Raw genomic sequence first — 130569 nt, forward strand, 5'->3', positions numbered from 1 at the left:
TGCCAGAGCACAGCGTGAGATCAGATGTAGCATCTTTAATTGCTGGTATTCAGTGCCTAGAGAGTAACTCCTTGGGAGGTTTTTTCCATGGTTACTTCCAAGTTCTTGCAGCCAGGCAGAGCTTCCCGTCACTGAGGCCAAACTTGTTCTTGTGCACTTTTCTGAGGGCTGCTGCCAGGTGCTGGTGATGGCTGCTTAGGGCTTGGACATAACTCCAGAGCTGTCCCAGGAGGAAGTCAGGACTGGTTTTCCTCCTTTTGTACTGCATATGTTCACACCAAGTCTCACGTTTACGTGCCGCTTTCCACCGCTGCGAGGCTCCCCCTGGCAGTGTCACCCCGCGGCTCGCTGCCCGCTCCAAACGGCGCGCGCACGGACGAGGTTCGGCACGGCCGTACCGGGAGCTGGTGTTGGCTGTCATGACTCCAGCACAACGTTCCCATGGCACGGGCTGCAGGCACAGTCAGCTGTGGTGACAGCACGGTGCCAGGGGCAAGGACCCTCCAGGGAGAGCCAGCCCATGCCAGGGCATCCCAGCTGATCCAGCACGGCTGAGCACACGTGCCGCGCACTCGTGTGTTAGCACAGCTCCTCAGTGTGGGTTTTGCAAAATATTTATTGCAAAATAAAAAGAGATATGGCAGCAAAACTTAAATACCAAATGACAAGACACTGGCCATAAAGCTCTTGCTATATTATCAATCTTTTACAATTATCAATAGCAGAGTGTGTCCCAGGGCAGCTGCGCGTGGACAACCCCGTGTCTCTGGCTCCAGCCATCTGCAGTCTGTGAGACTTGTGCCTCCTGCTTGCACCTGCACCTGGCCTGATCCCCTAAAGCAGGCAGGAGCCAGCAATTCCATGTGAAAGGTACCATGCCATACCCCAGCCCCTTCTCTCCTTCTTCCTGTTGAAGCCACCACAGCTGACCCAGTGCCCTTCCCTCCCACAATGCAGCAGGGAATGGAGAAACATTGCTGAAGTACCTACTGTTCCCTCACAGCTTCTTCTGTGAGAGGTTGCTTGGATTTCCTTCCTTTCTCACCTACTAGGAAAGGACAGGCAGCCAGGGAGGATTATGAGCAGCCAGGGATCAGGTTAGGAATACAAAAGCCTGAAATAATTAAATCTGGCCAGGGCCACCAAGGGCAACAAGCAAAGCAACCTCTATAGGTGATAAAAGGAAGACTTGGGAGAATGTGGACCCTCTAAGGAAGGAAATGGGAACCCCAGTTCCCTGGGAGGTGGACAGGGCTGAGGGTACTCAGCCATGTTTCTGACTCAGCCTTCATGGCAAGCTGCTCCAGGGTGGACAGGGCTGAGGTACTCAGCCATGTTTCTGACTCAGCCTTCCTGGCAAGCTGCTCCAGCCAGGCTGCCCAAGTTGCAGGAGGCAGAGAGTGGGAGAACAAAGAACTGCCCGCAGCAGGAGAGGACTGGGGTCGAGGAGGTCGAAGGGACCTGATGGCAAGCTGCTCCAGCCACGCTGCCCAAGTTGCAGGAGGCAAAGGCAGAGAGTGGGAGAACAAAGAACTGCCCGCAGCAGGAGAGGACTGGGGTCGAGGAGGTCGAAGGGACCTGAAGGGGCACAAGTCCATGGGACCTAACGGGATGCACCTGCAGGTTCAGAGGGACTGGTGGAGGAAGTGGCTTGGCCACTATCATCCATCGTGTTTGAGAAGCTGAGGCAGTCCAGAGGAGTTCCCACTGACTCTGAAAGGGGAAACATAACCCTCTTCTTTTAGAAAGAGGAATAAGGAAGATCCAGAGAACTACAGGTGGTGAGGTCTCACCTCAGTGCCTGGAAAGAGCTTGGAGCAGATCCTCCTGGAAGCTATGCTAAGGCACATGGAAAATAAGGAGGTGATTGGTGGTAGCCAACATGGCTTCACTAAGGGCAAATCATGAGAACTTAAGAGCCCCTTCCAGTCCTAAAGGTACTACAAGAGAGCTGGAGAGGGACTTTGGACAAGGGCCTGGAGTGACAGGACAAGGGGGACTGGCTTCCCACTGCCAGCAGATAGGGTGAGATGGGATATTGGGAAGGAATTGTTCCCTGGGAGGGTGGGCAGGCCCTGGCACAGGGTGCCCAGAGCAGCTGTGGCTGCCCCTGGATCCCTGGAAGTGCCCAAGGCCAGGCTGGACAGGGCTTGGAGCAGCCTGGGACAGTGGAAGGTGTCCCTGCCCACGGCAGGAGGATTGGAACAGATGATAGTCTCTTCCAAACCAAACCCTCTTGTGATACTAAAGCTCACCAGCATCAGAGGGAGTCTGTACTGCTGATGAAAGGGCTTTTAGGTGTGCTCCAGACAGGAGCCTCTTCAGCCATATATCCAATGGAAGCACTCTTTACATAAAATATAATTAAATTATAAAAGGTAACTGTGTGTGTGTAATCTTCCTAAGGCACCCAAGAATTTTAAAAGACCTTGCCCTGCTCACATTACTTACAGCACACTCTTGTTCCTCTTCTGCCCCAAGTTACAACCGTTGGCTAGTCAGAAACCTTAGCGTACCAGGTGACACAGCTGAAGAGCGTAAAAAACGGGAACCGAAACCAAACCCCAGTGAAGCACTACGTCCAGACAGCTCGAGTCCCGCTAGCACGGCATCACGGGCAGCACATGGAAATTGTCACGTTGATGCCGAGGTTTCCGTTGTCAGCAAAAAGGTGCGCGGTGGCGGTGTCAAAAACGAGGCAGTTGCTGTTGCGGATGGCCACGTGCACGCCGTCGTGGATGGAGCAGGGAGACGCCTCCCAGGTCAGCCGGTGGCAGCTGCTGTGCAGCTCCAGTCTGTACTGAAAGCTCTCTGCCTGCTTACGGGTGCCAATGAGCAGCACGGTGGCAAAAAACTGCTGGTGACCTTCACACTTCTCCTGCTTCTTCAGCACCAGCATGAAGTGGTGGCCGAAGCACGACTGCATCATCACCCAGTCCACCGCCCCTGGCAGGTTAATGTCCGTGGCAAGGAAAATGATGTCTTCTCCCTGAAGGGTGGTAATGCTTTTGTGGGCATGCATGAGGTGGGACATCACGGCTTCCAAGGATCCCTCCCAGTCACAAGAGGTACCAGGGCACGGGCAGGAGTAGGGACGGTACTCACAGATGGCTTCATGTTTTGGCTTTTCTGTGTGGTGGAGTGTCAGGGAGCAGCCTGTTGTGGCATACTGGAAAGAGACCAAACACAAGGCGTCAGCAAAGGCAGCAGCACTAGTATGTGCTGCTCCCACCCGTCAGCTGGAAACACAGGTGATCGACCAGAGCTCTCGTGCTCTTTGCAAATTTTGCATTACTTGCATGGAGCCCTGCATTCAAGCTGAGCTTTACTTAGTTTTTGTTTCCACTTAAAATGGATTCTTCTTGTCTTTTGTGGTTGTTTTTTCCTAACGCAAGCACTTAGATAAAATGGGCTGTATGGCTGAGTTGTTAGATCTGCTGCTGCAGTTAGATCTGATCCGTCCAGATCAGCTGGAGAGGTCCAGGCTTGGATATTCCTTTTCTTAAAAAAGAACAGAGGATTCTAGTTTCAACAACCGGGGTGGTGGGTGGGTGTCCTCTGCAGGGGGATGTGGGGGGGTGGTCTGGGGATGTGGATATGGGGGCGATGGCTGGGGGTTTTCCACAGGGGTACAGGGATGGGGGGTGATGGCTGGGGGTTTTCTGCAGGGATCAGGGGTGATGGCTGGAGGCTTTCTGCAGGGATACAAGGATCAGAGGTGATGGCTAGGGTTTTCTGCAGGGGTACAGAGATGGGGGGTGATGGCTGGAAGCTTTCCGCAGGGGTACAGATATCAGGGGAGATGGCTGGGGGTTTCCGCAGGGATACAGGGCTCAGGGGTGATGGCTGGGGGCTTTCTGCAGGGATACAAGGATCAGAGGGGATGGCTAGGGTTTTCTGCAGGGACCAGGGGTGATGGCTGGGGGTTTCCGCAGGGATACAGGGCTCAGGGGTGATGGCTGGAAGCTTTCCGCAGGGGTACAGATATCAGGGGTGATGGCTGGGGGTTTCCGCAGGGATACAGGGATCAGAGGTGATGGCTGGGGGTTTTCCCACGGGTACAGGGATGGGGATGATGGCTGGGGGTTTTCCCAGGGGTACAGGGATCAGGGGTGATGGCTGGGGGTTTTCCGCAGGGTTACAGGATGAGGGGTGGTCCGCCCGTCCCCCTGCCCAGCCCCTCATCCTTACCTTGCACGGGAAGAGGACAGCCGAGGCCACCTTCTCCATGGCCAGGTTCCTGATGTTGGGGGTGAGGGAGCCCCGGCAGGTGGGACAGAGGCTCAGCTGCTGCCGGCATTGCTTGCACACCAGGTGCCCGGCCTGGCACTGCAGGATGGGCGGCAGGACATAGTCGAAGCAGATGGGGCACTCGAAGAGCGAGGTCAGCTCCTGCTGCTGCTGCTGCTGCTGCTGCTGGGGCGGAGGAAGAGGAGGAGGCGGGGGAGGCGGCGGAGAAGCCCCGCCGGTCCCCGGCAGGACGGCGGCGGGGGACGGAGCGTGCTGCTGCTGCTTTCCGCAAGGCTTGCTAGGGCCGGGGCCGGCGGAGGACGGGCGGCTCATCGCGCCTCGCCACCGCCGCCACCATCGGGCCGCGCTGGAGGGGGCGGAGGCGGCGGCGGCGGCGGCGGCCCGCCCGGCGGCTGCCGCGGTGCGCGGGAGCGTCCCCTCGGGGGGACCGTGTGCCGTCAGCGGGACCGTGTGCCTTCAGCGGGACCGTGTGCCCTGTCAGCGGGACCGTGTGCCCTCAGCGAGAGCGTGTTCCTTCAGCGGGACCGTGTGCCCTGTCAGCGGGACGGTGTCCCCTCAGCGGGACCGTGTCCTGTCAGCACCTCAGCGGGACCTTGTGCCCTGTCAGCGGGACCGTGTGCCCTCAGCGAGAGCGTGTTCCTTCAGCGGGACTGTGTCCCCTCAGCGGGACCGTGTGCCCTCAGGGGGACCGTGTCCCCTCAGGGGGAGCGTGTGCCTTCAGCGGCACCGTGTCCCCTCAGCTGCACCGTGTCCTCTCACCGGCACCGTGTCCTGTCAGCCCCTCAGCTGCACCGTGTCCTGTCAGCCCCTCAGCGGCACCGTGTCCCACTGCCAAGGCCACCACTAAACCACTGCACCGTGTCCTGTCAGACCGTGTCCCCTCAGCGGGACCGTGCCCCCCCGCAGCCCGGGCCCTGTCCCGGTGTGGCGGGAGCTGTGCGTGCCCGGGGCTGCAGCTGGGGCTGAGCCGCGGCCCCGCAGCGGGGTCGCAGACCCCACGGCAGCTGTAACCAGCATCTCCTCATCCCGGCCCAGCACGATCTCTGGCTGGGTGTCACGGCTTCTTTTTATTTTTTGTAAAATTCAATAAATCTCAACCAAGGTTTTGGATCACTTACAGAACATTTATTGCTCTCAATTGTTGTTAGCAACGCAGTAAGGGTGTGATTTACAGGGCGTTTTGGAGTAATGACAATGAAAAAGGAAGTGGACAGTGGTTTCTGTGAGCTAGAAGCAATGTGCCCTGCCCATGCTTGTCAGATGAATGAAGGGCGCCAGGATTTGGCAAAGGCAGTAAATCACTGAATCACAGAGCAGTTTGGGTTGGAAAAGCCCTCTAACACCCAGTAAGTCCAACCATTACCCCAGCACTGCCAAGGCCACCACTAAACCATGTTCCCAAATCCTACATCTGCGCAGCTTTTAAGTCCCTCCAGGGATGGAGACTCCACCACTGCCATGGCAGCTGTGCCAGGCCTTGACTCTTTCCTTTTCCTGCCAGCTGTCGTGGGGAGCAGAAGAACCTGCATCCTACCACCTGCAAAAGGCGTGCAGTGGGACAGGGTTGCAAGTTGCTGTTCCCGCAGTGCACGCTTTTGCACTGGGTGTGATGCCTTATGGACAGGGTGTCCCTTCAACGCACCGAAGGCTGTTTGACTGGGGAGAGAGCTTTTTGTCCTCCAGACTGCAGTGAGCAGTGCAGCTGGTAGTGAGTGGGAGATGCCAGTACCCTTCAGGAGCAGGGGTCCATCCTGCTCACTGCTCAGAAGAAGGGGTCGGTCCCGTTCCAGCTGACGGTCGCACCTGCCCACTTGGTCCTGATTGCCATCTCCAGGGCTGGGCGCCTCTTCCCTGGGCTGCAGGGGCCTTCTCTTTGAGCCTCTTCCCAGTGATGTGAATGAGTGTCTGAGGAGGAAACGAAAAATAAATGTCTAAAAAAAAATCTTAAAAACCCAAAAGGCTCAAAAAGGCTTCAGTGAAGGCCAAAAGCAGAAGCTTCTGCAGCTGTGTTGGTGTAGACGTGCTGCTGTCCTGCCCCAGGGAGCAGGCAGGGTAAGCAGGGCCTCCCGGGCTGGGGACTGCCCCCCCAGGAAATTCCGGGCTCCTTGCACGGTGTGTTTGCATATTGCTTTTCTGAGCAGATGCTCAGATAGTATCTGTGGTTCTCACTTTGCTGTAAATGCTGCAGTGAAAGGAGAGCAAAAGGAAGGAGGCGCCCAGTGAGGAAGGTAAATGATGCACAGCAGCAGAGAAACAAGAGCCTTGCACCACAAGCACAAAACCTGGTTCACAACCCAAGCGCTGCTACAGGAGCAGTTTGTCTCTCCTGGGGGGATATGAAACTTGGTGAGGAACACGAGGGCCGTGGTGGCACCTGGTGCTGGGCAGGAAGAGAGGCTTCAGCCTCAGTCAGCCAGGCAGGTGGCTCCTGCTGCGCCAGCCTCGCTGCGCTGGTGTGCGGGTTTTATCTGGGATAGAATTCATTGCCTTCCCTGCGTCTGGTACAGAGCTGTGTTTTGGATCTGTGCTGAACACAGGGTTGGTTATACAGAGGTGATTTTGTTATTGCTGGGCAGTGCCAACACAGCCAAGGCCTTTTTGCTTCCTCCTGCTGCCACGCTGGTGAGAAGCTGGGAGTGCATGGCAGGCTGGGAGAAGACACAGCCAGGACAAGGGCCCAGAATGATCCAAGGGACACTCCAGACGTGTGACACCATGCTCAGTGTATGAAGTGGGGGCAAGGAAGAGAAAAGACTTTTGAGTGTGGTGTTTGTCTTCCCAAGGCACTGCTGTGTGTGTTGGGGCCCTGCAACTCCTGCCTGCCTATGGAGGAAGTGAATTCATTCTTTATTTTCCTGGTCGTGTGTGTGTGGCTTTTGCTTTTCTTGTTACACTGTCTATCTCAACCCACAAGTTCTTTAGGTCCTACCCTTCCAATTCCTCCCTGATCCTGCGGGTGGGGCAGAGAGGGAGCAGCTGGGAGGGGTAAAACCCCGGCAGCTGGGGAGAATGTTATTATAAATTTTGACTTAATCATGAAACAGTCCAGCTTCCTGGTGTGTTTAAACTTGGTATTGAGTATTTAACACAGGAACGAGTTGTCTGTGATGCCCATACCTCAGTCCCCGGTAAGTCTGGGTCCGTACCTATCGTCAGGCGGGCAGTTTGGGTCTGCTCCTGCTGCCCGCTGTAGAAGTACAGGTGGAAGATTCTCTCGGATTTCCAGTCGGAGAGCAGCCGGCTGTCGGTGCCGAAGAGCACGCCGTGCCTGCCCGAGAGGCTGCACAGCCACACGGGCAGCCGGGGCGTCCGCAGCCCGGGGCTCACCTGCGCGGGGGACGCTTGCCGGGAGCCCGGGCCGTGCCGAGGGTCCCGCTGGCCGGGGGCTGTCCCCGCGCTCACCTGCGGCTCCAGCGGCGCCCGCTCCCAGCGCAGGAAGCCCACGGGGCCCCGCTGCCACGGCGCCTCGCCAGCCCCGTGCCCAGCGCCGGGCTCCGGCTCCCGGCCGCCGCCGAGCTGCCGCGGGCTCGCCCGGCCTGTCAGCAGCAGGCTGAGCACGGCCTGCGGGAGCAGCCCGGTCAGCCCGGAGCAACGCCCCTTGCAGGTGATGGCCTGCTCCCCGCTCTGCCACGAGTAGGGGAACGCCAGGCTGCCAGTGGCGTTTTCAAAATTATTGTTACTATCATCATCATCACCATCTGTTTTTTAAGTGCACAGTCATGATTAAAATTGCAAAATATTTTTTTATGAACTTATGCTTCTTTTTTTTTTTTTTTCCTTTGGATTAATTAACAAGTGATAATTTTTTCCTAAATCAGACTAATAAAATAAATAATATTTATAAACTCGGAATAATAAAACCAGACCTCCTGAGACATGTGGCTGGTCCTACCTCTGTACAGGTGACGTTCCCAGAGCTGATGTTCAACAGAGGAGCTGTGTCACCCAAATCCTCTTGGACCCTGTGTGACCAAGCACAGATCATTAGGGCAGCGCTGGACCTGTGCCAGAGGCAGCACTGTACCTGCCTGCCTGGCCAACAGAAATGGGAGGAAAGGAAAAGGCTTTTCAGGAGATGTAACCAAACTACAGGGAAATGTTTAAAAAGCAAAAGGTACCTTTCAAGTGTCCTAGAGAAAAGTAAACTGTATAAAAATAGGATCACTCCATGGTTTCCTTCACCTTTGAACTGAAACAAGAAATAAGGCGTCACAGGGGAGGAATTATAGCCTGTAAATCATATTTAATTAAAACAATTCCTCTCCTTCAATACAGCCCTAGTTGTGAGTGTGTTGAGTTACATGAGTAAAGTGTTGTTCCAGGAAGATTTTGTAACTCATTTTCTTGAATAGGATCAGGTAAAAAAAGAAAGAAGAAACTTCCAGTTATTGGCTAAACGGGTTTTGTACTATTTTCCCCATATTTTTGCTGAGACTGCAAGGAATCACATCTTTGAATGATGTACAAAATGCTGCCCCTTTACCCAGTGTTTTTGGGCTGAGAGAGTTGGAATAATGGGTAAAGTCACAGGGGTTTACACGGGAGCAGGATCCCTTCCCATAGGAAAGGCTGGAAATGATCCATGAACTAACTGTACATTAACTGTGTGAACGTCCTGATGATGTTAACACTGCTGTGTCCAAAATGCCCAATGTGAATGGGAAATAAGATGTAGTTTAGCAAGAAAATAACTTGAATAAAGCAGCTATCCACTTACACAGTTTATGTGATCAGAGATGAACCCCTGAACAGCAGCTTTCTCCGAGAACTCGAACAGCCGGATCTGTTGGGCATGGCACCGTGAGGGTGGTGCAAAGGAGACATGAATTATACCAAAAAGCTGAGCTTTTGAATCCTATGGTTCTGTTAGTCAAGTGGAAGAACAAGGCAAAGGTTTGCTCTGCCCCTTCCCCAGCTGTGGGCTCTGGTGCTGTGCAGGGAGTCAGGGCAGCAGCTTTGTGTTGGCAGGATTCTCCTTTTTGCAGGAGAAGGAAGATGGGCTTTGGTCAAGGGGAGGTGGATGTATCATGGGCCGCAGCAAGACCTGGGTCTGGGGTGATCCCTGTTTGTAGGGCAACGTAAGTGGGGGAGCAGGTGCAGGAGATTCTATGTTTCGGGCCAGAGGTATCTCTAAGGAAAATCCCATTGGCAGAAGACCATTCCGTACTCACTCTCTCTGTGAAGCTGTTGGCCCTGTAGCCTTCACGTGGCATCGTGGTGATGGGGGCAGTGACGAGGCACACGACAGCTCTGCCACCTCCTCCTGCTGCCCACAGGGTCTCTGCCAGGGCCGTGGCCAGTGCCTGCCCCTGCTCCCCCCGCCCGACCCGGCACAGCCTGTGCCAGGGGGAAACCAGGGGCTGTGACTGTGACACCGCAGAGATGGGGGCACATGCCACTGTCCTGAAAGCAGAGGATCTGGTGGGAAGAACCCTTGCCAGGGGGTCAGCCAAGGCTTCTCTCCCAGTGCATATCCCCACCTGTACCTGCACACCTGAACCTGGATTTGGTTTGCCTCATCCCAGAGGCTGGCACTGACCAAGCAATGCATGGAAATAATTTTCATGTGGTCCCATGAGGCCCAGCAACTTGCCTTTCCAGGTGAGTACATTCTGTCTCTCTTGTGAAGAGCAGGTATGTGATGACGTGTGCTTGTACAGCAGCCAGAATGGCTCTCGTTCCTCCCTAGGAACAGAAAAACAGCCCCTGCCACCTGAGGAGTCTGAACGAGCACTTGTCATTCCCAGCAGTCCCTGGCCAGCGGGACAGCGAGAAGCCCTTATGGAGAAGGAGCTGCAGGGTAGCCCTGGCCATGAAGGCATCCTGTGGGTGGGTGCCCTTCCTCCCTCTGTCCTAGGGAGCAGCACCCAGCCCGGGGACCATGTGTGCTGGGAAGCCCCAAGGCTTGTGTTTTGTTCTCTCTGGCCTCGCAGCGAAGGGACAGAGGTGCTGAGGCAGCCCAGGGCTGATGTGGGGCTGCGCACAGGAGTGCCTGTGCCTGCTCCCCACCGTGCTGACACCCACCAGGGCTGTGCTCCCTCTGTGAGCACCGAGCTCTGGAATGTGGGGAGTGGCACCCGGGGCTGTACCCAGCATTCCAGCCTCTGCACAAGGTGGGGGGATTTACAGTTCCAGTGCGTATCCTGGCCTTCTGCTTTTTTGGGTGCAGCGTTGTGATGGTAAATAAGGAAGAAGAAAACCTCCATCTCAGTGAATGATAGTCTAGGTGACTTCACTTGTTGGACGTCTAGGTGGAGCAGGAATAATTAGGTAAGTCTAATTCTCAGAAAAGATACAGGCTTTTTGCAACCTGCTGTATCTCTCCTGAGCACATGTGTGGGGTGCAGGTGTGCAGAGTACAGGTGTGCAGAGTACAGGTGAGCAGGGTACAGGTGTGCAGAGTACAGGTGTGCAGGGTACAGGTGAGCAGGGTACAGGTGTGCAGAGTACAGGTGTGCAGGGTACAGGCTAGCAGGATACAGGTGAGCAGGGTACAGGTGTGCAGGGTACAGGTGAGCAGGGTACAGGTGTGCAGAGTACAGGTGTACAGGGTACAGGCGAGCAGGATACAGGCGAGCAGGATACAGGTGAGCAGGGTACAGGTGTGCAGGGTACGGGTGTGCAGAGTACAGGTGTGCAGAGTACAGGTGAGCAGGGTACAGGTGTGCAGAGTACAGGTGTGCAGGGTACAGGTGAGCAGGGTACAGGTGTGCAGAGTACAGGTGTGCAGGGTACAGGCTAGCAGGATACAGGTGAGCAGGGTACAGGTGGGCAGGGTACAGGTGTGCAGAGTACAGGTGTACAGGGTACAGGCGAGCAGGATACAGGCGAGCAGGATACAGGTGAGCAGGGTACAGGTGTGCAGGGTACAGGTGTGCAGAGTACAGGTGAGCAGGGTACAGGTGTGCAGAGTACAGGTGTGCAGAGTACAGGTGTGCAGAGTACAGGTGAGCAGGGTACAGGTGTGCAGAGTACAGGTGTGCAGAGTACAGGTGTGCAGAGTACAGGTGTGCAGAGTACAGACGCGCGGGGTACAGGTGTCTGAGGTGCAGGTGAGCAGGGTACAGGTGTGTGTGCTGCTGAGGCCCTGCTCCAGCTGCCAGCTCCCAGGCGTGTCAGTGGCAGCGGGCAGCTGGTGCCAGGCGCTGTGTGACACTCTACCTTTCCTGCCTGCAGCGCGTAGGCCAGATCAGAGTGCGGCTGGTGGAACCTGAAGTGTGCTGCTGCCCACTCACAGCTGAAAACGGGGGCCGTGTTCCTGAAGAGCAGCTCCTGCAGCCTCTGTGGAAGAGGAGGCACAGGGGCCAGGGTCAGAGCTCTCCTGGCATGAGGGGTCTGTCCCACAGGGCTCTCGGGGTGCAGGTGCCACGGGTGCCCTCAGCCAGAGCAGCGGCATGGCATCTGCCTAGAGCCAGGCCTCAGCTTCAGAGCCAAGGTGGTGTTTGAGCTCAGTGCAGGGACTTCACACAGCACTCAGCCACTCTGGTGAAGCTTGGTTGTAGCGTGTAATAACTTACATTTGGGTACAGTGCACATTTTGGGGAAGATTGCACCGGGGCCTGTCCTGCCATTGCCTGCATATCTGCCGAGCTGCTGGACAACAGCACCTGGCAGCAGTGCTTTCGGGGCCAGGCACTCAGCAGGAGCTGAAATCCCTCAATGATTGTGTTGAAGGCCTTTCCAAGCCAAACAACTCTAAGATTCCATGATCCTGCCTCCTGTCCTGAGGCTGTTTGTCAGGGAAGCCCCCAAGAGCAAGGAAATGTTGCAACTCTAAGATTCCATAATCCTGCCTCCTGTCCTGAGGCTGTTTGTCAGGGAAGACCCCGAGAGCAAGGAAATGTTGCCTGTTGTCATCTGACTGGTTCTCTCCTGAGAATTATTGTGTATCAGCTTTAAGGTTGCATTCCAGCCACGTTTGTTAAGAGTCTCCTAAATAATCCATCCCCATTCCACACCCTGTTCAGCTGACAGCAGGCTGAAGGCTGCAGTCAGGGCACCAGGAAAGGCTCCCCAGCCTCCTTCCCTTGAGGAGATTCAGTTTCAGCTCATAGTTAATTCAGCAGGCAGCTCACCGTTGCCGTGTCCGGGGAGATGGGGCTGCCTCCCGTGCCCTGGGGGAGCAGGAGGGGCTGGGGGACGGTGGAGGGGGGCTGTGGCCCGGGGCACTCCCCGGCTCCGGGCTGTCCCTGGCCAGCGCTGCTCCGTCCGTGCTGCAGGAGAGGAGCACACAGTGCATCGTGCATCACCCGCGGCTGCTGCTGCAGCACCCAGCGTGCCCCAGCGCTGCCAGGCTGGGCACGGCACCCGGGCTGGCACGGGCTGGGGGCACGGGCTGACCTGGACTTCCAGCTGGTTTCAGACATTCCCAACGCATCCCTCCGAGCTGATGACTGCAGCAGGTAACATTGCTGCGTTTGTCTGAATTACAGGGAATACCCTCCAGTGCCCCCCAACCTAGGGGCATAGCAGGCTTTCCAAATACTCCCATTTTAAAGATGTTGGTTTGTTTTCTAAAACTCATAGTGAAAACCATTAGTTTTTGATGGAAAGGTTAAACAAGTGTAGGACCGGTCTGCCCATTTGACTTCAAAATACCTGAAGTCTGCTTCTCGAAGAAGCAGCATGAGAAATGAATCTCCATAGATACCTGTGCTGCAGGTATGGACGTGTGACCTCCTCAGTTGCCATCTAAGGACAGCCCAAAACTCACCAGACAAACAGAAAATATTACCTTTGGAAAAGGAGTTACCTGATGAGTCGTGTTGTTGATTTCCAAGCTGAAAGCATAAAATAAAGTACAAATGAAAACACCCAACAGAGGTATTACTAGTGTGTGGAGAAACTGGAGCCCAGCCAGAAGAGAGCCCCAGAACAAAGGAAGAATTAGACCTGTAGCCTTTTCATTACCGAGTACACGAGGACCTTTTGTCATTGTCACATAAGTTTTGTAATAAAACATGAAAAAAATCCATTAAATAACCACCTGGAATTAAAACTGTGTTAAAGAAGCAGAATAAAAGCCTTACCCACGGAAACTAAAGATTTCTCTCCATTTGCTCAGGTCAGAGATCCTGCTGGCGATCTCCTCCAGCGGGGTGGGCGCAGCGTGCCCGGCCCCCGGCTCACCCATGGCAGCCTCGGTGCTCCCGGAGCTGCTGCGGAGCCGCTGTGCCCCGCGGTGCCCCGAGAGAGACACCGACCGCGCTGCCGCCGCGGCGGAGCCCCGGGAGAGCCGGGCGGCATCAATGATTAATGCCGCAGCAGCTCGGGGGGCTGCGGGGGCTGCGGGGCTGGAGCGGGGCAGGAGCGGGGCAGGAGAGGGGCAGGAGAGGGGCAGGAGAGGGGCAGGAGAGGGGCAGGAGCGGGGCAGGAGAGGGGCAGGACCGGGGCAGGAGCGGGGCAGGAGAGGGGCAGGAGCGGGGCAGGAGCGGGGCCTTTTCCAGCACGGGGCAGGAACAGGGGCATTTTCCAGCATTGAGCAGGAACAGGGGCATTTTCCAGCATGGAGCAGGAACAGGGGCATTTTCCAGCACAGGGCAGGAACAGGGGCATTTTCCAGCACGGGGCAGGAACAGGGGCATTTTCCAGCACTGAGCAGGAGTGGGGGCATTTTCCAGCACGGGGCAGGAGCAGGGGCATTTTCCTGCATGGGGCAGGAGCAGGGCATTTTCCAGCATGGATCAGGAACGGGGGTGTTTCCCAAAGTGGGGTGGGAGGGGGCATTTTCCAGCATGGAGCAGGAACAGGGGCATTTTCATGGATGCAAGGAGGTCCAGGGTCCGTGCTGGGGCTCCCCCTGGGTCCTTCCTGGGGTTCCCTCAGGGTCCGTGCTGGGGCTCCCTCACAGTTTGCACTGGTAGATCATACCTGCTCTTCCAGCCCGTCAAACCCACAAAGATAGTTTTAATTTTATTTTGCTGGTAAGAAGTTGTTGTTTGCCTTAGGAGTAGCTGGGCTGATGCTGGGGTGCAGGGTGGGATGTGGGGGTGGGCTTTGGGCACAGGGACCCCTGTGAGGACTCCCAGACCCCAGGCTGGGGCTCCTCTTGTCTGCACAGTAAAGGAATGTGTTTGGGTTTGCTGTGTAGTAAACAATACTACAATAAAAAATGAGATGCAATACAAATGATGCTTTAAGAACATACATTAACATTAGGAGGAATACGCATATAGATTATGAAGAAAATTATGAAAAAAGCTGGGAGTTGTGCTGACTTGTAGAAGCCCTTCCACGCTGATAAAATCCAGGGAGATGTGGGGGCAGAGCTACCTTGGGAAAGATGCAGCTGACAAACCTTTGCCACAACCCGGCAGTGTTTTGCCTTTCACAGTAAAAACACAAAAATCACATCAAAGTCAGTAAGGCCTTGTGGGCTGGTAGGTGCTGAGGCACAGAGGGCTCTGGTACCTGTGTCTGCTCTGTGGCTGGGCACTGGGTGGGTGCTGGCTGGGACTGCTCTCACCCCAGCTGGCAGGGATTGCTCCTCACCCACAGCTGGGCACAGCCCCTGCGGATAAATGGGGCAGGGGCTCTCTGCCTCTGCTTCTTCTGAAGGCTGTGGCTGTGTCCTGTGAGGAGCTGCGCATCTCCAAGGCACCCAGGTAACCCCAGAGAGGCAGGGTTTGGTGTATGGTGCTCTGCCTGGGGAAGCAGCTCTTGCTTTAGCTGACTTGGGGATGTCCAGGGGTGAGGGCTGAGGTGTCCATCTGCTCTGGCTTCCCTGTGTTTGTTCCTCAGCCCTGCTGAGCTGCAGCCTGCACGGGAGCCTGTCTGCTGTGTTATTGCTGCCCTTCACCGGGGTTCTGACGGGGTTTGTTGGTATTGTTTGATGAAAACTTGCAGGGCTGTTCTCTGGAGGGGCAGTGGAAGGTGGAGGTACCTGGGCTCACTCCCGTGGCTCTGCCCTGGGAAATGCCCTTTTCCTGGTGAGCTGCAGGGGGTTTGTTCAGCTCTGCCAAGCCTGGCTGCCTCCCTCAGGGAAGCAGGAACATGGGGCATCTCCCCTGCAGCTGCTGTGCTGTGCCAGCTTTGTGCCAAGCTGCAGCAGCTGCTGGGGAAACGAGGGCTCCCAGGACTTCGAGTTTGGAGCAGAGTTTGGGTTGTTAAAAGCAAAAAACCCAGAGAGTTTCATGGAGAGAAATGATGCTGTTGCCATGCATGTGAAGCCAGATCAAAGTGCAGGTGGTTGGGCTGTGCCCTCTGAGCTGGAGTCTGAGGGGTGCTGGGGCAGGGCCTGGGCGCTGTCCTGTCCCTTGCTGGGTGTCCTTGGGCCCTGCTGCTCTGACGTGGTCAGGCTGCATCCTTGCCTTCACCAGGGCTGAAGGGCAGAGCTGCTGCTGGTGACTGCGTGCTTCTCCTGCAGCCCATTGATTGGGCTTTCCAGATTCAGTGCAATGCTACTGAGATTCCTGTTTTTCTTCACACCAGCCACTTTTTAAACAGTTTGCAGAAAAAAAACTGTCTTAAGACCTTACTCCAAGAAAGAGGGCTTTTCCATCCAGACATTACCATACAGCACATCTTCTTTTGTTCACTGCTTACACCATATTAACACTTATTTGAAACTTCCCTTTTTTTACCTTCCCTAGAGCAATCATTCACAAGTTGGTACATCTGGTGGTTGTTGATGTAATAGTGACAAATTTCTCTGCTTGAAATGTTCTTAAATCCCATCATTTTAATACATCAAGTCAACTGCTCCTGTGGTTGTTCCCAAATCTTTTGACTTTGAAAAGGGAAATTCAAATCCAGCAAATCGGATTAGCAGGGCATTGAGGAAGTGCACCAGGGAGCAAACCAGGATGGTCCAGAAGGAATTTGCAAACTGCTCACTGTGAGTCTTGAATGTAAAAGTTCCCTCTTTGAAATTAGCAATTTTCTCTGAAAGGTGGTGGATCTTCACCTCTGAGGAGAAGAGAATCATGATGAGGCAACCACAGGAACCTGAAAGGGAGGGGGAGATGCTTATCACCTCAGCAATCCCTCAGCCCTGCTGCATGATGTGTACTGCAGCCAAATACCACAGGGAGAGTGTTTGTATGGCCCCATAGCTGCAACAGGGATTATTTATGGAATCCAAGCCAAGGGCTGTTGAAATGGGTAAGCTTTTCTAATTGAATTTGCCTCAGGAGCAGGAATATTTATCATGGCTGCTTTAGTGCCCTGAGCTAGTGAAGTATCTGTGCTCACATCCAGCTTTAATTTGCTCATTGTCCCGTTGGGCATAATGGAGCTCTCTGTGTGCCTGAACACAAACGTGTTCTGAAGTCCTCTGTTAAATTATGGTTGTAATGTGCAACACCTTGTGAAGTCAGGGTAAATCTGCTGTCAGCCAAGCCAGCAGCCCAGGGAGCAGGTGTGTGGCTGTTATCCCTGCGTGGCAGTGGTTCTTGGAGAGCAGGAGCTGCTGCCAGCCTCTGGCTGCTCAGCTCTCCTGTCCTTGGCAAGGCTGTGCTGCTCGGTGTGCTGACCCTGTCTGGAACCCTCCTGTTGTGGCACCAGCTGCTTCACTGGCATATTTTGGTTGTTTCCCCCCCTTTTCCTACTCTGGGGTGGCTCCTGGTTCTGACTGTGTGTGGGGTGTCAGTGATGCCACCCCAGCTCTGGGTCCCTGGGACCCTTCTGCTGTGACTTCCTGCAGCTGCTTCCCCATTCCCATCCTGCCACCCCCCTCTGAGGGATTTCCCCACTTTCTCTCTCAATTTCAATTTGGAAAACATGTGTTTTCATGCGGCAGAGCCACCCACCTTCCTCCTGGTTTGCTTTTGCCAATTTAGAGCCAATGCAGCCACAGTTTAACGCGCTGTCCCCTGCTGAGGAGTGGGTGATGCTGAGCAGTGCCAGCCTCAGCCCAGCCTGGGTACTCACAGGAGATGAAGCTCCACAGGTACAGCCCCACAGGGCCGTGCAGCGTCTCGTAGGGGCTGCCAAAGGCATTGAACATGAAGAACCCTGCGCCCACCAGGGCAAAGACAATCAGCACTGTGCAGAAGACAATGACACTGACGTGGATACTTGCAGGGATGATTCTGAGCAAATCTGGAAAAACTGAAAACAAAACAAACACAGCATTATTACACACATTAGGCAAAGTTGTCTCTGATGTCAGGCTGGGGGTTCCTGCTCATTCATAGTGATGTTTTGGGTCCTGCTTTTCTAAATGCAACCAGATGAAATAATTCACTAGAAATGGCTTTTCGTGGCTGTTTAGAGGCAGAAAAACTCTGAGAAACTCAGAAGCATAGGCTGGCCAGGAGAGAGAGAGGCTAGCTCCAGGGAAAGCCTCTCCTCCCCTTCCTGAGGGTGTTATTTGCTCCTCACTGTGAAGAGCATCTTTTGGGGCAAGCCAGGAAGCTGCATTTGAGGGGCAGGTCTGGCACAAGGTGTCACCCAGGTCTCTTCCAGTGCCAGTGTTATGGGGCTGATCTCCCTTGGCTGAAGGCTTAGCCATCCCCTCCTCTCTGGGGAGAGGAAGCTTTTTTTCATTCATGATCATGAGGTCCCACAAAGGGTTGTGATGTGGGAAAGGAAGTTATGCTGTGATTGTTGTTGCACAAATTCAGGAATAATTTATTCTAAATATTTTTATGCAGCTTTTAAGCTACTGTTTCAAATTGTGGTCCTGTTTGTCTAGGACACAGAGATAGACATTCAGAGAGCAAGAGAATGGTTTTTAAAAATTCCTGTTTGTTTGGCCAAAAGGAGGTGTCCTGGAAGGAGCTGTGAAATACACTTCACTGCTCCTGCTCTCTGGGGGCATGACTAAAGTGAGGTAATAACGCCTGATGCTGCTTTGCTGTGGTTTAATGTGTGGAGAGTAAAGCAGCCTCACATCAATTACTCCTCCGTGTATAGTCTGTACCAGCAAACTGCTCTGCAGCTCCATGCAGGAGCACAGGGCAGCAGGAAATGGGGTACCAAGTCCATTTATCTCCCTGACTAAATGAGAGGGAAATCAATGAAACAAATGTCTGCAGAACCCACGAAGCTGAAGCAGGCCAAGCGCAAGGTGCTGATGTGGGCCAGGGCAATCCCAGCACAGGCTGAGGCTGTGGCTGCCCGAGGACGAGGACGGGGGCTGCAGGGGGAGAAGCTCCTGGTGCTCTGGCACCCAGAGCCTGCCCTGCCCGGGGCAGCGTGAGCAGCAGGGCAGGGGGGACTCTGCCCCCTGCCCTGCTCAGGTGGGCTCCATCTGCAGGGCTGCCCCCAGCCCTGGGGCGCCCAACACCAAAACAACAGCCTGAGGAAGGGAAGGCTCCAGGGACACCTCGAGCCCTTCCAGTGCTTCCCTCTGCAGGATTCCTACAAGGAATAGCATTAGCTCCTGTGGCACTGTCTGATACTTTGGGAAAACATGCAAAACTGAGTGTTTAATAATACAATTTTGTATGGTTTGTTTTAAGAAGACAAGTTATGGTGTGGTATTGAATCTTCCCCTGGGCACCTACCTCTATAGCTGGTTCTGTCATTAACATTTTATATGTGATGTATCAGGAAAAATTAATTCCAGAAGCAATGTTGTCTTGAAAGTTAAGCATTCCTTCATGGTCCTGAATGAACCCATGTCTGCTGTGCACGGCAGAGACCTTTAGAAAATGAACCACTGACCTAGAAACTGATGGGAATGAGTGGGAACAAATGGAGCAGAAGTTTTCCCCAGCTGAACTGGGTTTGCTGGCAGAGCAAATTCCTATTATAATTAAAAGAGATACAGTGGTCAGAGGGGAGCACTTAATGGGAACAAGCGCAGAACTAAATCATTTAGCCTATTTTCTGTGTCTGTTCTGCTCAGACGTGCTGCAGCGCAGTGAGTGCGTTAAGCTGTGGCTGTGTATTTTATAAGTTGATCCTGCTTTCTGGAATGCTGCTGGTGAGCTTCCAGGGTACCGAGGTGATGGGAGGGGGCCGCTGCAGCCCCTGGGAACAGGAGCAGCATGTTGTCCTCAGTGCTCTGTGAGGTGAATGCTCCTGACCCCTCAGAGCTGTCACTGACTGAACCTGAGCGTCAGTCCCAGAGCTGCTGGCAGCTGGACCAGCCCTGGGGCATAAGCAAGTGTCACCTACAGCACAAACCAAATCCTTGGATTGCAGACCCCTCTGAAAATACGGCCACAGTGCAATAACTGCGCACTGGGATGGCACACCAAGCAACCAGCAGGGAACTTCAGCAGTACAAAAAGACTAGTGATGGAATTTAGAGAGAGCAAATACTGATACCATATCAAATTAGCTTGGTTTACTACTTTTGGAAAATGTTACATAGTAAATAATTTCTGGTACCTAGTCTGGCAACCTAGTCTTGTATTAAGTCACAGGTGTGAGCAATTTGCATGTGCTGTTATAGCAGAATAATTGTGACCTGTGTGCTGCAGAATAATTGTGATCAGGGGAGGTATTGTACACACAGCAACTGGCTTTTACTGCCTGTTCTGCCTGCTGCTGGATACAACTGTGTCTCACTTCATAATTTTTTTATCGATCTTCTTATCCTTGAAGATTAATAGGTTATGAATGTAAAGTGAAGCCATTACTAATACTTTGACACTCTGTGTCAGGTACAAAGTCAGCCAGCATCCCCCAGACAGCCTCCCCCGGTCCTTCTTCCAATTAGAGCCACAGATTGCAAACTTTTGGGCTGCTTTGTTTCTCAATAGCAGCCAGTGCCCAGCTCTTTCCTGAGGCTCTTGACAGCACAGAGGTAAAGTTGTAATGCTGGCACACAGAGGAAGACAACAGAGATTAATGAAACCCCCCAAATGTTCTTTTTAAAGAAACAGTATAAATCTCTTGGGATGCGGCTATCTGCGCGACTGCAGTAATAGATTCTTGAAACATTAGCCAGGCTGTATCAGTACCATAAAATCAGTACCATAAGATCAGTCAGATCTCCAGACCCTGGAGATCAGCGCTCGCTGCGGGGCGCGGCTCGGCCGGCTCGAACGCCGTGGGTACTCACATGAGAACTGCAGGGGTCTGCCCCCGAGCCCGCACTGCCGCACTCGCTGCCCGGAGAAGAGCCCGTACTGGATGTGGCCGATGAACTTGTGCAGCTCGGGGCCGCTGGCGTTGACGAGCAGCGCTCCGGTGCTGCACAGGGTCGTGCCCCTCACCCAGAGCTGGCTGCCCACGGCCGCCGCCGCGCCCAGCGCGCAGGCCAGGCTCAGCACGCCGGCTGTGCAGAACAGCAGCTTCTTCTGCTGCGCCGGCATGCTGCACCGGGGCTGGGGCGCTGCTCCGCGGGGCGAGCCAGCTCCGAGCGCCCAGCAGCCGGGCCCGAGAGCCCCGGGGCCGGCCAGCCCCGTCCGAGGGCCCCGGGGCCGGCCAGTCCCTACTGAGAGCCCCGGCTCCCTGCCAGCCCAGTCCGAGAGCCCTGGGGCCGGCCAGTCCCTACCGAGAGCCCCGGGGCCGGCTGGTCCCTACCGAGAGCCCCGGCTCCCTGCCAGCCCCGGCTCCCTGCCAGCCCCGTCCGAGAGCCCCGGCTCCCGGCCAGCCCCGTCCGGAGGGTGCTGTAAAGGCTGGAGGGTGCTGTAAAGGCTCTTCTTCCCCGTGTCCTTCCGTACAGCTTTGCAGACGTTTCAGTGCATCCCCTGTCACTTGATAGCGAGGGTTTAGGATGACAGATCTCTGTAATTTGATGAGTGCTCTGCTCGTACCAGCCCCCGGGGAGTGGATGAGTTGGGGGTTCAGACGACGAGCTTGGCTGCTCTATCTGATTATCTGCTCTGTAACATCAAACTCCTTGAATTTCATTAGCAGGTGTTTGGAGAAAAGAAGAAATATCTGACTTTAAAAATACACTGTTGGAGTAAAATTTGAAAGTGGAAGACATAAGCGGATCTGTTTTGTGACTCTACCCGTGTTTTGTCAGTGTCTGTGCACACAGCCAGCGATGGTCGCAGCTCAGGACCCTCTGCACAGACCTGCTCCATCAATCGGGGCTTCAGGGGCTTTGCAGAAACAAGCAGAAGGTAGTGCTGAGGGATGGCACGTCTGGGAGCATTTCCAGGCAGATAGATGTGCCAACAAGGCATTATGTGGAGCTCAGAGCAGGTGGGCTGGAGCGAAATACTTGACAGGGTTGTCTTTGTGTTCCCAATACACTTTTATGGTAATCAGAGAGAAACTGAGGAAGGAGAGCTGTCACAGCAGGCAGGGGAAATTTCTGAAAGTTCTTAACCCCAATGCCTGGGTGACATCAGGACTTTGGCACACGGATGTGCTGTGGTTTTCAGCAGGTAGGGTGTGATGTGCTTTATTTTTTGGGTGCTGGCTTTTTGTCTTTATTTGCTTTTGGAGCCAAATTATGTGGTTTTGTACTGTTGCACATGCATTTGTATCCTTTTTCCTTCTCTCTGTCTGTGTTCCAAAGTTCTTGTGACTTCCAGATATAATTGTAGTCATGTTCTCTCTTTGTGTTTCAAAAGGCAGTGTTGGTAGGGAAACTTCCGAAAGTCATTGCTCTGTTCTTAATTCAGGTTTTCTGCCATTGTTTGTCCAGTGGTGCTTTTTGAGCTGAGGTTGGGTCGCCTTGAAAACACGCTGCTTTGGCCCCTTAGAGCTGCGCTCCCCAGCTCAGGGCACCAGACATTTTTATGCAGGTGTGTCCATCTGATTTGCAGGAAATCTTCTAATGGCACCACATTGTACTGTGAGGTACAATGAACGCTGAGTGGGAATTGTTGGACGTGGAAGCAGCGTGCCTGTGTTTGCACAGCAGGCACAGAAGATTTGAGCGAGAGCAGAAGCAGAGAAGGTGCTGACTTTTTTCTGAGAGAAAACTGAGCTTTGAAAGTTTTAACTTTACCTTACCAGATCTGGAGCTGAGAAGAAATTAAACCCCCAAATTATGTGCAGTTTCTTAACCACCTCTGGAATTTTCAAGACTCAGTTCTTTCTTGGCTCAAGCTCAACTTTTGAAACTGGTGCAGAGTGCTTGATGGATGGTGCCTGTGCATTTTGACATTTGACCTTCCAAAGCCACGGGGAATGGTTTGGGCTGGAAGGGACCTTAAATATCGTCCAGTTCCGTCCTCCTGCCGTGGTCGGGGAACCCACACATCCACCTCACCAGTGCAGGTTCAGGTGTCACCTGCTGGGCAGGCTGTGGTGAGCACCCTAACCCTGCCCTGCCCTGGCCCGGGGGTGAGGGGAGGGCACTGCCGAGCCCCGGGCAGGGGTCCCGAGCCCCGGGCAGGGGTCCCGAGCCCCGGGCAGGGGTCCCGAGCCCCGGTCAGGGTCCCGGAGCCCCGAGCCCCGGGCAGGGGTCCCGAGCCCCGAGCCCCGGGCAGGGGTCCCGAGCCCCGAGCCCCGGGTAGGGGTCCCGAGCCCCGGCAGGGTCCTGAGCCCTGAGCCCCGGGCAGGGTCCTGAGCCCCGGGCAGGGTCCCGAGCCCCGGGCAGGGGTCCCGAGCCCCGGGCAGGGTCCCGGAGCCCCGAGCCCCGGTCAGGGTCCCGAGCCCCGAGCCCTGGGCAGGGGTCCCGAGCCCCGAGCCCCGGTCAGGGTCCCGAGCCCCGATCCCCGGGTAGGGGTCCCTAGCCCCGGCAGGCTGCCCAGCCGCCCAGCGCCGCTGCACGCCGGCCGCTCCCCGCGCTGCAGCGATGTCACCACGCGCGGTGCTGTTTGTCTTCTTTTTGTCTCCTGTTTCCTTCCCCTTGGTAAACTTCTGCTTTTCCCTGGCAGAAGAGGCTGTAAGTCACGAGGCTGTACACTGTTTTCACCCTGCAGCTCGTGTAAGCCCTAAGGATTTTTGTTTTGTAAATAGGATGTCCACAGCTAGGACATCTGCCTGCTGACATTGTTATTGTTGTTAAAAATGCTCTTTGAAGGACAGCTGTCTGCTGCCTGTGTTTTGATGTAAGCCCAGCTGACGCATGTTTTTGTTTCCTGTCTGTTTTTCCAGTTTTAGTATCTTGGTTTGAGCCTTTATCATGGATCACACGTGTTTTAGTGGTGGGCTTGGCAGTGCTGTATTAATGGTTTGAGGTGACGATCTTAGAAGCCCTTTCCAACCTGCATGACTCTGTGGTTCTGTCCCAGCTGGCTCTTTAGGTTTCCATGCAGCAAGGGGCTCCCTGCAGGCTGCGTGCAGCCCGAACCCAGCACTTTGTGCAGCTGACAGAGCCTCAGCTCCTTGCTCCTGAAGTTTCAAAGAATGCCAGCAGCTGTTGAGTTGTTTTGGTGGGAAGGTCTGATGGCCCATAAAGGTGTCACATCACAATGAATACACGACAGGGTTGCTGCCTGCTGGATGTGGCCACGTGCACTGAGCAATGGAAGGACCTCTCATTTCTGGTTCTCTCTGACTCGTGTGGGTTCCTCAGGAGATTTGCCTGAGCAGCAGGACTCAAAATCTAGAAATCTGTTCTGTGTCATAAAGCAGTAAATTCACTTTCCTTTTAGATGGGATTGCAGAGAAAACTACTAACCTTCTTTCTGGCCACAAGTATTTTCCATGTGACACTCCTTGACTCAAATCATCTCTTGTGCAGAGCTCCAGAATGATTTTCACAGTGGTGATTATTGTCAAGGTGTAAATCCAGTAGACAGTCTGTATTGCTACTGTCAGTTTTCAGTTGGAATAAATTTTATTACACCAGTCCAGACTTGGAACACCTGTGGCACATCTGCAGCCCCAGTCGGGCAAGGAGTCCCTGTGAGGGCAGGAGCTGATCTGGGCAGAAACAGAGTTCTCTGAAGGGTGATCTGGAAAATGCTGTAGTGACTTTCTCATGTCTGCAACAGCTCCTCTGCGAGCTCACCTGTCATTTTCCTAGGGCTTAAATCCACTCAAATTTCACGTAACATTTGAACTACATGTATTTTATTATCTGTCATAGTCTGTCACAGGTGCCACCATGGAAGGGAACTGAGAATGAGTGGCTTTTTCACCTCTTTAATCCATTTGAAGATGTTTAGAATGGTTGGTAAAACTCTTGAACTTGTCAGTCTCCTGTGTAGCAAAATACAGCCTGGTTAAGTACAGCTTAAAATACCCCTCAGCAGTGGGGGGAACCTGGTCATGCAGCTTGGTGGCAGGATTTTCTGGCCAGTGTGCAGCAGTGAATGTGATGTGACAGAAGGGAGTGATCGATTTTTTTTTTTTTTAAGGATTGGTGTTGAATTTCTTGAAATCACTATGTGGAATCCTGGAACTCCATGGATATTTATGCACTTAGGTCTCTGCCTTTAAGGCTTAGGGCTCTGCACTTGGGTTTAGTCTTGTTTCTGCTGTTGTCTTTGAAGTCCATCTGAATTCTTATGATGCCAAGAGATGTTTTTCACTTTAGAGTGAAAAATTCCAGTTTTGAATGTGGTTCTCACGAATGGGGCTTGTGACAAATGCAGAGAGTTGATATTTGTCTTTCTGAGATCACTTTTCTGGAAATAGACAAACAAAACTCCCCACCCCACTGTGGGAAAGGAGCTCTGACGGGTCTTGGAGTCACAGAGCTTCCATTTAACATTTGTAACTACATTTGTGAGAGACCCAAATCTGACTGTGCTGAGACAGCAAAGAGAGACAAGATGAGCAAAATAATATCTGCAGAATCAGTCTGTTTCCCCAAGCACTGAGAAAATAGAGCATGTTCTGAGCAATCTTGTAACAGTTTTAATAATGCAATTAGCATTGCTTTGGTTGCTCAAATTGCTTATTTACCTGTCTGGGTGTTTTCATCCTTAACTGTTCTAGCAAATCCAACACCAGGTTCCTGCTCATCTAAAGGAGTTAAAGTACAAAATCTCTCTGGAATGAAAAAACTTATTCTGTGGCTCAAATAACTGATAGTGACCTTAAGAGGAGCACACGGCTTCCAGCCTGCTTTTCCCTGTGACCTGCTGCTGCTCTCTGGGGCTCTGTGCTCCTCCAGGCTGGACCAGCTGCAGTGCCAGACCCCAGATGAGACAAACCCAGAGCCTGATTATTCTGAGAGGTTGATTGCTGGGAAGGATGAAAGTTTGACAAGAAAGTCTCACAAATATGTATGCTTGACGGAAAGATTTTTGAATGTAGAAGCTGAGGAAGGAATAGAGATGGAAGCAAATTTTGATCTAGAAGAAAAGAATTGCTGAGCCAATCTTACTGGATAACCAAAGGGTATGTTAGTTAGAAGGGGGTTTTTATGACTTAGAGCAAAGGATAAACCCACCTCAAACAAGAAGACGCTTTTACCAAGCAGAAAGACAGCACAGGCAAACAAGTCAGCAAATGTTGCAAGTAGAAAAAAATTGCATCCAGATTTGCAGAGTTTGTGAAGCGAAATGATTGCAGGTACTCCAGGGGTTTAGGATGCTGGAGAAAGCAGCCTGGTCCTGTGCAGGTGTCCCTTGTCCTGGGAAGGGCTGAGAGGGTCCGGGTGAGGGCAGGCAGTGCTGCTGGGGCTGAGCTCCTGGCACGGGCAGCCCGGCTTGTCCCCGTCCCTGCCTCGAGGGCAGGGTACCCAGCACACCCAGCCCGGGGCTGTGCCTGTGACACTGGGCTCTGCCACAGCCGGGGCTTGCCCAAAAGCTGAGCCCCACCTCTGGAACACCTGGCAGCTGGGTTTGGGCTGTCCATGCAGGTCTAACCAGGCTGTAGCAGACAGGCTGAAGGCACCTGCCTGTCCTGGTGGCCCGGGGTGCTCTGGGCGCTCTACAGAGTCTGATGTCCCCGAGTGGCTCTGTGTCCCCTCCTGCCCAGGCTGCCTCTGCCTGGCCAGAAAGGTGGCTGTGGTTTCCAGAGGGGCTGACTGACACAGTTAAACTCAGCCTTCAAACGGCTGAACCACGTGGAAATTACCCAGAAGAGCAGGGACAGAAAGAAATAAGTGCTCACGGAACAGCCCAGAGCCCTCTCCCTCCTGTTCTGGGGAGAGGCGAGTGGGGGGCTGTAACTGCTGGGCATCAGCTCCTTTGCTTTTGTTTTTGTAAGTCTGGAACTCTGCTTCCCCCTTCCCCACACGGATCTCACATTTAAAATCCATCTGAAATCAGGACTTTGCAATGGAGCTGTTTGGTTTCAATACTCCTGCATGAAATTCTAGGGAGTCTCATGGTGTTTGTTTTGGAGTTACAGCTTAGTTGGCAAATCTGAAGACACCTAGGGGTTCTGCTGATTGCAATGAACATTCTAAATCTTTGGATATTTTCCAAGTGCTATTAAAAATAAAGATGACACATTAAGGAGGTCAGGGAAATCTTTATTTTTTGTTTGGCTGGTTTGGGAAACCATGAGAAAAGATCTGACACCGTGCTGGGGTGAGGTACTGACAGCAATACTGAAACTCCAACTGGTGGCCCTTGGTTGTAATTGAGAATCCACAGGAATTTACAAACCCTGCACCAGAGCTTTGTGGAGGAGCAGATGAAGAATGTCTGGTTCTAGGTTTAGTCATGAGCTGAAAGTTCAGACCATATTTGTCAAAATGTTTGCAAAGTGTAATAATCTGGAATGATCCTATGTCCAGTTGTGAGCAAACATCGACTCATTTTGTAGAGTTCTGCCCATGCAAAGCTGATCTTCCTGTACTTGTAGGGCTGTTTTTTAAGCCCAAACTTCAGCACTGGCAGTTGTTTCTGGCTGTGTGTCTCTGCCAGTCACTCTCTCCCTTTCTGTCAGTTTACAGATCAGGGAACTTCTCCAGGTCTAAAAAGACAAAGTGGTGGTTTGGTAAACCTTTCCTGAGTAATGGTCTGCTCTTCCTGCAGAAGTGTTGTGGGAAGAGAGCAGATCTTGCAATGAGAGCAGCTCCCTGAGTGTGTGAGGAGCTGGCTTGGGCTGTCTGAGCCCAGCCTGATGAGCTGGGAAAGATGTGAAAGGATTCATGTACCCAGTGCTGAAAAGGAAATGGCCTCAGCTCACCCAGCAAAGCAAGGAGGAGGCTGAGGAGCTGGATCAGAGGCTTGGTTTGACACTGGCGTTCCCTGGGACTTGTCACCCACAGGGTGGGACTGCAGCAGGATCAGGGGCATGGAACCATTTCCTGTCTAGGGAAGCTCTTGGAGGAGGATATTCTCAACACGAACAAAAAGCTGGAAACGTGGCATCCCTTTTGAGCACAGGTTTTGATCAGCATCCGTTCCCTGGTGCCTGCATGTGGATTCTTGTTCTAATACCAGTAATCTGGTGAGGTGTGAAACAGTTGCACAACATAAATAACTTTTTCAAAGCTTGCAAAGCAATTATAAAGTTATTCAAATGTATATTGTGGAAGTGTTTCCATCTGTCTGTGCCAGTGATCTTTCACAGCTGCAATTATGCACATTTAGGTAGGCAAGTACCAAGCCCTGCCATGTAGGGATCTGAAAGCTTTTGCCATAAATGACAAAAGATCTCCCACAAAGCACTGGATTCCCTTCCCAGCAGGCTGGTTCCCTTGCTTGGAGGGCAGAGCCTGCAGAGCCTCAGTTTGACAGAGCCAGGGAGCTCTGAAAGAACCACATAAATATCTTTTATGTATTTTCTTTAACAAACACAGCCAGAACACAGCCTTCCCCTGCAGTCCCTGTGGGCAGGCTCAGGGTGGTGACCCCCAGCTTCCAGAGTCTCAGGGACACCCAGGCTGCCCCAGGCGTGGGCACTGGTGCTCACTGGGATCAGGCTGGGAAACACATGGAGCTGAAATTGCTCCAAAGGCTGTGTGTGAACCCAGTGGGGGTGTCCAGACCTTCAGCTGGAGCACAATCCTGCAGAGTGGTAGAATCCTGCTGATCAGTGGTCTCAGACCAAGAGAAGTTACCCACAGCCTTAGAGAAGGTGCAAGGACCAAATGTTTAAACATTTTTCACCCTGAGGTCTGTTTGGACTAAAACAAAAAGCAGTGGCAGAAAGGTGAAGGACTTGTTATTTCTGTTTCTGTAGCTTCTCTGTTAAGTAAAATGAAGACATTCAGCTCCAGGGCCACTCTCTGAAAGCTTTAATGGATGCTTTAGGCCCTGGTATGTTTTTCCTGTACAATAATAAAACCAATCAGAAGAAAAAGCTGATCTGAAAAATAAAGTTATAAAAGAGATTATATTTGCATAGTGCAGGTCAGTGGCTTCCAGCTGTTATCTTGGTAGAGACAGAAATGCTTTACTGCTGTGTAAAAATATGGGAAGACCAGAAAACCATTCTGGATTTAAATGTACCAGAGCTCTTACACAGCTGCACTTGTGTGCTCTCAGATGTCTCTGTGGTGCTGTTGCCTCCTTCTGCAGCAGGGAGGGAGTTTCTAGTTTGGTGTGGGCATGTTTCTGCCCATGGATCCAGGAGCCAGGCTGGTGTGGTTTTGTTGGACGGCGCTGTCAGAGACCCACGGCCTGGAGCTCCAGACTGTGCTGTTCCAGGCACTCCTCTGTGATTTTGGGATCCAGATGGGTCGTGCCACACCCTAAGGCACCCAGGGCATCGGCTGGCACAGCACGTAGTGCAGATATTGGCACAGGCAGTACCGGGTTTAGGCAGAAAAGCAGCACCTGGTGTTTTGCTGAGCCCCTCTCCTGCTTGTTTCTGGTTGTCGTGTGCTCTGTTGCTTTGGGACATTTGTGTTCATGAATAACTTCCTGAAATGTGCATTATTGTGGAGACACAAACCTACACTATGTTTATACTCTCCCCAAGCGTATTTGATCTTCTGGATTTAGAAATTTCCACCTCACTTGAAGCTTTCAGCTTGAGGTGCAGTTTTTGGTACAGCTTTTCTCTGAAGGGGAGGCAGAGGAAAAAATAAATAATGGGGTCAAGGCAGACATTTGCTGCAGACAGCACCAGAGTGAACTCCTTGGCATAGTACAGCGATTTTTGGGACTGGCAGGTGAACTGGGAGCTGGTCTGGCTCAAGGTGTAAGGGGTCCTGCAGAGGTGGTAGGGCACAAAGCAAATGACAAACACAAGCATGATGGTGAATATGTTCCGGCTGGTTTTTCTCTTGGCCATGTCCGAGCTCCTCCGGAATTTTTTGTAAGAGCTGTATATTTTTTTGGATATAGAAGTGTAAAACACAATTAGCAGAAAAAAAACAATCCAGAAAATCCCGGTGCAAATATAAGTTGTTGCTTTGTGCCACTGTCTGCCGAGCTCGCTTTTAAGACCGATACATTTTTTGGAGTAACTGTCTTTAGCGATTTCATTAGTTAAAATCATATTTGGAAACGACATAATCATCAACAAGAGCCATATGACGGCAGAGACCGCCTTGCTGCAGCGGACGGTGTGAACGAAGGAGGTGAACAAAGGCTTCACGATTTTGTAGTAGCGGTCGAAGCCGATGAGGCCGAAGAAGGTGATGCCGATGTACATGTTCATGTAGAACACCACGGCCGAGTACCTGCACACGAACAGGCTGAGCCCCGCGGGGGCAAGCTCCGAATCCGCCAGGATCTTGAACGGGAACGTCAGGCTCATGAGGAGATCGGCCACAGCGACGTTCTTGAGATAGACAATAAAGCTCTTAGTGCTGGAGACGGAGAGGAAGACCCAGGCTGCCAGGGCGTTGAGCGAGAGCCCCGCCAGGAAGATGAGGCAGTAGAGCAGCGGGATGACTGTCGTGGTTACCACCGTGCTGTGGCTGCAGGGGCTTCCTGAGGAGTTGGTGCTGGAGTTGAGCATCTTGCAGTATCTTCATTCCTAGAAGCAGAGAGTGCCGAGTTAGGACAGGGTGGTGCTGGGCTTTCTGCTAATGGCTCTGGGTTCTCTGCCCCCATTTCCAAACCAGCTCGGTGTGCCCCTCAGAAACAGCCACGCTCCCCCTCAGCCTTCCCAGCAGGGAGTGCAGAGGATTGTCTGAGCAGTGCCACCTCCCTTTCTGGTGATGTCCCAAGGCACCTTGTTGCTTTGAACAGAGGATCCATTTGCTGCTCTGTTTGGCTTTAACCCGTTGCCTTCCAGGGCTGCCCCTTTGCTGTGAGCTGGGACCGACCCACAGCGATCTGGTGACTCAGGGTTAATGAGATGTGGTTTTTAAACATTCAATATGAGTTTTTAACATTGATTTACCATGAAACACGAGGGATATGAATATTCCTGGTCAAAATGCTCTGTAAAAACTCCTGTTAGTCAAGTGTGGAGATACCCAGTGCATGGCAATATATCCCAGTGCTCCCTTGCAAGTGCAGCTGGCAGAGCTTGCTTCAAACTTCCAGCAGCCCAGCACACAGCAGTGTGTCTGTGTGAGCTTGTAATGTGGGGGCTTGAGCTGGCTTCTCAGGTCAGCCAGATTTACATTTTAAGGAATCTCCAAGAAGGAATCACATCTGCTGTCTGCTTTTCTTTGCCAGAATGTTTGTGGGGGTGGATTATCCTCTGTGGGGAGGGCAGAACAAATATAGATATAAATATAATGCTGCTGTATTTGGCAAGTGAAACCCTGGGCAACTGGAAAATATGTGCCTTGGAGCTGGGAAAAAAACCCCACCTTGTCTTTTAGAAGATAAAGGATTTCCTTTTATCTCCATTTTGAGTCAGTAGCTGATGTCTCTGTGGAGTGGGTTGGAGCCTGAATGCAACCTTGCAATAGCTAGAAATTGACATTTTTTCTCAAATAGGCAAAATGGTCCCCTTTGGTGCGTTGTTTCCTGTACCTCTTGCAGATGGTGTGAGGCTGACCAGCCCAGGTGTGTTCTGGGCCCTGTGTGGATGAGAGGAGCGTGGGTGGCTGTGTTACCCTGTGCACACCCAAAGCCTGCACTGAACCTCGTCCTGCCACAGCAGCAGCTGCCCTCTCTTTGTCATCAAGGTGTTTGTTTTTGTTTGGCTGGGGTTTTAAATGAACAAGATGGTTTGGAGAGCAGGCATTAAACTGGCACACGAACAGGTGTGTTAGAGCTGGGAGGTTATGTGGGTAGAGCTTGGGGTGACACTGCTGAAATCAGAAGCATCTGGAAAGGCACTAATAGCAAATGGCATTTTTATTTAAATAGTAACACACTGTATTTAAAAACTGTTCTCTTTGCTGTGTCCCTGTTCACTTTCTCCCTCCAGGCTCTCAGCAGGACTCTCTCTCTGCACTTGGGGGCCCAGGGTGGCTCCTGCAGTGGCTGCTGGTGAGAGGCAGAGGGAACGTGTTAGTGCCAGGATTTGGGAGGGTGGCACACACAGGGGTGTGTTAGTGCCAGGATTTGGGAGGGTGGCACACACAGGGGTTGTGTTAGTGCCAGGATTTGGGAGGGTGGCACACACAGGGAGTGTGTTAGTGCCAGGATTTGGGAGGGTGGCACACACAGGGAGTGTGTTAGTGCTATTTGGGAAGGGTGGCACACACAGGGGGGTGTTAGTGCCAGGATTTGGAGGGTGACACACACAGGGGGGTGTTAGTGCCAGGATTTGGAGGGTGACACACACAGGGGTGTGTTAGTGCCAGGATTTGGGAGGGTGGCACACACACAGGGGTGTGTTAGTGCCAGCATTTGGGAGGGTGGCACACACAGGGGTTGTGTTAGTGCTATTTGGGAGGGTGGCACACAGCCATAATACTCCAGCAGCTGTTCTTGTTTGAATGCTTGGGCCAGCATAAAGTACCTTGACTCTGTGTGAATAATGTCAGCAAACTTGATTCACCAGATGGCCAAGATTGGTTGGGTTATATTTTATAAGAAAGTTCTGAACTTTCTCAGTGTGCAAATCATGTTGTCTTGGCACAACACACAAAAGGGAAGCTGCAGAAACCATTAGAAACCTCTGTCCCTTCTGAGGTCAGTCTTGTGCTGTCCCCTGTGACTCTTCCACAGTAGCATTAAGGTAGTTCTTGACTTCTGTGACATGGCTGTCAAGTTTCAAAGTTCATCCTGCTTTACTGAACATAAGAATAATATTTATAAGTTGTTTTATTTATTTATTTACCCTGAATTTACCGGAGGTTGTGTTGTTCCAAGTACACGCTTCAGCTATTTATGGAAACTAATGCAGCTGTTTAATAAATGTGCAATAGAGTTACTGGGTCAGGAACTGGTGACAGTGGTCACTATTGCCAGAAGCCTTTTTTTAACTGCAAAATGGAGTTAATCAGGGGGGTGATCACTCTGGAGGGCACCTCTGGTGTTAGGGGGAAGCAGGAGAAGGAAGAAGCACAGCACACACCACAGCAAGTTGTGCTGAGTGTGCTAAAAGAAGAACCTTATTTTAAGATTTTCTCTCTAATGTGGCAGGAATGTTGGTGCTGGTGGGACTTGCAGTGCTGTCCGTGCTGGTGCAATCCAGTGGGAAAGCTGCTGTGGCTGTCCCGTGGGGCAGAAGGGGGTGAGGCTCAGGGCTCTGGGGCTGTGCTGGGCATGACAGGCTGAGAGAAACCTCCCCAAAGCCCTGGGGGACACTTGTTGGCCTGGGGGTGCTCAGGGCTGCTCTGAGCCTGCTCTGTGTCCCCAGAGGAGCCCAGCCTGGCAGCTGTGGGCTGTGCAGGCACGCTGGAATTGCTGCTCTCCTCCGGAGGGCACTGCTCGCAGTGACTGGAGATGTCTTGGTGCATTTCACTGCCGCGAGTTTGCCAAGAGGCCAAAATTTTGTTATTTACTGTTCTTATTACGACGTTTCTCACAGGGTAATGTCTGGGCTTTAATACTTAGGAGAATAAAAGTATGCAAAATAATGGGATATTTTAGCCTCTGGAAATGGCATGTTGGGTGGTACAGAATTTAGTGGAGGAAAACGGGATGAGTGTTGGAATTAGGATGGCAGAAGAAAAAGAGGTGGCATTCCTGTTGTAATTAGGACCTGCCATGGTGGAAATGGGATGCACTAGGATGGCACCGGAACAGGTGGCATTCCCATTGCAATTAGGACCTGCCATGGTGGAAATGGGATGCACTAGGATGGCACCGGAACAGGTGGCATTCCCATTGCAATTAGGACCTGCCATGGTGGAAATGGGATGCACTAGGATGGCACCGGAACAGGTGGCATTCCCATTGCAATTAGGACCTGCCATGGTGGAAATGGGATGCACTAGGATGGCACCGGAACAGGTGGCATTCCCATTGCAATTAGGACCTGCCATGGTGGAAATGGGATGCACTAGGATGGCACAGGAACAGGTGGCACTCCTGGCAGGGCTCCAGGCAGCAGGGCATGCCCGCTGCAGCAGTAACCCACGGTGTGCCTCGCCCTTGCCCCCCAGCCCCCTGAGGTGTGCTGTGCAAGGACAGAGGACGCAGAAAGCCGTGCCTCTCCTCGGGCTGCCCGTGGCAGGCTGGGAGCAGACGTGGGGCCCTGGTGGCACTGGGGGTGTGCTCTGCCTGCAGCTGCAGTCAGAAACGAGGGGACGGGGGGCTGCCTCTGCCCCCGCTAACAGGACATCCCACTTGTGACCCCAAAGGCCAACCCGGGATGCTGCAGTGGGAGGCAGCAGTGGGTGACTGCAGGTGCTGCACCAGGGAGATCACCTGTGATGTTCTCCTGGCACCTGCAGAGCTCCTGGGGCTCTGAAGGACACGGAGAGAGAGCCAGCAGGGACACGGCACGGGCAGATAAGGTTCTGTACTTCCCACTGCAGCCAGGGCTCCTTTGGGCACAGTGTCAGGACACCTCAAGGGCAGAATTGCATTTCTGTCTGGCAAAACCACCAGTAGCTGTTTCATTTCTTCTTCCTGTCCAGCAGCCTCTGTGCTCTTTTGTATCTGAAATTTAACTGCTTTGTCTTCCTCATCAGCTAATTTTTTCATTCTCTTTTTAGTTCTGATTTTTAGACAAGAGTATGCATTATTCTGAGCATGATTTTAAACTTAAAAGATTGTAGATTGTGACATATCTGTGCAAAACCTGATACTCAGATGAAACTTAGGCAATACTTTGAGGTGTTCGCACACAGCACAATTTTCAGATCTAATTCAAATACTCAGTTTTTTTAAAGTCTCAAAATTCCTCCACTGAGATCCGTCCTATCTCACATCAGTTGTCATATTGGAATTAGGGAGTGGTGGATGTGAGAGAAAATGTTAGGTCAGGTAGAGAAGAAGTAGTTAATAATAATAACAATAATAATAATATTAATAGATTGTAATGAAGGAAAATAACAAGGAGAGAGATAAACCCCAAGGAAAACAAGCAGGTCAGCTTTCCTGGCATGCCCTTGTGCACTGGCACAGCACGGGAAGCTGCACTTGACTTGGTGCAAGCCCTGCTCATCAGCAGCTGAACCATCAGGGTTCATCAGAGAACCATCGTTCTCATCCCAAACCCATTTCTGTACCAGCTACTGGGAGAAAATTAACTCTATCCCAGCTAAAACCAGAGCCCTGGGTCAATGAAACATTTTAATGATTATTAGTTCCATTGTCCTAAAACTGGGGTTTTAAAAGTAGTAAAATGTGGCTCAAGAAAGTTTTCCCCTTTAATATTATGTTGTAATCATAGTATTTGTCATTCAAATATTTTATTTTTAATTCTAGTTTCTGATGTTTTAAACTATGAGTTTCATATAGTTGCGTTTTCTCAGTCATAAATTAAAACAAAAGTAGTTGCTTAAGAAAAATGTCTTTTTAAGGCAGACAAGAAGAATCCTTGCCTGCAGGTGCTTTGTCTGCTGGCACAGCTGGAGTCTGCTCCATGGCTGAAACAGTAGTTTCTGTACCGTTTTCTGTAGATAGTTAGTTAGTTAGTTAGTTAAAACTGCTCGTTTGTGCTATTAGTTGTTAGTGGTTTAAAGAACGCGCGGATGCTCGCCTTATTTTCCAATTTGAAAAGTAAAATTGCGGTGGCACTTACTTAAAAGTACCCGAGGATGCTGGAGGGCGTTTTCGGGGGACAGGAGCGGCGGCGGAGGCGGCGTCTCACCTGGGCTCGGTGCGGGATGGCGGCGCGGCCCCGAGAGCTGGGACCCTGGCGGCTGCGGGGATCGGCCGGGATCAGCTCCGGGGTGGGGATGGATCGGCGGGGATCCGCTCCGGGACCGGGATGGATCAGCAGGGATCAGCTCCGGGATGGGGGGGGATCGGCGGGGATCCGCTCCGGGACCGGGATGGATCAGCAGGGATCAGCTCCGGGATGGGGATGGATCGGCGGGGATCCGCTCCGGGACGGGGATGGATCGGCCGCTATCAGCTCCGGGACGGGGATGGATCGGCCGCTATCAGCTCCGGGACGGGGATGGATCGGCCGCTATCAGCTCCGGGACGGGGATGGATCGGCCGCTATCAGCTCCGGGACGGGGATGGATCGGCCGCTATCAGCTCCGGGACGGGGATGGATCGGCCGCTATCAGCTCCGGGACGGGGATGGATCGGCCGCTATCAGCTCCGGGACGGGGATGGATCGGCCGCTATCAGCTCCGGGACGGGGATGGATCGGCCGCTATCAGCTCCGGGACGGGGATGGATCGGCGGGGATCCGCTCCGGGGTGGGGATGGATCCGCGGGGATCTGCTCCGGGACGGGGATGGATCGGCCGGTATCAGCTCCGGGACGGGGATGGATCGGCGGGGATCCGCTCCGGGACGGGGATGGATCAGCCGGGATCAGCTCCGGGATGGGGATGCATCGGCGGGGATCAGCTCCGGGACGGGGATGGATCGGCCGCAGTGCCGGTGCCGGTCCTGGCCGTGCGGAGCCGCTCCCGGGAGCCGGTCTCGGGATGGGGAGGATCGGCCGGGAGCCGCTCCGGGGGTGGTTCTGTGCTCGGGGAGCCGGTGCCGGTCCTGCCCGTGCGGAGCTGGTCTCGGGGAGCCGGTGCCGGTCCTGCCGGTCTCGGGCAGCCGGTGCCGGTCCTGGCCGCCCGCCGTGCCCGCGCCCCGGCGCTGCCCCAGCGCAGCCCTGGGAGGGTTCTGGAGCAGAAAGGGGAAGGGCTGGCACGGCTGGCACGGCTGGCACGGCTGGCGGGGCTGGCACGGCTGGCCGTGCCCCTGCCCGGCTGTGGCCGGGCTCTCGGCCCGCAGCTGGCCCGGCCGCAGGGCAGCGCTGGGCGGCTTTGGGACAGACGCAAGTGCAGCTGGCACAGCAGCCACAGGCTGAGCCGCTGCGCCGGAATTTGCTTTTCCCAAACCCTTCCCAGGGCTGGCTGCGACCTTTGCCGTGACGCGTCCTGCCCCGGGAGCCGCGGCGCGGAGCAGGGAGGGCTGAGCGGAGCCTGCTCGGGCTGCACACGGGTCCTGGGCATACGCGATGGGTCTTTGGTGCTCGGCTGCTCCCTCTCCCTTCTTTTTGTGCTATGCTTTTCTTTTAAGCCTAAACACCTGCTTGGCTTCCTCCTTTCTGGTTCCTCCCAAAAGTTTTCTGGGAGGCTTTGAAATCAAGCACAGAATTAGTGGAAATGTATGCTAATAGAAAAGCTAATATCGTCATCTCTGTGGATGTAGGAAAGTATATTCTGAGAGAGAGCTGAGGTTTGGGGAGATAAATCGAGGTTTAAATGTTTATTTAAAAACTGCGAAATATGTACGTTGTGTACCTTAGAACAAGTAAACATTTAGTGCAGGACTTGAGCTCTGCTTGACAGAAAATACACAATTCCTCATGGGCTTTGCTTCTGTGAGGGTTTATCTGTGTAGAAGAAGGGCCCAAAGGCACGGGGAAACACAAGTTCCTTCTCCCTGCGTGTTGCTGCCATAGCCACATGCTTTGCATGGGGCCACTGTGAGTTACCCTGAGCCTCCAGTCCCTTCCTTCCCCCGAATTTCATTGAATATCTCAGTCAGGGTATCTTGAGAGGCAGAATTGTCTGCACGTTCTTGCCAGTGTTCTTGCCCCTCTCTCGATCCTGAGGCTCACAGCCCAGAGCTGTAGTGGTCCATCCATGGCTTCGGGGTGATGGGTTTGGGCATTGCCTTCATTGACAGTTTTGTACTTTCCCCTTGGATCAGACAGAACCAACGGTGCACGAGGATCCTCAGGTGCTCCCTGAAGACACCAGTCAGCCAAGCTTCTCCTCTCTTCCCATGCATGGTCATTTCCTGAAGCAGGGATGGGAGGAGTGAATCAGATGAGGCTTTGGTTTAAAAGCCATGGCTCTCTAACATCGACAGGAGCACGGGAAGCCCCAAAGAAGAGGCAGTGCAGTGCTCTCCAGTGTAAGATGCCAGTCTGTGATGGATTAAATGTTGCAGCACAGATCATTTTTTGCAGTGACAAGTAAGCAGTTGTCCAGGGCAGAGGATTAAGGGCTTAAAGAGTGGGTGGGGTGCCTGAGCTCTGTGTACAGCTTCACCCCGTTGGAATGACTCTGGCCACCAGGGCAAACCGAGGGGCTGCTCTGTTATACAAACACGGGGATTTTTCCAACATGCCAGCCAAGCCCAGTGTTTAAGGACCTCAGGATATGGCTGCTGCTTCTGAGGGGTTAGAAAGTGAGCATGGTCACTAGAAGGCCCTGTGCTTTGCCATGCACCTTGGGTGGCTGAAGAGCAAACTGATAATGTATTTTGCCCTTAGCCACACAAGTCTGCTTCTGCCCCCAAAATCCAAAATTCCCAGCTGCTGGCTGTCTCACTGAGAGAAGCTGTTAACCCTTAGTGTGAGCTGAGGGCCTCAGAAGGGAATCCTTCTGCATGACCCTGCTGAGGACTTGTGTCCCAGAGCCAGAGAGGGAGAGCACTGCTGGCGTGTCCCCGCAGCTCTGGTGACAAAATGGGGGTGATTTGGTTCTTCCCCTGGCTGGTGCCAGCAGGGCAGGGTGGGCTGGCAGCTCTGCAGTCTTTGCTGGCAGAAGTGGGGCTGGTGGGTCCTGCCTGGAGTTCTGAGGGCAGCATCCTGCAGCACCAAGCCACGGCACTGTGCAGGGGGTGTCTGTGCCCACGGGTCCCACCTGTGCCCTTTCCAGCCCTGCTGACTGAGCTGCCAGTGCCCCCAGCCCGCTGAGCACAAAATCATGCAGATCACGGGGCATCAGCGGCCAGCTCTGGGAATTGCTAAAAGCAGGATGAACAAAACAAATATTTTCCTAGGATAATCCCCCTGGAAGGCCAGCTAATTGCAGAAGTATTGCAGGACTTCTAGTCGTGTTTTTGCTCTGTCAAATCTGCCAGCAAATGTTTTCTGCTCAGTTTTGTTTGGGTGATGAGTGGATGTCTGTGCATCCTCGTGGAACAGCCTTCTGAGCCCTTACAAGGATTTGTCTGGAGCTCCCCATCAGGCTCGTGCCCACGTTCAGGTGGCACCACTGCTGCTCCCAGGCTGATGCTTGGCTTTACAGGTGGCAGGAGAGGGGTGCTGAGGGAGGGCACTGTGCTGGACTGAGCTAGAAAATGCTTCATGAGGGATTTGATCAGGTAAATTTCCTTACTCAGTCAAAGTAGGCATTTCTGCAGATGGGTCTCTTGCCTTTCAGCCACAGACAGCAGCTTTTCTAGTTGCACATTTGTATTTCAAAGACCATTGACATAATTTTTGCAGTTTCTCCTGTGTCTCTTTCTCAAAAGACAATTGTGTTTAAAGTACCTCATTTTCTGACTTCAGAATCACACATTCTACATCTGTAGCCTTTTCAGGAAATGAGGATCTTTTGATTTCCTTTTGTGTGCAAGATAAGCTCTCCTCAAAAACTGCACAAATAACTCCTTTATCTTTTCCACTTTTTTCTTTTTTCTTTTTTTTTTTTTTTTTTTTTTTTTTTTTTTTTCCCCTTCCTTTTTTTTTTTCCCTGGGTGCTCTATGCAAAATAAGGTGCAGAATGTAACTTGTTGTGGTAAGGAAAGAGATAATGGAAAGTTTCTTGGAGTTTTCCCTATTTGAAAAATTCCAGATTTTTTCATTTCAAATTGCTACACAAAATTTTTTTTTTTTTTTACCTTTTTCTCTACTGCCCTTTTCTTATCCTTCCACCATTTCTGGTCTCAAGGTTAATATCTGGCCACAAGTGTGACCACAATCTTATTATCTGGGTCAACACTGGGCATAGACGAGGACCAAAAACTTATCAAAGAATAAGTTTCTCTCTCTTCTGGGGAGGGTGAGGAGGACAAACCCACCCATCTGTCCCTGCAATTCTGTGTTGAATTCTCATCCCCCAGTTAGATGCACTTTTGGGGCACCTTTTACACCTTGGACACCACTGATGTGCGAGGTTCTGCGCGTGGGTCTGCAGCCAAACCTGCACTGCTTGTGGGTGTGTTTTACAGAACTTGTGCAGGTAGGGGTGGGTTTGGTTCACAGAGCATTTCTGGTTAACACAGACCACAAGACCTCCATCCGGTTTGGGGCCTGCCCCACGGGCTCCATGGCATGTTGAGTTTTGCATTTTCTTCACAGCTTTGTGCTTCCAACCCTGACCAGGCTGGGCGAACCTGCCACGGCCCCTCTGCTCACTGGTGCTTTCCCTCTGCTTAATCCATCTCACCACCGTCTGCTGGGTGACAATGAAAAGACAGATTTTTAGAAATCTGAGTGGGTTTACTTTCCTTTTTTAGGGTTTCTGTGAAGCTGCGATGGTATAAAGTCACAGGAATTGTCATTAGTAGAAAAAACACAGAGGCAGAGTGCAAAATAAATGTGATGACAAAAGTCCTGCAGCAGTAGTGATCTGGAGCTGGCTCTGAGTACAGGTTCAAATCACATTTCTGCCACAATAATGCCCTGGCATGGAGAGCTCTGCCTTGGCTAGAGAATCAGAATATGTAAGATATAATTACATCTGAGTTACAAACACTGTAATGCAAATCTTCCTGAATGTAAAAAATCCCAAATGTTAATGAATTGTTCAGGAATTGCTCCTTGCATTCTTGGGTCAGATCTGCTGTTGTACTTCCACCAGAAAACTGTGTTTCCTCTTAAAAATGGGACTCTGGGACTGCACAGCCACAGTTTAAATCCACGTCTGCCCTGATGTGGCTCTCTGAAAGGCCAGTGACAGGTCAGGGCCTGAGACTTTCTGTACAACTTCCTTGTAGCTTTTCCTTTCAAGATGAGCTCTTAGAGACCAAAATTCCATGTCAAATCCGGATAAATTAAATATAGTTATCTGGTATTTGGGGATTTGGATATTGTTGTATGATTCATTTTTAGCCCTGGGAAAGTACTTCACAAAGAGCATCTTCAGAGAGCTGTCACGTATGTGAGAGTGCCCAAAGCAGCAGTCAGGGTTATCACAGACACAGCCTGAGGGGCAGGGCGAGCTGCTCTGGGGGCTGCACAGTGCAGTGCTGTCTGCATGCAGGCTCAGCTGCAGTGCTGTGTGCAGGCAGGCTCAGGCTGCAGTGCAGGGTTGCAGGCAGGCTCAGCTGCAGTGCTGTCTGCATGCAGGCCCAGTTGCAGTGCTGTCTGCATGCAGGCTCAGGCTGCAGTGCAGGGTTGCAGGCAGGCTCAGCTGCAGTGCTGTCTACATGCAGGCTCGGCTGCAGTGCTGTCTGCACGCAGGCTAGGCTGCAGTGCTGCCTGCAGGCAGGCTCAGCTGCAGTGCTGTCTGCATGCAGGCTCAGGCTGCAGTGCTGTCTGCATGCAGGCTCGGCTGCAGTACTCTCTGCATGCAGGCCCAGCTGCAGCGCTGTCTGCATGCAGGCTCAGCTGCAGGGCTGACTGCATGCAGGCTCAGGCTGCAGTGCTCTCTGCATGCAGGCTCAGGCTGCAGTGCTCTCTGCATGCAGGCTCAGGCTGCAGTGCTCTCTGCATGCAGGCTCAGGCTGCAGTGCTCTCTGCATGCAGGCTCAGGCTGCAGTGCTCTCTGCATGCAGGCTCAGGCTGCAGTGCTCTCTGCATGCAGGCTCAGGCTGCAGTGCTCTCTGCATGCAGGCTCAGGCTGCAGTGCTCTCTGCATGCAGGCTCAGGCTGCAGTGCTCTCTGCATGCAGGCTCAGGCTGCAGTGCTCTCTGCATGCAGGCTCAGGCTGCAGTGCTCTCTGCATGCAGGCTCAGGCTGCAGTGCTCTCTGCATGCAGGCTCAGGCTGCAGTGCTCTCTGCATGCAGGCTCAGGCTGCAGTGCTCTCTGCATGCAGGCTCAGGCTGCAGTGCTCTCTGCATGCAGGCTCAGGCTGCAGTGCTCTCTGCATGCAGGCTCAGGCTGCAGTGCTGCCTGCAGGCAGGCTCAGCTGCAGCGCTGTCTGCATGCAGGTTCAGCTGCAGTGCAGGGCTGCATGCAGGCTCGGCTGCAGTGCTGCCTGCAGGCAGGCTCGGCTGCAGTGCTGCCCGCAGGCAGGCTCAGCTGCAGTGCCAGGCTCAGCTGCAGTGCTGTCTGCATGCAGGCTCAGCTGCAGTGCTGACTGCATGCAGGCTCAGGCTGCAGTGCTCTCTGCATGCAGGCTCAGGCTGCAGTGCTGTCTGCATGCAGGCTCGGCTGCAGTACTCTCTGCATGCAGGCCCAGCTGCAGCGCTGTCTGCATGCAGGCTCAGCTGCAGTGCAGGGCTGCTCCAGGCTGGCCTGGGAGCTGGGAGCATGGCCCTGGCTCCCCTTCCCAGACTGCACATGGACACCCCACTTCTGGACACTTCCCAGAAACTGCTGGTTGCTTCATCCCTCTGCTCCCTGGACAGGGGCACTTCAGGCTGTGCTTGGGAGGGCATCATCCCATCACACCAAAGTGTGGCTGCTTTGGGTGGCAGATTTTTTGGTGGAAAGCCCTCAGGAGGGATCAGCCGTAGTGTCTCTCCTAGGAGGAAACACCATGGAAATCCATCCTTCAGCTGAAAATTCGTGGGTAGTGAGGAGGGTGGTGTGTGTGCACCCTGTCAGGGGGGCATGCAGCACACTGGGGATGCAGGAGCCCCTCTGGTTGTGTTTGCAGCCACCCCTGCACGGTGCCAGCCCCAGGCCCTGCTCTGCTGCCTCCTCTCCTGCCCCTAGTGCCCTCTGCCTAGGGACCAGCAGGGATATTGCCCCTGAAGTGTTCCTCGGGCTTTGCTGGGCTGGTGGGGGCAGTCCACCCTCCACCTGGGAAAAGGTCACTGTGAATTTAACACAGCACAATTTAACACACCATAAACCCTTGGTGATTTACTCTTGTAAAAGGGAGACCAAGAGCGCTCGGCCTTGATTTGCTTTAACCATATAAGACCTGAGAGGACAGTCTTTGGCTGGGAATGTCTGCACACAGAACTGATCTTCGGTCCTAAATACTATATATCATTCAGTTTCATCTGCTGCTTGTCAGAATTTCAGCTGTGCAACCCAGGCCCCAAACTGGCTCTTTAAACTTGGTGTTGTATGTTCATGGGGGAAAGATGGCAGATCTGCTCCCAGAACTTGTCTGGTGTGAGTGAACAGTTTTCTGCCAAGCTGATTGGGAAACAGGGTTTGTCTGTGGTATTTTAGCTATTTAAAGTATTTTTATTTAAAGTAGGATAAATACCCAAAGTATTCTGTCTTCCTTTCCAGAAATGTTCTCTCCTCATCATGTAAGTGGTTTCATAATACTTGCATTAATCCAAATATTATCATACTTATATGATAATAACTTTCAACTTCTTAATTATTCATAAACCAAAATCTAAATGTAAACCAATAGTGTTAAAAAAATAGAAGAAAGAAACCCATCTTTCAGTGGAAAGCTTTATGAAAGATGTTCTCATGCAGAACTTAACCTTGTCATTTGAGCGCTGCATTTTCAGGGTTTTCTTGTCAAACCTTTTTTTTTTTTTTTTTTTTTTTTTTTTTTTTTGTGTGTGTGTATTGAAAGGAAAGTTGTTGTGTGTGTCAGGCACTGGCCGATGGACTGTTGCCATCTCCTGCTGCTGCAGCTGCACTGCATCCCGGGCTGGCTGCGAGCGCAGACTGCTCGGGGCTCCTGCCGTGCCCTGCCTGCCTTTACCAGCTCGCTTAGTTGTTGTCCCAGCAGTTTTTGCTCTGAACAAATCTGATGTAGCCCCGGTGAGTCCGGGACAGAGTGGTCCACGCGAGCATCGCAGGGTGCGGAGGGCGGGTGCGAGCCCCGGGTGCGATGGAGCGGCTGCCCCGCAGGGACACGGAGCCGCGGGGCTGGTGCCGCAGAGCCCTGTGCCCCCAGAGCCCTGTGCCCCCACAGCCTTGTGTCCCCAGAACCCTGTGCCCCCAGAACCCTGTGCCCCCACAGCCTTGTGCCCCCAGAGCCCTGCGCTGACACCGAGCGTCCCCAGGGGCCTGTGCCACCTCCTCCCCTTCCCCTCTCTGCTGCCTCCTGCCAGACCCCGGGGAAGCGGATTCCTCCCGGCTGTGAGCTCCGAGGGCACAGCCCACCCTGGCCGCAGCCCCCCGAGCTCAGGGCTGCTCCCCGAGCCCAGGCAGCCTGCTTGGTGCTTCCTAAACCAGCCAACCCCAACCCAGCCAGCCTGCCTAAAACTGCCTACCAAAACACCCCCCGCCCCACGGGCGAGCCTGGTCCCTGCGGGGATGGAATTTGAGGTGGGTGCTGGTGAGCTGACACAGAGGAGCAGAACGTGTCTGCATATCCCTTAACAAGCCTCCGTGGTCAGATACTCAAAGAGACATTTTATTTACATGATATACAAGCACTCTCACAAGCCAGCAAAGTCTCTGTGCTGCCTTCAGACGTCAGTGTACTCGTGGTAGATGCGCACCTCCGATCTCCTGACGCTCTGGAGGGACCTGATGCTCTCGCTCCTGGTTCTCATGTTGGATTTCCTGAACAGCCTTCGTGAGAATGACCGACACATGAAAAAATAAATGATTGGATCCAGACAGACGTTGCATGCGGATAGGAACAGTGTCATTTCCTTACAATAATACAAGATCCTGTGTGCAGAGTCATCTAAAATTTTGTCCAGATGACTGAAAGTGAAGGGTATTCGGCACAAATGGTAGGGCAAAAAGCAGGTGAAAAACACAGCCACGACGACCCTTATACTCTGGTTGTGCTTCCTCTTTCGGCTGGACGAGCTGATGAACTGCTTGCTGGATTTATAGATGTACCTGGAAATGGCAATGTAACAGCCTATCAGCACTACCAGCACCACCACGAACATGCAGGTGTTGATGTAGACGACGGCCGAGTGCCACTTGACTCCCAGGGGAGACTTCAGCTTCAGGCAGTCGTCCACGTTCCTCCTGGTGGGGTAGCCGTTGGTGAGGATCAGGTTTGGCAGCGCCAGGAAGGCCATCACCACCCAGACGCAGGCTGACAGGACCTTGGTGAAGGTGATGCTGTACATCCTGGAGTCCCCGAAGGGCTTCACCACCTTCAGGTAGCGGTCGATGCTGATGAGCCCCAGGAAGACGATGGTGGTGTACATGTTGGCGTAGAACAGCACCGTGGTGTAGCGGCACAGGAAGGAGTTGAAGTGCCACGGCCCCAGCCGCGAGTCCTGGATGATCTTGAACGGGAACGTCAGCGTCATGAGCAGGTCTGCCACCACGATGTTCTTGAGGTAAAATATAAAGCTGGTTTTGTTCCTGATGTGGAAGAAGATCCACACGGCCAGGCCGTTGAGCAGCAGGCTGGCCAGGAAGATGACGAGGTACAGCACGGGCAGCACGATGGTGGTGAACTCGTCCTGCCCCGGGGAGCTGCCGTTGGGCCAGCTGCCGTTCTCCGGGCCGAGGCCGGCGTCTGCGGGAGCGGGGAAAGCAACAGGTAAAGATTTCTGGTGTTCCACAGAGTCTGGAGCTGCCCTCTCTCTGGGCACGCTGAGGCTGCTCGGGTGAACCGTAAATCAGCCCTTGGCTTCCCTGACAGACTGTGACTTGTGAGCTGAGATGTTTGCCACGGGACAGGGCTCCGGAGGGACCCCTCAGGCCTATCAAAACGTGACTTTAAACTCAGTTTACTTAGATGTATCTAAAAACCGCAGTCTCCGGGGGATTTTAGGATTTCATATGTAAATGTTTGTGACAAACTTATAAACTCTGCCATAAAATGACAGTAGGTTTTGTTTCATGCTGTTTCTGCTCTGACCTTGTGTGGTGAGGCACAGCAGGCTGGCTGTGGGGCAGAGCAGGGCACTGCTCAGACAGCCCGTGCTGCAGCGATTAATTTCGCTCAAATGTTGGTAGGAACTGACAGAAATAAAACAAACACTTATCAATCCCTTACATTTCCATTGCTATTTTACCTGGCAGTTTTCCATAGGACAAATTGTACCCCATCCTTGGCGCTGCTGTAGGTTTTCAGCTGCAATGCTCTTCAGGAGTCCCACTGACAGCCGTGGAGCCGGGATGCAGCTGGGCCTCTGCCAGGATGATGTTCTGGGGAAAAAAATTCCAAATTAAAACCAAAGGAAAATAGAGGAGCCCACTTTCCTGTCCCCTGCATGGAGAGAAACCTTGTGAAAGGAACTTCCTCTGGAATTGCCAGTGAAGGGCTGGCTGAGGTGGCTCAGGACTGGCTGCTGCACACTGGTTGTGTTGTCAGGTCTTCACTGCCCTCTTCTTGCTCATTTCAGTGATGGATGACTGTGAGTAGGCATTTTTTTAAAATTTTTTTAAAATCACCACTCACTTCTTGAAGTAAAAAAATTTATCAGTAATTATGAGACATGTGTGTATAACTTCATAGTGTATCCCCCAAATTGTGGTGGAAATGGTGGAAATGACAAGTTCCTATTCCTTTTTCATAGAAACTGGCACACAAGGAATGCTGAAACCTGCAGAAACTCATTAATGCCATGATGGCATCACAATGTTTGATGTTGCTCAAAGGGATTTTATAAATCCCAAATACCAGTTTGTAAGGCTGTGCTCCAAATTGGCCTTTCCTCAATCAGTATGCAAATGCAGTAACTTTTCTGGGATTCATTCTTTGGAAAACTGGAAAAATGGTTCAGATCTCACCAATTCCACAAGACCTGACTGCTCTCATGGGAATGAAGAGAGGATGGAATTCTTGCGGCCGTTTTGCAGATCAGAACCTGCTTTAGGTGCCATCCCCATGCAGGAACTGTACTGTGTGGCACTAGATGGCACCAAAGCAAGTAATGGTCTGTGAAAGCATCAGTAAAAGACTTCAATTTGGATATTTTAACCTTTTTATCAGTCTGGCTTCTTGGCTGGCACTGTTTGCTCTGACAGTGACAGGACTGTCAAAGGTGTTGTAGGTATTTTGTTTTCTGTGTGTCTGGGCAGCAGTAATCCATCATATTTTGCTGTTGTTGAGGATTTGCAGCTCTCTTTTCTGCCCAGGAGGCAGAGATCAAAAGAGTACGTGATTTTATGAAAAGATGCATATCTAAGTCGTTATGTAAATAAGGTGCTTATTTCCCTGCTTTTGTGAGTTTCTTTTAAGTCTGTATAATTCCTGGCCCCTGGAAAACTCCTTGTTCCCAGGCTCTTCAGGCAAGTGCTCTAAGAAACCCTCAGTGCAGAGAAGCCAGGGAGGGAGGTGTTGGATGTGCTGCCTGGGATTCCAGGCAGAGCAAGAGGAGGCTGCTGTGTGCCCTGTGTAAGGCTGGGAATGCTACAGCATTCCTGGGGCTGGGATCCTCTGTGTGCCCTGGGCTCACCCTGCTGGGATCCTCTGTGTGCCCTGGGCTCACCCTGCTGGGATCCTCTGTGTGCCCTGGGCTCACCCTGCTGGGATCCTCTGTGTGCCCTGGGCTCACAGTGCTGGGATCCTCTGTGTGCCCTGGGCTCACCCTGCTGGGATCCTCTGTGTGCCCTGGGCTCACCCTGCTGGGATCCAAGAGGAGGCCTGAGTTTACCCTGCTGGGATCCTCTGTGTGCCCTGGGCTCACAGTGCTGGGATCCTCTGTGTGCCCTGGGCTCACCCTGCTGGGATCCTCTGTGTGCCCTGGGCTCACAGTGCTGGGATCCTCTGTGTGCCCTGGGCTCACCCTGCTGGGATCCTCTGTGTGCCCTGGGCTCACAGTGCTGGGATCCTCTGTGTGCCCTGGGCTCACATCACAGGGTGGAGCCCTGCCACCTGTGTCCCTGGTCAGCGCAGGTGTGACCACCCTGGGACTGCCCAGGGACATCCAGGACACTGGGAAGCCACCCTGGGAGCTGTGTGCTGCTGTGCAGGCCAGCTGGGACCAAGCCTTTGCATGGATATCTCTGTGTCTTCTTCTTCCTGATGGTTTTGTTGTTAGAATATGTTCCAAAATTTTCTCCACAAAATGTGGTTGGAAAAAGAAAGCAGCAAATTCTTCACCATTGCAGCCTGTGCCAGCTGAGCTTTGCCTCCGTGCCCTGCCAGCACACCTGAGCTCAGCAGAGGCTCTGCTGTCTGCAGGGTGGAGGAGAGAGGCTACCCCTGCAACTGCCCTCCTCACACACCAAAGGCTCTCCTGCAGCTCAGAGCTTTAAAGGCTTCACCAAACGGGTCTGTGCAGAGCTGTGCTGGTGTGATGGAAGCTGGGATGGTCCTGCACACAGCCATGGTCCTGCTCAGACTCAACAATCCAAAGGTGTTTCCAGAGTTTTCTACCCAAGTCTGTCAGGCTGAGGGATGCTGTGGTGGGCAGAGCACTGAGAGCTGTGGCTTCATTATTTACATACTGGGGTAGGTGATCAAGTGTAGAGCTGGGGTATCTGTACCCTGTATCTTCATTCTTTCCAACAAAGCCCGCTATACTGCAGACTCCAGGAGTAGGAACAAATTTATTATATGGAGAATTCACTCTTTTTCATGTGTTTTATTGCAACAGGAGATGAAGACTTGTGTTCTCTTTGAAGAGTATTTTAGGGTACTTTGTAGATGCTCACTGACTGTGTACTCTAGCTGTGGACTTTTTACTTGTCTGAATACAGTATTTTCATGCTTGGCAGCGCTGGCTTTCCTCTCCTTGTCCAGTTTTCTGGACACTTTCCTCACCAATTTTATCCTAAGCAGCTGCCTCAGTCTGCTATACAAATACATTCTGCTTGGAAGGCTTTGAAGATGCACTAGAAGCTGCTCCTTTATCCAGGCGCTTTGTAAACTAGAATACATTTTACTTCTTGTAGCTTCTGCACTTTGTCCGTGGTTGATGAGATAATCTCCTGCTGCTGATGTGGACAGACTGGTTTATGTGCATGACTGATGTAACCTCAGAGAAGAAATGAAATAATAGGCTGCATGGCAGCCTTCAGTGTCAGGTGGATAGGGAATGACTGCAGAGTTTTTCTAGTGACTAAGGCTTAAAGTTACCTTCCTGTTTAAAGAAATTGTATATTCTGAAATCTAACATTTTTTTCATCTTATTTAAAACTTTTTAGAATTAGAAAACTCTCTTTGTGACCTAGACCAGCTATTCTAGGTCATGGGGCTGCAGAGTCTTAAGCAGTGTTTTTTATTTGAGCCCATAACTTGTTGATGTCTGCCTCCTTGCCTTCTGCATTCACCACCACAGGGCTGGGTAAACGACAGGGTTAATGCAGCAACAGACATGTGAGGCAGATATTAAACCTGCTGTAGGCTGGCTGCAATGCTCTTCTTGCCTGTTGCCCACCAGAACCAAATCACTGAGTTGTTTGCAAAGATGTAGGGGGAAAAGCATTGGTGCAGGGCAAGAGCATGTGTGCATCAAGCTGCTGCAGGCAGGCATGAGCCTGGGGTCTCTGTGTCACCCCACACCTGTGGGTGTCCCCTGAGCCTGCTCCTGTCCCATGCTCCCTGAGCAAGCCTCCATGTTCTGGTTTGACCTGCCTGCCTCTCTTTCTTTGTCTGAGTGTTGGCTCTTGCTCACTACAAGCCCAGTCCCAGTAGCCATGGCACTGCCACCTTTCCCTTCCTTGGAGGCTTCTGTCAAAAATGGTCCATCTCCCTTTTGGTGAAGGAATATGCTAATGAGCTGGTAATGCACAGTGGAGGAACCTGAAATTCCTGTTTGAATCGCTGCCTGCCTCGGTGAGTTGTCCTTGCTGTCTTGGGCTTTGCACACCCCAATGGCTCTGGTGTTTTTGCAGCCTGGCCTGGGGTGGCAGCTCCTGGGGTCCCCCGTGCTCTGAGCAGTGCTGCAGCCCCCGAGTACCCCGAGCTGCTGGCTGAGCACGGGGGTGTCAGACCCAGACCTGGCACGGTCCCCTCCTGGGCTGGGAGAGGGTGAGAGCAGCCCCGTGCCCCCCGTGCCCCCCGTCCTGGCAGTGAGGCACTGTGGGCTGGCTCCAGGTGCCAGCAGCTGCCCTGCTCAAGCAGCCCCGCTGCAGAGCCTGGAAGGAAGGACTGGGGTGCAGCTGTCCCCAGCTGTGGCTCGTGCTGCCCCTCTCCTTAGGCCTGGCCAGAAATAGGAGCCTGCATCTGCTCAGAGCTGCTCCAGCATCCCCTCCTGTGTTTCAGGTTCCTCCTCGGACTTCCCCTCGTGTCCAGCCTAGCTCTCCTCTCACATGTCTCGGGGCAGCATCCCGCCCCGGGGGAGCTGCTGTGCAGCTGCTGTCCCTCTGCCTTTGGCTGCTGGCTCCAGGACCCTGTCCCTGCCCTGCCTGTCTGTCTGTCTGTCTGTCTGCAGGAGAGGTGGTCAGGGCACACCTGACATAAAGGGTCAGACCCCTGCCCGGGCCAGGGCTGGCATCCAGGTTGGGATTCACACAGCAGCAGCCCTGCCTTGGCTCTGTGCTGGGACACGCTGTGGCAGGGACCAGTGTCCCCAGCCTGGCTCTGCCCAAAAGTCACCTGTGACACGCAAAGCCCCACACAGGCACCGAGGGACAGCGTGGGCCAGTCCCCTGTGACAGCTGGGTGGCCCCAGTGCCTGGCTGTACCTGTGCCAGGGGGTCAGGGCAGCCCCTGCCTGTGCTCAGACTGTGCCTGTGCTGCAGCTGAAACCTCACAGCCTGTCTGCACCTGCAGCTGGTGGTTGTATGCTTGCACCTGAAGTAAGCGTTTGATAATACTATCTAGCATGAAAAATTCTCATTTTGGGGGAATATGCCCCTAGGTTTACAGGATTTCCTCACTTTAAAAAGAAATAGTATTTCTAGAAATAGAAATACTTGGGCAAATCTAACTTTCTCAAAGCCACTTTTGGAATATTTTGTCCAAATGTAGCCATTAATTTTTTTTTCTCATTTCAAGCGATTTATTATGAACTCTAATGGTCCCTGTGTGAGATAGCTGACATGAGATGTTGCCTGAGCTAACAAGTTCTTTCTTTTTTCTGTGTTTTGGAGCGCTCCTTGCTAAAAGTCCGTGGATTATACTACCTACTTTGAACAGGATTTTCTGAGCAGAGTTTGCAAGATCTAGTAACTGTTGTTAATTGTTACAGTGAGGCTGTTTTTGAGGTGATTTGCAGCACCTAAAGCACGAATTCCCTTTCCCCTTGCACAGGCACTGTAGCTCCCAGGTGATGCTGCTGGAGCTCCCCTGTTCCCTGCTGCACTAAGGACCAGCTGGTGCCCTGTCCGTGGGCAGAGGCAGGAGCCTCCCGTGGTCCTGTGAGTCTGTCAGGTGTGCTGGGCTGTGCCCCTGGGGAGGGGCTCGGAGGGGCCCAGCACACACGGCCACCTCTGGGCACGGGGCTTGGAGGGTGGGGGCAAGGTGCAGCTCCACAGCTCCTGGGCGCTGCAGTGGCTGAGAGGTCTGCCAGCAGGACTGGCATCACCTGGGCAGCAGGTGGGCAGCTGCTCTTGGTGCTTGAGAAAGCTGGGCTGCAATTGCTGGCTGCTTTTTTGGGGGGATTAAAAAAAAAGAGAGCCCGACACAGTGGTTGGCAGAGCTGGGATAATGAATGTTTTCTCAGTAAGGCAGCCTCTAATTAGCAAAGGGAAAGGAACTCTGGAATGGTTCCTTTGCTTCTTTCTAGAAGATGCTGCTGTTGTGGCTGCACAAGCCTGCTGGCAGTGGGAGCAGCCTGGGCCCTTTCCTTGGGCCCCACCCAGGATTCACCACGCGAGGTGCAGCCCCACGCACGACCACGGGCACGGGGGGCTCCCAGAGCTCCTGGGCAGGTGAGCAGGGGGGCCCTGGTGCTGCTGCAGAGCGCGGTGCCGCGCTGGCAGTGCCATGGCACCGGTGCCACGTGCCTGTGCCCTGTCACCGGTGCCCGAGCCCTGACACTGGTGCCATGTGCCATGTCACAGGTGTCATGCCATGTCACTGGTGCCATGTGCCCGTGCCATGTTATGGGTATCATGTGCCACGTGCCCTGTCACTGGTGCCCATGCCATGTCACTGGTGCCATGTGCCCGTGCCGCCCATGCCATGTCGCTGGTGGCTGTGCCATGTCAGTGGTGCCCATGCCATGTCACTGGTGCCATGTGCCCGTGCCCTGTCACTGGTGCCATGTGCCCTGTCACTGGTGCCCATGCCATGTCACTGGTGCCACATGCCTGTGCCATGTTATAGATATCATGTGCCATGTGCCCTGTCACTGGTGCCCATGCCATGTCACTGGTGGCTGTGCCATGTCAGTGGTGCCCATGCCATGTCACTGGTGCCACATGCCTGTGCCATGTTATAGATATCATGTGCCATGTGCCCTGTCACTGGTGCCCGTGCCCTGTCACTGGTGCCACGTGCCCTGTCACTGGTGCCATGTGCCCTGTCACTGGTGCCATGTGCCTGTGCCATGTCACAGGTGCCACGTGCCTGTGCCATGTTATGGGTATCATGTGCCACGTGCCCTGTCACTGGTGCCCGTGCCCTGTCTCTGGTGCCACAGCTGCCATGGGGGGAGCCGTGGCTGCCACGCTCTGCAGCCCACCAGCAAAGGCCACGGCTGGGGTGGCCAGGCTTGAGTCAGAGCTTTTTACTGAAAAGATCAGCTTTTAGGTTTGCTCATTTGTACTGTGCAGTGATAAACATTAAGTAAAAATTTCAAAATGGCGCTTTAAAAAGAATAAAGATGTCTGGGGCACAAACAGAAAAATGCAGCTGTGTAATTGGTAGCATTGCACCTTCATCTGTTGGACCTCTGTCTGTTGTGCCTCTATCACATCCCTCAGGGACCACTACGAGAAAATATATTGGGAAATTAAAATAATTATTGGCATGTGCACATAGCCAGTGCCATTTAAGTCTTTCAGTAACTCCAGTCTAACTTTCAGGCATTTCCCTTTGTTCTGGAGAAGTTTCTATTGACTTTTTGTATGCGATCCTAATTCACATCACAGAAGCACCAAGAAGTCCTGGTGTGCTTGTGTCAGCTGGTTTCTCTGTGCTCCAGCACATCCTGCTGCCACACCGTGCTCTGCCTGCTACTTGCAGCAGCACCACTGCTTGAAAGAGGAAGGAAAAGGACACGGGGATTTTAGGGAGAAGTCCAGCCTGCTGCAATGCCGTTTTTTCATGCACAGCCCAGAGAGTTCTGCTGGCCCTGGGCACGGCATCAGGCACAGCTGTGAGAGCTGCTGCTCCTGCCACCAGCCCTGGGCTCCTTGCCCAGTGGCAGTGCCTGCTGCTGCAGGGAGGGTGACACAGGCTGATCCAAGTCACTTTATGCTGCTCAGCATCAGCTGTCCCTCTGGCATGCCACTGACATTTTCTTGAGGAAGAGCCAGAAGCAGTGGTTGCTGCAGTACCTTGTGTGAGGTTCATTGTTGGTCAGAAGTGGAAACCCAACTTCTGGTAATTGACAATGCAATGTTTCAATTCATCTAAGATGTTACGGTAATTTTTTTCTGTTGGAAAGGATTAGGACTGCTGAAATGTAGGAATGGATCTTGCCTCCTTCCTCTAGAGCTGTCCTGGCAGCCCTGGGGCTGGTGTCTGCTGCAGCCTGGGCTCCTGTGGAGCCGTGCAGAGGGTCTGGAGCTCAGGGTGTGTGTCAGTGAGTTTTCACCCAGCCCCAAACTGTTGCTAACACTGCTCAGATCGAGTTCAGCGCTGTAGTGGGGCACAGGGCCTGGCCTGGCTTCTCCTGGTGCTCCCTGGACCAAAGAGGAGGTTCTTCCCGACCTTTGCTTTGAGAAGGCGAGCAAGGGACTGGTCAGCAGGCGAGGAGCAGGAGCATTGCCAGCGCCTGGTGCCTGGCCTGTGTGCTGCAGGGCTCTGTGCGGGGAGCGGGCAGGAGCCTGCGGGCCTGCCGTGCTGCGGAGCAGCCTGCACGATCCCTGCTGCCCGTCCCGGGTCCTGCCCCGCTCAGCCCTGCTGCCCTGCTGGCCCCGGCTCGGCCACCCTCCGCGCGTCTGCGGGGCTCGGGACAGCCCGGTGTCGGGCTCCGGGACAGCCCGGTGTCGGGTCTGGAGCCCGGGACAGCCCGGTGTCGGGCTCCGGGACAGCCCGGCGTCGGGCTCCGGGACAGCCCGGTGTCGGGTCTGGAGCCCGGGACAGCCCGGTGTCGGGCTCCGGGGACCGGGGACAGCCCGGAGTCGGGTCTGGGGACCCGCACCGTGCGTGTAGCGCGGCCGGGCTCTGTGTGCGGGGATGTGTGCGGGGCTGGCAGAGCCGGGTGTGTGTGCGGGGCTCTGTGTGCGGGGCTGGCAGAGCCGGGCTCTGTGTGCGGGGCTGGCAGAGCCGGGCTGTGTGTGCGAAGCTCTGTGTGCAGGGCCAGGCTGTGCGTGCGGGGCTGGCAGAGCCGGGCTCCGCGTCCCTCCTGCCCCTGGGGCTGAGCGGGGACAGCCCTGGGCAGCCGGGGGGGAGCAGCCGCGGCTGATGCTGCTGAAAGGCGCCGCTTTTCTCTCCCACCCGCCATGCAAACACATGGTTCCGTGCGTGGGATCCCCGCACAGCCTCAGCCTCTCCCAGCCCCTCTGTCGGGGCTGTCCCGGGCGGTGCCGTGCCTCCTCCCAAGGAGTGCGAGGCAGCAGGACAGGACGGGAAGCTTCTCCTAAGCAGAAAAGTGCTCGGGGCCAGTGCCTGCGGGTGAATCAGCCACATCAGCCAAAGCTTGCCTGGGTTCCCTGGTTTTCCTTTCTAAAGAGGGTTGCAGAATTCTTTAAAAAGATGGAGAGAAGTGTGAAATGCTGCCAGTTTGCAGATGGAGCACGCAGGAGTGGCTGCAGGCCCCACAGCACACAAACAAGTAATTTTTAACAAACCCTCAAATCGTGCTGCTGCTCCCAGTGCTCCATAACCAAACACAACCTTTCCAATATGGAATCTGCCTAAAAGACAGAGGTTTTTGCAAGCACCTCAGAGATTTCCCAAGCTGTGAGACTCATCAGAGCTAGTCTGCTCATTCAGAGCTATGTGGTTTTTCCAGTGAACCTGACAAGTTTTAACATGACTTGAACGAAGTACGAAGGAAGAGAGCATTTATTCTCTTCATATAGTGAAGAGAGCTCAAGTTTGCTTTCCTGTACTGAAAGGGGTGAAAGGGAATATAGTACAAACCCTTTTAGAGCAAGTTCAGATCTTGTAGTTACTGAATCTTACTTTATATGAGTTGAGCTCTGTCAGTAAGCGAGTTACTGAAACAATGGACCCACCTGCGCTTTGAGTGGTGTCTTAGAAGGAAGGATTAGTAGAAACCAATTTTTTTTTGCCACCACGAGTACTATGTATGAGTGAATAAAAGGTTGGTAAAGGCATGCTATTCTGAGAACGTTTCACGCTTTGAATTGATCCAACATTCAGTTCATGGTTCCAAGTCTGCTTATCGGCAACTATATCTTAATTCCTCTTTTCTCAGCCGAGGGTGAGAAAGCGCTAGCAGATTCACTGAACAAGGTACCGAATGCTTTTCGGATGGTCAGAGCTCACTTACCTGTCACCATCGTCGCTTCCCTCTCGCCTCCGAGCTGCATCCCCAAAGTGCCTCAGACTCCTGCAGAACGCCCTGGAGCTACAGTGGGCAGGAGAGTATTTCCTGGGAGAGGGCAGCTGAGCCAACCATGTCTGGCAGTAGGATTTTTGGGCTTCCGATGGCTTTTTTTCGGTGATACCTGCTCAGAGAGTCAAAATTCCCCTGGCCAGGAGCAACTGGAGCAACTGGCTTTCTCATTCCTGGGAATGACTCACATGCCAGGGTAGGTGAACGCTCCGCTCACTTCCTGGCTCCGGAGCAGCTGGGGCGCCCGGGACGCAGACAGTGATTCACCTGGGAGGTGGGTTCGTGCTGGGGAAGGTGCAGAGCTGCAGGCTGCTCACTGCTGCCCTGCCTCTGCCTCCCGGGGCATACGGCGTCTGCAGCGTGCCCGTGATTCCGTGTCAGCCTCAAAAGTCTGCTGCTGGATGGATGAAAATATCTACTAATCAAGATTATCTCGTCAATTATTAATTTGATTATATTTAGGTTGCCTTTAGTGTTGTGCTTTGAGCAGATCCTTCCGTCTGCATGGCATGTTGGATGGAAGTAGAACTCCAGGTCTGTCACTCAAAGTTGCAGCTAAAGTGCCCTGAGTGTTTCCTGCCACAGTGCTCCTTAGGACAGGCTGAGCCCACTGCCTCTCACAGCCCTGCCTCAGTGATCCTGGCTGTACTTATGTTTACAGTTTAGTGCCTTTAGAGCGCTGAAATAATCATGGGATAAAATTGGGACATATTATACTGGGACTGTTCTACTGGGACAAAGTTCTGCTTCATGTCAGTGGAGGATGAAGAGGGTAATTTTCCATATCTGCTGCCTTCTTTAAAAGAAAGCAAATTCCCATCTCTCTCATCAAAAATTCAGGAGAAAAGAAAAAATAATCCCAGTGCTCTGAGAGCAGTGGCTGCCAAGGCCATTTTCTGTCTGTTCTGCCTGGACTTTTCCATAGACATGTTTAAATTTTTTTCTCAAGTACCTGAGGGGCTGAGCTCCCAGTGCCCCTCTGCACAGGAGCCCTGTCAGCTGCACAGGGCCTGAGCCAGAGCAGGACCCACCTGCTGCTCCTGCAGTGCTGAGCAGCTTCTGCTGGCCTCTGTCCAGGGAACCCTGTGCTAAATCCCACATTTCTGCTTGTGGGCAGACTCTGAGATTTCCCCTTGCCCCAGGAGCTCTCCCCGGAATCAGGCACAGCCCCTGATCGCAGCAGGCTGCTGGCACAGCTCGCCTTTGAAGCCCAGCTTTTGCAAGGCAAAGCACACCCATGCAGATGGAGCTGCAGGAACACGGGTTCACTCCGTGGTGTTTTCAGCTTTATTATTGCAGGCTGCCAAACTCATCGCAGGAGCTGCACACCCTGACAGCAGGGATGGTCCTGCTGCAGGCACAGGCACCCCCTGAGGATGGAGAGGGCTTTCCCTGCAGCGAGGAAGAGGAGACTTGATGAAGCCTTTGCCTTGCACGCGACTGTAGGACAGTGTGTGCTCCCCTTCTCCTTCCTTTGTCTGTCCCTTGTGCTCCAGGGCTTGGCAGCTGCCTGTTGGAGTAGGGGAACAAAGCTCAGAGGGTCTGGAGGGGTTTGTCCCCTTCTGGAACATTCCCCTGCACGAGGCACTGAGCTCCAGAGCCACTGCTGTGCAGAGCACAACTCCTGCGTCCCTGCCCAGGGGCACAGCTGGGCTCTGGGGGCACAGCTGGATTCAGGGGGCACAACTGGGATTCAGGGGGCACAGCTGGATTCAGGGGCACAGCTGGGCTCTGGGGGCACAGCTGGATTCAGGAGGCACAGCTGGAATCCAGGGGGCACAGCTGAATTCAGGGTGCACAGCTGGATTCAGGAGGCACAGCTGGAATCAATCCAGGGGGCACAGCTGGAATCCAGGGGCACGGCTGGATTCAGGGGGGCACAGCTGGAATCCAGGGGCACAGCTGGGCCCAGGGAATGCAGCCACTCCTGCAGTCCAGGCATGGCACAGCAGCATGTGTTTCCTACATTTGTGCTGCTGCTTTTCAACGCTGCCAGTGCTGGTGGTCTAAGAGCCAGCACAGCAGGACGTGCCATGGGGAAAGAGAGAAGAAATTGAAAGTGAAAACTGAAATGTTTAAAAAATGTGATTTAGTTGCTTACAGAGACCCAGGTGTTCAGGGGCTGGCACTCTGGGAGCAGAGTTTACACACCAAACCTGGTGTGTTAGTAGTGCTCAAATAATAAATAAAATCTGCACCGGAATGTGGTTTTAGTTTGTTCAGTTTGCGAATTTGTTGCAAAGGCACATTAATTTTTCCTAAAACTCTGTGTGTTTCGGTGTACCAGAAGGAGGTGATGGGCTGGAAGCTGGTGCCTGGCATCCCTGAGCAGGCTGAGTGCAGGCGTGCTGCTGGCTGCTGCCAGGCTGAGCAGGTCAGGGCGAGCTGACACACGAAGCGCTGCGCTGTGGGGAGCCCGTCGTAAAAACAGCGCGGAACTGAGGAGGTCTGATGTAAGGAACAGCTGAAGGTAACCTGCAACTTAACTATTGTTCATGTTATTTACAGGCTGGATGTCCCTTTTGGTGTTTTGATGATTAGAGAGCAGCTCTCAGGTTTCACAAGAGCCCGAACAACGTTATTACAACAATTACCGTGTTGCTTCATTCTGAAACGTCTCCACTGCCATATTTAGCAATGTGAGCTGCAAGGTTGTGTTAAAGCAGATTCATCACCTGGGTAATGCACAGGACGGGCTGATTCTGGGTTTTGAGCAGAAAAGTGTCAGCAAGATCAGAGCTTGCAGCACGGGGAGGATTCTGCAGTGCTAGAGCTGCAGATGTGAAGGTGGAGGTGCTTTTGTCAGGGGAAGAGTCTTGGAAGAGCTGACATTTCTGACATTTCCCCTTTCCTGATGTGGATTACTCCAGTCACTCGGATGCCTGTCACTAACAGGGAAAGAAGGAGGAAAGTATCTAACTAAGAACTGACTTTAAAGGCTCAATTCTTTTCCCCTCTGTGCTCAAGTTCCTCGCTGTGTGCTGACAGGGAGCCTGGAGTTGCAGGTTTGGCTGGCTGACCTGTCTGTAGGCTCGGGTCTGTCCTGGTGCCTTCAGTGCTCCCCTGTGCCCTGCTGGCTCTGTGCATGTGCCATCATGTGGGTCAGACCTCGGCTGCTTGACTTGTCTGCCCAGCTCTTGTTCAGGATGCAAATCATTGGTTTGCATTTCTATTTAATTGAAGCACGCCGTGCCTTAGGAGAGTTTCCAGAGTACCCAGAGCTGTGGGAGCTGGGATGGAGGGATGTGTGTAGCTGTGCCAGTGGTCAGGATGTCTCTGAAGAGCAGTTTGTCTCTGGGCACCCAGGAATTACCAGGCTGTCCCTCTGAGGAGAGGCAGTCCAAAGACTGGAGGGTGCATGTGTTGTTAGGTGAATGTATAAAATACTTCCTTTTCTGAAACACGAGGAAAATAAAAAATTTGTATCAGCCTCTATGTACACAAATGAGTGATTTCCTATTAAACTCACCTGCTGAGTGCCCTGCAGTTCCCTTTCCAGGAACCCAGTGACCTGTAGAGATGTTTAGGACAAGTGTCAGTACTCTGTGTGGAGCTGGCCCATGGGAGCCTGGGACAGGGGGCATTTCTGCAAAAGGGTTCGTGCCAGCTTTCAGTTTCTAGGTTTTCTGGAGTGAGGACAAGGGAAGATTTGCCTGTGGGAAGGGAGAGCCCTGCTGCTGCCTCGTTGTGTGATGGGCTGGAGAGAGCAGGGAATGCTGCCCTGTGCAGCTGCTGTGTCAGGGAACAGCCAGGGGTCTGCTCAGGGCAGCACCAGCACCTTCCAGGTGGGCTGGGAGAGAAATCAGCTTTGGGAAAGTGCTGACTGCTGTATGGAGTATGCTGGCAAACTTTGCAGAATTCCACAAATCCCTGGGCTGCCCTGCAGGAATGTGGGGAGCCCAGCGAAGGAGCTCCAAGCTCTCTGCTGTGCTCCCTCCCTGCTCTGGGCTTCCTGCCAGGGCAGAGCTGCTCTCCAAGCACGGCTCTGCTTGGTCACGTGCAAAGCAAAATACTGCTGGGGTGTTTGTTTGGGCCTTAAAAAACAGAAACCTAAACTTTGAGCCGTTCTGACTGCTGTGATTTTTACTCCATCTGGAGGCAGTGGTCTAAACCTAAACTTTGAGCCACTCTGACTGTTGTGATTTTTACTCCATCTGGAGGCAGTGGTCTAAATCTTTGTGGAGAAAGTGTGCAAAATCCCAAGTGCTAGTATTCAGGGGCTTTCTTCCCTAAGTGCATCAAGCAGGTGTTCTGTCCTTGCAGTCACCTTCACTTCTTTCTTCCCTAAGTTCTGTCCTTGCAGTCACCTTCACTTCTTTGCTGCAGAGTTTGGTGGCTTTGGCTCCCTTTTACCTGCCTGAGAAGAAACAGCTGAAAAACAGATGATTAAGACTCTTCAGAAACCTTTGGCACACCCTTTATTTAAGGACCAACTCATCCCATTTTGTGGTTACACCCACCCTAACACACAGGCTCTCAGCCCTGAGCTGTGTGAGCTGCCAGTGTGGGTGCAGTGCTGGATGAGCCTTGATCACAAGCAGAAATCGAAGTAAAAGAAATTTCTCTTCTTCATCTTCTTATTTTCTCACTGCCACACTGCTCTGCAGATGCACAGCTGGATGCAGTCAGTGCTGGGAGTCCCTGGGACCTCTGTGTGAGCTGTGCTTTGTGGAAGGCCACGGCTGGTGTGCAGACCCTCTTCTGCCAGTGTTTAGCCCAGGCCCCTCTGTTAATTGCCACGCTGTGTCAGCAGGTTGAGAGGAGCATTTCCAGCCTCCTGTATGTTCCTCTAAGCAGTTACTGAAGGGCTGGCTATTTCAGCAGCTAAGAATTTATTTTATTTACTTTTCCTAAAGGAGCAAAGTTCCTGCTAACAGTGTATGTGTGTGGGGGGAGCCTTTAGTGCAACAGCATTTAATGCAAGAGGTAGACAACGGCTGAGATAACACTGATTTATTGGGAAATTCAGAACCAGTTGAAAGCTGGTTGGAGTTTAGTTCAGTTTTCAGTTAGGAAGGGTGTTACAGCTGTGGAAGGTATGCAACATGCCTGGTGAAGAAGATGTAGTGGGTAGGAGTTGCTAAATAAGACGTACATCTCCCTGTGTAGCAGAGGCTGGGGAACCCCAGAGGCAGATATAATTAATGCACAGCAATCTAAAGCAGCTTTGAGAAAATCAAGCTGTATGGAGCAACCTGCTGGATTGGATTAGGCTGCTGTAAACAATGAATTTCTAAAAATAGCAGTCAAGTGGTGATCAAAGTGTCTGGCACGTGTGAGAGAGGGTAACGCTGGCAGGAGAGCTGGAGGGGAAGGATGGTTTGGGATAAGGGACAATGCTGTCTTGAAACAGTGACACAAATTCCAGAATCTGTGGTTAGAAAGCAGTTTCAGTGCAGGCACAGCCAAGGGAGAGCTGTGTGGGTGCTCTGGTGAGCTGCTGAGGGGCATTCCCCAGATGGGGAGGCTCAGGCAGTGTCCCCTGCTCCCTGCCTGCTGTCGGGACTGGGAAGGGTGAAGGTGCCACCAAGGGGGACATCTCTGGGTGTTCCTGGTGAGAGCACCTCATGGCTCTGGGGTGGGGGATGCAGGCCGGGGTGCTCTGCTCACCCAGACAAGGAACCTGGGGAACAGGGGTGCTGCCAGCGCTGTCCTCCCTCCAGCAGGGTGCTCTGGGAGCAGAGGAAGGGCGGTGAACAGGAAAGTAATGGCATGTGTGAGAGAGACCAGGAGGGAGGGGAAGGGACCGAGTCCTTCCCTCTGCTCCTCCTCTTCCCTGCTCTTGTGCAGCCAGGCTGGCACTCAGGGCAGGAATTACTGACATACACAGTCACCAGCTCCGGGGTTGACTCCCAAATAAAGCTGAATTGCCCTTCGGAGCAGCCAGAGTCAGTAAGCTGCTCAGGTGTTAGCAGGTGAGTTGTTTTAGTTTAAAGCGGATAGAATTAACCTGTGGATTGTCTTGGGCGGTTTGAACAAGAATCTGTTGGCCATTAAGGCTGTGCAGTGGGTGTTCTTAGGAAATCCATTTTGCTGCATTTATTGAATGTTAATGTTACTTGGCAAACACCCTTTTGTGCTCTTCAGCAGCAGTAAACCAAACTATTTTTCAAGTTCTCTATGAACACGCAGAGCAGAGCGTGCAGCTGCAGAATCAAGACTCAGTAGGAGACACTCGTGTGTCCAGTTCTGTTTTTGGGCTTGTCTGGACTGCTCTCTGAAGAGCCTTTACCCTCCTGTAGAAGACCTTCTCCACAAAGGGCTTGCAGAGGAACATGTAGATCAGGGGGTCCATGCAGACATTGGTGGCTGCCAGCCACAGGGTGCTCTCTTTGGCCACGAAGAGCTGGTTCTGCAGGCGGCAGTCCATGTGGGCACTGGTTTGGCTCACAGTGTAGGGCACCCTGCTGAAGTGGAAGGGGGCAAAGCACACGAAGAACACGGTAAAAATGATGAATACTTTCCCCTTGATCCGTTTTTCGCTTCTGTTGCCTTTCTTCTGAGTTTTTACGTAAGACTCATATACCTTTTTGGCAATAATGACATAAAATAGCAGCATGAGGATGAGGACGGTCCAGAAGATGAACTGGCAGACGTAGTTGACAGCTCCGTGCCATTTGAGCCCGAGGTGACTCTTCAAGGAGGCACACTTCCTCACGGACTGCGGCGTCGCTCTCTTGTTGGACAGGACCATGTTGGGCAGGGAGAGAACGAGGAAGAAGAGCCAGACCAGAGCTGCCAGGATCTTTGCTGAGGTCAGGTTTTGCACCCAGAACTTCCCAAAAGGTCTCACAATCTTGAGAAACCTGTCGAGAGCAATGAGCCCCAGCAGCACTATGCTGATGTACATGGTGTCGTAGAATATCACGGCGGAGAAGCGACAGACAAAGGCCTTGAGCTGCCACGGTCCCAGGCCAGAGTCCGTCAGGATCTTCAGAGGAAGCATCAGGGTCATTATAAAATCAGAAACCAAGATATTTTTCAGGTAGACAATGAAGGTTGATGTGCTCGGAATGTGGAAGAAAGCCCAGCAAGCCAGGCTGTTCAGCACGAGTCCCAGGAGGAAGATGAGGGTGTAGAGCACCGGGAAGAGCAGGTGGGTGACGGTGGTGTCACGGTGGCACTGTGCAGGGGAGGGTGCCCCGCTGCTGTTACCCACAGAGCTCGTGTTTGCAGAGTCTCCCATGGCTGGAAACAGACTTGGGTGAAAAGGAGGGAGAGAACACAAAACACAGCCTTCTGTAGGTAGTATTGCATGTTCCTTACAGTGACAGCAGGTTTGCATGAATAAACACAAAACCCCAGCGTGTGTAAAACAGCCCAAACAATTCATCTTCTGGTTCATTTAGGTTCAAAAGATTTAGGTTCAAAACCTAAATCTTTGCTGAAATTTAAATTGTTTGCAAGCTAGCATCCGCTGAAGAGTTAAAAAGGTTCATACTTATTTTGGAGGCTGAGGGTGGTGTCAGCAGGGTATGAGAACAGACTGCCTGGAGCACTGTGGGCCTTTCCAGGGAAATGTATTTTAGCACTGAAATGTTAGAGCTGTGGCCCAAAAGCCAGCCATTCCTGGGTGAGTGACTTCTGGTAATTCTTTCCAAGCACCCACTCTTCTCCTTTCTCAGTACAGCTTTAGGTAGCATTTCCAAGATCAGACGCACACAGGTGGCTCCCAGCCCTGAGCCCGGCTGCCCGAGCGCCCCATGCCACCCCAACACCCTGACCCTGTGAGTACCTGGACAAACCTGCAGCAGCTGTCACAGAGCCCTCTGTGGCTGTCCCCACCTCATCCACGGCTCCTCTGCCAGCAGAAGCCTCGAGCAAAGTGCTAACAGTGGGGAAATGTAGAAAGATGAGACCTTTTTCTGTTGGTGTGTGGTTTCCTTCCTCATTTCCAGTGCTGCCTGAGTTAGTCACATTTGCTGTTGCTTTTGCCTCTTCCCTTTGCTCTGCGTGAGAAAGCACACCATCTGCTCCCAAACTAGGAAAGGAAACCTGACCCTGCCTCTCAAGACTGACACATTTCTGGGTTTGTGTGTGCGTGGGACAGACCTGCTACACCTGGGCTGGTAGGATGAACAAACACAGAGTGTTTCCTGGCAGCATCACAGGATAACCCTCAAATGTAGCTCCTAGCTGCTGTTTGTGTGTGAATTCCACGTTCTGGATGGCACCAGTCATTGCCAAAGCGTTACAAGAGTCTGCTCAGAGCCACCTGGCAGTGGTGCTCGGGGGCTGCCCCTCTCCTGCCCTGACACAGGGGCCAGGGCTTGGCTCTGGCTCTCCAGAGGGGATTCCTGGTGGGTGTTTTGGCCCATGCAGGCAGGGCATGCACCGTGCAGCTCACAGCCCCTTTCTGGTGCTGGCAGGAGCTGCTGCTGCGTGGAGAGCTGTGGACTGGTGGTGTTTGTTGGGTACAGGCTGGAACTGGGTGCATTTCTCTGAGCAGAGCTGTTTGTGTAGGTTTATTGCTGCCTGCTGCTGGGCCAGCCCTGGCTCAGGGCTCCTGCCACGGGGGCAGTGGCTCCTGTCCAAGCCATGTCCTGGCAGGTGTGGGTTGCTCCAGGAGCTGCTCAGGCTGCAGCAGTGGCAGGGAGTCTGTGCATCAGACCTGGGACGTTTTGGTTAATGTGGGTGCTGGTGTCAGTGTCAAAAGGCTGCTGAGAGCAAGGAGCCCTGAGGGTGGCTTCAGTCACCCTCGGCACTGTCACCAGTGTGATGTGTCCCTGGCCAGCAGTCCTGCCTCCTGCTCCCCACTGGTGCCCAGGTGAGGGTGTCACATCCCCTGCAATGCCCAGCACTGGTGTCCAAGGCAGTGCCTTCTGTGTTTTCTTCCCAGCTGAGCTCTAGGTGCTGTCAGAGGCAGCAGGTACCTGTGCACACCCACCCGTGGTGGCTCTGGGGACAGGTGTGTGTGGTGTCTCTTGTCTGGACAGCTCACCTGACCAGGGAAAGCAGCTCCTGGATAATTGCCACTCTCTCTCCACGTGTAGGTGCAAAATAGGTGCAGAATGAGTTCTGGGTGGGAGTGGGGCATGCGGCACTTCCCTCCCTGGGCATTACTGGGAGCTGACCTGCCCAGGGCCTGCGGGCTGCTGGGGGAGCAGGCTCTGGGGTGGCTGGGCACTGTTCCAGGGCAGTGCTGGTGCCCTGGCTGCACCCCAGGCACGCTCTGTCTCAGCTGGAGCGGGCACAGTTTGGGGCAGGGTGAATCCATCCCAGGGGCTGTAGAGATGCACAAACCCCAAGGCCGAGGGTGGCAGTAGGTGAGCAACAAGTGAGCTGCCTTTTAACTTAGGAAATTGTGTTTTGGTTGCAGAAGAGCCCTGGCAGGCAGGGACAAGTCCCAGGAAGGATGGACAGGCCGTGGCTTTGGCAGGATGAGCTCTGGTGTGGTGGGGACACCCACTGCCCAGCTGGAGCTGTTTGCAGAGGTGATAAATGAACCACAACTTATTCCAATAGCCCACAATCTATTTCATGTGCAGTTGCTGTGATACCTCAAAATGTCATGTACTTGAAAATACTTCCCTGATTTTTTTCGATTTTTCCAAGTGCTAAAAGGGAAGTGGTTGAGTATTTTGTATAGTGGAAAAAGCTGCCCTTAATTATCAGTAAAGGAGTTACCATGAGCCTGTCTTTCCCCAGGATCTCAGTATGATGTAAATCAAGTGTTTTTGTGTTTTCTGATATAAAGTTCTCTGTGAAAACATACAGTTTTGTTTATTTATGTAGTAAGGGGAAGGATTTGGGGATTTAGTAATATCAAGATAAGCCTGATTATGAAATAATTTCCTCTGAAATACAACTATTAATTATTGGTGAATGGATTAGGAACTGCAAGCATAGAATGAGATAAGCAGTGTTATTCTGTTACCAAAAATCTGCCCAAATGGCTGTCTCTAAGTTTCTGTTTTTCTGCCAGTTGCATACAAGGTGACAACCCCCTGTATTGAAAAATCACATCTACTGTGGATTTTATCTGCATTTCTCAGGTCTTGTGTTGTCGTGAACTTTACTCTGGCCCAAGTTTAGCTATTTTTGCAAAATCTTTACAGTTCATGGTGTCATCTGTAGCATTTCATGGTTCTAAGTTTTTCCTCACAGTTCCACCTTTGAGTTCAGACTTGTTCCCAGCAGTCCTGACAGGCGTTGGGGTCTGGGAGCTCCTGGTTTGGCAAGGCTGGGGGCTGGCGCCGGGGGGCTCCTCTGGTATGTAGCTCTCTATTTTTGCAGGAGTGGTGGTGGCTCCAGGGGGCTCGTGCTTCCATCTGCAGGGCTGTTTCTAGAGAAATGGGTGGAGTTCTGGGTGCTCCTGATGGATTTGTGCTCCTGCCACCCTCGGTGAGCGTCTGTGGCCAGGAAGGGGCGTGCAGCCTGAGAGCTAGAGCGGCGTCTCGTCAGTGTCATCCCCCTCGTTCTGCCCCTTCATCTGTGCCCCCAGCCCTGCCCCTGCCCTGTGCTTGCACAGCATGTCCAGCAAGGACTTCCTAAATGATTTGCAAAGGAAAAAGTATATGAAGGGATCCAGGCAGGCGTTGAGGGACGTCAGCCACAGCGTGGTCTCCTTCAGGTAGAACAGCGTGTTCCGAGCAGAGCAGTCAAACACGTCTCTCGTTTGGCTCAAGGTGTAGGGGATTCTGGTGAAGTGGAATGGCACAAAGCAAATAAAGAACACAGCGATTATTATGAAAACCTTGAAATTGACAGTCTTTTTAGATGCCTTCCCTGTGCATCGTGTCCTTTTGTAGGATTTGTACAGTTCCCTGCTGATGAGGATGTAACATACCACTATGACTGCTAGGCTCACCCAGAAGATGAGCTGACAAATGTAGTTTACAATTTCATGCCAGATTAAGCCAAACTCTGATTTCAGGAGAGCACACTTCCTCACGTTCTTGGGTGTTTTCTTCTTATTATTTAAGATCATGTTGGGTAGCGAGAGAGCAAACATTGATACCCAGATTGCTGTGGACAGGATCTTGGCAGCTAAAAGGCTGCGTGGAGTTGATGTTCTGAATGGGGAAGTGGCCTTCTGGTAACGATCAATAGTTATCAGACCAAGAAAGAGGATGCTGATGTACATGGTGAAGTAAAACACTACCTGGGTGACCTGGCACACAAACCCCCGCAACACCCAGGACACCAGCTTTGCATCACTGAGGATTTTAAATGGAAAAGTCAAGATCATGAGGAAGTCAGAGATCACAGTGTTCTTGAGGAAGATGATGAAATTGGATTTACTGGATATTTTAAAGAAGACCCACATTGCCAGGCCATTCATCGTGGTCCCCACCAGGAACAGAAATGTGTAGAGTAAGGGGAAGATGACTTGGCTGATCCTGCTGTCGCTGGTGCAGTTGCTGTCATTCCTGAAGGAGCTGAAGTGGGTTGTGGCTTTCATTTGCATTGTGGTTATTTGTTCTGCCTGGAGAAAAAAAAAAAAAAAAACAGGAAAAAAAAAAAACTTCTGCCTGGAGAAAAAAAAAACAGGAAAAAAAAAAAAAAAGAAATTGAGAGTTTTATCTTTTATGAGGCTTCAGCCTTTTCAGTCAGCTTTGAGTTGTTGTGTTGTGAACAAATGCACTCTGCTGGTGGGCAGCTCTCAGGTGTGTGGTGTGCAGCTGCCTCTGTGCCTGTTTCTGTGTCTGGCCTCTGCCTGTGTAAAACAGGCACTCCGGGGAATTGATGTGCTCCCAGCTGACGCCCAAATCCCTGACAAAGTTTAATTTCTTCCTAGGAAGTAGGAAAAACCAGCTTTTTCTTTGAAAGCTGTGTTTTTCTTTGAAGAACGGAGCGGGTTGCTCTGGCAGCTCCGTGGGCAGAGCTGGGCAGGCTGTGCCCCCAGGCCGGGAGGAGCCGGAGCTGCTGGCAGGGCTGCTCTCAGCGAGGGGGTCCTTGGCAGCCCTGCAGCCCTTCAGCGTGGCCCTGGGAGCGGGCAGAGGCAGGACAAGCAGCTGAGGTGCCAGGCCTGGGGCTGAGAGCTGCCTCTGGCTCTGGGCGGCCAGAGACGGCTCCCGATTCCAGATGATGCACCGCGCGCTTCTGCTTCTGTTTTCTGTAGAAAAGAGAGAGAAATGAAATTTAAACAAATATTTAGCAGATTGCTTCCTGCCTTTGACTGACTCCCAGAGGCACTATTTATAAAGGGAGCGGGAATTTGTCAGATTGTGCAAGTTTTCTGAGCACGGAGCTGCGTTCCTCTCTGCCCCTTTTGGCCTTGTGAGTCCTGAATGCTATTTCTGTACACAGCCTTGTTCCTTAAAACTTTTAAAGCACTTGAAAGAAGTAGTGATTTGTTACTTTGGGGAATATTATTTAAGGAAATATTTCTTCCTTGTGTGACTTGTAGGGCAGTGCTTCAGGTTTTAAGCTACATACAGTAAGTCAACATTACATGATATATACATGTAATTGAAAGACTGAATATAAACAGTTACAATGAAATAAACAACAGTTAAAATGAAATAAACTACACATTTCAATTTCTTTGGGATGTGCAAGACACCACTTTAGGAGCTGCATCTTGTTTTCAATGGATTTGTATGTAGTAGGTGTCAGTTTCTAACCCTCTGTCTTCTGTTTACTGATCTGCTGCAAAGTGTTGATCCATCCCAGAATTTGGTTTTCTCCTCCTGGCAGTCACGGGGAGAGGGCTGAGCTGCTGCCCTGCCCCATGGTGCCTGGGGATGACCAGCAGCTGCCACAAATCCCAGTTTTCCATTGAAGCACCTGGCTGCAAACAGTGTGTGCGGGCTGAAGCCTGGAATGTGAGTGATCCATGTCCCTTACCCTCCTGGTGGCACTTGCAGCTCTTCTGGACTGTCACCTCTTTGCTCTGGAATAACCTCACGGTAGCTCTGACAGCATTTCATGCTCTGGTCTGTCCCAATTATGATGGAAAACTATTATGGAGCAAGGAGGGTTTGTCTAGTCATGAGTACACTAAGGTTTTTATTGTCTTTTAAATCAGTAACAATGGAAACCTGCTAGGGCCCCATGAAATATATAATTACTGAGGTAACCATTTATATCTGTTCAGTTGAGGGTGAAGGACAGAAGGCCAGGAAGACCAAACCAGAGGAGACCAGCTCACAAAACTGCAGCAGTTGTCCTACTTTGCTGAACAGCAGGTGCCATCTCAGGTAGTGTGGCAAACGGTGACCCTCGGGGTGCTGCTGTACCTGAGGGGCCCTCGGTCACCTCTGACTTCTGGCATTCCTGTTCCTAGACCTCCAGGAATGTCCTCGAGCAGATGCCCAGCTTTGCCTCAGGAATGTCACACCACCTGCCCTTGGCTCCTCTTGGATCTCGTGGAGCCAGCACTGAGCAGCAATGGGCTGCAGACTTTGCAGAACAGGTGAGCAGAGCTCAATCGAAGGAGTCACGTCAGGACAAAGCTGCAGTACATTTTCTACGAAAAACCCCAAGGTCTGGACTGCAAATTCCCCAGATTTGGTGCCATGTGCTTGTGTCTGTTTCAGCTTCCTGTCCTCTGAAACAGAATGCCAGGCACTTCTCCTTTCTCTGGTACTGTGATAGCTGTGGGGAATCAATACATGCATTTTCTTTTTAAATCTTTCAAAATTAATAAAATCCTAGATTATTTTAGCACAAAGGATGTTAGGATGGGCTTTGCTGTTTTGGACCAAACCATGATATTACTCACTAACACATCTGACTGCCTGCAATGCCGTGGATTTCTGAGGAGTAGCTCTGAGGGTTGGTTTTTCCACTTTAACCATTTATTTGGCTCCCTCTTCTCCTTGTTTTCTAGTGAATTTTGTTTGCCACACAGTTTATCCGTAGTGTGTTTTGGGGGTTGTTACTGCTCCTGTTTTAGGTGCTATACTTGGCACTACTTTGTGGTTTTTCTACTTTAACCATTTATTTGGCTGCCTCTTCTCCTTGTTTTCTAGTGAATTGCATTTTTGTTTGCCACACAGTTTATCCATAGTGTGTTTTGGGGGTTGTTATTGCTCCTGTTTTAGGTGCTATACTTGGCACTACTTTCAGTTCATTGTTGGTGTGTGTTCTCAGCTGCTGAGGGAGCGGAGCCTGCTGGAGGCCGAGCTGCACCACGGGCTGGGTGTCAGCAAGGTGGCCTCCTCCTCCTCCTCCTCCTCCTCCTCCTCCTCCTGCTCCTGCCCAGCTCCGAGCAGCTGCACAGCTCCTCCGAGGGCTGCTGGCAGCTGTGCCTTTCCGGAGAGGGGGTTTGCTCTCTCTTCAGCCCCTGGGTTCAGTACAGGTGTGGCAGTGCTGCAGGTGAGCTCAGGGTCATGGGGAGGATGGTTTGTCTCACAGCCCGTGGCCACTGCCAGGGCTGCTGGGTCCCCCCCGTTGTAGCCCTGGCCAGCGAGGGGGTGTGCATCCCCATCTCCTGCCCCTGGCCCCCTCTGGCTCCCTGGGGGCCTCTGCCACAGGTGGCACCAGCTGTGAGGCCGGGGCTGTCACCTTCCCCAGCTGACAGAGGGGTCGGTGGGATCTGTGACAGTTTGGTTCTCTGGTGCATCGGGACAAACTCGGGGTGCTTTTGTTTGCAGGTTGTGTGGGGCGGTGAGCACGCTGTGAGTCCCTCTGGGGGTTCCTCTCCAGAAGGATGTTTTAGCTTACCTGTACAACCTGTAGGTGCCCTGCAGCCGCCTGAGGAGCTCGTTTGGAGACCTGTTCGGGTGGGTGCTGAAGGAATTGCTGTCACCCCGCCCACAGGCTGGTGCGCGCTGCTGCGGTTTCCCTTTGCTTTGCATCCCGTGGAAACGCCGCGGCCTTTGCAGCCTTCGCTTCACTGCTGCAGCTGCTCTGCCCGTGCCCGGGGGATGTGCGGTGCCCGGGGGATGTTCGGTGCCCGGGGGATGTGCGGTGCCCGGGGGATGTGCGATCCCCGAGTAGGTGCGGTGCCCGGAGGATGTGCGGTGTCTGGGAGATGTGCGGAGACCGGGGGATGTGCGGTGCCCGGGGGATGTGCGATCCCTGAGTAGGTGCGGTGTCCGGGGGATGTTCAGTCCCCGGGGTCTGTGCGGTCCTGGAGGATGGGGTGTGCATCCCCATCTCCTGCCCCTGGCCCCCTCTGGCTCCCTGGGGGCCTCTGCCACAGGGGGCACCAGCTGTGAGGCCGGGGCTGTCACCTTCCCCAGCTGACAGAGGGGTCGGTGGGATCTGTGACAGTTTGGGACACGATTCTGGGGTGCATCGGGACAAACTCGGGATGCTTTTGTTTGCAGGTTGTGTGGGGCGGTGAGCACGCTGGGAGTCCCTCTGGGGGTTCCTCTCCAGAAGGATGTTTTAGCTTACCTGTACAACCTGTAGGTGCCCAGCAGCCGCCTGAGGAGCTCGTTTGGAGACCTGTTCAGGTGGGTGCTGAAGGAATTGCTGTCACCCCGCCCACAGGCTGGTGCGCGCTGCTGCGGTTTCCCTTTGCTTTGCATCCCGTGGAAACGCCGCGGCCTTTGCAGCCTTCGCTTCACTGCTGCAGCTGCTCTGCCCGTGCCCGGGGGATGTGCGGTGCCCGGGGGATGTGCGATCCCCGAGTAGGTGCGGTGCCCGGAGGATGTGCGGTGTCTGGGAGATGTGCGGTGCCCGGGGGATGTGCGGTGCCCGGGGGATGTGCGATCCCTGAGTAGGTGCGGTGTCCGGGGGATGTTCGGTACCCGGGATCTGTGCGGTCCTGGAGGATGTTCTGTCTCTGGCGCTGTGCGGTCCCTGGGGGGTGTTCGGTGCCCGTCGGTACCCGGGGGATGTGCGGTGCCCGGGGGATGTGCGATCCCTGAGTAGGTGCGGTGTCCGGGGGATGTTCAGTCCCCGGGGTCTGTGCGGTCCTGGAGGATGTTCTGTCTCTGGCGATGTTCGGTCTCTGGAGCTGTGCGGTCCCGGGGGCTGTGCAGTCCTGGAGGATGTTCTGTTTCTGGGGCTGTGCGGTTCCGGGGGCTGTGCAGTCTCTGAGGATGTTCGGTCCCCCAGGGTATGTTCTGTCTCTGGGGCTGTGCCGGTCCTGAGGATGTTCGGTCCCCGGGGTATGTTCGGTGCCCGGAGGATGTGCGGTCCCGGGGGCTGTTCGGTCCCTGGAGGATGTTCTGTCTCTGGGGCTGTGCGGTCCCGGGGGCTGTGCGGTCTCTGAGGATGTTTGGTCCCCCGGGGGCTGTTCGGTGCCTGGAGGATGTTCTGTTTCTGGCGCTGTGCGGTCTCTGAGATGTTCGGTCCCCGGGGTATGTTCTGTCTCTGGGGCTGTGCGGTCCCGGGGGCTGTTCGGTCCCTGGAGGATGTTCTGTTTCTGGCGTGCGGTCTCTGAGATGTTCGGTCCCCGGGGTATGTTCTGTCTCTGGGGCTGTGCGGTCCCGGGGGCTGTTCGGTCCCTGGAGGATGTTCTGTTTCTGGCGCTGTGCGGTCTCTGAGGATGTTCGGTCCCCGGGGTATGTTCTGTCTCTGGGAGCTGTGCGGTCCCGGGGGCTGTTCGGTCCCCGAGGGATGTTCGGTCCCTGAGGATGTTCGCTCTCCGGGGCTGTGCTCGGGGGCTGCTCTGCCCGCAGCCCGGGACCCTCTCGGTGCAGCCGAGCCCCGGCATCGCGCCCCTCACCGCGCTGCCCCCGCGGGCTGGGCGCGCCTGGCTCGGTGCTGGGGCAGCTCGGCTGCAGCGCAGGCAGCGCTGGCTGGAAGAGCTGCAGCTGCTGCACTGCTCTCTAAGGGCCTCCTTTGGTGCGGGGAGAGGCACTAACCTGTTTGAGTTTGTGAAGCTTTATGCGTGGGTGTTCGGTTCCTTGGTTTTTAAGTTAAAAAAGAATTAGGTTCCCGTATGGCATATTTTTGGCTTTGACTTTGTAAAGGAGGAATGGAAACCTTTCAGATGCAAATCCACGTATTGTGATGCTCACAAGCTGCCCCAGTTGCCGTTTCCCCTCCTGGTTTGTGTCCCTAGTTGGGGTCTGCAGAGTTCAGGTTTGTGGTTCCATTTCATAGGGAGCAGGAAAGTATTTCTCAGTAATAATATTTTAATAGGCTTACAGACACCTGGCGGCAGTAGGGTTTAATCAGAAACACCAGGAAAAAGAAATAGGAAATATAGAACTGCACAAGTGTCTGAGCTCTATGTTAATTTCTTCTGCTTACAAGCTAAACCTCAGTAACACAACAAAAATAAGTTTTGTTAATGTTGATCTACAATAACAAGTCAGAAAGGGTGTAGTAATGATACAAGACATTAAAGAATTTGTTAAAGATATGATACACAGAACTTGTTTGGAAGGACCTTTTTTTAATCAAGTGGAGTTAGAAATTCCTGAAAACTGTTACTAAAATTTATGTATACATTTTCAAACAGCTTCTTGGTCTCCTTTCAAAGCACCCAGCCCCCGTGCATGTTGACAGTAACATTTTCAGCTCCTTTCTAGCCTGCTGTAAGCCCAGCTGTTTCTCTCAGTCAGGGCCTCAGTCAGTGTGAGGCAATAATAAATTACAATTCACAAATGCTCACATTTAGAGACTCACCCTCTGTGGATTGCGGTGCCCTGCTCTCCTCTGCAGTGTCTTCTGAGCGGGTGTCAGTGAGGGAGGGGTGTGTTTGGTTTGGTGTGCCTGGAACAGTTACTTATCTTCCCTAAACTTCCTCTTTTAAAAGAATTCTTTCACTTTTTAAAAAGATTCTCTCTGCTGACCACTCCTTCAGTATTGCTTCTGGTGCAAGTGTGTCTCAGAGTGGAACACTCACTGGATTTCTGTCTGTGCTGTTGCACTGGCTGAAGAGCAGAGGGTTGACATCAGGCACTGTCCTTGTAATTAATTACCCTGCTAATGACCTCGTCCTCCTGCCCTGGGGTATCAGGGTGTGGAGCAGCAGGCAAGGGCTGGCAGTGACGGGGGTCCCAGGGCTGCAGGAGATGTTTTAAGTTAACTTCAATTCATAGATTCTTTTCAGTAATGAGGAACTCTTCCCAGTTGGGCTAATTAGTGACCTTTGTCCCTGTGACATAAAACTTTGTGCTGGAGACAAACGCTCCTTGGGGTATTTTGGGTGTGAAATTTGCATTTCTCACTAACACCTATTTTTCTCCACTTCACATATTGGTGTTCCTGGCCTGGGACCGTTCTTGCCTATTTGTGTAATCATTAATGTCAAAATATGAGTTTTAAGTGTATTTTCTCTATTTACTGATTTCCAGACCCTGTCTGTTAAGTCATGTTATTATCAAATATAGCTTTTAATTTGGATAAATTTTCTCATTTCTCCTTAATGAATTCCCTCTGCCCCGGTGCAGCTCCCTGGGTCATGACACAGGAGGGGCTGTCAGTGCTGGGAAGTGAGGCTGTGTGCCTGTAGGGACACCTGATGTCCCAGGAAGGTGCTGGGGAGCAGGCTGAGGAGCCTTACCCAGCTGCTCACAATTTCAGTCCTAGAGGTGTCCAAGAAGTGATTTGGAAGTTCAAGGCTTTGTTTGCAGGAAAACTTGAACGAACTAGGTGTATCAGCCTTATTATCTGGTAGATGCTGCTTATCCAAAATGAGCTTGAAAATGTGTGAGAAGTGCTAACCAGCCAGGGTTTGGGCATGTTTGTGAAGTGCTAACCAGGCAGGGTTTGGGCATGTGTGAGAAGTGCTAACCAGGCAGGGTTTGGGCATGTGTGTGAAGTGCTAACCAGCCAGGGTTTGGGCATGTTTGTGAAGTGCTAACCAGCCAGGGTTTGGGTATGTGTGAGAAGTGTTAACCAGCCAGGGTTTGGGAATGTGTGAGAAGTGCTAACCAGGCAGGGTTTGGGCATGTGTGAGAAGTGTTAACCAGTCAGGGTTTGGGAATGTGTGAAGTGCTAACCAGTCAGGGTTTGGGCATGGGTGAGAAGTGCTAACCAGGCAGGGTTTAGGCATGTGTGTGAAGTGCTAACCAGGCAGGGTTTGGCCATGTGTGAAGTGCTAACCAGGCAGGGTTTGGCCATGTGTGAAGTGCTAACCAGGCAGGGTTTGGCCATGTGTGAAGTGCTAACCAGGCAGGGTTTGGCCATGTGTGAAGTGCTAACCAGGCAGGGTTTGGCCATGTGTGAAGTGCTAACCAGGCAGGGTTTGGCCATGTGTGAAGTGCTAACCAGGCAGGGTTTGGCCATGTGTGAAGTGCTAACCAGGCAGGGTTTGGCCATGTGTGAAGTGCTAACCAGGCAGGGTTTGGGCATGTGTGTGAAGTGCTAACCAGCCAGGGTTTGGGCATGTATGAAGTGCTAACCAGGCAGGGCTTGGCCATGTGTGTGAAGTGCTAACCAGGCAGGTTTGCCATGCAGCAGCTTTCCTGCCCTGTGCATTTGCAGCAGCTCAGGTTCTGGTCCCCAGCAGTGCCCATTCCAAGGTGCAGCAGAAGATCTGCAGCCACATCCAGCCCCCAAACTCCAGCCTGCAGCAGGACCCGGAGCTCATGCTGGATTTCCTGGAGAGCCCTCAGCCCCCAGCATTAACTCCTGGGTGCTGGGCAAGGTCCTGGTGCCGAGGGAGCCCTGCTGGGCTCTGCAGGGCAGCGGGCTGGGCAGTGACCCTGCTGGGCTCTGCAGGCATCCCTGCCGCCTGCTTGTCCGTGCCTTGCCTTTGCCGTCGCTGCCACTTTCATCCCTGTGCTGGAAATGTGTAAAGCACTCTGAGTTACTCTGTTGAATGAGTCTGTGCAGGTTCTCAGAAGGGAGGGAGGAGCAGCAGGCACTTGCTGTCAGACAGGAGCAGTTTGGTATCAGCAGCTGTGCTGTTCCAGGCTGAACAGCTCAGGACAGCCTTTGCCTGTTTGGAGTCTGGAAATGAGGGCAGGTTCTGCATTAGGTCCTTGCCTACTGTTACGATGGGCGTTTTGTTTATTAAATGTGTAATTTATGGATTAAGTCTACATAGGTTTTCGAAAAATCTGGTTTTTAAAAGTAATATGAGTTTTTATTGGGGGAATGGCTTTAAACTGGCAGAGACTAGGTTTACATTGGGATATGAGGGAGAAATTCTTCCCTGTGAGGGTGGGCAGGCCCTGGCACAGGGTGCCCAGAGCAGCTGGGGCTGCCCCTGGATCCCTGGCAGTGCCCAAGGCCAGGCTGGACACTGGGGCTGGAGCACCTGGCACAGGGGAAGGTGTCCCTGCCAGGGCAGGGGTGGCACTGGGTGGGATTTACCAGTCTGTCAACCCAAACCAGTCTGTGATTCTCTGGAGTGTGGGGCATCCTTGGCAGGGCAGAGCAGCTGAGGGGAAGCAGTGTTGTAAGAGCACAAAAGGGAACATCTAAATGCAGCCAAACGAGTTTCACTCTAGAGTAGAGAGAACATAACTTGCACTGGGCTGAGTCAACTCTGCTGTTTCTTAAGCTGTTACATAACCCTGAATCATGCCCCAAATCCCACATTACACCGTATGGCATCTCTGAAGTAAAACTCTTTAATGCCAATGGATTTTGTGGCTTGTCTCCCTCCTGATGGCAGTGCTGGACGGGCAGGGGGAAGGGTCCTGCAGTGACCTGTCACAGTGGCATGGAGCTGGGGAGGGTGCCTCACACCCCTGTCCATGCTGCTGGGTGCCTCACACCCCTCTGTCCCTAAAGCTGGGTGCCTCACACCCCTCTGTCCCTGAGCCTGGGTGCCTCACACCCCTCTGTCCCTAAAGCTGGGTGCCTCACACCCCTCTGTCCCTAAAGCTGGGTGCCTCACACCCCTCTGTCCCTGAGGCTGGGAGAGGAGTCTCAGTGTTACCTGGTTTTATTGAAAGATAAAATTTCCTGAAGCTTTTATAAGGTTTATGTTTTTTAGTCTAGAATTTTAGTATTTGAAATCGGTATTTGTTGAGATTCAGATAAGAGCTGTCAGTATTTGCCATAAAAACGTTTGGGAAGTGCAAGAAAAGGTACAAAAGGGACAAGTGCTTATGTGTAAATGTTGTACTGTTTATTCTATAAAGTGCTTGTGGCAGGGGTGTGTGCACTGCTGCGCGAGACCCTGCAGTGTTTGTCCTGCCAGGTGAGTGACCTGTCCCTGCAGGTGTGTGACTGTCCCTGCCAGGCGTGTGACTGTCCCCGCAGGTGTGTGACTGTCCCCGCAGGTGTGTGAGTGTCCCCGCAGGTGTGTGGCTGTCCCCACAGGTGTGTGACTGTCCCTGCCAGGTGTGTGGCTGTCCCCGCAGGTGTGTGGCTGTCCCCACAGGTGTGTGGCTGTCCCCACAGGTGTGTGAGTGTCCACGCAGGTGGGTGACTGTCCCCGCAGGTGTGTGAGTGTCCCCACAGGTGTGTGAGTGTCCCCACAGGTGTGTAACTGTCCCCGCAGGTGTGTGAGTGTCCCCGCAGGTGTGTGGCTGTCCCCACAGGTGTGTGAGTGCCCCCACAGGTGTGTAACTGTCCCCGCAGGTGTGTGAGTGTCCCCGCAGGTGTGTGACTGTCCCCACAGGTGTGTCACTGTCCCTGCCAGGTGTGTGGTTGTCCCCACAGGTGTGTCACTGTCCCTGCCAGGGGTGTGGTTGTCCCCACAGGTGTGTCACTGTCCCTGCCAGGGGTGTGGTTGTCCCCACAGGTGTGTCACTGTCCCTGCCAGGGGTGTGGTTGTCCCCACAGGTGTGTCACTGTCCCTGCCAGGGGTGTGGTTGTCCCCACAGGTGTGTCACTGTCCCTGCCAGGGGTGTGGTTGTCCCCACAGGTGTGTCACTGTCCCTGCCAGGGGTGTGGTTGTCCCCACAGGTGTGTCACTGTCCCTGCCAGGGGTGTGGTTGTCCCCACAGGTGTGTCACTGTCCCTGCCAGGGGTGTGGTTGTCCCCACAGGTGTGTCACTGTCCCCGCAGGTGGGTGGCTGTCCCCGCAGGTGTGTCACTGTCCCACAGGTGAGTGACTGTCCCCACAGGTGTGTGACTGTCCCCGCAGGTGGGTGACTGTCCCCACAGGTGTGTGGCTGTCCCCGCAGGTGTGTGGCTGTCCCTACAGGTGTGTGACTGTCCCCCAGGTGAGTGGCTGTCCCCACAGGTGTGTGACTGTCCCCGCAGGTGTGTGACTGTCCCTGCCAGGTGTGTGGCTGTCCCCGCAGGTGTGTGGCTGTCCCTACAGGTGTGTGACTGTCCCCACAGGTGTGTGGCTGTCCCCCAGGTGAGTCACCTGTCCTGCCCCGCCTCCCCGGCCCGTGTGCCGCCGGCAGCGCTCCTCCCCGGAGGATGCTGTCCTCCCTCGGCACTGCCCTCCCTCCCGGCAGCCGGCAGGGAAGCTCCAAGGGCCAAGCCCGGCACGAAAGCCTTGATGCTGGCCGAGGAGGGCCGGGCAGCGGCGGTGCCGGTGCCCAGCAGGTCCTGCCAGGCTCGGGGCACTGGGCACGGCTGCTCCCTGTGCTGCTGCCAGCAGCCCGGCCCCTGCCCACGCCCTCGCTCCTCAAAAACCTTCCTGCTCTTCTCCTGGGTTTTTAACCACTCAGGGCCATCAATGCTAATTCCTGTCGCTGAAATCATTGCATTTCCACTGAAACGGGGCTGTGAGGAAGGGCATTTCCAGGCTGGCACTGGGGCTCGTGGGGTCCTGGGCAGATCCTTGTGTCCATGTCCCACCTCCCGCAGCCTGTGGGAAGCAGCAGCTTCTCCTGCAGCTTCTCCTGCAGCTTCTCCTGCACCCCTCCAGGACAGCCCAGTGTGCCTCTCCAGGACAGCCCAGTGTGCCCCTCCAGGACATCCCAGTGTTCCTCTCCAGGACAGCCCAGTGTTCCTCTCCAGCACAGCCCAGTGTTCCTCTCCAGGACAGCCCAGTGTTCCTCTCCAGGACATCCCAGTGTTCCCCTCCAGGACAGCCCAGTGTGCCCCTCCAGCACAGCCCAGTGTTCCTCTCCAGGACAGCCCAGTGCTGTTCTCCAGCAGAGCCCAGTGTTCCTATCCAGCACAGCCCAGTGTTCCTCTCCAGGACAGCCCAGGTGTGCCTGTTTCCCCAGCAAACAGGTGAGCTGTCAGCTCCCTCATCCTCCTGCTGCAGAAAGTGAGCCCACGGCTGGTCTTTGATGGCTGCATATTTTCAGTGAAGGTATCCACAGTGCAAGCTGAAAATTGCAGATGTTTCACTACTGAGAAGTCGACACCAATAATCTTAATTATTTGGGAAATGGTTTGGGTGCAGGTAAAGCTAGAGGGAGTTGCTGGAGCTTATAAATTCTCTGCAGCTGGCAGTTTAAGAAGGGCAGTGGCAGAGGCACTGACAGGGACACACACTGTGCTGTTTGGGAGCCTTACATGGAAATGAAGAGTAAGTGTGATTTCAAGCATTTACATCATTTAATTTTGCCTCATTTGTCATGCAGGTGAGGTAAGTGAAGTGATTTCCTAAATCTGTGGTGTCAAAACCAACATAGACTTCAGTGTCTCGTTGTGGTTAAGGTCACATGGACACAGTGAACCAACTCCTTTGTCTATCTCAGTGCCCACAGCTTATTTTGATATTAATCCATCATAACCACAAACCCCAGCTGAATTAATCACTTACCTGTTAGGCTGCACTTTCAATGTCAGAAGATTCAGTTCTTTCTTCAGTTCTTGAGCTTCTGTAGCTGTTCTAGATGAGGAGGATTTTGTACAAAGAAAATGTTAGTTGGTGAAAAATACCCATTTTTTACAAGATTTCCCCTTCTTGCCACAGAGAAATTATTTTTTGGAATTCATTCTTCTCGTGATTGTCACCTCTTGGCTGCTGCTCACAACAGCATCAAAGTGGGGGCTGTGTTTGCAGTCCTGCAGGCAATTTTGGTGCTTTTGGTAAGGGTGTGCAGAGTGCTGTGTGACGTGTCTGTGCCAGTGTTTGTGTGGGAAACAGCCGTGCAAGTTCAGTTCTGGGGGAATGCTCCTGGGAAAGAAAACCCTGAGAATGAGGGAGGAATGCAGCTGCTGTGTCCTGCAGGGAGCACGTGGGGAGGGCAGGCTCCGGGTCAGAGGCAGATTTCCCTGGGGATTTCCCCAGTGCAGTGTGGCTATTGCAGATGTTGACCCTGACCCCCATCCCCGAGTCCCAGTACATTTCAACCCAGGCAAGTCCCTCTCAAATACAGAAGGGAAATAGGGTGAGTTTTCTGTCTTTTGCCACAAATCCTGGCTGTCTGCCATTGTGGAAAAAAGCTGCAAAAGCATCACCCTGAGCAGCTCTCCACGAATGGTGAGTGTGACTTCCCAAACAAGGAGCTGCCTTTGGTTTGGCACTGGCTCAGCTCGTTGGCACCCTGCATTAGTAATTCAAAAATTTTACTGGCTTTGCTGGAGAAAAGCGTCAGATAAATGGTAGCTGTTGCAGTTCTGAGCTGAGGAGGCAGCTCCAGTTTTGTCAGAGCTTTCTGGGATGGCTTTGGGTTCAGGTGGCCTCGTGCCACTCTGCTCTTTGTGTTGTCTCCCTGCCAGCTCCTTCCCTCTCGTCCTTCCTGGGCAAAGGTGTGGGCTGGCAGTGAGACTGAGGGGCCACTGGTCAGACTTACCTCTTGGATACAGAATGTTAATAAATCCAAGGGAGAGAGAGCCCTTGGAGAAAGGGCATCTGAGAGCAGTGTGTTCCCTGCTGCTTGGTTCAGAGTACTGAGCAGCAGTGTCAGCTGAGAGCTGTGGAACTGCACATTGTTCCTCCCTGGTCTGACCTTTTGGCATGCCATTAACTATTAGAAAGATCAGTGGTTGTGATGATTGCTTGTAAGAGGAGGTTTCTGCACATGCTGTGTTAAAGGATGAAATTTATTTATTTTCTTCAGACCTGCAAAGTGCTGACTTTAATGTTAATAATACTAACAGTTAACATTTGTAATGTGAACTCTCCCCTAGGACTTAGACCAGTGGACTCTGTGACAGCCCTGGCTGGAGCTGCAGCTCCTGCTCAAACAGTGAAGAACCCTGTGAGTATTGGTTTCCAAACATTCTGATTTAAATGTTTAATGCAAAAAAAAAAAGTATGTTGAATGCTGACAGAGTCCATGAGCAAACATGCCACGAAAGTGCTAGTGTACTTGTGTTTGACTGCCTGGGGCTGTGTCTGGAATGAGCAGCTTGTTGGATAACATCACAAAGGCCACAGTGGAGGTGTTTCAGCAACCCCTGAGCTAAACAATAACTCTTCTAGCTCTGGTATAGGCCTCTTCTGTCCAAACTCTCTTGGGAATGCTGACACAAGTAATACAAGACAGAATGTAAAAAAGACATTCCCAAAGTATTTTTATATCACCTTTTAATTCTTTTAGCCATCGTGATGCTTAATTGTGTGTAGATTGCCTCGACTGTTTTGCACTTGAGCCAGGAATTACAGAAATGGTTACCTGAGGTTCCTTCTGTTTACTTTTGAGTAACAATAGATGTAGTTGCTATTCTTGAACTTTCTGCACATGAGAAATTGTGGCTGCTCAGTCCCCACTGGTGGCTCCAAAGGCATTTTATCACTGCTGTGTTGAAGCAGCCCAGTCTTGTCACAGCTAAAACCTGCTACAGAACTGCTCAAATATTTTGGCTGAAGTAAATTTGTTCTGCTGCGAGTTCCTCTGAGTGAGGAGTGTGGCTGGTGCCCCCCTGACTGCAAAACTGCCCCCCTCTGTTCCAGGTAGGGTCGTGAGAGCTGCAGGAGAGGAGCTGGAGAGAGGGCAGCACTTGGGGCCATCTGTAAAGGAGAGAGACAGACAGACACAAAGGAGGAATGGCACTGGGAGCCCCTGCACAGGGAGCTGAACAGTCCTGTGGAGGGCTTTGCTGAGGGTTCAGATGTCGCTTGGTCTGATGAAATGCCATTGGTTTCAGAGCAAGGAATGTGGCAGCTTTGTGACCCACCTGCCAGGGACTGCTTTGGGCCTGGTGGTGGGGAATGTTGGGGAATTAAAGGAACAGTTAGAGCACTTGTTGTCTCTTCCCTTCTGTGGCTGTAGGAGATTTCCTTGCTGTTAAGCTCCCACCATTGTCATGTCACTTGCTTCCTGCTGGGAATTTAGCTTAAGCTTATCTCTAGCTCCAAATGTAGGAGAATTTTAATTACTTAATGGTTTTTGATTTTCCTGCAGTAAAATATTCTTCCACGATGACTGAAATGTGTTTGTACTTTCTTGGGGTTATGCTAGACATTCCACTGAATTAAGTCCATGGTGGAATTTTAGAGCAAGCAGGGGAAATTTCCTTAGGACATGCTTCAGAGCAGGAGCATGGATTAGAAACTTTATCTGCCTTATCTCCACCAAAACGACATCCCTGGTTAGTCAGGGCAGCCTTGGGATAACCTGCTCTGGAATTTTAGAGCAAGCAGGGCAGCTCTTGTTCTAATCAGAGCCTTTAGGGAAAATTTCCTTAGGACCTGCTTCAGAGCAGGAGCATGGGTTAGAAACTTTATCTGCCTTATCTCCACCAAAACGACATCCCTGGTTAGTCAGGGCAGCCTTGGGATAACCTGCTGTGTTCCTGGGTCAGGCCTTCAGGCGTGGGGCAGCTCTGGCTCCCCCTGAGCTGGGGGATCTCAGTGGCAGCTCCTGCAGCTGGGCTGGCTGGGGCTCTGCCTTCCTGAATGCTCCTGAGTGCCTCTGCCAGGACTTCAACTGACTGAAATAGAATGCAGAGATGCAGCAGTGCCGCTGGAGGGGAACGCGGGTAGACAAAACAGGGAAGGGAGCCAGGATGGGAAGTATCAAAATAACTCCACTAATGAAGTGCTGTGTTTGCTTCTCCTAAAGCACGTCCCTGCTGAGCCAGCAGCCCTTCCTGTCACTGGTACTCACTTGCCTTGAGGGTCAGGATGAGCAAAGGGAAGGGCTCCGTGCATCCCTGCACAATCAAGTCACTCAGGTAAGACAAGCACAGAACCACGAGCACCCTTTGTCAGCTGGGTGTGTGTCAGCAGTTTTGTGTGTACATGGTGGTGTCAACCCGGGGAAATCACAGTGCTGTGCCAAGAGGAGCAGTCCCAGGAGGGGAAAATGGGGAGCCCTTGTTCCTCTTTTGAGTGTGAACACATCTTTACTCCTAAATTTGTTACAGGTAAATGTAATGGACTGGAGTCTGATTTCACTTCTTTGTAGGAAAAACAGTAAAGGTGTTAGCCCTGAGACCATGTCTTGCCAGCCCCTTGCTTGATCCTGCAAAGTTTGTATAAATTAAAACTGTCCTTCTTTAGGAAAACCTGTCACCCTCTCCAGCTGGCACGGATTAAGAGTTTTGCATTCTGTAAACAGCAACATCCCTGGTCCCAGACTGGCCACTGCCTGCAGCCCTCCTTCTCTGGAGCTTCTCACAGCCTCTGCTCGTGGTGCTGCACACCTCCTGCTCCCCATCTCCAGCAGCTCCCTCAGGCTGAGCACACCCAGTGCCCGAGCAGGGGGCTGTGCCTCCTTTCCCTGAGTTCAGTTTCTGCCAGCTGCTGTGGCAGGGAGGGTTGGTACCATTGTCATTCCCCACACTGCCACCAGCTCAGGTCCAAGCTGGGACACAGCTCCACATCCCAGGGAAATTCATTCCTTTGAGGTTTTTCCCCCTGGTTTCTGCCACCTGGGTTTTCCTTTCGTTGTCTGGGCTGTCCCCTGATGTGCAGCTGGTCCAGGTTCCCTGGGTTTCTGGTCATTTCTCATCTGGAGATCCCACCAGATCCTGTTGGGAAGCTGCACCCAGTGCAAGAGACTTAGTGACTTACCAGTTGTGAAATAGTGTGTTTCAAGCAATATTGCTAAGAAATGCATAACAAAGCTGATTGGTTTTTTTTTTTCTGCAGCAGCAAGATGCCCTCACACAAATGGCAGCAGATCATCAGCTCTTTACAAATTAACTTCTTCTTCCCATTGGTTTTCTCAGTCTGTTCTAAGCCTTAAATAGAGAGAAGGATAAAAAGGTCAATAATCTTTTATGATTCCTTGTAGCCAAAGGGCCACAAATACTTAGAGGGAGAGCATTACAGGAAGAAAACCCCCTTGGTCAATGTTTTTTCCTTAGATCCTCAGTGACTGGAGGGAGGAGTGGTACCAGGAAGATGCCAAAGCCGGGCAGGTGATGCACGAAGCCCTGCCAGTGTGTCTCAGCTGGTAACAAAACTTGAGGCCATGCTGAGGCTGTGAAAGGAGTGCAGCAGCTGCTGGGGAGGAGGTGGTGAGGAGCAAGAGCTGCAGAGTGCCCAGCCCTGGGCTGGCTGGCTCTTTTATTCCAGGGTGATCCCTGTGCCAGGGAGCCAAGGGCTGTGTGCTGGTTTGTAGGGGGGCATGTTTGGCACAGTGAGGGGAGCACCAGTGCACCCCACGTGGGCCCTGCTGCTCCTGCAGCTCGTCACTGCCCTGGCAGCTTCAAGATGAGGTTGTATGTGTGCAGTTGTTATCCTTTTATCCTGTTACTGCTTCGTTTAGAGGTTTAGAGGTTCTGTGCTGGCTGTGGGGGTGCCTCTGTTTGGGAAAGCACTGCAGCCTTCATTGTCACTGCAGCCTTTATTGTCACTGCAGCCTTTATTGTCACTGCAGCCTTTACTGTCACTGCAGCCTTTATTGTCACTGCAGCCTTTATTGTCACTGCAGCCCTTATTGTCACTGCAGCCTTCATTGTCACTGGAGCCTTTATTGTCACTGCAGCCTTTATTGTCACTGCAGCCCTTATTGTCACTGCAGCCTTTATTGTCACTGCAGCCCTTATTGTCACTGCAGCCTTTATTGTCACTGCAGCCCTTATTGTCACTGCAGTCTTTATTGTCACTGCAGCCCTTATTGTCACTGCAGCCTTTATTGTCACTGCAGCCCTTATTGTCACTGCAGCCTTTATTGTCACTGCAGTCTTTATTGTCACTGCAGCTTTTATTGTCACTGCAGCCCTTATTGTCACTGCAGCCTTTATTGTCACTGCAGCCTTCATTGTCACTGGAGCCTTTATTGTCTCTGCAGCCTTTATTGTCACTGCAGCCTTTATTGTCACTGCAGCCTTTATTGTCGCTGCAGCCCTTATTGTCGCTGCAGCCTTTATTGTCCCTTTTCCTCCCCAGAGCATTTTCCCTGTTGGACCCTGTAATTCCTCCTGGCTCTGTTGGCAGTCTGTGCTCATGAGCTGCCTTTGGGGCCTCTGCCATGAATCAGATCTCTGGGCCTCCTGGCAGCCACAGCTCCCCAGGATAACACTTGTCTCTGCTCCCAGGGAATTGTTCAGCACCCTGCTGGATATGCTGGGGGTCCTCACCAGTGGGATGTTCGCCTCAGACCTGTCAAACGCCTCCCAAGGAGGGCCTGAACACAACAAAAGGCCTTACATGCATTCAGTGAAGAAATTAAAAGTGTCATGTATGTCATTTTCAGCATTTTCTTTGAATTGCTTTCTGTGCCCATGTTTTCATCCTGTCATTCCTAGTGTCTGGGAAGGCCTCTTGGAAAAAGAGGAAAGACTGAAACATTCCTGGTGATAACAAGAAATAGAAGAAAATAAAACTACAGGAATGTGGGTGTGGGAAGAGATTTCTAGGACTTTCTTAATATTCTGTTAAATTTGGGAACTCTGCAAGATACTTCGTTACTTTTATTCATGTTTGGAACACTTGCATTATGTACTTTCTATGTTGCATTTAAAGAAGAGATTAAAAGAAAACTTACGTTCTTCAAACAAAGAGAAAAACCCAAAAACCTTGCAAAGCCACTTGCTTAAATTTAGTAAAAGTACAAGGAAATGATTCATGCAGAAAGTGGATGTTTTCTAATAGTGAAAGCAGGGTGGTGGTGTGCCCTGTCCCCGTTTCTGTCTGGCTGATGGGTGTGTGTGCTCCCAGAAGGAGCTGGGGGACAAGAGAGCATCGCCAGGGCCTGGCAGCCCCCCTGACTCTGACTCAGGTCTGCATGTGCCCCTCTTGTTTGGGGTAAGGTGTAGCTGATACTGCAAGTGCTGGTTTCTGAAAGGCTTCCTGCTCGTGTTGTGTTGGCACCAAACATGTTGGTTTAGACCCAGGTCCCATTCAAGTGGACTTTTCCAGTTTGGAAAAGGCTCACATGGCTAAACTGTGCTGCTGTGCAGCTTGGTCTGTGTCTGAGACACTTTCCCTTCTGTGGGGGCTGGGGCTGTGGGCTCCTGAGCTGAGCAGACAAAGCAAGAGCTGGAAACAAGCCTGGCACCAGCATGGCCAGCCCTGGTGTGGCTGTGCTCAGCTGGATTGTCCCTGGGGTGCTGCTGTTCCCTGACCATCCCCCTGGATTGTCCCTGGGTGGGCTGCACTTCCCTGAGCATCCAGCTGATTGTCCCTGGGGTGCTGCTCTTCCCTGAGCATCCCCCTGGATTGTCCCTGGGTGGGCTGCACTTCCCTGAGCATCCAGCTGATTGTCCCTGGGGTGCTGCTCTTCCCTGAGCATCCCCCTGGATTGTCCCTGGGTGGGCTGCACTTCCCTGAGCATCCAGCTGATTGTCCCTGGGGTGCTGCTCTTCCCTGAGCATCCCCCTGGATTGTCCCTGGGTGGGCTGCACTTCCCTGAGCATCCAGCTGATTGTCCCTGGGGTGCTGCTCTTCCCTGAGCATCCCCCTGGATTGTCCCTGGTGTGTGCTCCTGTTCCCTCAGCATCCCCCTGGATTGTTCCTGGGTGTGCTGCTGTTCCCTGAGCAGCTTGGATGTGCTGTGCCTTAAGTAGCTGTAATTTTAAGGTGATTTTCTGGCCTTTTTATGTCTCAGTAGAGTCCTTCATGTTACTAATATCCTGATACTTGGAGCTGTCCTGGTGCTCCCCCTGCCCATGGCCTGGAGAAGGTGCCTGCTCTTGGGGCTGGGATGTGCTGGAGCTGTCAGTGGGAATTACCAGCCCTCACGGGGAGTTCACATCATTGCCAATAACAAAGGACCTGTCTCTGCCTTTCCATAATTCAGCAGGAAAATGGGCATTACTTATGAGTTAGCAAGGTATGAATTAGCATTTCCTTCTGCTGTGTATTTTGGGACTGTGCAGAGGCCAGCTCACAGAGTGCCTCCCCTGCTCCTCGCTGCCATCCCTGCTGGCTCACACAGCCCCTGGCCCTGTGGGGGTTCCCCTGGGGGTACCCCTGGGGGTACACCTGGGGGTACAGCCCGGGGACCCTCCTCAGCCCAGCTTCTTCCTGCACAGCCAGCCCCTGGCCCCTGCTGGGTTATTTCCTCTGTGATTCATACCGAGAGCCATGGTGCATAATTTGCCATCTTCTAGACGTAATAAATCCACAGGCTCACATTTTGTCAGCATTTTGGATATGTGCTTTGTTTTGTGTGGGATTGTCTTGTTTCTTCTAGTTAGTGAATCAGAGTTTTACAGCGATTTTCTGGCTCCAGAGGGCAGCACTTGGTGACGATGTGAGAAACATTACTGTGACTACTCCAAGCAGAAGTTTAAAAGTTTGGTTCCAGTTATAAATATAAATGTTTATTTCTGAAGCTCCAATTACAACTAACCTGTATTATAACTGTGTAAATTCTTCAGAATATACTACGGAGTGGCTAAAAAGTTTAAGGAAATGCTGCTTTTGAAAACAAATGTATAAGATGACTTTTGAAGTCTGACAGAGAGATGCACGGTTGTTATCAAGTTGCAGAGGGTGCATAAACTGTTGCCATACCACAAAATTGGCTTGCCATACTGAGATATTCAGGCCATGTTTTTGATGTGACATGCAGCTTTTGTTCAGCAGTAGCAGTGAGATGCTTTATGTGACACAGAACACAGAGCAGCCCACGGTCTGTGAGCTTTTTTCCCTCTGATTTACAAGAGCTCCTGTGCCAGGGAATCTGCTGCTCTGTCGAAAGCCCTCGCTGGTAAGGCAAAGCCAGATGTACGTTTGAAGAGGCACTGCCCCTGCCCCTGTTTTCTGTATTTCCTGCAGGGGCAGTCACTGCTGGTGCTGCTGGGGCGGGTCAGAGGGGGGGACCCGTGGGTCTGCAGCAGGTACTCAGGGAGGGTCACCAATCTTACCCACCTGGCAGCCTGAACTGTGACGTTGCTGCTTGCAGTGCGTTGTCAAAATCACAAAAACCTTGATTTGTACATCTCTGTAAAGATATCCTGTCCAGAGTGGCAAAGGCTTTCTTGGAAGGCTTGGGTTTGGTTCTGTGGGGAGCTGGGCAGCTGCAGGGAAGGATCACTGCTGCTCCCAGCTCCTGCCCGTCCCTGGGCTTGTTTGGGACAAGAAGTTGGGAAGTGCAGCCGTGCAGCATTCCAGTCACACGGGAAACACACGGGGAGAGCTGAGGGGAGGGACAGAGTGGGCTTTGTCCCCTGTGGAGCCCCTGATCATGCGAGGTGCTGGTGGCTGGCACCGCTCCCTGTCCCTGTGCTGTCCTTGAGGAGCATCCCTGCTGCCTCCAGGGCACCTCCAGCCCCGGTGGAGCACTGCTCCTGACTTGGCACCCTTGATTTTTAGGCTGAACTCCTAACAGGCTGGGGGGAAAACGGGGTTTACTGTTTGAAGAGCCTTTTAAATTAAATTGTTCGTAATAAACCAGAGTTGCATGAAGACAGCTGAACCAACTGAATTTTGAGACATAACTTTCCGCTGGATTGGAGCCTTTGCTGGATTAGGGAATGATTTTACCCAACAATTGTCACTGCCAAATCCTTTTTTAATCTCATTATGCTTGTTTCCTTTATTTCCACAGTTTTTCCAAACATATTTAAGGTAGGTGAGGATAACTAGGAAAGTTTGCTATAGAAAAGTAGAGAAAATACAGTCATGCTGAAATTGCAGCTTTTGAGTTAAAAAGCATTAATCTTATATAATTTTAATCCATTTTTGAGGGTTTTAAAAATAGTTCTTATATAGTTCTCAAACTGATGGGAGAGTGTTGCTGCAATGGGCACCTGCCTGGTGCAGACTCTTCTGCCAGCCCTGCACAGCAAAAGGTGCTGTGGGTTGGGTTTATGTCCCAAAAAACCTCCATGTGCTGGCTGGTGCCTTTGACTAACCTCAGCAGTTACTACAGCCTGGTAGCCAGGAGATTACACAACATGTTTAAAGTGAAGGATTTGGTTTCAGAAAAGAAAAAGATGCTGAAGTCTTGTAAAACACTGAAACTGCCTTCAGTAAGCACCAGGTTCTGCTGAGCAAAGCTCGGGCGGTTTCTGTAGCGCCCACAGAGTTATTAGGGTGCAGGATTACTCCAGTTTTATTCAGCACATCAGATTTCCAAAGAATCACTTCATTAAAAGCATTGGAAGCAGGAGCATTTTCACTGGGTCAAATGAGAAAAACAGCTGGGGATTTAGGGGGCAGATCTGTAAAGCTGAGCGAGCAGAGATGGATGGTGGGTGCTGAGTTTGGGGTGCCAATCCCACCGTGCTCAGTGCCACAGCTGCAGTGGGGCCTCCCTGCAGCCTTCTCTTCTGCAGGCTGAACACCCCTGGTGGGAAGAGAGCAGGTGTTCTGAGAGTTCTCAGGTGCTGCCTGTGTCCTTGCTGTGCAGGACACCCTCCTGCCCTCGCTGCCCTCCCCAGCTGCTGGGCCCTGTGCCAGGGCAGTACAGCTGGGCACTGTGGGGTTTGTTCCTGCCGTGGCTCAGGTAACAAAGTGTGGGGTTTGTTCCTGATGTGTCTCAGGCATTGTGGGGTTTGTTCCTGCCGTGGCTCAGGCACTGTGGGGTTTGTTCCTGCCGTGGCTCAGGTAACAAACTGTGGGGTTTGTTCCTGATGTGTCTCAGGCACTGTGGGGTTTGTTCGTGATGTGGCTCGGGCACTGTGGGGTTTGTTCCTGCCGTGGCTCAGGCACTGTGGGGTTTGTTCCTGGTGTGGCTCAGGTAACAAATTGTGGGGTTTGTTCCTGATGTGTCTCAGGCACTGTGGGGTTTGTTCGTGATGTGGCTCGGGCACTGTGGGGTTTGTTCCTGCAGTGGCTCAGGTAACAAACTGTGGGGTTTGTTCCTGCCATGGCTTGGGCACTGTGGGGTTTGTTCCTGATGTGTCTCGGGCACTTAAATGCCTTAATTTTGCTTTCCTTTAAATCCCCTGAACATGGAGAGAACCAATGCTAGCTAATAACGCTAGAGCTAATTTTCCCTTTCCTCTCTCCTTTTGCCCAGTGACTGCAGACTGAACGCTGTGATGTGTCCAGGCACTCACGGGCTTGTGGCTGCCTTTGATTAAAGCCATTGCAGGGTGAGCCCAGCCTGGCTGCAGCCTGTGCTCCCCACCATTCCTGCCGCGTTTCTGGCTCAGATGACGTGGACGTAGGTGACTGCGGTGTCAGTGCCAAGGGGGTTCCTCGCTGTGCACTTGTACATGCCAGAACTGGAGGGTCGGGGGTTCTGCAGGAGCAGAGTGCCCGTGGGGTGCAGCAGCTCTCCCCCAGAGCCCCGGCCCTGGCGAGCTGTAGAGAGTATGGAGCGGTCAGGTAACTCCCAGGTAATTTCTGGTTTGGGGACGCCCAGCGCGACGCAGAGGAGCTGCACTGCCGCCCCTGGCAGGGCGCGGACGGCTGCGGGGGGCCTGCCCATGATCCGTGGGGCGTAGGCTGCGACCACGACAGGAACGGTGAGGGAGGAGTCTCCAGCATCGTTGTGGGCCCTGCACAGGTAGTTCCCCGCGTCGTGGGCCGCGGCCGCCCGGATGAGCAAGGTGCCGTTCTCCAGCAGCGCGTGCCTCCCGGCGAGCTGCGGCCGCTCCAGCACGCGGCCCCCCGGCAGCGTCCACGCCAGCCTGGGCTTGGGGCTGCCCTCGGCCAGGCAGTGAAGAGACAAAGGCTCCCCGCTGACCCCCTTCACCAGCCCTGCAGGCCGGGTGAGGATCTTGGGCTTCTGGGCAACCTCCAGGAGCATCAGCTTTTCGATATAGCCAACCTGGTTGCGGGCAGCACAGCGGTAGCGCCCGGCGTGCTGTGCCTCGGGACTGTAGATGGTCAGGGTGCCGTTGCTTCCTGTGGAAAAATGGGATGTCCTGACGCTGCTGGAAAACCACGTGCCATTGGGCAGCATCCAGCTTATGGCCGGGGGAGGGTTTCCATCCACAGAACAGTTCAGTGTGATCGTTTTCCCAGGTTTTGCTATGATTTTTTCATTGAAAGGGTTCTTGAACATCGGTCTCCGTAGCATTTCTGTGACTTCCAGCTGCACCACCAGCACGGTCTCTCCCCCATCGTTACGTGCCACACAGATAAAATCCGCCGTGTCTGAGGGCCTGATGTTCCGAATCTCAAGCGTCCCGTTTTTGTGCACCACAATCCTGCTCCCGTAATATGGGGCTGTTAGGAAAATGTTATCAGGCATGATCCACATAATCTGAGGAGGAGGTGTCCCTTCTGCCCGGCAGTCGATGTGTTTCTTGGAGTGCCTCACTGCTGTCACCTTCATGATCGTTTTGTTCCTGTATAGACCATTTATGATGGGGGGTTTGGCAGCCACATCCAGCTTGTACAGTTTGCTGTCGTCCCCGCCAGGGTTCCGAGCCACACACAGGTACTCCCCAGCATCCAGCAGGCTGGCCTGGCTGACGGAGAGCGAGCCGTTGGCGTGCAGGGAGTGCCTGTCTGTGGACGAGGAGATCATCTCACTGGAGGGCAGCAACCAGAAGATCTGTGCCCTGGGCTCTCCAGCAGCCTCGCAGTCCAGCAGGGCTGTGTCTCCAGCTGTCACTCTAACGTGTGTCTTGTAATTGTGCTTTATTTGAGGGGCTGCCACGATGACCGTGACGTGGATCTTCATCTCGTCCCTCCCCAGAGTGTTTTGGGCGTAGCACGTGTAGTCTCCCCCTTCTGCCACCCCAGCTTTGTTGAGGTGCAGAGTGCCGTTGTCGAAGAGGACGTACCTGCGAGCCCGGCGCCCGCTGTCATCCGCCAGCATCGCGTTGTTCACCACCGTCCCGTCTGGCAGGCCCCAGGATATTTCTGGTCTGGGTGACCCTGAGGCCTTGCAGTCCACTCTGAAATCCTTCCCGTAGGGCACCAGTTTCTTGAACTGCTGTTTGTGGTCAATCTTGGCTGGTTTCATTGCGATGCTGACTTTCATCAGAATCAGATCATCCCCAATTCTGTTTCTTGCGACGCACAGGTAATCACCTGCATCCTTGTCTGTAACTGCCTCAATAGCCAAGGACCCGTTGGGGTAGACATGGATCCGACTTCCCATTCTGTTGGGAGAGAGAGAGAGAGGAAAAGAATTATGGAAACAAGTGCTGGGGGCGAACACTGAGCACTGGAAGGGACTGAACATGTTAGCAGCACGGTGCAACACAGCAGGCCTTTCCAAAGGCACTGTGCCCGTGCCTCCTGCCCACCCAGCGTGCCCTACCCTGATGCCACTGCCACTTTTGGTGTTGTGTGCATGTGAGAGGTGCTGGCTCTGCTGGGAACACCCTGAGCTGGGGCTGTCTCTCCTAAGGTGGCGGTGAGTGTTACTGCGGGAGGGGGTCTGGGGACACCTCCAAAGGTAGATGTGGCAGAGATTAAAGAAACCCCTCCCTCCTGAGCCCTGCTTCACAAATCTGTTACAAATACCTTCCCCTCCTCTAAACTGACAGCAGTCAGCCAGTGCGTGGTGACAGTAATTACCTTAATTCAAATATGACCTGTACCTGTTTTGAGACCTCACCCACTTGTGGCAATTGATGTGATCTGTTAATAGGTCTGTTATTAGATAGGGATGTTGTTAGAACAGATGTTTTACAACTGTTAAATGCTTAAAATTTGGTTTAGTTCACTTTGTTTTAGTGCTGTAATAGCACTTATGTGAGCACCAGAGCAGATAGCGTTTGAAGCTCCAAAGAGGAGGAGGAAAAAAAAGGTCATACCTGTGCCACTGGTCCACAACAGCCTTGGAGGGCAGCCTCCAGATTATCCTGGGCTTGGGCTCTCCACTTGCTGTACAGTTCAGAAGCAGCCTCTCCCCAAAGTTCAGCCGAGTCAGCTCCTGAGAGGCCATGGCAATTTTCGGGAGCGTCTCCGCGCTCTGCACCGCGAGGCTGACCACCCTCCTGTCGGAGCCGGTGGAGCTGGTGGCGATGCACTCGTAGGTGCCGCTGTCGGAGGGGGCCGCGCTGCCCAGGAGCAGCGTGCCGTTGGCCAGCAGCAGCAGCCGGCCGTGCAGCAGCTGCAGCGGCCGCAGCGCCGCGCCCGAGGGCAGCACCCAGCGCACGGCGGGCTCGGGCTTCCCCCGCGCCGTGCACGGCAGGCTCAGGCTCTGCCCCGCCGCCCCCGCCACGCTCTGCCTCTTCTCCTCCAGGATGCTGGGAGGGGCCGCGACCACCTGCAGCCTGAGCGGCAGCGTGTCGGTGCCCGCGGGGCTGCTGGCCCGGCAGGTGTAGAGGCCCCGGTCGTACACGGTGAGCTCCCGCAGCAGCAGCGTGCCGTCGGGCTCCAGGCGCGCCCTGCCGCCGCCCGCCTCGCCGTGCCGCAGCTCGGTGCCGTTGGCCAGCAGCCAGGAGATGCGGGGCGGGGGGCTGCCCCGGGCCCGGCAGGGCAGCGCCGCGGAGCCCCCGGAGTGCGCGGTCAGCAGGCGGCCGCGGCCGCCCGCGATGCGCGGCGGGTGCGCCGGCACGGCCAGCGACACCTGCAGCCGAGCCGAGCCGTGCGCGTTGGCCGCCGTGCACACGTAGCGCCCGCCGTCCTGCGGGCCCGCCCGGGCGATGGCCAGCGTCCCGTTGGGCAGCACCGACCAGCGGCCACGGCCCGCGGCACCGCGCCCTGCGGAACGAGGCACGGAGCTGTCACCGGCTGGGACCGACTGGGAGAGACTGGGAGAGACTGGGACTGCCTGGGAGAGAGTGGGACTGACTGGGAGAGACCGGGACTGACTGGGAGAGACTGGGACTGACTGGGACAGCCTGAGACTACTGACTGGGACTGACTGGGACTGACTGGGAGAGACTGGGAGAGACTGGGACTGCCTAGGAGAGAGTGGAACAGCCTGGGACTGACTGGGAGAGACTGGGACTAACTGGGACTGACTGGGACAGCCTGGGACTGCCTGGGAGAGACTGGGACAGCCTGGGACTGACTGGGAGAGACTGGGACTAACTGGGACTGACTGGGACAGCCTGGGACTGCCTGGGAGAGACTGGGACAGCCTGGGACTGACTGGGAGAGACTGGGACTAACTGGGACTGACTGGGACAGCCTGGGACTGCCTGGGAGAGACTGGGACAGCCTGGGACTGACTGGGAGAGACTGGGACTAACTGGGACTGACTGGGACAGCCTGGGACTGCCTGGGAGAGACTGGGACAGCCTGGGACTGACTGGGAGAGACTGGGACTAACTGGGACTGACTGGGACAGCCTGGGACTGCCTGGGAGAGACTGGGACAGCCTGGGACTGACTGGGAGAGACTGGGACTAACTGGGACTGACTGGGACAGCCTGGGACTGCCTGGGAGAGACTGGGACAGCCTGGGACTGACTGGGAGAGACTGGGACAGCCTGGGACTGACTGGGATAGACTGGGATAGACTGGGATACCCTGGGACTGACTGGGACTGACTGGGAGAGACTGGGACTAACTGGGACAGCCTGGGACTGACTGGGAGAGAGTGGGACAGCCTGAGATAGCCTGGGACTGCCTGGGACCAACTGGGAGAGACTGGGACAGCCTGGGATAGCCTAGGACTGCCTGGGACCAACTGGGAGAGACTGGGACTGACTGGGACAGACAGGGACTGTCTGGGACTGCCTTGGACAGCCTGGGACTGACTGGGACTGCCTGCCTCTTGTTGCATTTTCCTCAGTCCCGAGTACCCTGGCCTGCTCTGCTCTGCCCAAATAACCAAGACAATATGATAAACCAGAAAGAAATCAGAGAATTCTGCATATAGAATGACAAAGTGAGTAAGAAATTTAAAGTAAGAATGAAGCTGGATCTCCAGCAGAGACAGAGTTTGAATAAAGCACGTGGGGCTTTGCAATCCAAAGCTGGCACAGCTGTAACTGAATTTGAGTGGTTTTACCACATTTTTTTTTCACTTGTCTCACTGACCTGGAATAGCAGGTAATCTACAATGAATACTGAATTCTTCCCACAAAAAGCAATGACTTATAATTAAACATAGATTTGATTTTTAAAATCATTTCACTAAAGAGCTGTTCCAGAATCAGCACTAAGATGCTCCAGTGAGTCTCTGTCACTGTTTCCAAGTTTACCTTTCACTAATATTTCACAGTACTCTGAAATGAAGCAATGCTTGAGTTGGCACTCAGAAGAGGTGCCAAATTACAGGACTAATGGAAGGTAAATTCTAGAGAGGTTTACCAAGCTCACCTGATGATATCTTGGTCCACTGGATTGTTGGAGGGGGGTTCCCAGTAGCTTCACAAGGAATAAAAGCATCAGAATTCGCCAGCAGAGTGAAAGAAGCCAAATTCCCTCCGACTATCCTGGGCTTTGAGAAACGGCTTGTGCTCGCAGAACCGAAGGTGCTGGGACTGGGCAGGGTCGTGGTGCCTTGGTTTCGTCGCCTTTCAGAGCGGGCAGTGGCAGGGCTCTCCTTGTCCCCTCCCCACGGAGATGCGACCCCCGGTGCCCGCAGCGCGTTCCCCCGCTCCGTGCCCCTGGGGGGCTGCCTGGGCTGGGGCTGGCCGTGCCCCCGCGGGGGCCAGGGGGCTCTCGGGGGGGCTGCGGTCGGGGCTGGCAGAGGGCAGGGCTGCTGTGTGCCGGCAGCAGGGACAGCGCTGGGCACGGCTCCCGCTGGGGGTCTGGGCTCTGCTGCCTGCTGCTCCTGGGCAGCCGCCTCCCCCAGCCCCGGGCAGGGCTTTTCTCCTGCCCCGGCCGTGGCTCTGCTGTGCTGGGCAGGAGCTGGCCCCGGCGTGGCTCCGACTGCAGCAGGTCGGGCACTCGTGGCACCAGGGGGCTCGTCCAGCCACGCTGAGGTTTGGAGACCCGTGGTGGGGCTCTGGGCAGGACTGGCAGCTGGTGACGCGGCCAGCTGGGTGCTCCTCTGCCAGCCTGGTGTGGTTTGGAGTGCCACGGGGGGGCTCTGAGCAGTCGCACTGCCAGGCAGGGGTGCTGCTGACGGGGTGCTCCTCCAGGTGCCCGGGCTTGCTGCTGTCTGTGTGGCTGCTGTGGGCCTGTGCTGGGGGGCCTCAGGGCTCTCAGGGACCCCCAGTGCAGGTGGTTTTGTCCTGGAGGCTTCACTGATGCTCCCAGGGAGAGGTTTTGCAGGTGCAAGGCTTAGGGGCACAGCTGGTGATGTAGGAGCTGTCACTGTGGGGGTGGCTGTGCTCACTGCAGGGGTGGCTGCAGTGCTCTGGGCTGCAGGGGTGGCTGCAGTGCTCTGGGCTGCAGGGGTGGCTGCAGTGCTCTGGGCTGCAGCCACATGCTGTGGGGCAGGTGTTTTAGGAGGCCTCTTCCTCCTCTGACCTCTCCTTCCTCCCACCCTGAGTATTTTACTTTTGGTGACTCTGGTGTTGGTTTGAGGGGTAGTAACAAGTGTGGGCTTCAAACCCATCACACCCAACGCCCCGGTTGCAGTAGTGGCAGTGTCCTCTGCAGTGACAGACATGACTGTGGTAGCAGCTTTTTGCCTTGCCCTGTGTTTCTTTTCCTCTTCCCTGAGGAACGCTGTGTTTTGATAGGTACCCACGGGGTGCTCCAATGGCATTTCCATGGTGGAGCGGGAAGACTGGGGTGTTTCTGGACTTAATGGATTGATGGAACTGCTCAAGTTATTTAAGGTTGGTACATTTGGTACATAGTTCATATTCAGGTGAACATCTGTAGCCACAGCTGTACTTCCTCTGGCAGACCCTGGCCTCCCAAAGTTGTATCGGTGCTCTTTCACACCTGGGATGTATCCTGGTCTAACAATTCGTCTCCAACCAGAAATTTTCCTTCGTCTCCCATAGTGCTGCTGGAGCTGGGGTGGATGGGTTGGAATGTCTTGGATCACCTGAATTTGCTGACGAGTAGCGAAAGTTGAGGCCAGTGGTGGATTAGGGGTTCCTCCTTTCTGAGTACTATGAAAATAAATGGGGCCAAATTCAGAGCTTGGTGCATCCACTGTTGCCTGGTGATCTGTTTCAGTGGAGACATTATCAATAGACTCAGTGAAAATATGTAACTTGTCTGCTGTGTTTTGGGGAGTTACAGCCTTGCTGGTGCCTGTAGTTTCTGTCGTGGGTGTCGTGGATGCAGACTTTAGATGCTGGTTATAGCTTTTCCCAGAATATATTGACTTTTGCCCAGCAGGGAAGAGCGTGGCTGTTCCACTTGGTACAGTTGGCTGTTTTACACCATTTGCTGATATTTGACTCAAATCAGATCTTTCCCATGAGTCTGTAGGTTTTGGAAGTGTTTGTGGCCTGTTGCTGGCAGGTGCCACGGAGTGTGGAAGAGGTGAGGGTAGGGGAGTTGATGGCTCTGGGAGCAGGAGGGAGGTGCTGCAGGCAGGAGGGGGATTTGCTGTCTCCTGGGGCCCTGCAGTGATTGTGAGTTCTGTTGCTCTTCCCAGAGCAGACACTGGAGATCTCTCTGCTGCCGGTATCATGAATTCTTCTTCTGGAGACACGAGATCACCAGATGTCTCCTCCTCATCCTCAGGTACCTCTGAGAGCTTATGGACTTGAATGGGTGGCTCTGTTGCATCTTCTCCTCGTTTGCCTGTCACTGTCGAGTTCCTCTTTGTTTTCTCCAGCAAGGCCGCCCAGCGCTGTGGATCAGCTCTCCTTCCTGAGGAAACAAACTGTCTCCTGTGTCCCCTGAAGCGCCTGCCTGTTCTGTCTGCGTGGTGAGGCGTTTTCCCGTGGCTGTTCCTCCGCCGCGCGCTGCCTGGCGCAGCAGATTCCCCGCCAGCTCTCAGGGTGGCTGCAGTGCCTGAGGGATGGCTCTGTGCTGCAGCAGAGCGCAGCAGCTCGTTGCCAGAGCCTTCTTCCCACTCTCCCAGAGCTCCGTGCTTTTTCTTCAGAGCAGCTTCATCCTGTCTCAGCAGCACTTGGAAAACCAAAAGATCAGCGCCGTACCGGTTGGCTGCCACGCATCGGAAGTAGCCCACGTCTCGCTGCGTCACCCCTTGTACCCTCAAGGTGCCATTGGCAAAAATATGTTTGTTTCCAGCAGACTGACGGAGAATTGTGTGCTCGGGCAGCACCCAGGTGACGGCAGCGTCCGGGGCAGCCTCGGATGTGCAGGGGAGGTGGAGCGTGCTGCCGAGGGCGGCCGACAGCCGCGCTCCGTTGACACCGCCGTGCTCCACCTGAGCATCCAGCACCGTGATGCGGAACGTCAGCGCCCCGGCGTCCTTGCGGTTGGTGCTGATGCAGTGATAGAGCCCCGAGTCAAACACGTCAGCTGTCCGCAGCGTCAGCACCCCGCTTTCCAGGACTATGATCCTCCCGTCCTCGCTGACGTGAGGAGCTCGCACTTTGCTGCCGTCGGCCAACAGCCACTCCACGGCAGGAGCTGGCTGCCCAGCTGCCCGGCACCCCAGCTCCACGCTGCCCCCGACCAGCACGGTGTGCTCCGTTTGGGTGCCGTTGTCCCTGGAAACGATGGCCCACTCGTGTCTCCCCTGGTCTTGGTCCTCGCTGGGCAAAGCGAGGCGTGCCTCGGTGGCGTAGCGCACGTGCAGCGCGCTGAGCGTGGTGGCTGTCCTGTCCAGCTGCAGGGCCACCGCGCTCTGCATCAGCCAGGCTGGCTCAGCTCGCAGCTCAGCCTCGATGCTGGTGAAGAGCTCGTCTTGCTCACTGTAGATCTGCTTGTATTTGTAGCCAACGAAAGGCTCCTCAGCTGTCTGCACGGTTTGCTGCAGTTTCAAAGGAGAGCTGCTGTACAGCGCCAGGATGCCCCACAGCTGCTGGATGTGCCCATGATCGATGCCACACACCAGCAACGCTGAGAAGGAGGCTTGGAGCACTCTGCTGGGGCCATTTTTGTCAAGTGAGATGGGAGACGTTTCTTTAGGTCTCTGGACACTGCAAACCAAGTTGCCTCGATTTCCTGCTTGGTCAGTCATATTCAAAACCACAGATCCTATTGGAGCTATCAAGTCCTCGGGAGACACGAAACTGAAATCCCCATCGTCGGGCACCGTGAGGTTTCTGGATTTCAGGGAGTCATGGATGACTGGCTTAGTGCAGGTGAAAGATGCTGAAGGAATATCCACTAAACTTTTCCCATTATGACTTTTGGGACTAGCACAGATTGGGCATTGCTGGACGCCAGAACTTCTCTCTTTTCTACACTTTATAACATCTGAAGAGAAGGAAACTTCAGTAAGTTTCTGTGCTCCAAGATTTAGTATTAACAATGACATATAGCTACTAACAAGTGGTTCTTTTGAATAAAATAAAACCAAAGTTTGAAGTGACATGTGAATGGCAGCAGCAGAGAAAGTCCTAGAGTCCCTTGAATTCCTGAATTTCTTTTTAAAGAACCAAGTGCAATGTGGCTCTTGCTCTTGCCAATTCTGCAACAGTAAGCTTGTTCCCTGTGGATTCTCCCAGTGCACAGAAGCTTTGGACTGGCCAAGGAAAATTCTCCATTAAGGAAAGCTGCACTTGGGAATGGCCACTAGATTAATTTAATCTGGGAAACACAGTAGTATTAATCTCTTTATCCTGATTGCACACACCTACACAAATCATTCTTCCAGTCTTTTCTGGAAGAATAAATAGATGAATAAAGGACAATTACCTGTATCAGGAAGAGTAAGATGCTATGACAGGATTAAAGAGCAAAAACAAAGCCTTCAGCTCACCTGGTCTCTCCCGTGCCCACCCTGCAAACCCCTGCAGGCTGCAGTCGCAGGACCAGGGGTTTCCATGGAGGTAAATGCTCTCGAGCTCTGACATGTAGGAAAACATCTCTTGTGGAAGGGAAGTCAGCGCGTTGTCAGACAGAGAGATGTGCTTCAGGAAGGATATTCTGAATATTTCACTATAGCGCAAGGTGACAAAAGTGTCTGGATGCAGCTGCTGCAGTAAATTTCCATCCAGGTGGACCAACCTCAAGGAAGTGAGTCCGTAAAAAACATTGGGATTCACAAATTCAATTTGATTGTGGTCCATATGCAGCCGTACCAAGCTGTTCAGGCCATAAAATACATCCTGCTGAAGCACTCTGACCTTGTTGTAACTCATTTTTAAGACCTGTTCATGAAAAAGTGACAAATGCATAGTGTTAAGCCAAGTTAAAGTTATAGGACCCCTAATAAATGCTGCTGAAGGTTGCTCTGCGCAGTGAAAGCTCTTCACCAGACCAGGAATGCCAGGTAACTGGAGTTTCTGTAAAGAACTGAAGTGTTTATATGCAGTGTGTTAAGCTTCTGCACAGTTTGAATTTGTTCATGAAGGCTAGAAAGGGACAGGACTGTACTGAAGGGAAAGGGAAATCACAGTGGAAAAAAAAATCCTCAAAAAGCCCCAAACTGACTAACAAATTAACAATGACACGTTCCTTTTTCAGACACGGTAGTTGGAGCTTTGCAATCTTTTTGCTCTGTGGAAAGAGAGTTTTGACTGCAGCTGCCTGCTAAGGTACAGCTGAGAGATACCTACCAATGGTTTGGCATGCTCTATACCCTGTGCCTGAGTGCCTGCCTGGGAAGCAAAGACATTTCCCACTAGGATACTGGATGTTGAAGGCTGTTGACTTTCATGTGAATAAGGTAAGAAACAGGAAACTGAAATGCTGCAGAAGGCTGCTCCGCGGCTGCTCAGGATCACTGAGTTAAATCATAACAAAATTAACAGTGGCTCATTTAGTTCTTACCTGCAGTGAACGTAAATCACTGAACACCTTCTCAGGGATCGTGCTGATCTCGTTGCTGTGCAGCATCAGCAGCTCCAGTTTCTCCAGGCCAGCAAAGTCCGTGGGGCTGAGCTTTCGCAGGCTGTTGTAGCTGCACGGGATGGGTTCAGTCAGCCCAAACTCACAGCTTTTAAATCCAACCAACACAAAACCAAAACCCCACTCTTTGGGAATGGCTAAAGGTAAGCAGCGCTTCCCTTGCCAAGAGGAAAGGAAGTCATTCCTTCACGTTGGCACAAAAGGTGGTCACTTTCCCAGGACAGGGTTCTGACGGTGAATTCCCGGTGGATGGGGCGAGTGACAGCAAGCATGAAACACAAAACACATCTGTCTGTGCTCACTTCACTACCAATTCAGTTAAAAGCTCCTTCTATGTTTTCTGCAGACACATCTGGGTGGTTCAAAGGTTATGTGTATCAAAAGGGATACACAGATCAGACAAATACTGCCGATGGGTCTCACAATTTGATTTAAGAGAGAGGACACTTGCTGGAAACTGCATAAAGGGGCCAGACAAGCCTGGATATGATCTATTCCCTGCTCCTTTAACCACACAGAATTCCCTGCTCCTTTAACCACAGAGAATGGAGCCACCATGGAGGCTGACAGGGCCAGACAAGTGGAATTTCCCTTGAACTCAGCAGATGAAAGCATAGACCCTAATGCTGTGGGACATTCTAAGGGACAGAATCACAGACCAGGCTGAATCAGAAGGGATCCAGAAGGACCATTGAGTCCAGCCCTTCGGTGAATGGCTCACAGGGGGATCTAACCCCCAACCTTGGTGTTACATCACTGCAAAGTCTCTGCAGATTTTAACACTCGTGCTCCTTTTGCAGACCACTTTCTGCACTATCCTTCCCCAGGGAGAAATCTATTTCAGCCTTCTTCCAGGTTCCATGCTACAGACACAACACATTCAGGTAATATAAAGGAAAGTTCAAAACTTCCTAAAGTTCTCACGTGTCCTGTGCTAGATCCCCAAAATGTCTCCTTACTGTGGGTGGTCTCGGGCTCTGCTGGCTGTGGCTGCAGCCGCTGCTGAGCACTGCAGAACATGATAGACTTACCTATCGCTGTGGTTAAGTTTTAGCCCTAGGTCTGGGCGGTCAGTTAGTGCTGTGCACAGTGCTGGAAGGCAAGCTGAGCGCTCCGATGCCGCAGCTGCACGTACCCCAGGTTGATGCGCTGCGCGCCCGGCGGGATGCGCGGCGGGACGGCGGTGAAGTAGCGGAAGGTGCAGTGGAGCTCGGCGGAGCCGTGGCAGGCGCAGGGCCGGGGACAGGCGCTGATGCCCGGCAGGGTGGCCAGGCAGGCGGCCAGGAGGGTCCCCAGCCAGCGGGGCCGTTCCCTGCGCGGGGCCCCCATCCTGCGGGATCCTACGCTGCCATCCCCGGCGGCGGCGGGCGGGCTCCTGCAGGGGAAGCAGAACACGCTTACAGCTCCAGCCGAGCCGAGCCGAGCCGAGCCGAGCCGAGCCGCTCGGGTTTAAGCCATCAGCAAAAAAAGAATTCTTAACTTCAAAGAAAAACCCGCCCACGAGCCAGCCCCCAAACTCTCGGGTTTCCCCTCAGCGACGGGTCTGTGTCATGACCTAAAGCGTTGTCATTTGACAGCTGCCCCAGCGCGCCGTGCCCGGCGCGGGGTGCTCTCAGGAAAAGCAGGAATTCCGCGGGGAGCGGCGCCGCCGCTGTCCCGGTGCGCTCCCGGCCCGGCTCCGCGCAGCGCTCCCGGCCCGCCGGCGGCTCATCCCCCGGAGGCGGCTCCACACGTCAGCTCCTTCCCCGCCAGCAACTATTCCAAGCCAAATGAACTCGTTTCGCATCCCTCGCACAAAGCCTCCCCGGGACCGGGACCGGCCGCGCGTCCCCAGCGGCGCGTCCCCGGGCCGGGCAGGGACAAAGGGACAAACCGGCACAGCCTCCTCCTCCCGGGGGACCCCCGGGCTCCCCGCAGCCCGAGCGGCTGTGAGGGGTCTGTCAGAGCCTCAGACTCACTGACAGCATCCTTCTGCTGAGAGCGTCTCGTTCTAGGGCAAGCCTCCTTCTAGGAGGAGTTCGACTGGAGAGGGAAAGGCAGTACAAAGCTCTAAAGTTAAGATAAAGCCTCAAATATATTCTTTAAAGTCCTAAAGTTGTTCAGGCGAGTTCAAAATCAAACGTGAGCTGTGGGAGTCCAGGAGGGTTGGCAGGGATGGGGTGTTCTGTGCAAGGCAGTTAGAACTTTGCTGGTGGGGTTTGCTGGCGGTGTTTGTCATCTCAGGGTTGCCTCAGTGGAACAGGGATGGTCTCACCTTGATTCAGCACGGGAGCTGGGGCCAAAAACACCGACCCTCTCGTGTGACTGGCACCTGGGGTCTCAGAAAAAAGGACAACGCCTCAGCTGAGCCCTGCACTAAATCCTGAGGGGCATTTTTAGGTGCTGCCCTAAGCACAGGGAAAATCTTCACAGCTCACACTGAGTTCTGCTCCCCTGGGTGCTAGAGAGGGTGACAAGGCTGTTGCTAGGTGCCTTTTCTCCATCTTAATTACTGTCTGAAAAGCAAATCACCAATTGTTTCTTTCAGTTCACCAATTTTTTTCATTCTGGAAGACTGAGGTCAAGGCTTCTGGAGTGACACATTCCAATGCTGTGCTTCTGTGAGTTTAAACATGAGGCAAAAGTTATTTCTAAATTATTTGTACTAGTCTCCATAATTTGTAGACATGGTCGGCAAGGAACTGAAATCACTTCTGAGAATGTTTTCCAAAATCACATATCTGAAAATCTGCATTAAAATAAAAACAATTATTTTAGATGTACGTGAACCTTGTCAATATTTTAAGAACAGGGTTTTCATCTCAGGATGTGCTGTCTGTTGTCATTAAGCTGCAGCTCTCACTGCTGAGAGGCAGAGCATTAAATTACAGGAGATACAAACTTCTCCCTCCGGAAGGTGGCTGAGGAACATGTGGAATATTTTATTATGATGTGGCTGGGATCTCCCAGGGCAGCCTAAGGGGGAGCACAATGGTTGTACAAACCCCGGCTGAGCTCGCTGCACTGCTGGCAATCCTGGCCCATGTCTGACTTTAGGACATTGGTTTAGCTGGAATTCATTACAAGGGAGAATGAAGGGAGCTTTTTGTTAAGTGAACCTGTATTTTGGCAAGAAAGTGTGACTGAGTGTGAGCTCAGGAGGGCTGGGAAGGGGAAAGCTGAGTGAAGGAGGTGTTTGTGAACTGGATCTGCATAGCAAAGTGTACGTAACAGAAGTGGAGCACAACTTCAGCTCATTTTTCAACAGTTCAGGTCCTAAGGTACCTTTCTGTGGAATAACCTGGCTTTGTCCAAGCCAGGAGGGAAGGCAGAGCTGCTCCACAGCTCACCATGTGGTTGTGTGCTCCTGGGGGCACGGGCAGGTCACCATGGGCAGGTCAACAGAAATTCTGTTAAGAGGCAGCTGTGGAGAACACCACCCTGATGTGGTTCATGCATCACTGTCAGCAAACGGGTTTGATTTTATGCAATTCTAATCTTAATTAGGTACCTGAATTATGTGTCTGGGTTTTGTTTGATGGTGTTTGGTTTTTAATTTGTTCTTCCATTGCAGACCTGGGCTGGTCCCTCCCTCACCCCCTGTTCCCCTGTGATACTGTCCTGGCTGTTTCCCAGGCCAGCACTGCAGGTGCCTCTGTTCCAGCAACACAGCATTCCCACTCTGCCTCGGTTTGTCCCTGCTCGTGCTCTCTCCTCTCTCTACATTGTGCCAATTCTCCTTGAAGGCCCTTTGCAAAATGTTTTCATGTTGTTCTTTTCCTTCACAGCTTCTTGCTGGCCAAATTCTTCCAGTGCCTCGGCGGGTTGCTGGATGCCTTGGAAAGGATGACATGACCCTCCGAGTGCTGTCCTGGGGATTTTCAAAACAACACACGTAGGTACAACTCTCCCGTGGCTCAAGGCCACAGTCAGACGTTCTAGTTCCACTGTAACGAGCTGGACAAGCTCCCAGCAAAGCAGCAACCAGGCCTGGCAGCACGGCCAGAGCTTGGAGCTGCCCGTGTGCTTGTGCTGGGGCTGCTCTGGGACAGTCAGGGCTGCCTGCGTGGGCAGCGAGGTGCTGAGCACAGGGCAGCGTGGGACTGGCCATGGCTGTCCTCCTGTCCCCTCCTGTGCTCCAGATTCCTTCTGTCCCCCCTGCGCTCCCTCAGCCAGAGACAATCCATCCTCTCCTGGGTGGGATGGGCTGGGGACAATCCATCCTCTCCTGGCTGGGATGGGCTGCAGACAATCCATCCTCCCCTGGGTGGGATGGGCTGTGGACAATCCATCCTCTCCTGGCTGGGCTGGACTGTGGACAATCCATCCTCTCCTGGCTGGGCTGGACTGTGGACAATCCATCCTCTCCTGGCTGGGCTGGACTGTGGACAATCCATCCTCTCCTGGCTGGGCTGGACTGTGGACAATCCATCCTCTCCTGGCTGGGCTGGACTGTGGACAATCCATCCTCTCCTGGCTGGGCTGGACTGTGGACAATCCATCCTCTCCTGGCTGGGCTGGACTGTGGACAATCCATCCTCTCCTGGCTGGGCTGGACTGTGGACAATCCATCCTCTCCTGGCTGGGCTGGACTGTGGACAATCCATCCTCTCCTGGCTGGGCTGGACTGTGGACAATCCATCCTCTCCTGGCTGGGCTGGACTGTGGACAATCCATCCTCTCCTGGCTGGGCTGGACTGTGGACAATCCATCCTCTCCTGGCTGGGCTGGACTGTGGACAATCCATCCTCTCCTGGCTGGGCTGGACTGTGGACAATCCATCCTCTCCTGGCTGGGCTGGACTGTGGACAATCCATCCTCTCCTGGCTGGGCTGGACTGTGGACAATCCATCCTCTCCTGGCTGGGCTGGACTGTGGACAATCCATCCTCTCCTGGCTGGGCTGGACTGTGGACAATCCATCCTCTCCTGGCTGGGCTGGACTGTGGACAATCCATCCTCTCCTGGCTGGGCTGGACTGTGGACAATCCATCCTCTCCTGGCTGGGATGGGCTGTGCACAATCCATCTTCTCCTGGCTGGGATGGGCTGTCCTTGATGTCCACGCCAGGTGTGAGGGCCAGGGACCCCCCAGTGGCTGCTGCTTTTGAAGCCATCCAGCAGGGATGACCTGGGCTCTGTAAATCATCCACGGGGTGGGCAGCCACAGCGAGAGCTCCTGCTGGAGCCTCTCACCCAGCACGGCCAGCACCTGCTGGCTTGGGAAAGCTCTGCATTTTCGTAGAAGCTGTGTCTGTGTGCCTTTCTCTTTCCCGGGGGCAAAGGCTGGAGGTGGGCAGGAAGGGAGGGGCTGTCTGTCACTGCAGCCCAGAGGAAAAGCCTGTCTGACACTCGGTGTGCCCCAGGAAGATCTGCTCTCCTCATCACTGGAGCAGCTCCTCAGCCGGGGTAATTCCATGTTTGATCTGCAGTGTCACGCCCCACCAGCGGTTCCTGTGCTCCCGAGGAGAGCTTTAATCTCCTGTCAGGCAGAGAGGCACCTGCAAATCCACTCCAGGCACTCCTGCTAAAGCACTTCTGCAGGTGCAGGCTGGATGCTTTCAACACTCATCTTTAACATTAGCTGGAGTGGTTTTTTTCATGGTTTCAATTGCAAAAGCAGCACTGAAACAGATTTTGGAGGTCTCTGTCTTGCTGCCTGCAGTTGTTTTGTGAGGGTGATTAATCAGGCATGTTCCTGTTTCTTGATAGCCACTATACATCACGGATTTACATCCATAGGATGAGGCAACAAGCCTACAAATCCATAGTCCCCATAACCTGTGGGTGCAATGCAGTAATTAAAGGAAAATGTTCTGCAGTTCATTAACAACAACCCAAACACCTCCCAGCTAACTGAAAGCAAACCAAAAGCTGATCTTTGCTGCACAAGTTTTGCTTGTCCTGGGATAACAATTTGTCATCTGCTGAAGATGGCCGTGAACACTGGCCTTTAATTCAGCTTTTAAATTGTTGAAAAAACAAACAGAACCCCCCCAAAGAAAACCTAACCCATCCCTTCCCTCACCCAGAGAAGTGGGGGTAAGGGAGATGAGGCATGGCTGTTCATTCCCAAGCTACGGGTCAGAGCGTGTGCCTGAATTATGTTTTATTTCCCAGTGACAATTAAACAAACAATTTCAAAGCAGACCCAGGTGTCAGCTGCAGCCCTTCCCTGCCCATCTGGTTGGTGCTGCTCCCAGTTTGCCAGCAACTCTGACCAGCCAGGGAGCTGCATTGTTCCCAGGTGCCAGAGGACTGCCCCGGGTTCCTCCTGCAGGCACAAAACCCCCGGGGCTGTTTAAGGCAGGCTCATGCTGGGCAAGGGCTCCCTGCTGGGTCTGAGTCTGGTCTGGGGCTTGTGATGGAACACCAGCAGCAGCAGGGTGTGAGAAGCCTCCTGCAAGCAGGAATTACTGTGTGGATCTGTAAAGTCAAGGTCAAGACTAGAAAATGAGACTCTTCTGGGCTGAACTGCGGGGAGAAGGGAAGCAAGGATGCCTGTTCTGCAGGTAAGGAAGCCTGAGTGCTGCCCTGGGGTCTTCATGTTGGCAACACAGGGAGGAAGAGTGGTTTTTGCCTATGAATGTAATTTACTGGCTGAACTGCCCCTGATGGGTCACACAGGACTGGACTACACTCTCCTGAGTGATTTTAACTTGCACTCAAAGACTTTCCTGCTGTAGCTATGGCAGCAAACAGCAAATGTGTGGGTTGTGGGGCTGTGTGTGCTGAACGAGCAGTGCTGGCTTGGTGGAGAGCTGGCACTGGTAAGCTGATGAAGGCAGAGGGGTGGTCACTTGCTGGGCCATTTCAAAACCTTTGGTTCTAAGTGATGGAATGGTTTTTCTCTAGAATAGCATGTGAGGAATTGTTTGGGAGGAGAAGGCATGTGAAAGTGTGATATGGATTAAGAAGTGAAAAGTGGAGAGCTCAAACTTGTCACTTTCTCCTTTCTCCCCATTTGTTTGCTCAGCAGAGTAGTTCTCCACCACTTTCAAGCAGTTGAGAATATTTAATTTAAAATCCTTTAAAAATTGTGATTCTCCTAATTGAAACAATGAGGTCATAGCTGGATAATGATCTCCCACTGTCTCTTCTGGTACTTTAGTTTTAGCAATATTTTCCTATGGCTTCTTGAGAGGCTCACAGGGGCTGCAGTGTGGCTGTTGGCTTTCCAGAGCTCTGGAAGTGGCTGTGTCCTGTAGAAGATTAAATGCTCATGAACTGCTCTGCCTTGAGCTGTGGATGTGGGGTGGTTCAACATTTAAACCACGCCGAAGCTGTGGTGTCGCTTATTAGAATTAATTCTTAATAATTTTATTTGTGTTGTGGTTTAAAGTGGATCACCACAGGCAAGATCAAGATCTAGTCAAAGAACCGCTTCAGAGACGTCTGCAGGCGAGGTGTGTGAGGTCTGTGTTGGCTGGTTTTGCTCCAGAACTGAGTTAGTTGTGCAGTTTCTTTCTCTGTGCTCTGCACCTCCTCTCCAGGCTGTGCCTGAGCTCACACCCGTGCAGAGGAGTTTGAGCTGTCACACAGAGCCAGGTGACTCGGCATTTTTACAAATGGCTGGTTTTAAGTGTAATGCTGAGGGTGTCTGGAGCGTGCTGAAGCACATGCCCAGTGTGCCAGTGCCATGATCTGAAAGCCTTGCTCCCAAGCAGGAGTGACCTGGGAAACGTGGGGGGCACGAGCAGCAGCAGCACTGCTGGGCTGGGATGGCCCCCTGTGCCATTCCCAGTAAGCCCAGCAAAGGTGCTGGCCAGGGCCTGGGCCACTGCCTTGCTGAGTGCAAGGAGAGGGGTAATTCTGAATTAATTGTGTCACTAAAGGTATCTCCAGAGCTTTATCTTGTTGTGGTAGCTCTGAGCTGTGGATGTGCTGGCAGTGGCACAGATCCAGGTCCCCTGGGCCCAGAAGTTCAAACAGACTTGTTTTTATCAGTGAGGTGAATTCCACTCCAGTTCCAGGAAACCAGAGTCCAATCTGACACACCAAAGGGGTTTATGGACTTCTGTTTGTACGGGCATTTATTTACCTGGGGAATGCCTTTTGGTGCCGTTGCAGTGCCAGTAGAGCAGGACCTTGCCTGGCTGGGCTCTGGGTGTGGAGCTCACTGGGCAGGAGGTGCCAGCCCTGCCCGCCCTGCTGGCACCTCCCGGGCCAGGCTGGGCACCCTGCAGCAGCCCTGGATGGAGCAGAAGCTTTCTGCCAGGGGCAGTGAGAGCCAGAAGGGGCTGCTGGGGGGCAGAGCATCTCCTGTCTGCTTCCCTGGGGGCTGCTCTCCTGTCCCTTTTGTTTGGAGCGGGTTTCAGGCTTCTCTGTGAGTTGGTTTGCGCCGGAGCTGTGGGCTGGATCGAATGTCCTTTCCATTACTGAATGTAAGAAACTCTCCAGGGATGAATGCTGCAAATATTCCAGAACACTGTTTTCTTCCACGAAGGCCTCCTATGGAATATCCAGCTGCCGTGCTGGAAGTCAGGAAATCCGATGCTTTTGTACATATCAAAACACAGTAAACCTCCATCTCCTACAGCTCACTTGGGTTTCTTGCCTCCCTGTTGCTGTTGGCATGACTCTTAATGCAAATTCCATCCCGGGGGGTAGGGGAAGGGGCAGTGTGCTGGGACAGAGCCTGGTGCCAGGCTGGAGGGGCACTGGACTGCTCCCTCAGGGGCAGGAGATGCTGCAGGGTCCCCAGGGACACCTAGGCCAGCAGGGATCCTCCAGGAGAAGCCAGGCCCTGGGAGCTGGGATCCCCTGCCTTCAGCCCAGCATGATCTGGTTTTATTTATCCTGGGAGGGATGTGGGGTAGAGAGCACTTGGAAGCAACTCGACAGCCACTAAAATAAATGTTCTTTTCTGTTTATTCCTTGGCTTACATCTGGAAATTAAATGTGCTGCATTAGGAATCTCAAACGTTGACTGTCTTGCTGAGTCTTTAATTGAAGACAGGTCAAGCCCAAAAGCATGACTGACTTCTGTTGCTGCACGAGCAAAAATCACTGATTTTGGGGAGGCTGTGGGTACAAGACATTGCTGCTGTAGGTACAGTACATCACTGCTGTACAAAAATCCTTTACTTTGATCAGGACACGGCAATGACTCTGGTTTGGAGTGGCTGAATCTCACTACAGGAAATAGTCAGATCAAGAAAGGCTTTAATGCTGGTCTTGGGTGAAACTACAGCAAGTTGTGAACGCAGGCAGAGAGCTTTCTGTTTAAAGCTGGTATGTCTCTGCTAAAAACTGGTAAATTTTCCACAACAGTCAGCTTAATGCTGCATTTTTTACATAAAGAAAATTGTTGAATCAAGCTGAAAGGAATGTGTCCTTAATTCTTTCAGCAGTTCTTGAGCCACACGTTCAGCAGCTCTGTTCACAAACCTCAGCAATGTTGTTCTTATTTCTACAACATTTGCCTCAATTTCCTGTTTTCCAGCATGTTTTGGGTTGAAGGGAAAATGACCCTTTCCTCCGCGCTGTCTCAGGGCTGAAGGCAGCTGTCAGAACTGTGCAGAAGTGATTTCCCCAGGAAGCTGAGCTCTGCAAGGTGCTGGGAGCCCCAGCCCTGGCCAGGAGCTGCTCTGGGTCCGAGTGCTGCTGCTCTGTCCTGCTGAGTTGTCCCTGCCAGCCCCGAGCCAGCGGCGACTCGTGCAATTAAACAGCTCCTAAACCCCTGCCAGCCTGGTAACAAAGCCTTGTTTATGTGCACAGCGCTTGGAAAACAACTCTAAACACTGTGTGTATTTGCAGTAAATCTTGGACTTAGTCACACAAGATTTTCATCTGGATTTGCAAACACGGTGCACGTTTTTGCTTTGTTTCCTAGCAGAGAATTGCTGGTTACCTGTTGGGTGGGTGGGTGGCTCTGCAGCAGCTTCCTAGCACTCCTCCCCTGCTCTCTGTGCCCTGCTCTCCCTCCTGGTGTGCCTGGAGAAGCTCAGGGCACTGCTGGGAGCGTTTGGTGCCTCAGAGCCACACTGACCTTCCCTGTTCAAGCAGGGGCTGTGCCCCTCAGGGCAGCCCAGGAGGGGCTTTCCCAGTCACTGTCCACAGATGGAAGAGCCCAAAGCTGTACCTGGGCAAAGTTATTGGTTTTCTAGCATTTGAACAACATTTAGCCTTTCCTTTTCTAGAAAAGGACTTTCAGAATTCCTTTCTCACTGTAAGAATGAAAAAGGACAGCTTGGCTTCTTTCCTTTTCTAAAAGACTCAGCTCATTTCTGAGTCCTTCCTGGAAAAACATTTTCTGATGTTGAAATTAGCCAAGACCAGAGTTGCTGCCTGGGAGTACTTAGCTGTAAATTCACATGCTCTTGGCCTCTGGTTTGTTTTATCTCCTCGTGTTCAGCAGAAAGCCTTTGGCTTTGCTCTGGTTTTGCTGACAATGTGAGGTCCAGAGAGTGTTACAGTCCTGAGATTAACATCGTGTGTGTTGGGCAAAACTGGCAGCTTCTGTGCCCCCTGGTCGTGGGATGGCACGATGTGTGAGTGACAATAACACCTGATTCCAGCTCAGCCCTGGTGGCAGTGCCACAGCAGCACTGAGGATCCGTCATTCCCACTGGGAGCTGCAATTCCTGCAGCGGGGAGCAGGGAGCTGCTGCATCAGGGCCAAGGTGGGGAGCTGCTGCAGACCCAGCCCTGGGAGGGTCGGTGCTGCTGGCTCAGGCAGCCCTGAGGTGCCAGGGCTCCCTTCTGCGTGTCTGTGCGTGCTGGTGGGGCTGGATGTCTGCACATGCCACCAGTGCCTTGCCAGGAACTCCCTGGGCCCTGGTGCTGCTTTCCCAGCAGTGGGAAATGCCTCTGGAAGGAGCCCTGGGAGGGCTGGGGGTCCTGGCTGTGCCAGGCTCTCAGCCCAGGCAGGCAGGCAGGCTCCAAGGGCTGCTCTGACCCAGGAGCTGCGCTCTGCTCCCTCCATCCCTCCCTGGCCGTAGAAGAATAAGAAACATCTGGCAGAGAGGCCACGTAGCTCAAGTCTTTTAAGTGCAGATGCTTGGGAGAGTTGTGTACAAACACAGAGCTCGGGTTTTCCATGTCATTGAAACCTCTGACACTTTCCCCTGCTGTACCTGGTGTTCTCCTGGGCATGGTCTCCTGCTGGCTCCTCCCTTCCCCTGGCCGTGCTGGTTCAAGGGTAAGCCAAGCTAAGGTGCCACGGGGCTTGCTCTGCTCCTGCTGGGAGTTCTCCCCTGTGACTACGTGTAGAAAATACCTGGTTGGTTGTGTATGAGCTGGAGTTGATCTCTGGGTCGTGGTAAGCAGGGATGAGGGGCCAAATTCTGATCCAGTGATGACATGGGTAAACTCCCACTGATTTCCAAAGACTGAATTGGCTGTAGAGGGCTGGGTTTGCAAATCCAAGTGCCTCTGACAAACACATTTGGCTCCCTTTCTGCCAGCACTCCATTATTTGTTCCCCAGTTCAGATGTTTATGTGAGTGCTTGCTGGCTCGAGAGGCTGGATGTGTCTGGTTATATTTGAGGGGATAAATGAAATTAAACATCTCCAGCAAATGCCATCAGCGCTGCTCAGCTGGAGGAGCCCTGCAGGGCTCTGGTGCCCTTGTCTCCCAGCTCTGCTGCTCTGGTTCCTCCTGGCTGGGAGGATGCAGCTTTCCTGGGGGGGTTCCCACAGGGCTTTACCCCCTGACCTGGTGTCCCAGGTGAGCCTGAAATGGCAACCAGCTTGTGGTGATGGCACTGAAACTTATGGTGGGCAGAAGTGCTCAGAGACAAACCCCTCATGTCATATGGATAAATGATGTTTTGAAGCATGAGAAGTACTGATATTAGTGGCACGTGTCTGATAATAAGCAGCGCAGAACAAATTTGGGCCAGAACCTTTCCTGCAGGGCAGTACTGAGCCAGTGTGATTTGTTTATCCTGATTCTCAGATAAGCAACTGTTGTGGTTTAAGCCCCAGCCAAAGCCAGCACAGCAGTGTGTGTGTGACAGATTTTACAATTTTATTCCATGCATTAAAAAGACAATAACATTTATCTGTGTGGCTATGAGAGGAGCAGTCACCTCAGCAAAATGTGCTTTCAGCAGCAGGAGTTTAGAAGTGACACATGGTGGAAAAACATAAAACCAAGCCTAAACACCTTCCCTAGAGCAGGGGGTGCAGGGAGCTGCCTGGATGTGAGGCTGGGGTGCCTGCCAGATCAGCCTCTGAAACGGGGCACAGCTGAGGGGGTTTGCACCCAGAGCTTCACCCCCAGCTCCTGTGGTCAGCAGCTCTGGTGCTGCAGGGAGGGAGTGGATAACCTCCATTTATTGCCTGCCTTTCCTTCCTGGCCTGGCTGGACAGGGCATGTGGAGATTTTCTCTGTCCTTCTGGATGTACACACTGTTCTTTGCTATTTTTCTATTCACCAGTATTATGAGCTGTAATTTTGTGTTAAAACCAAAACACTGCATGGAAACAGCAGTCAGCAGGGAGTCGAGGAATGCTGGATGTAACAACTTTCACAGTTGCTAAGCCATTGCACTGAGCAGTTTGACTCATTGATGCTTCCTCCTCTCTACTTCCTTGGATATCAAATGCTGCCCTGGTTTTTCTTTGCAGTTTCCTGGGAGTTTTTTAGCTGCAGTTCCTTCCTGTGGTCACTGCCACATATGCAGCGTTCTGGGAGTGCCAGAGGGCATCAGTGCCCTTTGCATGGGCATCCCCTGGGGCTCTGTGCACACCCCACTGCTCTCTCCTTGCAGTTCTGGGTAAAGCCCAGAATATCCCAGGAAGATTTTCCTTCCTGAGCTGCTGGGACTGGATGGAAGGAGGGAGGCTTTTCCACCTGCAACAACAGGTTGTGTTTGAATTGTTCATCCGTGTCACTAGGAGGCTGTGATACGTTTCCAGGTGTAGTTTGTGAAATAATTTTATTTCAAGACCGAGGCACGCCAGAGAGGCTGAATAACTGAATGACACGTCTGGCTCACGGGCTGCTTCCCAGAGATAGTGATTTCCTTGGCAAGGACAGCTGAGTGGGATCCAGCTCTCATTCTGGCAAGGGAAGGGCTGACCTTGCTGAGGTGTGGGGAGGCTCAGACCCCCGGGCCTGGCTCTCTTGCTCCGTGGGACAAGCTGAGCCCGTTCCTCCCCTGGGAGCTGGGCTGGCTCCCTGCCTGCTGGGAATCCCCCAGCAGCCATCCCTGCCCGGGCCAGCTCCCTCCTGGGCACTGGGCTGCTCTGCCTGGGGAATTCTGCCGCGTTTTCCCGAGCCGGAGCAGCCAGCCTGCTCCTGGGGTGCCAGCTGCTGAGCACCTCTGGGCTCTGGGAGATGAAGCCAGAACTTGTTTCTAGCCAGAAAGAATGCAGCCCATGGAAAAACCATAAAAGTTTCTGGTTGTGGCAGGATTACAGCTGACAGTGGAAGTTCCTGCTTGGAGCAGGATTACAGCAGGAATGAAATTTCAGAGTTTCCACTCAAATGCAGACATCGATAATTTTATATTTGCCTCTTTGTGGCTCGAAATCAACTTCCTCCTGGAGCTGATTTTTCTGTCTTGTAGAAGCTAAATCTTCTGTAATGCCTTTTATAGTTTTAAAAATCATTTTGTTGTAAAATTGTCCCCCCTCCTGGTGTCCTGCTGCCTGGGTGGGCGTGCAGCACCTGCAGCAGTGTGGGGATAACTTCACCTTATGGCTCAGTTAAATGCCACAAGGAGGGTGCCAAGGCCACCAGGCTGTCATGGGCTGGGGCAAGAAACCCTGATTGCTGGGATTGTTTAAAAAGCTGTGGGTTTTTAACCTGACACCATTCGCATCCTGAGGCTGTTTCTATGAAGTTTTGGTCAACCCTTTTGGCCAGTCCTTGGTAAAATCCCAGCAGAAATCTCGGTCCTGTTAATATTCTAATTGTTTTCCTCGGCTCTGTTGGTTATTGGCAAAGGCTGTGTATTCCCTTGCAGCTTTTTAATGGTTTTACACATGAGAAAATGATAGGATGCACTTTCCAAAGTGCTTTTGTAAGTGATGGGGCCACAAAGGGAGACGTGCCCAGGAGCCTGCAGGCACCTCAGTCAGGTTTGCCTTTGTCCCTTGGACTGTGCAAAGCCATGAGTCAACTTCCATCCCTGCCTTCACCTTCCCACAGGCAAAGCACGGTCTTGGAGCTGATTTAATATTTGGAGAAGTGGTTTGAGAGCTATTTGCTTAGCTTGCACTATTATTATTAAAGACAGAAATGGGTTTTTAAAGGTTTCAGTGAGTTATAATTGTAGGTGGTTTTCACTTCAAATCACCCAGTGGGAGCACTGGGACTCTGCAAAATGGGGAAACCTGAGCTGCAGCAGTGAGGAGCCTCGGGGATGTGGATGCTTCACTCAAATCCACTGCAGCTGCCTCAGAATCACAGAATCACCGAGGCTGGAAAAGAGCTCTAAGATCATCCAGTGCAGCCTTTGAGCAATGCCCCCCTTGTCCCCAGCCCAGAGCACTGAGTGCCACATCCAGCCTTTGCTAGGACAGCTCCAGGGATGGGCCCTCCAGACCTCCCTGGGCAGCCCTGCCGACGTTCAACAGCCCATCCAGTGGAGAAATTCTCCCTGCTGTCCACCCTGAGCCTCTCAGTGCAGCTTGAGGCCATTTCCCACCTCCTGTCACTTGCTGCCTGGGAGAAGAGGCTGACCCCACCTGCCCCAAGCAGAAATATCAGCTGCAGCTTGAGACTCTTGGGTCTTTTGCTGGAGCCTGAGCAGGATCCTGCAGCAGCACCACAACCCCCTTGGCTCTGCAGGTGCTTCAAAGCTTCATAAAAGCCTCTGTAATGAACCTTCAGTTAATAAATGCTGACAATCTGTTGTTGCAGATTCACATCCTTGATGCTTGTTAGAGGTATTTGACATTGCAGCACTTCTCAGAATTCTTGTGAGGCCAAGCCCTGTGTGTCCATTCTAGGAACTCCCTGAGAGAGGAGAGCAAACCCTGCCTTGAACACAGATGTTCCTGGCAGGGAGAGAATTTGTGGACAGGGCTCTGCTTGCACAGAGGGGTTTCCCCCTCACAGTGCATCTACTGAAGTCATGGATTTTCTGCCTTGCTTTTAAACAGTTTCTATTTTAACATCACCCTGCTGAGCCCCCACTTTTGCAGTGGGAATAGGAACAGTTAAAATCCATATTGCTGGCATTGCTGCAGGGGTGAACTCAGGGGATGGGTACCTGGTAGCACAACGGTTTTAGCCTAACATTTCTCTCACAAATACACAGGCCAGGTATCTGTGGCACTTTGGCCAAACCTCTTGCTTAAAGAAACATCCCTGGGGTCTTTTGTGTTGGTGCTTCCAGCAGCTGGTGAGAATTACTCCTGGTTGTTTGCTTTCCCTCTCCAATTCACAAAAGGAACAAATTAAGAAAGTCAAGATTTTTCTGCTTACAAAATGAAAGAAAAAGCTTTGTAGAAATGAGGTCTGGGCAGCAGTTGGGTCTTTGTTTTGTGCAGCAGGACGTGCTTATGCAAGGGAGAGTCTTTGGCAGGGCCCTGCAGGGAGATGGGCCTGGGGCAGCTTTGGGAGAAACGGGATAAAAGAGATCGTGGAGGGGGAAACATGACATGCACCCGAGGGGCACGCTGTGTCCCAGCAGCCACACTTTCCCTAGGACACTGAACTCACTCAGCACAAGCCCTGTGGTTATCTCCTAGCCAGTGGAAGTGCCAGGCCTGCTGCATGTTTGGTTTATTAAATGTTAGATCCAGTGTAAATGGGTGCTTTCTGCTAGCCCTGTCTGTGTGGCTTTATCTGCTCAGCAGCAATGTCAGAGTCTGCCCAGCCCCTGGGAATCCCCATCCTTGCTGCACACTCCTTTCTCCAGAATCAGGAAAAAAGCAATGATACAAATGGCACTTTGGCCAAACCTCTTGCTTAAAGAAACATCCCTGGGGTCTTTTGTGTTGGTGCTTCCAGCAGCTGGTGAGAATTACTCCTGGTTTTTTCCTTTCCCTCTCCATTTCACAAAATATCTCATTTGGTGAGATAAACAGCAAAAGGAACCAAATCCTGGGCTTCATCATGCTTTTTTCTCATTTGCTGTTGCAATTCCATTTCAGAGCTCTGTTGCTTTAGCAGCAGCTTTATCCCCCAGGGCCTTGGCAGCCCAACTGCAGGAGCTGTGACCCTCTGGGCTGGACAATGTCCCTCCTGCTCCTCATCTTTGGCATTCCTGGTGGCTCTGCAGCTCCAAAGTGTCACTAATTTCAGAATTCAGCCTTCAACACGTGCTCTGCTTGTGCACATATGTGCATTCACAAAGCCAGAGACGTGTCTGAGTAAACAAATCCAACCCTGCTCTTGCTGCAAACATTCCCAAATGGTCTCTTTCCTGTTTGTGGTCTTTCAGGTGGTCATTCCCCCCCCAAGTAACTGCCTTGGGCTTCAATTTTATCAACTATTTTTTAAAATTTACTTCTTTAACTGTGCTTCTTGCTGATTGTCCCTCAGGTTCCTTCCCTGCCTTATCTGTTCCCCCAGGATGGCAAACCTAACTCCAGCGAGCTGCTGCTGGATCCAGAATTCAGGAATTGTGCTTGTTTTTGTAACTGCATGAGAGCCAGATCTGGATGGACATTGAGCAGCTGGCAGAGGGAGGTGTGAGCTAGACGAAATCCTTGTTATAAGTTTGATTTCCCTAAACTACTTTGAACCATGTGCTTTAATGTGGAAGGGAAGAGCAGCAGAGGTGGTGGGGAGTGGTGTGTGCAGGTCTGCTCTGCGTGTGCTCACTGCAGGGCTGCTGTCCTGCCTGCAGAGCAGTGCTGTGCTGGCTCAGAGCGACGTGCAGCTCGGAGCCTGCTGCTTCCCCTGCAACAGAAAGAGGGAAAAGCGAAAGTGCTGCTGCCTTCCTGCCAAACAGTAAAAAGTTGCATGTTTAAAAGCAAGATTTCAGTTTGAAAGCATCAAAGCGGAACACTGACTTATCCGAAAACCCTTGTTATCTTATCCTGATAATAATGTTCTTTTTGGACAGAGTTGGAAGATGTTTTATTGGCTGCTTTGACACCTTCATGAACACAGTGTGTTTCTGGAGCTGCTGCTTTGTCTTGTGTTCAGAAATACTGCATGTGCTATACTTCTGCTTCACAGAATTGCTTTTTTTAATTCAGGGTATGAACGAATTGTCAAATAAGACATTTGTTTCCATTTATACAACTTGCAATTTGGTAATAAGCAACAGATGAAAAATCAGTACCCAAATTCTCTTGTATAAAATTTCTTGCAAGTGCCATCCCTTCATTTCACAGAAACAGGCCAGTTTTCAGTCCTATGAGTAGCATTAAAAGTACAGATACCAATAAAGAAGAAAGCAAACAGAAATAACTGGAGCTCAGTGAGGTGGTATGAAATCTATCACGGGCTTCTGACTATCAGGCCAAAAGCTGTTCCTGGCCTCAGGGGGTGTTCTGAGCCCGTGCTGCTCTGACTGTGCCGAGCAGTCAGTGGGTGTCCACCCGAGGCATCAAAGCTGCCTCATTTTTGATTTTTACTACTAGGTTGTAGTAAAAATCTAATTGTTTGAAGGCAAATGAGGCAGCATTGGGTGGCTCCAGCGCTGTGCTGTGTCCCTCTCCAGTCCTGGAGCCCCCAGGCTCCTGTGCTGTGCTGGGGGACAGCCGGGGCCGGCGCCGCTGCTCCTCGGGGTGTTGCGGTCCCGGGTGGGAGTGAGACGGTCCGCAGGGCTGCAGTGCCTCCCGGCGGCGGCTGCCTCGCTCCTCCGACACCTCCTCCCGACGGGAGCCCATCATTCCTGCCGTGGGAGCTGCGGCGCTGACACCGGCCGCGGTTCTGCCTCCCCTCCACCCCGGCCGTGCCAGCCCTGCTGATGGAGAGCTGCAGCGCTGACACCGGCCGCGGTTCTGCCTCCCCTCCACCCCGGCCGTGCGGGCATCCCTGTGCGGGTGTTGGCACACCTGTGCGGGCCCTGGCAGCGTTGGCATCCCTGTGCGGGCACACCTGTGCTGGCACCGGCAGTGTGGGCACCCCTGTGTTGGCACCCCTGTGCGGGATCTGGTGGTGTTGGCACCCCTGTGCGGGCGCTGGCACACCTGTGCCCCTCGTGCTGAAGCTCCAGCCGCTGTCCCGGCGCCGTGCTGTCCTTCCCCAGCTCTTGCAGCCCCCCTGTCCCGTCCGTCCCCCCAGCCCTGCGGGGGCACTGCCCAGCGGGGCTGGCTGTCCCCAGCCCGGCAGTGTGTCCCCAGCAGGAGTGGGGCTGTGCCTGCCCACGGGGGTGCCAGGGGCCCTGCCAGCCCTCGGAGCCGTTCTGGCAGCTCCACGCCGCAGAGGAGACGCGACCCTTGTCAGGGTGGATGTACACAGCCGTGCTGTCACACGGTGTCTGAGGCAGCCCGGGGTGCCACCGCTGCCAGGAGCAGCCCCGGGCTCAGCCAGGGCCGCAGCAGGGACGTGCCCAGCACACGAGGCAGTGCAGGACACCTCGGGGCAGGCTCGGGTTCACATTGGGAAATGATGTCCACAGGCTGCACGGGGCCGTGCGGGAGTCCCCAGCCCTGGAGAAGCCGTGTGGATGTGGCACTTGGGGACATGGGCTGCTGGTGGCCTGGGCAGTGCTGAGGGCATGGCTGGGCCGTGCTCTTGGAGGGTTTTCCAGCCTGAATGGTTCTGTGGCTGACAGACAAAGCACGGGCTGGCAGTGCTGCGAGAGCGCAGCCAGTGGAGATGCGAGGGGTGGAGAGGGACTGCTGTCACAAACTGAGGTGAGGCTGTGAGCCTGGATTGCTGTTACAAACAAGGTGTAAGGTTATAAACTCACCTATTTCTCCTTTCCAAACCACAGTTTGAAAACTCAGTCTGATGTTGCAACACCTATTTTTCACTGGGCTGACAATGAGGGGGCAGGTCAGTGCCTGACTGAGCCCGTGGCACCCTCTGAGCAATATCCAGGCAATTCCAGCTCTGATTCTCCGTGTCGTGGAGCACAGGCATGCAGGGAATGCTGGCTCTGAGCAGGGTGACATGCTTGCTGCTGCTCTTCCCATTGCAGCTTTAACCCTGGCTGCTTAACTTTGCATTCATTTTTTTTCTGAAATGCCAGTAGCCTGGACTACATGGAAATGCAGCGGGTGGGAAGCAGGGCGTGCTGCATGGCTCTTGGTGCCCTGTGTGCAGGAAAAGCAGCAACATGACATTTTATACTTATATAACTACAGAATGGTTGGGTTGGGGAGTGGCTTAAAATCATCTTGTTCCACCCACATGCCATGGGCAGGGACACCCTCCACTAGACCAGCAGCTCCAAACTCCATCCAACCTCACTGAATGAAATAAATGAGGAGGAAAAAGACTAAACCTAATGTTTGTTTGCTTTAGAAAGCTGCGAGTGGTGGGGAGCACGTGATGCACAGCAGAGCAGCAGTGGTGGGTGCTGGTGTGGGCTCTGGGGAGCGTTGGCAATGCAGAGCCCGGTGTTGGGGTGAGGCATGAAGGGTAATCACTGCGTGGGATGGAGCTGGGTTTTAACATCCACGTGTTTCATTTGGCACCTCATCCCCTGTCTGAGAGAGACCTTGTGCTGTCCCAGCTGGTCCCCTTGACTGAAAGGGCTCTAACAAAACTGGCAGATGGGCATTTCCATATTGCAGCTGATGCTGTGCTGCTCCTTTGGGTAAATCAGTTTATGACTTCCTTTATCTGGGGGGGCTGTGGGTTCAGGGAGGTTGCTGGGGTGGTTCACTGGAGGGCAGGGGAGTGGCTCTGGCATGAAATGAGACGTTGGTCTTTCAAGGTTAAGCACTGTGAGCTCCTGCCCTAAGCCAAGGGTGGCCTCAGGGCAGGAGCAGAGCCCTGGCTGTCTCTGCACAGCCCTCTTCTATCTGGAGACCGGCACAGAAGGAGAGTGGGAAATCTTCCTTAAGTGCAACAAATTAAAACACCCATTTTGTGGTGGTTCCAATCTGGCCTCGTCTTCCTCTGTGCTGTTTGCCCGTGCCAGAGCTGTCCTGGGGGCTCCCGTCGCTCCTGGGGAGGGACAGGGCAGGAAAGGTCTTTGTTCTGCATTCCCCATCTCTCAGCTGTGCCTTATCTCCCCATGCCACCTGAAATCTGGCTTCTTTACCTCTGTTTTACCTCTCAGCCCCTGACAAAAGACCTGAGCTGCGCAAAAGAGGAGAAGGGTTTGCTGCTCTGTGCCCAGCCCTGCATGTACGCGTGTCACTGATGGGACAGTGCCACCCTCAGCTGTGCCACAGTGGGCTCAGCTGTCCCCTGCCCAGCAGCTGGCACTCCAGGGCAGGCGGAGTGGCCATGGAGCTGTGTTCTCTCTTAATTTTGTTGGAGTGGGGTCAAGAATATTTGGCTTCCAGTGGCTGTTGTGCTGCAGAGGGACTGAGGAGAGAGAGCACGGATGGATTTTTGAAATACTTGAATAGTTTGGAGGTGCTCAGGACTTAAATGTCTGAAAGTTTGACTAAGGGCCAGTCTTCATCTGTGTTTGGGCAGGTGGCACATGGTCCAGCTTTCAGCCCTCTGTGACGTTTCCTGCTCTGCTCCTCCCAAGGGTGCTGCACCCCACGGGCAGCTCAGAGCGCGGGGCTGCGCTGATTTCTGTCGGGAGAACTTTAGCCAAAGAAATCACCTCAACTTTAAACTGAAAAGACAAACCCGCTGTGTCCCAGGCTCTGCTCGAGTCTCTGCCTTCCAGAGCGGCAGCTCAGTGCCCCGGCATCCCCGACACGGCTGTCTGTCCCTGGCTGTCACCGAGCGGCACCCGCCGCCTCCCGCTGCCCTTCCCGGGGCCGCGGGGCCGGGCAGGGCCGGGCAGGGCCGGGCAGGGGGCTCGGTGCGGGATTCAGTGCGGGATTCAGTGCGGGGTTCAGTGCGGGCCGGGCAGCGGGGCTCGGTGCGGGATTCAGTGCGGGCCGGGCAGGGGGCTCGGTGCGGGATTCAGTGCGGGGTTCAGTGCGGGGCTCGGTGCGGGATTCAGTGCAGGGTTCAGTGCGGGGTTCAGTGCGGGCCGGGCAGGGGGCTCGGTGCGGGATTCAGTGCGGGATTCAGTGCAGGGTTCAGTGCGGGATTCAGTGCGGGATTCAGTGCAGGGTTCAGTGCGGGGTTCAGTGCGGGCCGGGCAGGGGGCTCGGTGCGGGATTCAGTGCGGGATTCAGTGCAGGGTTCAGTGCGGGGTTCAGTGCGGGCCGGGCAGGGGGCTCGGTGCGGGATTCAGTGCGGGATTCAGTGCAGGGTTCAGTGCGGGGTTCAGTGCGGGCCGGGCAGGGGGCTCGGTGCGGGATTCAGTGCGGGATTCAGTGCAGGGTTCAGTGCGGGGTTCAGTGCGGGCCGGGCAGGGGGCTCGGTGCGGGATTCAGTGCGGGATTCAGTGCAGGGTTCAGTGCGGGGTTCAGTGCGGGCCGGGCAGGGGGCTCGGTGCGGGATTCAGTGCGGGATTCAGTGCAGGGTTCAGTGCGGGGTTCAGTGCGGGCCGGGCAGGGGGCTCGGTGCGGGATTCAGTGCGGGATTCAGTGCAGGGTTGCGGGGTCCGGGGCAGGGGTGAGGGGGGGGTCCGGGGCGGGCCGGGCAGGGGGCTCGGTGCGGGATTCAGTGCGGGATTCAGTGCAGGGTTCAGTGCGGGGTTCAGTGCGGGGCTCGGTGCGGGCCGGGCAGCGGGGCTCGGAGCGGGGCTCGGTGCGGGCCGGGCAGCGGGGCTCAGTGCGGGGCTCGGTGCGGGCCAGGCAGCAGGGCTCGGTGCGAGTCTGTTGCGGGGCTGGCCGGCTCGGCTGCTCCCGGCGGCTGCACGGGGAAACTGCTGGGTAAGCGTGTTGTTTTGGAAGCTGCACGGTGGAGTAACCTCTGCCCCGGGTGATTCCACAAGAAATCACCTCCTGGCCGCGACCCAAGCAAAACACGGGATTAACTTTGCCCTGCGCTGGCTTGCCGGGGGGCGGTGAGAGCTGCTCCGGCAGCGCCAGAGCGGAGCCGGCAAGGATGGGAGCCAGGCTGCTCTGCCTGTGCCTCCTCACAGCCCTCCTCGGCTACTACATCTACAGCCCGCTGCCCGAGGAGCTGGCCCAGCCCGGCACAGTGATGCTCGTCTCGGCTGCCTTGAGAGCCCTGGGGCACCTGGTGAGGCGCTGGGAGGGCAGGGCAGGGGGGTTCTCGGGGCTCAGGGACACGGCAGGGCGTGTGTGTGTGTCCCTCGGGTACGGTGTTACACGGACCGAGGGGCAGGAGCTGTGGAAGTGAAGCACTGGACTGGCTGTGACTGTGATATACAGAGATGTAGGAAAGATTGGATCTTGCAGCCTTGAGGAAGGGCCCTTCAGAGTAACCAGTGAGATGTGGGATGTGACTGTGGGTCGACAAGGACAGACTGCCTTGTCTTGCTTTGCAGTGCTGTGCCCTGCTGCTTGAATCATTCCTGGCTCCCTGTGCCCAGCTCCCCTGGCAGCGCTGGCTGTCCCGGAGGGAAGGCTCGAGTGGGAATCACATCCTATTGATTTTTGTGGTTTCCTGGAAATCCACTGACAAAATAGGCCTGAAAAACAAAACAACATCTGTGTGTGAGACAGCCCTTGCTGGCGGGGGGTACCTCTTTAGGGCTGCAGGAGGAGGGAGGATGAGGAGTTTTTCGGTGTGTGTCAGGGACCCTTGTTTTGATTTTGGGGGTTGAGGTGGTGGAAGATGAGAGTGGTGAGAAAGAAAGAAACCGTGGTCAGCAGTGTTGGTGTGCTGCCCTGCTGCTTCCCCTCCTAAATCCCCTGCTGGCAGGAGCCTGCAAGGAGGGCGGGCACGGGCAGCTCACTGCCCAGGCAGGCCGGTCACACTGTCCCCTCAGCAGGGCCCTGCTGGCCCGGGAGGGTGGTGTGATTTCCCTGGAAGGTGGGGCCGTGTCCGTGGTGCTGCTGTCCTGCCTGCCTGGGCACAGCGGGGCCGTGGGCAGGCGGTTTGTAACTGGGCTCCCATCTCCTGGAAACCATCATCCCGAGGGATGGGCACAGCCACAGCCTCCCTGGAGCTGCACTCGTGCAAATTAGGGTGGGGTGGCTCTAAATTGTCCTGAGTACACCCTGAGTGGCCGTGCAGTTACAGGCAGTGACTCGAGCTCACTTGGGGCAGGGCTGTGTTTCAGGGGGAGTCCTGGTGTAGTCTGGCTCCCTGATGCTGGTGTGAACAAAGTGCCACCCTCGAGCATTCCTGGGCAGCAGAATCCTCTCCAGGCTCCCAAAAGGGTGTGCCGAGAGCACCAGGGCAGGGCACATCTCCATCCCCTCTGTTGTGGTGGGTCCCCAGCTGGGTGGCAGCCCAGCTGGGTGTGCTCAGAGGCCCTGGTGCCCCCCCCGTGCAGCAGGGAGGCTGGGGAACAGCCTCTGAGAGCAAACCTGCCCCTTGCTGTGGTTTTTGAGCCCAAAATCCCTCAGGTATTTCAGGAAGTGCCCTGTGCCCTTGGTCTGAAACGCCTGAAGAAGGTACAAAACACAACAGGATGTTTTTGCTGCCGTTGTGTGACATCCCCCAAATTCCCTCCCTCCTCAGCCCAGCTCTGGAAGCAGTGAGACCCAGATTTGGGCCCTGCTCAGGAGCTGCCCTGTCGGGCTGATGGGGAGCATCCCCCGAGGGTGCCTCATCCCAGCTGCTGCCCCTCTGGAAACCCGACCTGCTGGAAGCCTGTGGGCACTGCCCCTGCCCCTGCCCGGGCACAGCCAGGCCCCCTTCCCCCTCCCCAGGTTTTGGAGGGTCTGCCCTTGCTGTAGGGACTGGGAAAATGCTTTTTAAAGCACAGGGATCCCAGCCCCCAAAGTACAGGCTGGCTGTCCTGTTACTGCATAACGCCCAATAATCTCACACTGGGACAATGAGGGATTTTCAGATGAGGGCACCATTTCCTTTTATTGATGATGGCTGGAAACCACAGGCAGCAGCCCAGTGGTTTTCCACAATGTAAATTGTCCACTTGTGGAAAACAGCTCTGAGAGCACTGGAAACCCTCAGTGCTGGGATCAGGGAATCTCTCCCACCGCGGGGCTTTCACAAGCTCCTTGGAGTCACAGCAGGACTCACTTTGACTGAGATATTTGTTTTTTCAAGATGTTAATCCTTGGGGGAATAGCAACAACTGAGGCATGTTTGCGTAAACTGTGTCAATGTGGTGGCTAAACAGCAATTCTGGCACGAGTGTGTGTGTTTGTTTGTTTTCATGCAGCTGATGGCAAGGACCTGTGCTTGCCTTTGCCGTGTGCCAGGGCCTGCCCACTCATCTCCATCCCAATTCCAGCACACTGGGATTGGCAGGGCTCCTCCTGGCACCACCCGCTCCAAGCCTTCAGAGAGAGGTGACTCAAAAATGTGGTGACAATCCCTGTCAAAGACTGCCAGCAAGGCTGAGCTGTGTGCTATTCTAGCTCCTGAAAAATAAGGTTATATCATGGAATCCCAGAATCCCAGACTGGTTTGGGCTGGGAAAGATCTTAAATGTCATCTCATTCCACCCTCCTTCCAAGGTCAGGGACACTTTCCACTAGACCAGGTTGCTCAAAACCTGATTATATGTAGATGATGATTAAACAGTTGATTTAAATAAAATTTGAAGGGAAAAAATACACCAAGCAGGGTCAGACTGTATGACTTGTACTATCAGTCTGAAGGCTAGAGGGTACACCTGTCAGCAGATGCTCAGTCAGTGTGTGGGGGGGTTTCACATTCTTCCTGGGGACAATGAATTTTCTCTGGGAAGCCAAACTCCAAACGGGTTCTGCACCAGGCTTGGCTATTTTCTTTCTTTTAAAACCCAAACCTGCTCTGAATTTCATCTGTTTTCATCTTCAGATAACATATAAGAGCTTGGCTTCATTTTTTATTGTTTCAGTTGTGGTGTGGTGAGGCTGGGGTGGGAAGAGGATCATGCCCCATTGCTGGGGGTGCTGGTGGGGGAGCCGAGGTGCTGGCAGCAGTGCAGGGGCCGTGGGTGGCTCTCTGTGGCTCTCTGCAGCGTGGTCCCTGGGCTGTCCCCATGCCAGGCTGGTGCTGGCAGCAGTGCAGGAGCCGTGGGTGGCTCTCTGTGGCTCTCTGCAGCGTGGTCCCTGGGCTGTCCCCATGCCAGGCTGGTGCTGGCAGCACTGCAGGGGCTGTGGGTGACTCTCTGTGTCTCTCTGCAGCGTGGTCCCCAGGCTGTCCCCATGCCAGGCTGGTGCTGGCAGCACTGCAGGAGCCCTGGGTGGCTCTGGGTGCCTCTCTGCAGCGTGGTCCCCAGGCTGTCCCCATGCCAGGCTGGTGCTGGCAGCACTGCAGGAGCCGTGGGTGGCTCTGGGTGCCTCTCTGCAGCGTGGTCCCCAGGCTGTCCCCACACCAGGCTGGTGCCGGCAGCACTGCAGGAGCTGTGGGTGGCTCTGGGTGCCTCTCTGTGGCACAATGCCCGTGCTGATGCTGGTGGGTCACTGAGCTGGACCCTGGGTGTGGAGGTGACCACATGAACACCGAGTCTGAGGGTGGGCAGGAAGCAGCAGCCCTGGCTGGCTCTGGCCTCGCTGGGCAGCTGGTGGCAGTGTGAGCGCGTGCCACGCCTGCTCCTGGCAGTGCCAAGCCCAGGTGGAGACACTCTGCTCTGGCCTGCTGGTGTGACTTCCAGAGCAACTTCACACGCTCACAGAGCATCAAACGGCTCCAGGGGAATTTAATCTGGGAGTAAATCGGTGCACTGGAAACATTTTCCCGTCTTGTGCCGCAGTCGGAGGCGGCAGAGCTGCTGGGGCTGATGCACTACATGGAGGGCTTGAGGCTGATCACGGCTGTCGAGCTCGTCGCTGCCACGTCCGACGAAAACGTCACTGTGACAGACACGGAGTTCAGCGGCGTCCCCGTCCGCCTGTACCTGCCCCGGAGGGCGCCTGGGGGGCTCCGGAGGGCCATGGTCTACTTCCACGGCGGCGGGTGGTGCCTGGGAGACGCAGGTGAGCTCTGCGGCATCGCTGCCTGCATCTGCGCCAAGGACCGCGGCTGCCCTGGCCAGCGCTGCCCCTTCTTCTGTGGGAGCTGCCGCAGGGAGGGGCAGGGGATGGGGTCTCACCAGCTGAAGGCAGGGGGAGGTTTGGGAAAGTCATCTGGGAGGGCTGCCAAGAGGAGCAGGCAGGCGTGGGGGTGTGTGTCCGTTCTCACACGCACTGGGCTCTCCTTCCAGCCATGCACAGCTACGATTTCATGTCACGGCGGACTTCAAATGAGCTAAACGCTGTCGTGGTGTCAGTCAAGTAAGAGATATTCTCCTTCCAGGTGGGATGAGGGTTTGGAGTAAATTAATCTGGTTCAGTTAATCTGATTTTCCAATGTTTCTGTATTTGGTCACGTGCTTTCCTGCTGACTTGTACACATTTGTGAGCAGAGGCTGCCAGGGTGACGGGGAAGAATTGTGGTTGGCGGCTATTTTGGCTTTATGGAGATGGGTGGGTAATAAAGTGGATGCTCTGGGACGGGCCGTTCCCACTCCTCTGGGCACGGAAATAAACATCCCCCAGCAGGGAGATGCGAGCCAGCCCTTCTCTTCTTCAACAGCAGGTACTAACTCACTTCTCTTGGCTCCACCAGCTACAGGCTGGCCCCTCCGCACCGTTTCCCTGCCCAGTTTGAAGACGTGTACTCGGTGACCAAGTTCTTCCTCCAGAGCAAGGTCCTGTCCCAGTACGGGGTGGACCCTGCGCGGGTCTGCGTGGCCGGGGACAGCGCCGGGGGCAACCTGGCCGCGGCCGTGGCACAACAGGTGCGGCACAAAAGCCTTGTTCGCAGCTCAGAGTCAGTGTTTGTGCAGTTTCACGACCACTAAGAAAAGCTGAGCTGGCAGCACACGCTGCTCTGGTGGTCTGTCAGGATGGCACAGCCTGTGGGATCGTCACAGGGCTCTGGGGCAAGCGGCTGTGCCTCAGCCACTCAATGGCATGGCAGGAGATTTAGTGCCACCCAGAATCTGTCCCCTAAAAAAGGCTCTCTGCCCTCTAGTTGAGGCTTACAGCACTCCAACCTTAAGCTCGTGTTGACTGGTTTAGATGTGATGTTTGAAAAGGGAATTTTAACTGCATGACTCATAAAGATGCAAATAGCAGGGAAAACAAGCAAACAAAAAAACCCTCACCTCATGTTGCAGTGTCTGATCATACAGTTTGGTGCCTTTTGCACTTCTACTTCAGCTTTATTAAATAAAGTCAGCATGATGTTGTTGCTCTCTTGAGAAGCTGTTTGGGCTGTAATGAAACCCTGGGAATGGTGGTGAGTTTGCTGTGGAAGCTGAAGGCAGAAAATGAGGGAGAAAATGGAAAATTTATTAGTGAAGAGGGGAAAAGGTTGACATACAAGAAATGTCAATGTTCAGTTCATCACATTTTATTTGTTACATCTCTAAAACACACAGAATTGCAATTGCTTGAGTTGTAACATCTCAGGGTTAAAAACCAAAGTGATGAACATGCTCTAAATTGTGTGGAATGATAAGCAGACCCAGAAACCTGAAAGCTTCATGATGTAAGAATAGAAATTTTCAGTAGCTATAGAAAATCTTCTGTCAATACTTCAGAAAGCATCAAAATTTCAGAAAGAGTATTTCCCAAAAATCATTATCCTTCAATATAATAAATAAAATGAAATTCTATTTGATGTTTGAGAATTTTTATTGCAGTGTGCTGTTTTAGATAACCTGCCTACAGATTCAGAATTTCTTTATCCTGGTTTTATTGATAACTTTATTTTGCTCATGTTGCAAAATGCACGTCCCAGTTCTTTACCTCAGATGATCTGTCAGTGAGGGAGAATCGACACCTTTACTGATTCTTTGCAGTGGTTTTTCTACAGCTGTCGGAGGACCCTGAAGTGAAAACGAAGCTCAAAGCTCAAGTTCTGATCTACCCAGCCCTGCAGGCGCTGGACCTGGACCTGCCGTCCTACCGAGACAACGCGCACAAGCCGCTGCTGCCCAGGTCGCTGATGGTCAGGTTCTGGAGCGAGTATTTCACCTCGGACCCCGCTCTCAGGGAGGCCATGGCCTCCAACAGCCACGTGCCGCCCGAGGCCGGGCCCCTGCTGCAGTTTGTGAACTGGAGCCGCTGGCTGCCCGCCGAGATGAGGAAGGCCCACGCGTACGCGGGCCCCGCCGCGGGCGGCGCGGAGCCGGCCCGCAGCTACCCCGGGTTCCTGGACCCGCGCGCGGCCCCGCTGCTGGCCGGCGAGGCCCAGCTGCGCGGCCTGCCCCGGGCCTACATCCTGACCTGCGAGCACGACGTGCTGCGGGACGACGGCGCCATGTACGCAGGCCGGCTGCGCGCCGCCGGCGTGCCCGTCACGCACCACCACGCCGACGACGCCTTCCACGGCGCCATGACCTTCCTCACGTGGCCGCTGGAGCTGGCTGTGGGCCACCGGCTCTTCAGCGCCTGCTTGGGCTGGCTGAGGGAGAACCTGTGAGCGGAAAATCAGCCCCTGACGCGCGCCAGGTGTGACTGGAGCCGTGCTGGATTTCGGCCGTGATTGCCGTCCCCTTGCAATTCCCGCGGTGTTGGGGCTGGAGCGTCTCCCATCTTGTCTGGCAGGAAATCAGTCTGATCCTACCCCACGCGTTCCTCCAGTGCTACCGCCTGAACCTGAAACCCCCAGAGTGCCAGGACTGCCCTGGGCTTCCTCTCTGGCCCTGCAGCCCCTGGGATTCGTGTCTTGTCTCTCTTGCTGCTTCTTTCTTCCTGCCACATCTTCCGCCGGGGCTGTGTGCCGAAGGGCCGGGTCGCTTTGGGCACACGGGATGTGCTCGTGGCTGCTTTCCTCCTGCCCCTTTGTCTCCGTGGGATTGGCAGCAGGGCCCCACGGCTGCCAGGGCTGATGGGCTGAAGGGAAGCACCGGGAGGCTCGGGGCAGCTGCAGGGACCTGCCCATCGCAGGCTGGGCTGGGGCTGCTGTTCCTGCCCTGCCCAGCTTCAGGGGAGCATTTGGAAACCCAGTGGGATGGCTGAAAAATTGTGCAAGTGTTTTGGGCTTTGCTTGTTTGTTTGTTTTGGGGGTTTTGTTTATTTGGGTTTTTTTGTTGTGTTTTTTTTTTTTTTTTTTTTTTTTGAAAAGTTTTGTTTATTTGGGGTTTTTTGTTGTGGTTTTTTTTTTTTTTTTTTTTTTTTTTTTTTTTTTTTTTTTTTTTTTAGCACATATCTTACTCCTACTTCTTTCTTTAATCCTTGCGCTAGCAGGAAATAGTGAATCAAAACAGCACTGGATATTCACTGGAAAATGGAAGCTGTGAAGATCCCAGCCTTACAATAACACTGCTGCATGGTCTGTGCTCTACTTATCTGTTAATTCATGTACTAGGTGTTCTAATTGTCCTTGAAAATTTTTATCAGATTTCACATATGATTTCTTAAAAGTAAAATTAGCTTAGTAGCTTTATAGGCTTGGAAAAGAAACATAATTCAGCTGGCTGTGTGGAACAAATAACCTCTGCGTAAATGTTTTGTGTGTTAAATATAAACCCTAGAACTTTTGACTGAAGCATGAGTACAGGGGTTGGCTGTTGGTTTAAGTAAATCAACCACTGGGCAGGTACTTCATGTATCCTGCTTTTCTTTTGCATAAAAGGTACCGAATCTTCAATAATTCTGGGTTATTTTCCCTGAGCGCGTGCGGCCTGTTCAGATGGAACGTGCACGGGATGATTGCTGTTTTCCATCCTTGTTCAGCTGAATACAAACATTAAACTCGTTTTTGATTCCAGTGCAGTGCGTGTTGTCACTCGGGTGTCCCATCCATGGGGAAGCAGTGGCAGCTGTGCTGCAGCCAGCCCCAGTTCCAGCCCTGCTGTGCGTGGCTGCTGCCGGGCTGGGGCTGTCCAGGAGGGAAGAGCAGTGCTGGGGTAGGTCTCTCTTGCACCTTTGCACACCCTGTGGATGCACACCTGTGCTCGTGTGCTCAGTGCCAGGGTTTGGGAGTTATTCCTCGGGTCTCCCTGCAGCACTGCCAGCACAGCCCAGCACTCACCAGACTGGGCTCCTGCCTGCTGGCAGAGGCAGCTCTACTGCAGTTTTATTCCTCACACATCTGGAATTAATTAACAGCCTCTTAGTGTTCCTGAGGAAGCTGGGCTTTGGGGTTTTGCTCAGTAACAACTTTGGTCTGATTTTATGACAGTTTTTGGGTAACATCCACAAGAATGCTCCCTGGGATGGGCATTCCTGGGTTGTAAATGCTGATGGAATGAGCCCAGCTGGGGTTTCCAGGAAGATAACCTTGCTTACAAGACTGCTGAGGGAGGATGGCTGTGGTTTTGATTTGGAGGGGATGTGCCCACATCACACCCCTCAGCAGGTTGCCCTGCTGTGAGCCAGAGTGGCTTTGGTCATTCTCCTGCCCCGCAGCACTGGGGTGTTGCTGACACAGCAGCCCTGGGCTGAAGTGTTGCTCTCAGGTGGCTTTGTCTCCCTCCAGGGCTGCTGGAGCAAGCCTGGGCCATCCTCCCTGTCCACACTGCCACCAAGGCTGTGCTTCCTCCATCGTGGCTCAGGCATCAGCTGCGTCAGGGACCCGCCTGTCAGGCAGAAGAAAAATTTATGTTCTGAGAAACAATGCCAGACAAAAGTTGCCAACCTTCCCTTGTGTGTTTTTATAGGATGCTCTTGGAACCAGAAGTAAATGGCTTTTAAGCACCAGCGCCTAAATACAGACTCATGATTCATTGGGCTGTGTGTTTTTGTTTAGGTCCCTGAAATAGATTTTGGGATTGGAAGTGCCTGGTGAGGCACAGAATGAGACAGTGAAAGCTGCACTATTGGTGTTGCTGGCTGGAGAGGTTGGAGCTGCTGTAAGCAACCCGTTTATCCACACCAGAAAACAAGACAAAGCAGCACAAGGGAAGGCTTTGGTAGGTCTCCAAAAGCCTTCCCTCGAAGGGAGGATGGGGTCTGGTGCTTGGCAGTCAAGGACAAAGCTCAGCCTCGCCATGGGGGAGCTCACAGCCCCGTTTGGAGCCAGCTCTGGGTGCAGAGATCAAACCCTCCAAGGATGCCCAAGCTCAGGGAGGCTGCTCACAGACTCTCCTACCACAGGGTGCAGTGGGAGCTGCTTGAAGAGAGTGGAGCTCATGCTCACAGGTTAGCCAAGGAGGAAATGGAGCATCCTTGAAGTATCCCCACCAATCCAGGCTTCCCCTTCACTCTTTTCTTAAGAACACTTGACTTTTTGTTGAAGTACTACACTGGCTAAAAAGCCAAAAGAATCCCCAACAAACCAGCACCAAAGCCCCAAACCCCAGCACCTGACAGTCCTCTTGGGTTTCTGGTATTTTGGCCGTGCTGGTTGATGGCTCCTGGTGTGCTCAGCAGGGTCCCAGTTCCCCAGAAGGTCTCGGGGAGGGCCCCAGTGCTGGCCCTGCTGGGCTCTCAGGCTCCTTCTGGTTCCTCACAGCAGCCTGGGCTGG

General features: G+C 53.3%; 9 protein-coding genes and 1 long non-coding RNA gene across 11 annotated transcripts; 2 read left to right on the top strand and 8 right to left on the bottom strand.

The window, feature by feature from the left end:
• Positions 1-2071: 2071 nt before the first annotated feature.
• On the bottom strand, positions 2072-4625 carry SIAH2 (siah E3 ubiquitin protein ligase 2). The gene is made up of 2 exons (XM_041405976.1): positions 4192-4625; positions 2072-3169 (listed from the first exon to the last, which is right to left on the bottom strand). Exons 1-2 carry the CDS (start codon positions 4561-4563, stop codon positions 2612-2614), a joined length of 930 nt encoding a protein of 309 aa, XP_041261910.1. The 5' UTR covers positions 4564-4625; the 3' UTR covers positions 2072-2611.
• Positions 4626-6013: 1388 nt separating this feature from the next.
• Positions 6014-13384, bottom strand: MINDY4B (MINDY family member 4B). The gene is made up of 11 exons (XM_041406063.1): positions 13281-13384; positions 13004-13031; positions 12327-12365; positions 11413-11532; positions 9845-9936; positions 9423-9588; positions 8969-9034; positions 8370-8440; positions 8144-8213; positions 7398-7812; positions 6014-6156 (listed from the first exon to the last, which is right to left on the bottom strand). Exons 1-11 carry the CDS (start codon positions 13382-13384, stop codon positions 6014-6016), a joined length of 1314 nt encoding a protein of 437 aa, XP_041261997.1.
• Positions 13385-14198: 814 nt separating this feature from the next.
• On the bottom strand, positions 14199-20813 carry CLRN1 (clarin 1). The gene is made up of 3 exons (XM_041406015.1): positions 20210-20813; positions 17122-17301; positions 14199-16197 (listed from the first exon to the last, which is right to left on the bottom strand). The coding sequence occupies exons 1-3, from the start codon at positions 20460-20462 to the stop codon at positions 15932-15934; spliced, it is 699 nt and encodes a 232-aa protein (XP_041261949.1). The 5' UTR covers positions 20463-20813; the 3' UTR covers positions 14199-15931.
• Positions 20814-26426: 5613 nt separating this feature from the next.
• On the bottom strand, positions 26427-35100 carry P2RY14 (purinergic receptor P2Y14). The gene is made up of 2 exons (XM_041406047.1): positions 34903-35100; positions 26427-29835 (listed from the first exon to the last, which is right to left on the bottom strand). Exon 2 carries the CDS (start codon positions 29815-29817, stop codon positions 28804-28806), a length of 1014 nt encoding a protein of 337 aa, XP_041261981.1. The 5' UTR covers positions 29818-29835; positions 34903-35100; the 3' UTR covers positions 26427-28803.
• Positions 35101-43574: 8474 nt separating this feature from the next.
• Positions 43575-54555, bottom strand: GPR87 (G protein-coupled receptor 87). The gene is made up of 4 exons (XM_041406064.1): positions 54546-54555; positions 49742-49794; positions 46336-46419; positions 43575-44540 (listed from the first exon to the last, which is right to left on the bottom strand). Exons 1-4 carry the CDS (start codon positions 54553-54555, stop codon positions 43575-43577), a joined length of 1113 nt encoding a protein of 370 aa, XP_041261998.1.
• Positions 54556-60765: 6210 nt separating this feature from the next.
• On the bottom strand, positions 60766-62400 carry P2RY13 (purinergic receptor P2Y13). Its single transcript, XM_041405926.1, has 2 exons — positions 62347-62400; positions 60766-61810 (listed from the first exon to the last, which is right to left on the bottom strand). The coding sequence occupies exon 2, from the start codon at positions 61795-61797 to the stop codon at positions 60766-60768; it is 1032 nt and encodes a 343-aa protein (XP_041261860.1). The 5' UTR covers positions 61798-61810; positions 62347-62400.
• Positions 62401-64340: 1940 nt separating this feature from the next.
• P2RY12 (purinergic receptor P2Y12) lies at positions 64341-72398 on the bottom strand. Of its 2 annotated transcripts, none has more exons than XM_041406050.1 (2): positions 72090-72398; positions 64341-66039 (listed from the first exon to the last, which is right to left on the bottom strand). In XM_041406050.1, exon 2 carries the CDS (start codon positions 66019-66021, stop codon positions 64996-64998), a length of 1026 nt encoding a protein of 341 aa, XP_041261984.1. In that variant the 5' UTR covers positions 66022-66039; positions 72090-72398; the 3' UTR covers positions 64341-64995. The 2 variants fall into 2 exon arrangements, with proteins under 2 accessions (XP_041261984.1, XP_041261985.1); XM_041406051.1 differs by lacking the exon at positions 72090-72398 and adding an exon at positions 69903-69922.
• LOC121336687 lies at positions 68781-81346 on the top strand. The gene is made up of 3 exons (XR_005952803.1): positions 68781-68876; positions 79353-79423; positions 81230-81346. It is a non-coding gene; the product is annotated as an uncharacterized LOC121336687 (long non-coding RNA).
• A 7198-nt stretch (positions 81347-88544) lies between these two features.
• Positions 88545-100822, bottom strand: IGSF10 (immunoglobulin superfamily member 10). The gene is made up of 10 exons (XM_041406066.1): positions 100693-100822; positions 100348-100587; positions 99135-99264; positions 98122-98512; positions 95830-97616; positions 94744-95325; positions 94246-94495; positions 93690-94055; positions 91230-92121; positions 88545-90569 (listed from the first exon to the last, which is right to left on the bottom strand). Exons 2-10 carry the CDS (start codon positions 100539-100541, stop codon positions 88661-88663), a joined length of 6501 nt encoding a protein of 2166 aa, XP_041262000.1. The 5' UTR covers positions 100542-100587; positions 100693-100822; the 3' UTR covers positions 88545-88660.
• Positions 100823-120848: 20026 nt separating this feature from the next.
• AADAC (arylacetamide deacetylase) lies at positions 120849-128167 on the top strand. The gene is made up of 5 exons (XM_041405902.1): positions 120849-121265; positions 124864-125086; positions 125314-125383; positions 125718-125889; positions 126972-128167. The coding sequence occupies exons 1-5, from the start codon at positions 121128-121130 to the stop codon at positions 127578-127580; spliced, it is 1212 nt and encodes a 403-aa protein (XP_041261836.1). The 5' UTR covers positions 120849-121127; the 3' UTR covers positions 127581-128167.
• Positions 128168-130569: the final 2402 nt, after the last annotated feature.

This window comes from Onychostruthus taczanowskii, unplaced genomic scaffold, assembly GCF_017590055.1.
Source record: "Onychostruthus taczanowskii isolate IOZ18803 unplaced genomic scaffold, ASM1759005v1 scaffold24, whole genome shotgun sequence".
NCBI classification, from domain to species: domain Eukaryota; kingdom Metazoa; phylum Chordata; class Aves; order Passeriformes; family Passeridae; genus Onychostruthus; species Onychostruthus taczanowskii.

What these genes read in the sequence shown, in the direction of transcription:
- CLRN1 (XM_041406015.1), bottom strand. Translation starts at nt 20,462, where the DNA reads ATGCCGGCGCAGCAGAAGAAGCTGCTGTTCTGCACAGCCGGCGTGCTG. An exon ending in CAGACCCCTGCAGTTCTCAT is followed by an intron (nt 17,302 to 20,209) that starts GTGAGTACCCAC and finishes TTTTGTTTTCAG; the next exon opens with TTTTTCCAGATTTGCTCAGA. An exon ending in CCTGTGGAGCTTCATCTCCT is followed by an intron (nt 16,198 to 17,121) that starts GTGAGTACCCAG and finishes CCTCCCTTTCAG; the next exon opens with GTTCCTGTGGTTGCCTCATC.
- MINDY4B (XM_041406063.1), bottom strand. Translation starts at nt 13,384, where the DNA reads ATGGGTGAGCCGGGGGCCGGGCACGCTGCGCCCACCCCGCTGGAGGAG. An exon ending in TCAACAACACGACTCATCAG is followed by an intron (nt 12,366 to 13,003) that starts GTAACTCCTTTT and finishes CTGCTCCCCCAG; the next exon opens with GGCACGGGAGGCAGCCCCAT. An exon ending in GAATGTACTCACCTGGAAAG is followed by an intron (nt 9,589 to 9,844) that starts GCAAGTTGCTGG and finishes CCCCTGGCACAG; the next exon opens with GCTGTGCCGGGTCGGGCGGG.
- P2RY14 (XM_041406047.1), bottom strand. Translation starts at nt 29,817, where the DNA reads ATGCTCAACTCCAGCACCAACTCCTCAGGAAGCCCCTGCAGCCACAGC.
- AADAC (XM_041405902.1), top strand. Translation starts at nt 121,128, where the DNA reads ATGGGAGCCAGGCTGCTCTGCCTGTGCCTCCTCACAGCCCTCCTCGGC. An exon ending in TGAGAGCCCTGGGGCACCTG is followed by an intron (nt 121,266 to 124,863) that starts GTGAGGCGCTGG and finishes CTTGTGCCGCAG; the next exon opens with TCGGAGGCGGCAGAGCTGCT. An exon ending in GTGGTGCCTGGGAGACGCAG is followed by an intron (nt 125,087 to 125,313) that starts GTGAGCTCTGCG and finishes CTCTCCTTCCAG; the next exon opens with CCATGCACAGCTACGATTTC.
- GPR87 (XM_041406064.1), bottom strand. An exon ending in CATACAACCACCAGCTGCAG is followed by an intron (nt 46,420 to 49,741) that starts GTGCAGACAGGC and finishes AGCCTTACACAG; the next exon opens with GGCACACAGCAGCCTCCTCT. An exon ending in CTGGCTTCTCTGCACTGAGG is followed by an intron (nt 44,541 to 46,335) that starts GTTTCTTAGAGC and finishes TCCCCGGGGCAG; the next exon opens with GACGAGTTCACCACCATCGT.
- IGSF10 (XM_041406066.1), bottom strand. Translation starts at nt 100,541, where the DNA reads ATGGGGGCCCCGCGCAGGGAACGGCCCCGCTGGCTGGGGACCCTCCTG. An exon ending in GTGGACCAAGATATCATCAG is followed by an intron (nt 92,122 to 93,689) that starts GTGAGCTTGGTA and finishes CTCGTTCCGCAG; the next exon opens with GGCGCGGTGCCGCGGGCCGT. An exon ending in GTTGTGGACCAGTGGCACAG is followed by an intron (nt 90,570 to 91,229) that starts GTATGACCTTTT and finishes CTCTCCCAACAG; the next exon opens with AATGGGAAGTCGGATCCATG.
- P2RY12 (XM_041406050.1), bottom strand. Translation starts at nt 66,021, where the DNA reads ATGCAAATGAAAGCCACAACCCACTTCAGCTCCTTCAGGAATGACAGC.
- P2RY13 (XM_041405926.1), bottom strand. Translation starts at nt 61,797, where the DNA reads ATGGGAGACTCTGCAAACACGAGCTCTGTGGGTAACAGCAGCGGGGCA.
- SIAH2 (XM_041405976.1), bottom strand. Translation starts at nt 4,563, where the DNA reads ATGAGCCGCCCGTCCTCCGCCGGCCCCGGCCCTAGCAAGCCTTGCGGA. An exon ending in CTGTCCTCTTCCCGTGCAAG is followed by an intron (nt 3,170 to 4,191) that starts GTAAGGATGAGG and finishes GTCTCTTTCCAG; the next exon opens with TATGCCACAACAGGCTGCTC.